The following is a 144,179-nucleotide window of genomic DNA, read 5'->3' on the forward strand; positions in this document are numbered from 1 at the left end:
GCATGCAGACTATTAAAATCATGTTTCCAAAGTCCTATAACATTACTGGAAGTTTTGTAAAAGTACATTTTCTGTTATTAGTTTGGTTATTGAGTCACGCATCTTGCAGTTACTCTAAGACAGCCCAAAACCAGAAATTATAATTCTACCCTCTATGCAGCAAAACTACAGCTCTATTCAACAGATTCCTCCATCTCATGCCCATTTCTCTTTTGCACCCACTATTTGACATTTCTATGCAATAAATTTGGGCTTTCACTATATAATCATATTAAATTATATACTGTGTAGAAAAAAAATAAAACCTTCTGAGGTCTTTAACCAAATGGCAAGAGCTATTTCTCTCATGCTGTTATCAGTCTCCATCTAACAAAATAAACCTGCAAGTTTGAGGTTTTTCTGTTGTTTTATTTGTTTGGTTGGTTTTGCTTTCAGTATCCCATAAATCACATCCTAGTTACCTGAAATAAGGGGAGGAAAGATTTAGTGATTCATTTTTATTTCATGAGAAATAAGACTGACATTTTTATCCCTTAATTATATTATCCTTAACCTAAATCAGCTATCCTTAGTGTCATCTTTCCTCAAAATTATGAAATTTGAATGCCATTTGATCATATCAAAGGAAATTTTCAAAGTACAAATTCCAACTTTATCCCTTACTCTAGAAACTGGCAAGAAGAGGAGGCAAACATGAAAATCACTTAGGGATAAGTTTCTGTGTGAAGGAGACAATTTCCTTTTCTTCTAAAAATTGGATTTTATGGAATATTCAATTGCTGACATTGTTCAGCTGTGGCTTAGGTTTAAGAGAATATGATATGGATTCTCCTCCATCTTCTGATTTAGATGGCATGCTAAATTATGATTAATAATTAGTCAAATTTGCCATTTGGATGTATTCTAAGAGCTGCTGATGGAATTATTTATATATCATTTTATCCTGATTATAGTAGACAATTTGGAAAATATGGTTTAATTTTTTTACTTAGCATTCCATATTAAATAGAACAAATATTTAAAAGTTTTCAGATTTGAAAATTCACACACACACACACATAATTTAAGTAAAATCAACAAGCACTCTCTAGTCATGTTTTACTGGAATAATTGAACATAAGGTGATGTGTTAAAAAATTATCTACTCAATTTAATCTTGAAAGTGCTTCTCAAAAATCATTTGTTTAAATAAAATTCTGTTACACTTAAATGTATTTAATTGGTCTTAATGTAGTTCATCATTTATTGAAAATTCCCTGAGCCAAATTGTTCTTACTCTTCCTGTCCCTTGCAATTCTTTTTGTCACAGAATTGAGGGAAACAATTAGCAATCTATAGAGTCATAAACAAAGATAACTCAGGGAACAATATTTTACATTCTACTCAAGTGCTCTTTCCCCCAAGTTCCATTAGAATGATGACTTATCTTGTACACTTATCCAGTGTTTGGCGTCAGAGTTCATTTCAGTATTCTCTCAAATGGTGGTTTGTGTCATTTCCACTTTCTGAAGTTCAGTTTGTTTGTGTCCACAATGCATTTCTGGAGACCACTCCATAAAGGGGTCTATGGAGACACAGGCTACTTCCTCCTCAAGACCAGGGTTATTACTGAAGATCTTGACCATAAATAAAGTATACAAAAACAAACTGTAGCTATTTCTAGTTAACTTGCCATAAAAACAAAGATTCAACAATGAGATATGTCCATAATTTTAAACAGTAAAAGTTATAGTCTATACCTAATAAAATGGGTATGGAACTTCCAATTACATTGAACATAGATTGGACAAATATACTTAGAGCACATAAAAGGAATCAAATTCATAATTACCTAACCATAAATGAATTTAATAGATTCAATCACCTTTACTTTTAGTGCATTTTTTAGAATTTTCAATGGTAGAGTAATTTGTTTCTATTGTCCCAGAGCTTTCAAAAAAGTAACCCAAGGAATCCCAATTGTGTCTCCTCCTTTTCTTCTTTATAAATTTCCACATATGGTCATTAAAAATCACCTCACAGCACCCACACATCAGAGCTAATGGTCTCCAAAGCGTAGGGAGAGGGAGCCTAGAAACCAATCCCAATAATCAAACACAATTCATTTTTTAAAAAGTGAATACAATATGACTAAAGTGAGTTGATTCTATTAATGCCAAGTTGATTTAACATTATAAAACTGATCAATGTAATTCTCTGTATTAACAGAAATATTAATAGTTGAATGTATACATAAATGTGGTTTATTCATGCATAGAATAATACACTGTATTAAAAATGATTATAACTGAACATAGTATAATGTCAAAAGTCAATCTCAAAAACCAATGAACACATTTTTTTTAAATTTAAGTCCCAAAAGAATATGTACACTGTGACTATCTTTGTAAAGTTCAATAAGATGCAAAACAATAATTGCTTAAGAACAAAAAAATTATAGTAAAATGAAAAACTAGAAAAAAAATCACTTCATGGAATAGAAAGGAGAGTTTAATGGATGATTTTATGGATGGTTATAAGATAAAAAAGATGACAGAGACAATGCAGGGGACATGCCATGAACACATCTTCTCCTTTTAATCTCTCCCAGTACCTCAGTTGACTCAAAGCTGCTCTTATGGCTGCTCTGAGTCATTCCAATGTGTTGATGCAAAAGTCATATCTCCTTCCAATCCATCAACACTACAAATAAGGCTTTCTTTGTTCTGCACAAAATTTGTGTGAATGAAAGCATAAGAAGCAGATTTGATAGCTATTATGATAGTAGATTCTGCATCATTTTAATAAAGATAGGTCATGATAGATGCTATGGTTTGGATGTTGTTTGTCCCTCAGTTTCTAGTGTTAGAGGCTGGGTCCTCAGGGTACTGGCAAGAACGGTAGACCATTAAGAGATAGCCTAGTAGGAGGTCCTTAAGTCACTAGGGACAAGTCCTTATAAGGAATTAAAAGACCCCAGCCTCTCTGTTTTCCTATTTCAAAATGTGATCTCTTCATCCAGCAAGCACTCCCACCATTGGCATCCACAAGAGTTAATGCAGCCAAGAGGGTACTTCTCTAGAGCTCCCTTTGCAATACTCAGGACTTTCGGCCTCCAAAATTATGAGTTAAAGAATCCTCTCTTCTTTATAAAGTTAGCCTACCTCAGCTGTTTAATTTCAGTAATAGAAAATGAATTAATATGGTAGATTGAAAAGTCTTCAAATATTTTGCTCCTTCCATTGAGAGGCTCCTTTCATTTGCCTTGAATCTCAGCTATCTTAATGAATTACTTGATCAATGAGACTTAAGATTAGGTCATAAGAAATCCTGCAACTTCATCCTGGTCCTTGTAGAATACTCCCACTTGTTACTTAGCTTCCACACCATGAAAGAAACCCAAGAAACACTGTGGAGAGGTCTACAGGGAGAGAAACTGAGGCCTCACCTGATAACCCAGCAAAGTTCCCATCCAACAGCTAGCACTCTCTGGCCAGATGTGATTGAACCATCTTGAGTCACACTGGTGGACACAATGTGGAGAAGAGAAAAGATGGACCTTACTCAAATTGCAGATTTATGAGCAATTAATAAAAGATTTAAAATTATAATTGTCTATAGTTCTTATGAGGTATAAGAGGTATGAGGTATCCCCCCAAAGCTCCTGTTAATGAATATTCTGAGGTAAATAAATAGATATGGAAACTGTAACCTAGTTAGTTCATCCTACTTTGGATGGATTAAATGGGTGGTAACTGTAGGCAGGTGGGGCATGGTTGGAGGAGGTGGGTCACTGGGGGGCATGCCGTGAAAGGGTGAACTCTTCATGCTTCTCTCCTCTCCTCTCCCTCCCTCCCTCCATCTCTCTCTTTTCTGACCCCACCATAATCTCAGCAGATTTCCTCTGTTGGGTCCTTCCCTTGTGAAGTGCTGCCTCACCTTGGGTCCCAAGCAATGAAGTCAGCCATCTATTGACTGAGACCCCTGAAACTATGAGCCCCAAATAAACTTTCTCTCTTCTAAGTTGTTCTTGTCAGGTATTTTGGTCACAGTGATGCAAAAGCTGATATAAAACAATAGTTTAAAAGTTTTGAAGTAAAATTACATAAAATAGACTATTCTTCAACTATTTAGGATATTTCTATATGATGTGAATAGTATGAAAAACTGTGGATATATAAAGGATATTGCTAGAGACTTGTGAAAATTATAATTTGGGGTTAGTCTTATTTACCTTGTTAGCCATGATTTAATATCAACCTCTATAAAAATATGAAATCCAATTAAATCTAAAGTGAACTGCAAATTTATTTGAGAATATACATGTCAGATAGTAGAAGCTTTTAAGGTAAGAAAATATTAGATTCATTATTAAACAATTTAACTGGATAGAATATTATGATTACCTTCAATAGATATGAATTGGGTAAATAATGTATAAGATCAACATTGGTCTCCAATTCATCAGAAAGTAAATTATGTTAAAGTGCATGAAAAAGCAACATTCAAAACTATCTTGCTTTCTCCTTATTTCCAACAGGTTTAAGAAAGCTTGCAGATTTTGTACATCAATTTCCCGTAAAAGTTATTCTAATGAGACTGTGCAATCTAAAAAAAAAAAAAATTAGTTCAAAAAAGAATTCTTATATTTCAGAGAATAAATATTTATAAATAAATATATATATATATATATATATATATATATATATATATATATATTTACAGGTGTTTGTCAGGAATATACCTATGTGTAAATTTCATCTAAATACACTTGGTCATACAATGTAGCCATAATGAAAACTGTAAACCTACTTTTTTTTCCAAAAAATAGGCAAAACTCCCAAATAATGTCACTTAAACCAATAATTTTAGAGAGAAACCATTATTAGAATAAATAGTTGCTACTTCAATTTATTTACAAATGTTTTAAGTAGTTGGGTAACACATCTTTCACCCTTACTTATGGGTCCTACTGGCAAATATTTTTCAATAAATGACTTATATCAATCCATTCAGTATGGAAGATTTGCATTTGGCACTCCATCTGCTTTGTTAAGGAGGATGATGACAACTATGTTTTATAAAGGCTTCAGTAAATAGACTTTAAAGTTGAAATTGGAATTACTGAACTTCTTTTCATGTGTCAAGAATTTTTAAGGACATAACTCACAGCATCTTTCTAGTGAACCAAAAGTCAATGTATTTTTACAGTACTAAACTCTTCATGGAATGGCTTTCACCTTTTTCACAATAGGTCAAAACAGAAAAAATATTGGAATCCCTTTCATCTACCATCCCATTAACTATAAATATTCTTTGTATGTACACTGTCTGTCACATCTTAAGAATGAAAGTAGAGATGAAGGAAGGGAACCTGGGAGAGAAGGAGTAGGGGAAGGGCTCTTTTAGAAATCACTGTTGCTTCATATTAAGAATCAACCTGAGACATTTCTGCTAGTTTCTATGATTTACAGTTGCTGTGCAAAACAGGATTAAAATATATATTTGTGCCTATAGAGTAATATGTCATAGATTTGGAGGAATGTAATTTCAATAGGGTGATTCTGGTTTAAAATATGAAGCACCTCTCTTCTCTCACTGCAGCTATTGCAATCTAGGACTACCTCACAGATCTCATAGCATCACTTTTATTAGGGCCACTCCTAACAGTCAGGCCAAAAATCTCAATCTTACAAAGTCCTGCAGCTGAAGAGACAACAGAAAAAGGAATCTCCTTTGCCATTCTGTTATGATGACTAACTCATCACTGAGAAGAGTTTAGCTTTAACTTACAAAACTTCAAAAATTTAGGTTATATGGCACTCAGTCTGTTCTCTGTATTATGTATTATCAGGACAGCTGATATTAGAAGAAGTTATAGTAAGGATCATAATAACTACTGCTAAGTGACCATAGGTTCAGATACTTGTTAAAATCTTTGTATGCATTATTATTGTGCTGAATTTACTATAAAAGCCCACTGTGATAGTATTGTTATTCCTATTTTGCAAATAAGGAAGTAGAGGTTAATGTTTTCATAAGGAATAGATCTAGGATTTCAACTCTAGAAAATCAGTCTCCTAAATCCCTTCTTTCCACAACCCCTACCCTTATATGCAGAGCAACTGCCTTCACTGAAAAGCTACGGGTAGCCATCACCATAAAAGTAGTTGGTGTATAATATCATGAGTTCCCAAATTTATTTCAAAAGACCTACCATCTAAATTTTCCTATGGAAATCCAACTTCTAGAACTCCCTTCTTTATCCAAGTGAACTTGATGAGTTTTATAATTGATATAAGATCATTAAAGATACCCCAATTTGAGAACTTTAAGAGAGCTTCAAGACTCTGGAGCTCAGATCTTGGGACAGGATTCATTCCACACTTACTGAATATCAAGCACTTGGTTTGATATTGAAGATGTATCAATCATGACACGTAAATAACCTTGATCTTGACTATCCCACAGTGATATCTCTATTTGCTGTTGTTCAAGGAAACAAAATGCAATAATGTTATTGGAATGAGAAGAATGTATTGAAGGGAACAAATGACACCAATCATTTGGAGACTTCAAATTGTTAGGTCTGAAAATTGTTGAATTGCTAACTATTTATTAAGCACTAAATTATCTTGGGTCAGACAAAACTACAGATCTCTCCTGGGACCCCTTAGGCTCCCTCTTTTGAAACTAAATGTCAAAATATGATTCTGTTATGCATTCCCAAACAGAAATTGAAGCTCACTGATGCACTTTAAATTCCATCAAAGGATTAAAAAGGAGAAGAAATGTAAGAGAAGCTTTGGATATGGTTGGGCACCCTTAGAAACGGTTAATACATTTTTAATTCTGCTTCCAAATACTCTAGATATTGAAGAACAAGGAGAAATTAAGGTGAGGCATAGTGAAGCATTCTTTGCCAGAAGTAGTTCAGTCTGTGACCTATGACATTACTTATCTAATATTTTTTTGATACCTGTCTCTGTTGTACTTCCACATAACTGTAAATGCATCATTCTGTTTATTCCTCCTGCTCTGTGCCTCCATTCACATGCTTCCTTCAAGTTAGGGAAATCGACTATCTCTAGAGTAAAAATATTACTGACAACTACAAAGTGAAGACAGCTTTAATGGGAAATACCTTGGCACTATCGCAGGCGCTGCCAGCACGGCTGTTTCTGGCTATCAGTTAGGAACCAGCAGATGTTAAATTGACATATGTTAGGAAATAGCTTTCTGAGACTCATGTTTCAAAACATATAAAAGAAAAACAGATGACATTACTTTTTTGGGCTTAAACCAGATAACTAGAAAATCACACCAGATGTGCTAAGATGTTTCTCTTTAAAGCCGTGTTCTGTTTCCTGAGAGAGAATATATAAAAGCAGAAGTCAGAGATGTGCTCCTCAAAGTACACATTGGTCTTCTCTACATAAATTTTAAATTTCTATAGTGACTGATATATTTGGACCAAAACCTATGGGGCAAAAACAGTGGATTCAATATTTTTATAATTATTAGAGATTTTATAAACTGATACTAAGTTCCCCATAAGAATTGGTTAGTGGAAGATCTAAATAGAATACCCTGGGGAAACACATCATAGTGAAGCCAGAAAATGGAGAACAATTGAATTAATTAACTCAAAAATTAAAAAGTTAGTATCACTTGTCTGACAAGTTTATCATAAATGATTCATTTTCACATAGGTAAGATATTAACACATACCAAAAAAATGTTATATATACACCATATTTAGGAAGTTGGCATTGTCACTATACAAATTACAAGTTGACAAGGATATTGGTTGCTTTGTCAGCTGGTGTTCATTCTTCTCCTTCAGATGACAGCAACTGTAATATGTGACAGCAAGGAACCATACCTTTTCCACACACCATGCAGCAGTTCTCTGTGACTGGATGGGTCAGTCTCCAAAGGAGAACATATGACAGATTCTAGGCGATGGTTACAATTAATGCAGTGTTGGGTACATGACCCATATTCCTTCACTTTGGGTAGGGTCATTGAGAAAAACAAGGTTTATTATCCTGTTGGAATTAAAACTTTTGGGATATAATCACTGAACTCCCAGCAAACATTTTGTCACCACAAAGGAAGGATATATTCAAGATTAAATCAGCCCAGAAGAGAAAAAGAGGGATAAGGTAGAGAGAAGGGTAGAGAGAAAGAGAGGCAAAGAGACAAAGACAGACAGAAACCAAGTTTGGATGACAATTTTTAGCCTGTAGATTTGATCTATTTGTGAACTTCTAAATTAGTTAAGCTTTAATTCTTTTCTTTGTTTAAGCATGGTTTCAGCTGAGTTTCATTTGCTTGCAATCAAGAGTACATGATGATTACATGAGAAATCACTTTAAGGAAGATTCCATTGGAGAAGTAGCCCTGGGCAGGATCTTAAAAGAAGCTAGACAGGAATAAGCAGAGATGGAGAGAGAGGCATCGCTGAAGATCTGTCTGCATGAGCAGGGTACCGGGGTCAATGTGAAAGGGTGGTCACAGTCACTGAAGTTCAGGAGGCATAAAAGAATTTATGGGGTCTCAGGTCTCAGCCACTGCATCTAGACTGCAGACAGTCCTGATGACCACAGAGTATTCCATGGGATGGGAGGTACTTTCAGGGAGAATGGATGTGCTTTTGTGGAGACATGCAGTCAGTCTGGAGTCTGCACAAATAGACTCTGTGCATAAAGGAAATAGAGACCAAAGAGAAGCACTAACCTTCAAAGATAAGAACCCCAGACCCACAGTCTGAAACTCCAGGCCCATACAGTATGAGAACTTCATATCTTCCCTATTAATGTCATACTTGCTCAAGGAGAACTGCAGAAGACTAGATTGCCTAGCAAAGGCTACCATTGAGCATGGTGCTTTCTAACATTTTCATGCTCAGCAAGAAAGACCTGTTGTCAGAACATATATACAGAGAAAAAAAATCAAAAGTTCATACATAAGTGCCTACCTTTTATATTATTTTATTATTATTATTTCCCTTTATTATTTTAGTTACCATTATTTACCTTTATGTTTGAGTTAATGACCCACTTTCAAGCCAGCAGTTTGAAAATCACTGACCTGACAGTGTTATTGGGAAGCACTAGCAGACACAACTGTAGGTGACACACTAGTGTAACAACCATTGCAGGTGACCATGGTAACACTTGCTCCCTGTGAAAAACCATAGCATTGCTTTACTGTTTATTTTCCCTTTTTTTTAATAGGTCAAGTAGTCATATATTCTACATTTCAAAAATACAAAAGGGCACACAATGAAAACTCTCATTTCAATTCCTACTTCTTGGTCATGCAATTTCCTTCTTCATGGGCAAATCAAAGTTACTCGTTTCTTCTATTTTCTTCCAAATATAGTTTATGCCAATACAAGTACACACACACACACACATTCTTTATTCCCTTCTCTTACAAAAATAGCATTATTATAACACTGTTCTGATGCAGCAGTTCTTGCTATTCCTAAGTGTAACTTAGGGATTATTCCACCAATACAAATAAAGAAAACACCTTCATTCTGTTTATGATTGCACAGTATTCCACTGTACATAGTGCCATTATTTATTTAAAGAGACATCTGCTGGCAAAACATTTGAGTTGTTTATGTTTATGAACATCCCCTGAGATGTTTAAGAAAACACTTAATGTGTCTATTAGTACAGCCTTATTAAATATTAATTTTACCTTAACTAGGAGTTACAACTTTCTCACCAAGAATGATTAGGTTCAGGACCACAACTGTTTCATTGTATTTTCCTTTATTAACCTCACCCCCTTCCTAAATTCCACACTGGCCTTTACCAATTAGATCAATGCTTTTGAGCTCTTCTACAGTTGCTTTAGAACGTGACTAATTGTGAGATTTTCTAACAATGGGTTCAGGATCACTGTTCACCTTTGCCATATCTAGAATCTTCTGATGTCCTCTCATTCTCTGGAGATCTGCAAGTCACAGTCCTCTGTGCTGGCCCTACCATTTTACATGGTTCTTCCCTGCTCAGTAATTCCGGTTTTCAAGAAAATATGTCAGTCACAAGTTCTGAAGTATTTTTCTCTTTGTAATAATTCAGGCTTTTTTTTGACCCAGAACTTTTAAAAAAGAGATTATTGACTAAGAAGAAAAAAGGAAAATTATGATTAAATGATATTCATTTTCATTAAACGTTTCATTTGGGCACTAGGTACCCAACTTCCCTAATGTTATAGCTTGGTACGAAGTGTCCCCTGAAAGCTCATATGTAAGACAATGCAAGAATTTCAGAGGTGACATGATTTCATAATAAGAGGCATAGCCTAATCAGTGAGTTATCCCACTGATATGGATTAACTGGGTGGTAGCTGTAGGCAGGTAGGGTATGACTGGAGGTAGGGTATGACTGAGGAAGTATGTCACTTGGAGCATGTCTTTAGAGTTGATATTTTGTCCTTGGTGAACAGAGCTCTCTCTCTCTAGCTGCTTCCTGGCTATCATGGATTGAGCAGCTTTCCTCCACCACACCTTTCTACCATGATGTTCTGCCATACTTTAGGCCTACTGCTATGGAGTTAGCCAACCATGGACTGAATCTCTGAAGCCATGAGCCCAAAATAAACTTTTCCTCTTCTAAGTTGTTGTCAGATCTTTGGTCACAGTGATAATAATAATATTTTAAAAAATGACTAGAACACTGAGACATACACATACACCAAAATACATTTTTTTAAATAAACAACTAGTATATCCTTTACAGGTAACTGATCTTCAAAAGGCCATAACTTTGGGCCACCAGCCAGGAGGTTCATGACTCATTCTTTCAGCCTTAAAATTAAATACACTTTCTCCCAAATCTCTCTTGTTACATTGTCCATCTTGACTCCAATGACAATGCTGGCCACCAGCAGCCTTGCCCCAATTTGGTCCATGACTGGTATTGGTCACACAGTGTTCCATAATTAGACATCTCCTTTCTTAGGTCCTCTGATCATTGGGTTCAGCAAGTCCTTGGTTTATATTTCAGGACACAACAAAGACCTTAGTCTACTGTGCCATGTTTTGCAAAAGAAAGAATAGCTTACATAAGAGAGTTACTGACTTTGAGTCCTTCTCCATATGCCCCTCAGCTCTGTGTTTTATCATTATGATGTTGCAACTAAAGACTGTACATGGGAATTAAACAAATATTTTTCTATTTTAGCTTACTGTTTCTGAATCAATGGGAGCTAAGAGCTCAAAATATGCTTTCTCCATTTTTCTCATTCATTCTTAGCTAATTTTTCCCATCAATGTTGCTGATAGCAATGTGAGAAAATCCCATTACTTACTTTTAAAGCTTTATTTGCTTGTTTATTTGTGGATTGTTTTGGCTAAAGTATGAATTTGCATCACTTCTAATAGTAGAGTTACTTTTCAAGATTTTACCTGTTACTTACTTGAGACTATAAAGGGTTCAGGAGCAGAGCTGTAATTAATAAATATTGTACCAATGCTTAGATCTGCCAGGCAAACTACCATATATAACGCTTATGTGATACCTAGTAGGTCAAACCCCAGACCTCAAATGGCAGCTATGACCCTTAGTGCCAAGGAAAAGTCTCAGTATGTTAGATATATAGCCATTGAGTCCCTTTTGTACTCAGGATGTCTTCACATTAATAAAGCAAACCAACAGAAAATATGTCAACATTCACTGATCATACTTTAAAGTTTGAAAGGGAAAATTATTTTTAAAAAATAATTCTAGTGGCATTCAAAATGGCCTGAAACTATAGAATTTGGGGAAAGTTGTGGATCTTACTTTAGGTTAAAAATGCTTCCAGACAAGACACCTTTTTTTAAGTTATAAATACACCTCATTTATCTTTATGACATTTATGGAGTATTTTATTAGATATCATTTCATTTTTGTTAATTCTCAGCTCTATCAAATGGCAATGCAGTAAAAGTTGCAAGACCATATTTATTATCAGAGACATGCAACCTTTTTTGATGGCAGTATTTTCTAAAAGCTAAACTGAATTCTTGATGGGAGACTTTCACTCTGATAATACTGTGAACTGATATATTGTTACAATTCTAGTCCCTCTTTATTTGCAATATCCAATCAAGATAAAACAAATCATGACATTAAATCTTGAAGGCAATAATAAGCCAGGGTTTTTCATAAATTCCATGATTAGATGGCTGATTGTATATGAGTAGATGCCATCATGAACAGAAGGAATCAGAGATGAGTAACAGCTCTAATTTTGTTTCAGCCACAGAGGTTCTCCTTTCCCAGGAATAATTGGTACCAGAAGAACAATTTGCAAAGAATCTACACTTAAAACTGTGGTGCAGGCAAGTCTTTGTGTGCATCAGAATCTGTTTCATTTCTTTTCCTGAACACAGAACAAAACAGCATTTCACAACTCTCCTTGTACTTAGGTTGGGGGCCAGGTGATTCATTCAGGCCATCAGTTTGTAAGAGGAATGAAAAGGGCCTCTGCCACCGCCATATGTTGACACAGCAGAACCTCAAGTAGAGGCTGTCTGGATCCCCAAGTTGATCACCAGATAGCAGCAGAATTCTTCTTGCACTGGAGTTTGTCATGAACAGGAAATGAACCTTGTTGTGTTAAGTCATAGACACTTCAGGATTAGTTTGTAGTTTGTAGATTAATTTATAGTCAGGATTAGTTTGTAGTAGCAGAATAGCCTAACCTTTCTGAACACAGTCCAAAAGCAAATTTTCAGTATAAGGAGTGGAAAAAAAATTTGATTAGGACTTTATCTTAAAAATAAAACAAATTGTAAAAGTGTTTTCTCTTTTATTTAATAAGATGTAAGTTATAATGTTATTACAATTGTATTTATGCTTACAACAGAAAAATGAATCAAATGTTAGAGGTTGTGGCTCAGTGGTAGAGTGCTTGCCTAATATGCATGAGGCACTGGGTTCGATCCCCTGCACCACATAAAAATAAACAAATAAAATAAGTTATTGTGTTCATCTATAGCTAAAAAAAATTTTTTTAAAAATGTTAGGCTTTTGGAATGGCACATTTTTTGTTTTTTAAATTTCTTTTATTTTCTTTTATTTCTTATGATTTTTAAAAATTTATTATGATATTTTATTTTTGGTATTGGGGATTGAACCCAGAGGCATTTTGCCACTGAGTGACATCCCCACATCCCCATCCCTTTTTATTTTTTATTTTGAGTCAGGGTCTTGTTAAGTTGCTTAGGGCCTCATTAAGCTACTGAGGCTGGCCTCAAACTTGTGATATTCCTGCCTCACCCTCACAAGTTTCTGGGATTACAGGTGTCTGCCACCATGCCTAACTTGTTTATTTTATTTTATTTTATTTTATTTTTATTAAGGACTTTAATAAGCCTAATAGCCTTCACAAGGCTACTCCAAAGACAGAGTATGTCTCTTTCTCAATCTTTCGAATTACTAAATTAAAATATAATACACATTCATTTAGGATTTCTCTTTGGTAAAATTATGAAATGTAACCATCAGCCATTCAGAGAACATCTTTCAAAGTTAAAACAGTTCATACAGAAAATTCTTTTGGAAGTCTTAGATAAATTAATGTATAAGAAAATCATATTTTATATACTTCTTGGAAAGAATAGATACTATTATTTTTATCAAACTTCAGGGGTTTCAAAAAAAAATACCAATTCTGGATTTTTGTGAAAAACAAATTGGAATATATTCCAGGCAGTTCAGATGAAATCCGTGAAAAACAACTTCTTGTTTAGCTAAAAATAAGTCCAGAAAGGAGGCTCTGACAGGTTAGATGCCATCCCAAGATTCATAGGGAATAAACTGTTCTCATCAAGATGCTTTAATACAGAAAGAGATAGAGACTAAAATCAAAGGGATGGAAACATTTTGAAAATTTTAAAACGCAAAAGTTATCATATGTAACTGATAGCATTGTCATAGAGCAATATTATAAATCTAAGTATCTAAAATAATAGAGTATATTGCATATAAAGTAAGAAAAAATATCCTTGGTTTACCAAGAGATTTTTTTTTTATGTTGTAGATGGACACAATGCCTTTATTTATTTTTATTTTATTTTATTTTATTTTTATAGTTGTAGATGGACAGCATGCCTTTATTTTGTTTGCTTATTTTTATGTGGTGCTAAGGATCAAACCCAGGGCCTCACATGTGCTAGGCAAGCACTCTACCAGTGAACTACATACAACCCCAGCCCTACCAAGAGATTTTGATGGGATCTTTTGGAAACTAAAACTTCAACAAATATTCCTTAAGAACCAGAAAAATTCTACAATTTTTATTACTTAATTTCCCCAAAAGTAAAATTGTTCTTTTAACACTTGTATATTCTTAAATAAATTCTCTGATGACCATGAAGATTTGATCCCTCCTTAGGTATATGTAAATTTTTTCTTGTGCACTTCTCATACTAGAAACAAACAAACAAACAAACAAGGGTCCCAAAGCTTTTTAGCATCAAGATAATGCTTTATAAGATATCAGAATATTTTAATTTCTTGACTGAAAGCCAGAAATAGTTAACCACCAAAATACAAATAAAATGTTTCCCCAGTCCAAATATTGGGAAAGGTCTTCTTTTTTCCAATTCAGATACATTAATGATTTTTACCAGGGATTTATTGCATGGATTTCATGCAAATGTTGACTTAGATCATTTGACCCATTAAACCCAATGTTAATTTCAGAATAAAATTTGGGAAGTTTATATATCTTGCAAACATGATATAGATATTAATAGGAGAATTATTAATATAATTAATTTTTGTTTAATTTATTGATGTGTGTTATATTCATATATATATATATATATATATATATATATATATATATATATATATATAACTCAGAAACCTTAGGAGGTGTGCAAAACATAAATTATATCCACTATACACATTCCTCAGCTGCCCAGGGCCCACTCTGCTCTATGTAATGATGCTTCTTAAATTCTTATGAATCATTTTAGTGTTACTCTATATGCATATGAGTTGATGCAAATATAGACCAGTGATGGTTTTCACTTCTCAGTTTACTTGTCTCTTCTGCAGCTGTGAATGTGGATCCCTACGCTCTGCATGTGAAAAGTCCCTTGGCGCTTCCTGGTTTTTCCTCCCTCTCTACCACTTGGCTTCCTTCTCTCTTGTAAGTGGTCTTCCCTTGTGTCCCTTACAAGCAGATTATTCCATTTCCACATGTTCTGTTCTTCCCAAGTAATCTATTCTCATCCAGCATAAATAAAGGTATTGCCATCAAAGTAATTTGTGGGCTAAGTCTTGGCAGAATAAGGAGGAGTTAGTTAGAAAAGAAAGAAAGTAAAGGATTTCTAGACAGAGGTAACAGTATATAAAGACACGAATAGATGAAAGAGGGGAAAAGATGTTTTGGTTTAGCTTTTTTGATGCTGTGACCAAAAGACCTAACAAGAAAAATACAGAGTTTATTTTGGGGCTCATGGCTTCAGAGGTCTCATTCCATAGATGCCAACTGCATTCCTCAGGGTCCCAGGTAATACAGAACATCATTGCAGAAAAGTGTGGCACAGGAAAGCCACTCAGTACATGGCACCAGGAGACAGAGAAAGAGATTTTCCTCACCACCGACAAAATACATAACCCAAAGGCAAGCAAGCCCTCAATGACCCACCTCCACCAGCCACATCCTATCTGCCTACAGTTAATCCCCATCAGTGGATTAATGTACTGAGTAGGTTAAGGATCTCAAAATCCAAACTATTCACCTTCAAAATTTCTTGCATTTTCTCAGACATGACCTTTTGGGTGATACCTCATATCTACCATAACACAAGAGTTTACAAACTAAGTCACCAGCTCATCTAACTTAACAATATTTGTAGCATTAAATGAAAGAATGAGTAATAGTCAAGAAAAAAAGTAATTATTCTGCTAAATCAGCCATGAAAATTATAGAAACTGAATGAAATGAAATGAAAACTACAAGGACTGAGTCTATGAGCAATGCGAAATGTGAATGAGAGTGAAAATGATCCTTGCTCTACTTACCAGTAAAATGGTTCTTGATCTACTGGAATCGCCAACGTGATACTCTGCTTAGGTCACCTCTGTGTGGGAAGGTTGTCCACAGAGCTTTACAGACTGACAATTTGTGGACCTGTCTCCCATGCTATACCACACTTCACTGCAGTACTTGAATAGACACTTTCAAATGGGTGGAAGATCTTCATTTCCATGTTTACTGTTTCTTAAATCTCTCAACCCTAAGGACATGTCAAATACCAGTTGCTTTCTAATGTAACCCCTTACTGACAGGTTGAGTAGTATGAAAAGAATTAGCTTTTTTTTTTTTTGATACAACGTTTATGGTAAACATTTTAGTAGTTTTAGACTTTTCTCAGATGAAAGAATAGTTTCACAAATTTATAAATTCATGCCCAAAAACTGGAATGAAAATAAGGCATGTTTAGCCTATTTTAGCTAAAGAACATCCCTTCCTCTGTGAAGAGAGTGTTTTGACGGGGTTACAAGATTTTTACCCTTAACAGAAAATGTTCTGTTGTTTAACCTTCACATTCTTCTAAATTGATTGTTTTGTGCTCGTGAGACTCCTCTAGCTGTATCTACAATAGACTAAGAACCTGGGGAATAGCTTTCACATGCAGAACCAGAATGGTGGCCCTTGCTCTGTCACTTCATTTCTCTGTAGCCCATTGTCCTCATCTGTGGGTGCTAGCCACAGAACTTGTAAGAGAATCATACAAAATAAAACTGATTTTAAGGCATAGAATGCCATCACACAATTGTAGGGATCTGCTCAACTTGCATGTATCTCCTGTTTGATGCTATACTGTGCTTCTATTCGTTTCTATTGCAATGAGAGGGGACATGGCAGACCAACAGTGATGGAGCCTTTCACTCTCCTTCGTTCCCTGAGTGGTGTGATGATGAGCAGTAGCCAGGGCCTCCAGTGTTCTGCCCAAAGGTGAGAACATTCATTGTCTGTCCTGAGACCCTGTGATCTCTTTTGTGGCAATCAGGAAGTAGATGATAGGAGTTTTGCCCATAGTTTTAAATCTAAGTCTCTGGGGTTGGGGTGGGGGGTAGGGGCGGTTGGGGGGAAGCCCTCCATTTAAAAAAAAAAAAAGGTATATCTGACCCTTTTTAGTTGTTCCCCAAGGCAAAACTGTGACCTCAATGAGAAATGCAATTATGGCTTCATTGCAGGAGATTTACAGATATTACTCACGTACCTTCACTAGAGACATGTAGCTCTTTCAGAAAAGGGCACAGTGACCCTGTCATCCATTGCTGGAGAGCAATGGTCATGACCTAATGATCCCATGTTCCCATGAGAAGAAAAATCATTGGTTAGAAATGCCAGAGGTCTCCAGGTCATTTGGAAACTTTCAGGAATGTCTTCTCATCGCAAGAAGTAATATAATATGGTATGATTGAAAAAGAACTGAGCCCCAGTAAGAAGAGAATCATAGTCTGGCTATTACTTTGTGCTGTGTGACCTTGACAAGTTCGAACCTCTGCTATACTGTTCCCTCACCAGCAATGCTCATCTGTATGGTCTCTAAGATCCCTTATAAATCCAATACACTGACTTTCTAATTGCAGCTGTCTTTAAGTACATGAATCTGGATGTAACTTATTAGAGAAGAGAATAAAATAGAGTTTGAATCTCTCAGTCTGTTTCAGTGACTTTTAAAAAACTAAACTTTTTAATCAGAGGGGAAATCTTTAGTGGAGCTAATAAAGGCCTGGCAATGACTTTCTTTTTTTCATGCAAATGTGGAAGGACGCTATCTGCATGTAGGCTAATTTTGTCCATCACTGAACCAGAACAGATGCAATGAACTGTACCTGAATGTCTACCTCAGTGCAAAGAGCATTGATGAGAGTTGAGATGAGAGGAGATAGGGTCTCTATATCAAATAAATGATCTGTTTGCATCTGAAGCCACAATGTTTATTCAAATGCCATGTTTTTGAAGGGCTAGTTTAAAAAAGTAATGCAGCAATTTGGGGTTTTCTAGTAAGGAGAACAAAAGGAATGAGCCAAGAATTCTAAGTTCAGTTCAGAAATGAAATATCTGAGCAACCCCATGTTAATAAATACAGGCTTAATGTATAACTTCCCTGACAACTCTATGTCTCTTGGCTTATTCATAAATTTTAAAAAGCAATTGAATGCAGCATCAAGATTTGTTCTTGAATTTGTTAAGGTGATGGAATAAGGATTTAAGTACAGGGGCATCATCTCACAGAAAGCTTGAATTTAATTTTTTTAAAGTCTTAATTTTCTCTACATGAAGGCAATCAGTAAATTTAGATAAACACAAAAATAAAAATAAGAAAATAAATCTATAAACCCAGAAATCTGCTCATATTTCATGTTTTCTTTTTTATATTCTTTTTTCATGTATTTATGGGGATGCTCATTTTTTTAAACAAAAATGGAACCATAGCACACATACTATTTTTTATCCTGCTTTTCTCACCAACACTGTATATTGAACATTCTCACACATCTCTGAATTTTCAAAGCTAAACAGTCAGTTTCAAAGTGCCACTCTTAGGAGACCTAGGGCTTTCTCTGAGATGCCTGAGGGGTTTCTAGGATTTGGAGTATGGTTGAGGGAACTGAGTTCTATCCCTCTACCTCTACTTAATCAACAGGACCTTTAAAAATTAAACCTTATATATTTAAAGAGTTCTGACTGCTAAAAAAAGTAACAACCATTGCTCTATATCATGTTTAACATTTATTATTTTTGGCCCCTAAATATGTATCACATTCCAATGAATAGATTTCTTTTGGTATAGCAGGTAAGACTAAGGCTTCCTGGGTTTAAATCCCAACCCTATAATGGAACAACTGTGTGACAATGGTAGTTTTAGGATATACTCGTACCCTCATGAAGCAGTGGAGTCCATTCTATTCCCCTGAGATATTAGCCAGCTTTATTGATTTGTTTCTAATGAAGAGACTGCTTCAGAAGTAACTTGGCAAGACTCACAAGTAGGTCAGAGCTTGTATCTGAAGCAAGGATCTTGGCAAGGTACTACTTCTCTTTGTCTCACTTTTCTTATGTATGAGATGAGAAAAATAATAGCATCAGTTTCATAGGGCCTTTTATGATTTCAGAGTTAATATTCACAAAAGCCTTATCATAGGCCACTTATAAGTACCATATAATTATCAACTACTATTATTAAGTTGCTTATCCCTTTTTAGATATTTCTGCCTGTGTATGGTAAACATTGACATACGGTTAAACCTCTGCAGGCAATATCATTACTTTCTTAAAAATTTGTAGGCATAGAATCACTGGATAGAGGTATAATGATTCATTTAGAAAAAGTTATTGTTAAACTCAGTTCTCACTTTGTAGGAGAAATTCTGTTCTATGTAATTGTAAAAGACACATAACATCATTGAGTCTTACTTTCAGGGTGAATATTCATATTATTTCTAAGTCAGTTTTCATATTTTTATAAAAAAATAAAAGCAAAGAAAAATAAACCAAAATATACTTGAGTTAGCAAGAACTTTTATAAACTTCTATGTCTTTTGCTATAAGAGTAAGAAGACAGAATTGTTGATTAACCTACATAAATTATTCCCATAATTATGGGAATGGATAAGAGTACAACATGAAAGGAGGTTGTAATAATACATATACATACATATTATATAAATCAAGAGCTTAAATTAATTAGAATGCCTTCAATTGCAATGATAGATAAGTCAACCAAGAATAACTTGCGAAAAAAATTATTGACTTACATATCTATTCATATTAGCTTCAGGAAAGGCTAGATCCAATACTTATTTTACATCCATCTATGCTAATTTCAGTTTCAAGCTATCTTCAGGTCAAGGCTCCTGAAATCTCCAGGACTACTAGTTTTATGATGTTATAGAGTTCTTACTTGTAACTACATCTTCTGACTCTGAGGATTACAGAAAAGGAGTCTATTAAAAGACTACTTTGTAGGTTACAGAATTGTTTATAAAGGCTGTGGAATCTTGCCTACAGCCAAACTTCGAACAAGAATGTTCCAAAGAAATTATAAACAGAATTGCTGCAGCCACCACCACCAACACAACTTTGTTTGCACTGCTGCCAAGAGTTCAAATGCTACTTCTACCAAGGCCACTGGAGGGCCAGGAATTCAACCGTTCAAAGGACTGCCAGCCCCCAAAGCTGCACATCTCAGTCACTACCCTCACCAAATAATGCCCCCAGAGCTTCCTTCCTTGACTTGTCAGCTTCCCAGACAAATGTAACATGACTGAGTAATGGTGAAGTTATCTATCTCACATATGCCTTCCTCTATTAAAGAGCCTGAGAAAGCAGGTTTTCTGTGTTCTACCTTGGTGAGGCAGATCTTACAGAAGGAAATTCTCTAAATGTTAAGAATTTTTCTCAAAGGCACTAGGCCAGGAAACATGATGAATGTCTGCAAGAATAGCTCCAGGGATAAGAGCGTCTTTCTACGTGTTATACCCAAATTCCTGAATCTAACTGTCATGATGCTGGCTGAGGTCAGGAATTGTGGCTTGAGTAGGCAGTCCCAAATGAACCATGAGAACTAATAAGGAAAAATGGATACTAAGAAGCAAAATCACCCAGTGCCCACCACAGACTCTATTCTGGTCCTTATAGGGCTATACCAAACCTCTCAACCAGTTATCACTGCCCATTCCTCCCTGGTGACAACTGATCTACAAGTCATAACTAATTCAGGCTACAAACCATAGGCCATGTTACAAACCAGCCCACACCAAGAACCTGATGAGCCAGGAACCACAGCATTATGCAAAACTACCTATTCTGTCTTCTTGGTTTGGGGAACAAAAGACACAGAGGTGGGAAGACAGAAGTGAGTTCCTTTGGAGAAATAATTCTGGGAGCAAAGGAGAACTGAGGAGAAAGAAAGAGAAAAAGCATTTCTTTCTTATAGGCACAGCAACTTTTCCTTTTATACGTAGTGAAATTCTATCCCATCTGCTCTCTGGTTCTACCCTAGATTTACCCATTGTGTATCCTAATAGTTTAAATAATTTAAAAATGTTTAATTTCAGAACAAGTTGTCATATGTTATTTTATAATTTTAATTTGTTTTTCCTTTGAAAATCTGTAGTTTTAATTTTTCCTTTGATCTGAAAGTTGTTTGATAAAGTGTAATTACTTAAGATGTGTATATTGAAGGGCTTTTAAATTGCTATTATTTATAGTTTTAGAACCTCATGCTGTGAAAGTGCTATTTGTATTATTTCTAATATTTGGACTTTATTGAGATTTGTTTGTGGGTGCATGTGTGTGTGTCAGTGTATGTATGTATCCTAAGGTATGGTCAATTTTCATGAATATTCCATGAATATCAAAAGACAAGATATAGTCCATATTATACACAGTTAGATATCTCTAAGCTCTTGTTTTACTGGTTGCAATTTGAGTTCTTCTACATACTTACTTTATTTTGTTCATTTTATCTGTATTGGACTGAGAGGAAAGTAAAGGTTTTATTTTTAATATGTTTCCAGTTATTTCTTTTTGCATTTCCTATTGTGTTTATATTTCATAACTAAAATCAGGTCAAGACAAACATTGAGGGATAAAACTGAGGGAGACAAAAGTCACAAAAAAGGCTGTAGGATCTGTGAGTGGAGAAGTAGAAAAGATCACCCCTGTTTTGCTTAAAAATAGAGAGGAAAGAGAAAGCTACATCAGGGATGAAGTTCTTCATAAAATCTTCAGATCTTTTGTTGCATTGATAAACCAAGTCACTCCTCTACCCAGGGCTCCTCAGGTTATTGCCCAGGCACTAATGGCATAAATGCAGAGCCAGTATTCCCATTATTCAAACCGAGAATGGTTTTTTGCTCCAGTCTTGGTTCCTTTCCAGTCAGGATATTCATCAGTATGAACCAACAACAAAGTAGAGGGAGGTCTTCCTTTCTAAAATCCTTCTAGCAAACATCTATTGCATACTGTGAGCTTTTAAAAAATGGTGTAAAGGGGCATGTGAGAAATGAAGCTAACTTGGCAAAGAGTCAAAATAAAAATTGCCATGAGTTGATGACATTTCATAATTTTAAACTTGGCCTAATAGAAAAATAATTGAGATTTATCAGTACCTCTATGTGAAAGATCAAGAAAGGAAAAAAAAATGTATAGACATCAGTGTCTGAACAGTTCTGAGCTGATAATACAATTCCTCTGGTACTGTTAATATTATGTTTGGATCTTTCACTTGGATATGGATTTGGTCTTCACAAAATGGTTCTAGAACATTATTCACTCTAGAAAGAAGTATTTCCTTGCCTGATACTGATCAATACTGTATAGTTATTAGGATAAAGATGCATCAAATATTAAAAATCAATTAAATCACAGAAAACATGATATATAGTTCAAAAGGATTGCATGACATGTTGGCTCAGAATAAATTTCTGCTTTTGTTACTTTATGGATATGTCTTTTATAGTTAATTTAACTTGACAACTCAACATTTTTGCACCTGTCTCTTGCCTTTCATAATACAAAGAGAAATTTCTTACAATTTTTCTCTCCGCGTGGCAACAAATTGAAAATGCTATGTTTGTCAGAATCTAGATGTGGCACATATTGGATAGTACATAAATAGGTGGCCCTCAAGAACTTAAAAATGAAGAAAATTGCTTTATTAGACATCTACTCTTAATGAGCACAATTGCCAAATATTTGATTGGCAAATTCTCCTGCATATAAGACACTTTCTTAAGGCTTCAGAACCATAATGTAAATGTGCTATTTTCATGTACCTATCAGATCAGCCAAGAAATACAGAAAAGGAAAGTCATAGAAGATAGTTTGGTATTCTTAGCACACACAAAGGAAAGATGTAGAGGATAATGTTGGCAGTATCCATCTCAGCAGGTTTTGGATGAGAGGGAATCATAGAATCATATAAATTCTATAATATTTTGAGTACTCTGGTCCCTATGGCAAGACTATGTTCATAGTGATATGGCCACATCAACTTGAGAATAACAAACATTCATTTAACTCCCAAAGATTTTTATGTTCACATACCTTTTAATCAGATGCACCTTGATTACAGGAAGAGAACAAGCTCTTCATTCTTGATTATGGGTCTTCAACTTTCCGTGATAATTATTTTTCATTTTAAGTTAATAAATTCAGATTCCAATATCTCCTACTGTCTTCTGGGCAGTTGAAGTTTAATCAGTGTCACAGAATTCACACAAAAGAACAATTATTAGTGGCCTATCCCTAAGCCAATTTGCAAATACAAGTCTATCTATGGAATTCCACAATATTAGAAATAACAAAATTTCTGTGAACTAAATGAGAATTCACAGTTTACTAAGAATGAAAGAATCAAGGAACAGCTGCCATATGAGACATTATCTCTTTTGATAGGAGACATTCCTCTCTGTGTGTTCTCAATGTTATGGTTCGCAAATGGTATGTGTGTATGAGAGAGAAAGAGAAAGAGAAAAAGAATGAGAGAGAGAGAGACAGAGAGAGAGAGAGAGAGAGAGAGAGAGAGAGAGAGAGAGAGAGAGAGAGAGACTGGCTATGGATTTTTTTTTTGATGGCACACCTAGAAATCCAAATTAATATTTGTTCAAACATGTCACTACGGTAGCTCATATGATTGATATTGATAATGCACGTAGGAAATAAGGAACAGTAACAGCCATTTATTATAATTATTGAGTGCTATGTACTGTACATAATTGTATTGCTATTCTTGGATACAATAGGCAATGCAGTAGTTTTATTTACAACAGGATCACCATAAACACAAAAGTAACACATTGTGCTCTGACCTCACAACTGCAATGCCATTAGGCAATACGAATTTTCAGCTTCGTTATAATTTTATGGGACCACTGTTGAGAGCCACAGCCTAAGGAGCCCCAGCAAACTTTCAGACTGCCAGCTGATGATTGGCTCACAGCGGCCCCAGCAACATCTAGCTGATTGGCTCCTCTTCGGTGATGCTCATTGGACTGTTTCCCTGCCCTTTCAGACCACGGAGCTGCTCATTGGGGGACTTTTTTGGCTCCGCCCACGCGACCCAGCCAATCGGCCTCAAGAGCAGGAGGATTGTGGGAGAGAGAGGCTTGTGGGAAGCCTGGTGGTGGCAGTTGGGCTCTGAGGGTTTTTCCTGAGGAGCTGTTTTGTTTGGCGTGTGTGGTTCTAAAAATAAAGTTCGTTTCTTTTGACAAGTGGCTCCTGAGTCGAGCCCAGCCAGACTGCGACAGACCACTGTCATATATGTGGAATAAAGTTCACCAGGATATCATTGTGTGGCATTTAACTGTACTTAATCATGTGGTTTTCAAATTTTTTCCCCATTTTATTAAGTTGTTGAATATATAAGTGTATTGTTTTTGTAATGATTTTTTATTACCCTTCTCATTTCTGCACAATCTGTAGTGATATTTCTTCTCAAATTCCTGATATTGGGTAATTATGGTCCCCTCTATTTTTCTTTGTCGGTCTTGCTAAAAGTTCACCAATTTTATTTTCCTGGTTCTGGGTATTAAACCCAGGGCTTCATACATGTGAATGAAGCAAGTGCTCTACCACTGAGCTACACCCTCAACCCAAAGTTCATCAATTTTATTAATCTTTTCAAAATAGTTTTTATTTTAATTGATTTCATTATTCTTATGCTTTTCACTTCATCAATTTCTGGTCTTAAATTTGTTATTTTCTCATGCTTGCCTTCAATTATTTTGGTTTTTGTCTCTTGTGTTAGAAACTTGAATTTTTTCTCAAAACTTTTCCTATATAAGTATTTATTACTATAAATTTCTCACTAAGCACTACTGTGACCCATAGATTTCGATACATTGGATTTTCATTTTTATTTAGCTCAATATTTTTTGTTCCTCTTGAGAATTATTTTTTGACAGATTATTTAGAAGTTTCTTTTAATTTCCAACTGGTAGAAGATATTCCTGATATTGTACTGATTTTTGAGTTTAATTCCTTTAAAGGCAGAGAATATATTTTACAGAATTTCAATTTATTAACATTTGTTGAAGTTATTGTATGACCAATCTCTCCTGGTAAATGTGCTCTTCAAAACAATGCGTATTTTACTGTTATTGGGTGGAATATGTCATAAATGTCAACCAAATTCAGTTTGTTGATAGGATTCAGATTTTCTCTGTCAATTTTCTGACAATGAGGTCTGTTCTACTGAGAGGGAAGTTTGGAAGTCCCCTTTGCTATCTTTAGTAACAGAACTTCAAAATCATAGCTGGGCGTTCTGATGCCTTGTTAGAGGTCATGTTCCTTAGCGTCTTTAAAGCTGAGTAAGATTTTGTGATTGAGTTCTGGCAATGAGATGTGAGCTGAAAGGATGCATGTCATTTCCTAGTCATGCTAAAAAAGATTAAAACTATTTAACTCTTACCCTTTCCTGCTCATGCTGGAGAATAAGAAAAGTCACAGCAGAAACATCTTCATCCCCCACTGCCGCAGTCTGGCTGGGCACAATTCAGGAGCCACTTGTCAAAAGAAATGAACTTTATTTTTAGAACCACACATGCCAAACAAAACAGCTCCTCAGGAAAAACCCTCAGAGCCCAACTGCCACCACCGGCTTCCCACAAGCCTCTCCCACAACCACAAGCCTCTCTCCCTCCCACAATCCTCCTGCTCTTGAGGCCGATTGGCTGGGTCGCGTGGGCGGAGCCAAAAAAGTCCCCCAATGAGCAGCTCCGTGGTCTGAAAGGGCAGGGAAACAGCCCAATGAACATCACCACAGAGGAGCCAATCAGCTAGATGTTGCTGGGGCTGCTGTGAGCCAATCATCAGCTGGCAGTCTGAAAGTTTGCTGGGGCCCCTTCGGCTGTGGCTCTCAACACCCCACGTGAAAACCATGTTGAAGATGGCAGAATAGGCCAGCTCTGCCCACCACTGAACCATTATGTGACAGAGGAAATGTTTATCTAGTTTTAAGCCACTCAATTTTTAGGAGTTTTGTCTGTTATTTAATTTATACACTACCAGATATCAAAATTAGAAGTATATTAGATTTACCTATTTGATAATGAATTGAAAAAAATCAAAACTTTCAGTGAAAAAAAGGAAGTTGCTGAATGATTTATATGGAATGCTATCATGTATTTAAGTCTGATAATGTGAAAAATAAAATTACATGTTGTTTATGTATAAACAATAGAGTCATAAAAAATAAATGACAGAGAGGCTGGGGTTGTAGCTCAGTGGTAGAACACCTGACTCGCACATGTGAGGCACTGAGTTCAAGCCTCAGCACCACATAAAAATAAATAAATAAAGATATTGTATCCATGTACAACTAAATATTTTTTAAAAATGAATGACAGAAATGACAAATTGAGGTTGAGATACAGTTAGGGAATTTGGGAAAGAGATGAGATCAAGAAAACTATTATCAAGGGATTTTATTCTACTATTTTATTTAGTTTTAAAAATACTGAAGCAAATATTACAAATTTTATAATTTAACAAAACTGGTGATAAACATGTATAATCATGATAAATTTCTTCAAATTTTCATAAACACTTGAAATATTTAAATTTAAAAATTAAAAATAAAAGTCATGATAGTGGAAGTGATATTTTCCTCGAAGGATATATAGGATTTATGCAGTCATGCTTTGTGAAACTTAATAATTTCCCACTACTACTTTAAAAAAAATTATCACAGTTTACACTGGGTGTGGTGACACACACCTGTAATCCCAGTGGCTTGGGAAGCTGAGACAGGAGGTTCATGGGTTCAGAGCCAGCCTTAGCAACCATGAGATGCTAAGCAACTCAGTGAGAACTCTATCTCTAAATTAAATACAAAATAGGGCTGGGGATATGGCTCGTTGATTGAGTGTCCCTGAGTTCAATCCCCAGCACTCCCCCCCAAAAAAATTATCACAACTTAATAGTTCAAAACAATACAAAATTATTATTTATAATTTCAGAGTTCAGAAATCCAAAATAGATGTCACTGAGCTAAAATCAAGATGTCAGCAGGGCTGTGGTCCTTCCTGTAGATTCTAGGAAAGAATCTACTCCAGCTCATGGTTCCCTTAGATCTTCAAATCTAGCCGTGGCTGTTATATCTTTATTATGATGTCATATGTCTGGTTTTGAGTCATCCGTTTCTTTCTTTCCATTCAAGTGTTGTATGATTATACTGGGGCCACCTTGATAATCCAGGATAGCCTCTTTTCCTTCACTTCAGCTGATTAGTGACTTAAATTTCATCTGCAACCTTAATTCTCTCTTGTTTTGTAGTAAAACATGTTACAGGTTTTGGGGATCAGGATGTAAACATCTTTGGAGAGTCATTATTCTGCCTACCACAGGACCCACTGGCTCTTGGTTTACAAGCAATAGAAATTGTCTCTAGATTGGGTTTTTATTAGAGGAAAAAAAATTACAGAAAACCTAATTAGTTTTATATCCAAAAAGATTGTGAGATCTGGGTATCTAAAAGTAGGCAATAATTGGCAATCTCTTAATAAGCACTACTATCTTGATGAATCGGCTCCAACAACTTTTTGTTATTATGCTATTGAAAATTCAACCAGGGAAAGATAAAATATAACTGGCTTTTCTTGAGTAACACAGTCACTTCTTAACTATAGGTAGGATAAGCACCTTAGAAGAACTCACCAATGGGAAAAGGTGCTTTTTTGCAATGGGATAAGGTTCTTCCTCAATGAAAATTCAAAGTATCATATCATAAGAAGAGAACATATGTAATAGGCAGGCAAAGCCAGAGATTTTCACTGTACTAGAAAATCACAATTTGTCTGATAAGAGCAGTGTCACTTAGCTTGTACTGGAATCCTAATAAATCTTTGTTTTAGTCAGTTTTGCATTGCCATGAACAAAATACCTGGCCAAAACAACTTAAAGGAAGTAAAGTTTATTTGAAGCTCACAGTTTCGGTGTTCAGTCTGTAGTGGACCAAGTCCATTGCTCTGGTGAGGCTGAGCATCATGGTTGAAGGGCCCAGCAGAAGATGGGGGTCTGGGGAAGTTGCTCAACTCTTGCTGGGGTCAAGAAGCTGAGAAAGGGGAAAAGGTCTACGGGGAAAATGAACCCTTTGAGGGCATGACCCCAATGACACACTTCCTGGAGCCATATCCCGCCTCCCCACAGTTAGCACCCAGTCAGTCCATTCAAACTAAGATGGACTGATTAGGTCACAGCTCTCACAGTCCAATCACTTCACCTTGGAACAGTATGCATTAGTGCAGGAATTTTAGGGGAACATATCATATCCAAATCATAACAATTGTATAATTTGTGAACAAGCTTAGTTTTGCTGGCATGAACATGTAAATAACCTTCACAGGATAACCACTGGAAAGTAGGCATTGTTGTGTAGAACTCTCCCTGAATGCCCAAGGGAAAGATTTTGCCCAAAGTCACAAGGAAATGGACAAACATCAAATGTTTCAGGATAGAGGAAAAACACAGTTGGAATGGTTGTTCAGGAAACTCAGGTAAATGGCTTTATTAGCAAATGGACAAGGAAGGGGTCATATTCTCTAGTAACTAACAATAAATCTTACCCAGCTATCTCCACTTTCTCTTATTAGATACTGAACTTCTGGTTAGTGACAGACTAGTCTGCTTTCCTAGAGATCAATGATTTCTTCGATCTTTGGAAAAGGAAGTAAGATTTAAGGCTTTCTGTGATGACATGTCTGTGTCAGCCCTCCACATAATCAGCATAAGCTCACATAATAACCACAGAAACAAGCACATGCAAAAGTCTCACTCTACTCTCTTCATTTTTGTCTGTCAGACCCCATAATTTTCTCTCATTGTTCTTTCTTATCCACTAGGCATTTCCCCAATTATTCAATGAAGGAATTATACATTCATCCTAGCCACATTCTTAATTAGTATGTTCCACATAAAATTGCTAGGTGATTTTCAAAGAAAGTAACCCAAAAAAATCACACATTCGAAGGGTGATCTTTAGTCTTCACAAAGACAAATGACTAAAGTAAGTCTTTTGAAGGTCATAAATATTTACAACTTACATATGCACCAGACAGATAAAAAGAATTCCTGGTCAGAACTACTCCTCAGCAGGAATCCTGGAAGCAATGTGAAACCCAAGCTGTGAATCTGAAAAGGAATGTAAAGTATTAAAATGTACTATCAATGTACCATCACCATTGCCTAGAAATATTTTCCCCTTGCTTCTGAAACATCATCCATTTTTATCTGGATTATAACAGCTCCTCTTCTGTCTCCCTTCCTTTGCTGGCCAGTGGAATAGATGAGTCATTTCACCATCTGGGCTAAAGGAAAGGGAGATGTATGGCTGAATAAAGCTGAATATTATCTGCATAATGATGGCCCTGTAGTCCAAAATATCTCTCTTTTTCAGTGTCCTCATCTACACTTAGTCTCTCTCCAAAACAAAATTAGGGGGTGTTCTACAAAAGCAATTTCTGGCTACTTATTCCCATGTCTAAGTCAACATTTTCAAACTTTTGGCAATAGCAACTCCTGGCGATACTGACTTTTCAAAGGTTTGGTAATGTCTAAAAAGGTTGGATTAAAATAATTTAGCAAAATATATAGCACCATATGTTTTTTTAAGTGCCATTCAAAATCCTAAATAACACCAATCCCTGAAGACAAACTCAATACTTGAAAAAGTAAAGCTTGTAGGTAGAATTAGTGTTGCTCAAATACTGTAAGTTTTCAAAATATTTGTGTGTATACATACACACGTAAATTCTGATAAATATTAGGAAATCATGAAGTTAGACATTTATCTAAAATATATAAAAATATAGACTGTATGTAGAATAAATATAAGCTTCTAGGAATATGAGACCTCTATTTAAAATGTTACAGTATAGATAATTCTTGCTTAGCCAAGATTAGAGTTGTTTTATAAAGAATTGATGAAAAGCTGGGAATTGTGGCGCATGCCTGTAATCCCAGTGGTTCAGGAGGCTGAGGCAGGAGATGTTAAGTTCAAAGCCAGGCTCAGTAAAAGTGAGGTGCAAAGCAACTAAGTGAAATCCTGTCTCTAAATAAAATACAAAATAGGATGGGGATGTGGCTCAGTGGTTGAGTGCCCCTGAGTTCAATCTTCAGTACCAAAAAAAAAATGAGAGCTATGATTCATTCTTTTATATTGTTATTCTTTGTGTATATATATATATGTATACATACACAGATATGTGTGTATGTATACATATATATATATATGCTACATATATATCTAATGTTCTATTTTCAATTTTTAAAATACCCTTAAGTTATTTGAAGAAATAAGCCTTACTAATAAAATAATAGCCTTAGTGTTACATGCTAAGAGTGACATTGACAAGCATTGTTAAGGAAGGTGACAAAGGCTACAATGAGTCTAGCATCAAGTTATGATATAATAAGAAATAAATATTTTTGTTTTTTATGTTCATTTCATATCAAACAGTTCCTAAAACCTTATACTTTTCTAAGCAATAGGGGTTGTTTTACTATTTGGTCTTTTACCATGATTCCTGACCTAAAGCTCTTAAATCCCTTAGAACCTCACAAGTGACAGGAGCATCTTTTGTTCTAATGAGGTATTTTCTGATGAGCTCCTGCATAGCTTTAGTATAGGGGCTAATAAAACAAACTATGATTAGTAGTTTGGAACTTTCAGCCTCACCCCATTCTCCACTGAGAGGTGCTATATATTGAGTTAAGGATTGATCATTTCTATGTGATGAAGCCTCCATAACAATCCCTAAAGTAGAAAGTTAAAAAGCTTCTAATTCATAAAAACATCCATATGCTAGGAAAGTGGTGAATGCCAACTTTACAGGAATTCAACCTCTTGCATTCAGGAATCTACTGAATCTTTCACATGTACCTCTCTATCTGGCTGTTCATCTGTATCCTTTATCATATCTCTCATAATAAACCAGTTTCCCTGAGTTCTGTGAGCAATCATAGAAAATTCTCAAACCTAAAAAGAAAAAAAGAGAGAGGTTTGTGAGAACGCTTATGTGCAACCAAGCAGGACAGAAATGTGGGTAACGTGGGGACTTACTAATTGTGATTGACATCTAAAGTTGGAAGTACTCTTGTAGGGCTGTGAGATCTGACACTAACTCCAAGTAGATAGTATCAGACTTGAACTGCATGGTAAGACACCCCGCTTGTGTTGGAGAATTCACCAATGTAGAAAAAACCCATACACATTTTGTTGAAAGTATTGTGTGTAGTGGAAGAAATAATTTGTTTTCCAATTCAATTTCCTATGCAAGTTATATAAGGTTTAGTTGAGAGAACTGATAATGTTCAGTACCAAAAACATGATGTAAGTACACATAGAGTCTCCGAATTTTAGAGATGAAAGGGATCTTTATAAAGTAGACCAAATATTTCATTTTGCAAAGAGAGTAATATGGTAACTTCTGAAGTATGGAATTAGTGGAAGAATCATATTACAACTGAAAAGTCAGTTCTGTGTTCTTTTTCCAATATCATTCTACATTTCCATGGCAGCTGACTCCTAATTTTGGAAATGAAATCATCATCATCATTAATCAGTGATCATTGTCACTAATTACTGTATGCTCACTATGTTCTGGTTACTGAGCTAACCACTAATTATTTCATTATTCTTCACAGTAACTCTTGAGTAGGGGCTGTTATGAACCTTGTTTTCCAGGTATAGAAAACAAGGATCAGGTCACCCAGTTAGTAAGAAACAAATATGGGATCCAGACAAAACATTTAACTACTGTGCTTTAGTCTGAATAATAAGAGCCATCAGATATGGAACTCATGGGTGGATGTTGTAAGAAGGAAGATTGCATCTTATCTGAGGAGTAAATTTCTGACATTCCATTTTTAACAATTCACAGAGTTGAAGTGAAACCTTATTTCAATGAGCCTCACAAACATTGCTAAATATTGAATGGATCTCGGGAAAGAATCTGCACACTGAGTAAGAAGATAAACATCAATATCAACTCTTCCTTCTGATTCTTCAGATTTTTAATCTTCGTTAATCAGTAGACAAAGTCTTATGTATCTCACAGTCTATTTGTCTCTACATTTTTTCAATTACTACAATTAGAGTATATATTTTAAAAGTACTAAACATTCACATTTTAAAAAGTCATGTTAAATGTTTGTTCTTATATTGGCTAGGTGTTTTGCTGGTACACCTGCTATTTCTTTTGGTTACCTGGAATCTGAACTTATTTTATTTTGAGGAATTCGCTATCATACAAATCTTAGGCAGAGGCCGAGCTGCCCATTATAGTAGCAGAAAATGTCAGCTACCTAATTCCTACTCTTACTGGCACATGAATTAGGCTCTGGTAAACAGATACCCCTTCCAGGGACTCTGGCGACCCTGGTGAGATAAAGAAGCATGGTCAGGGAAAGATTTACTTTGACAGCAGCAGCAGCCAACTCTGAGTGGTCAAGTTGCCAAGAGTACCACCCTATGTTGGAGCAGTGTGTGTCAGCTGGTGCTCAGTGAAATGACAGCAGTGTCCTTGCTAGCCTGGTTATGTGGCATGCCTCAGGCTAGGATTTCAATAGCCAGCCTCCCCTTGCACCTGCTAGTTTCCCAAGTCTGCTTTTCTAGTCTTCTGGGAGCTACCTACTATCTTTTCAATTCTTTTCTTTTCTTCTTTAATTAGCCAGTTTGGGTTAATTACAATCCTAACCATTGATAAGGAAACAGGATTAGTTACTTGCAGTTTGATGTCATCCTCTTACAAGTATGAGATTCATTAGAAGTTAAATGAATCTCTGTTTACAATGTTCGGTTCTAGCAGTCTTGAAGAAGTACCTGGGCATGTAACCTAGGGAATGTCTGCTAGGCTTGAATAATCTATTTGTCAGAGAGTGTTCAAAACAGCATGTTATTGCCTCTTCTTCCTGGACCTATAGTAAAATAGTATTTTAAATGTAAAAGTATAAGTCCTCAATGACAAAGGCAATGGGAATATATCAGCATCTGACACATTTCAGCAAATTTTTAAAGAACAGTTCTGAGGAGTATAACTAATGATAGAAAAAGCTAAAAATTCAAGGATTCTCAGGAAGAGTTACAGATAACGTGAAAAACTAGTGAATTTAAACTTATCCTAGACATATGTAGGATTTTAGAATGGTAGGTATTAGTACAAAAGACAAAAAAGATACAAAAGTATAAAAGACAAAAGATAAAGTACTGAAAACAGAAGATATCTTTGTATTAGAATAGGACAATATACACATTGAATCATATAATTTTAAATTTTCAAATAGCAAATTAAAACAAGTAAAAAGATGAAGTTTAATATATTTCATCTAACATAATATATTAACATTTTAATCAATATAAAATTTGTTAGTGAGCTTTTTATATAGTGTGTGTGTGTTTGTATGTGTGCGTGCGTGCACGCATGCACTAATCTTTAAAATTTGGGTTGGATTTCATATTCCCATGCATCTTGAAATGTGCCACATTTTAAGTGCTCAGTAGTCATACATGGCTGCTGGCTACTATATTGGCCAACAGAACTCTATATGATATTCTGTGCAGAAAAAAATTTAAAAACCCAGGTGTCTGTTCTCCCTTATAGAAAAGTTAAAAATGTTTTGTTTATATATATATATGTATATATACATATATATGTATGTACATATATATGTATATATATGTGTATATATGTAATCTTAATGGCCCTGCAACAAAATTACAAATTTCCAACATTCATTGTTTCCCCAGAAGAGTTAGCTGTCCTTAAATTGAAACTGTTAATCAACAAACTCAGTCATAGAACTCCCAATTAGTTATTTTCAAATTAGAACACAAGCCCGAAGTATTGCAAATATAGCAGAGAAATATTTCAATAAGAAGGAGAACTATTAAAGTTGAAAATACTGTGACACTGAAGAAAATAGAGTTCAAAGAACAGAAGGGAACTTTTAACAACAACAACAAAAAAAAACCCTTATTTGGTATTTTGGAGGTATTCAAACAATATTCTGTCCATAAAATGAGTATAAAATGAAAAGGAAGAAATCATAGAAATTAAAAGTATCATGGTTGAAAAAAAAAATAATTCAATAGAAGGAAATAAAGTTCAAACACTCTCCTGGAAATTTAGACAAAAAAAAAAAGAAAGAAAGAAAGAAAGAAAGAAAGGGTGTAGAAAAATATTGAATGATATCTAGAGAATAAAGAAAAAGAGAAGGGAGAATCAATGTAATGATATAGAAAAATTTCCCTGGGAACAAAATTTTAAGTCTTTATAAAGAAAGATCTACCCAATGCCTAGCACACAAATAAAACTGACACACGAAGGAGAAATTGTTGTAAAGTTTTCAAGCACAAACTAGAGAAAGTGCTAAAAGTCTGGGGGGGAAGAGAGTAGTGTTACCTGCTCTATCATTTAGAATCTGTTGTAGAGATTCACTGTAGCAAATTTAAGCATCAAAGAGATTTCTATCTGTTATCCAATGGCTCTCACTACTGGTGGGTAGGCTGACAAAATAGGCTCTAATTTGAGCTTCCAATAATTACCTGCATATCACACTGCAAAACTGGGCCACAGAAAGAACATTTGCCCTCACCCTGATCAGGAAAATACCACCTAGATCTGCTTGACATTTCAGGGAAACCATCACTGCAGTTTCCAGCTTCCCAGCACCACACCATATCCAGCATAAGCTACACAAACAAAATGGATGACCCATTCCCTAACTCCACACTGCCACAGAACTCAAGACCACACAATGAAATCTCTGTCACAGAGAATTGTTACCAATGAGAATGGGTAACTCTGACTTACAACATCCCTTTTCCCTTCTAAATTTCATATGAATGTATCAATTAGCAGAACCTAACCTGGTAGCTCCAGTAACAAAGGTATCTAGGAAGCAGAGTTCTTAGTTTTCTAGTACCTCCAGCATAGGAAATTGTGTTAGAAAGTTATGAAGGTCAAAGAAGCCAATCCATAGTCCCTATTTTAATACAATGATCTTTCTATTCTTAAACTTTTACACAGCAGTTTTCAGGTAATGGCTTAAACTCTACAAAAGGAGAGAAAATCTTTGCAGTTACTGTTCCCATGTCTCAACACAGAATTGATGTAGTGAAGTTGTGGTCTTTCAAAGACTAGCTTGCATTAGAATCACCTGGGGAGCAGGTGAGTTCATTAAACAGGTAACTGGGCCCTATTTTGTTTCTGATTTAAATGGAATGAAATACAGCCCCAAATTTGTATTTATAACAATTCCTAGGTTGTGCAGATGCTATTTTTTCATGGCAACAGTTTCAAAACCACAGCTTAAATCTATAGAATAATTATGTTACTAGCTATAATTGGTATTTATAACCTTTTTCTGACAATTTCACCTTCCTGTCTGTCACTAAACAGTATTCAGCTTTTAGCTCTTTGGTGATGATTATCAAAAAAACTGGGAACATTGAGTTGTAGATGGCTGCACCTCTCCAACACAGGGTCATTGAATTACAGCAGAAAGCAGAACCTCTCTCCAAAGCTCCCTCTCTCCCACCAGTAGGTGAATATTATCTATTCATGAAATAGACTTCTATTGGGTTAAACCATAACAGTTTAGCCTTCATCTGTTACATGAACTAATGTTGCTTAATGAAAACAAGATTTCTTATAATAAAATATTGAAATATGTGGCACTGGCTTAAGAGTTGCTTAGTGGATAGTGAAGCTAAGTGCTAAAATGATAGAAATACATGCTATGCAGTCTCAAAGCATTTGGTTAAAAAATTGCTATCACTGTGGCAATTTGGGAAGCAGGTATAGTGCCTGTTGAGTTTATAATTCAAAGGAAAAAGATTTTATAATAGAATATTACAGTTCCTAACTGGTTAGCAAAGAATAAGATGAAAGAGAGAAATACAGGCAAGAAATGGCTGTCTGAAAATAGAAATGAAACAAATTTCAGAAATTTGGAACTGCAAATGACTAGGAATATGGACTTACACTAGACCCTAAATTCTTGAGATAAAACACTGAGGAAGGTTTTGATCAACAAAGGCCAATTAAGATTAATCTTTTCCTTAAACATTTTTTAAAAGTTAAAAAACAAACAAACAAAAAAGAACAAACTTTATGGAAAAAAAAAATTCAGTTTAAGAACCTGGCTTTCCTATTCAAGCCCAAAGGCCTAAAGGTAGTCACCATTAAATTGAAACACAGAGGATGAAGGTGAGGAAGGAAAGATTCAAACCAGATTTGAAATTAAATCTGGGAAAGAACTCTGAATATGGATAATTATTTACAAAACTTCCTGGAAGGAAAATATTTTCAGAAGTTTATTAAAATTTGAATTTGGATTTATTAAAAGATTTGCAAAGGAACCATGAATCTAGACTAAAAATGTGTTTCCTGTTAAAAGCTTTAAAAACAATTATCTGGTAGACTTTTAGTTACAACTGCTACTGATTGACTTCTTTCAGACTATCCTTCCCACCAAAGGCAATGACAAAAAACAGGAAAATATATAAAACAAATATTTGAAGGCACTGAAAAGATAGCCATGCAGGTAAAACTTGAGAGCCTATGATCCTTGAGAAGGGAAACACACGAGGTGAGCTTCCAAATCATCCAGAGTTTACCAAATTGTGGTGTCAAGGAAGAGTTTGAGCAGAAAGAGGCATACAGAAAGCACCTTATTACACAGAGGAGACAGGTCAGAGAACAAAAGTGCCAAAATAGCTGAATTCATGGAGAAAAATTCCCAAGAGGAGAGAACTACAAAGAAAGAAACTCAAAACCTTTATAGAAATTCCCCTCAAATTGTTGACGGACTCCTAAATGATTCATATGAAGAGTGAAATTTTCAGAAATTCAGCAGAACACAAAAGAAATTGGAATAAAGCAAATCAAAATGCTACAAAGTTTGCAATTCTTAGAGAAATTCAGTCATTTTTCTTGAAAAAAAAAAAAAAAAAACTCCCCAGATTGCAGAAAGCTTTTGATTAATTTTCAGAGTTCTGGAAAAATTGATTCTGACAATTTTGCCAGCATTCTCGTGACTTTTATGGAAAACACATGCACACTTTCAGATGTCCTTATTGCCTCCATTTTTGCTGACATCAACACAGGTCCTCTGTCCATAGCCATTGCATTTTATGTGCATCAGAACTAGCTGGAAGGCTTGTTAAAAATACAGCTGTGCCCTACACTTAAAGTTTCTGATTCAGGTCAAAATATTTGCATTTTTAAAAAGTTCCCAGGTAATACTGATGTTGTTGGTTTGAGAATTACTCTTTAAGAATTACTGCATTCTGTTTGCTTTGGTAACACAAATACCAAAATTGGATCAATACAGAGATTAGCATAGCCCTTGCACAAAGATAACATGCAAGTTTGTGAAGCATTCCAAAAAGGAAATTGAAGAAGACCTTAGAAGATGGAAAAACCTCCCATGTTCTTTGCTGGGCAGAATTAATATTGTCAAAATGGGCATATTATCAAAAGCATTAAGCAGATTCAATGTGATCTCCATCAAAAACACATCAAAATACCCATCAACATGACATTCTTCATAGAATTAGAAAAAAACAGCCCTGAAATACATTGGAAGAATTAAAGACCAAAAATAGCCAAACAATCTTGACCAAGAAGAATAATGCCAAGACATCAAAATACCTGATATCTCAAATTATACTACAAAACTATAGTTGCAAAAAAAAAACCCCTATGGTATTACAAGTGGAATAGAATACAAGATACAGAGACAAATCCACACAGATACAATCATCTGATACTTAAAAAAGGTGCCAGAAATATATGTGGGAGAATAGATAACCTTTTAAACAAATAGACACTAGGAAAACTGGATATAGATAAGAAGAAGAATGAAACCAGATCTCTATCACTCACCCTGAACAAAAGTCAAATCAAAGTAAATCAAAGACTTAGGAATTAGGCCAGAAACTTTGAAACTGCTAGCAAAACTGCTAGGATTAACATTCTATCACACTGGCACAGGTGCCAACTTCTTTAATAAGACCCTTAAAGCTCTAGAAATAAAACTAAAAATTTGTAAGTGGGATGGCATCTAATTAAAAAGGGTCTGCACAGAAAAGAAACTGATTAAGAGCATGAAGAGAGTGTGTACAGAATGGGAGAAAATCTTTGCCAGTTACTCCTCTGATAGGGTATTAAAAATCTAGAAAACATAAAATCCAAAAAGTTTAACACCAAAAAACAAATCAAGAAATGGACAAAAGAACAAAATTAATATTTCTCAAAAGAAGAAATACAAATAGCCAACAAATACATGAAAAAAAAAGTTCAAGGAAATGCAGACCAAAACTACATTGAGATTTCATCTCACTCAAATCAGAAGATAATTATAAAAAAATACCAATAATAATAAATGTTGGTGAGGATATGGGGGAAAAGGTATACTCATACATTGTTTGTGGGACTATGAATTGGTGCAACCATTCTGGAAAACAGTAGGAAATTCTTTTTAAAAAATAAAAAAATAAATAAGCTAGAATAGGAACCAATATGTGATCCAGCTATCTCTGTCTTCCATGTAATCAGTGGCATTTATTCAAAAGAACTAAAATCAGCATATATAAGTGATACAGACACATCAATTTTTATAGTAGTGCAACTGCAATAGCCAACTTATGGAACCAGTCCAGGTGCTCATCAATAGATACATGGATTTTTAAAATGTGGTGTATATACACAATGGAGTATTAACCATAAATAATGAAATTATGGCATTTGTTGGTAAATGAATTGAACTAGATAACATCCCACTAAGTGAAATAAGCCAAACTCAGAAAATCAAGGGTTGAATGTTTTCTCTTAACCTATGCAGAAGCTAGAACAAAGTAAGAGGAAGAAAGGAAGGGGGTCAGATATTATTAGAGGAAAGACAAGTGAAGAAGGAGATTGAGGGGGAGGGAGGAGGGACAGGAAAGGGAGGAAATGAGGAATGAATTAGAGAAAATATGCTATGTGCATGTATAACCATACCAGTGAATTCTACCTTCATGTATATCTATAAAGTGCCAATTATAAATAAATAAATAAATAAAAGGAAGACCAGTAGAGAGAGGGGGAATAGAGATAGGAAGGCAATGCAGGAAAGAAGAGGCAACCCAGACTGAAAAGAAACAAATTATATTCCATGCATGTGTGATTATGTCAAAATAAGTCCAACTATTATGTATAACTATAATTCACTAATAAAAGGATTTAAAAAACACCAAAAAAATTGCATTATATACCATGTGGTTAGTTCAATTCATTGGCTTAGGGAGTGCTTCCCAACTCTAGAATCAATAATACACTGTATCTATATATGCATACACCAATACAGTTACATAAGCTAATATGTATTTAGTACTTCATTCTATGCATCATATACTTTATGTTGATTAAGTTATTTAATCTATACAACCCATTTAATCTACATAACCCATACATAGGTATTATTAGTTTCCCATAAAGAGGAATTCAAGGCCAAAGAGGTAAGTAGGTTGCCCAGAGGCAGGAACTAGTATGAGAATATCTAGAGTTCATTTCTCAGAGTAACATAGATCACTTATGATACTTTGGATGAGTGTACTTGCGACATGCATGCAAGATTAAAAACAATGAGTCACACAGTGAGCAAGTGATTGCTATTTTGGTTCTATTTTTCTATCCTTTGATGGTTATGATAAAAAATGTTTTTGTGCTGTCTTTAATATTTGTCTAATGCTTGATAATCTATCTTTTCAACGAAAGATGTGTTTTTTAGTCTCAGAGCCTTTAGTGGGCAATAGTTTCTAACCAGATCCCCCCTCCCACAACAGGATCTAGTTAAATTGCTGAAGACTGGCCTGAAATTTGCGATCCTCCTGCCTCAGCCTGCGAAGTCACTGTGATTATAAGCATGTGCCACGGTTTCTGGCTCTAACTAAAACATTATTTCATGGGTACCTTTACAGTTACTTTCAACTTAGGATAAGTGATACTAAGTTGCTAATTTACAGCACTTTCATCAAGTTTCCTTCTTAAAGAAAATGAAGAAAAATACATTAATTCAAAGAAAATAATGCTGAGTCATATACACAAATATGATATGAAAAAGATCGCAATTTGAAAAACACTACCCCCAAAAGCAGGTTAGTACTTTCTATAAGACTAAAGGAAACTGGAAGAATGTAATTAAAATATGAATTCTCTTTCAAGGAGGGAGGGACTTGGATAGAAAGTACAACTCTTAACAGCAGCATGTGTAAAGGTAAGAGCAATATCAAATTGGAAATGGATTCTTGGTGAGATATACAACATGAAGGATGGCTGGGAATTAGATTTGGTTTCACAAAGTGTCTAGCAAATCCTCATAGCCTGTTTCTACGATAAATTTTAGATAATTTGTTTTCATCAACAGCGGGGGCGGGGGGGGGGGCCGGAACTCAGTTCAACTGGCGGATTTTACAGTTACCAAAGGACAGCCAAAGCAATAGGGCTCTTAATTCGTGGGGGAGGGGACGCGATAAATATATCCTGGGCACTAGGCTATGGGGATGGGGCGGGGTGGTGGAGTGGGCTGGGGAGTTGAGAGAGGAAAGCAGGACTGTAATGGGAGAAGCGGACATGTTTCGGGATGAAAGAGGAGGAGATGTGCGGAACGAAAAAAACAATTTTGCATCCCTGACATAATTAAACTGTTACCCGCGTTTAAATTAAGCAAGATGTCCGGGGACTACAGCTGTTGTATTAATTCTGTTTGCAAGTGATGGGAGCTGTTACTTCCCGGCTTGACAACCCGTTAGCCTCAAGACGTAAACTGCAAGGCTTCGGTCAGGCCAAGGCTATATAGAGGAAAGGCAGGCCTTCCTTATTCCCTCGCCCCGGCTCCAGCAGAATCAGAAACGTAGGGGCAAGGTCTGACTGCGGGGTAGGAGGGTAGACCGAAAGCACTACACAGTGCGTACCATCAGGGTAGACAAATACGCCCTTCCTCCTGTGATTTTTTTTTTCTTTTCCATTTTTTTCCCCACTGATTCGTGAATCGCAAATGATTGCATTTTATGCTAGGAAATCCTAACCTTGTTAGGTTTCCAGTCGAATTTGGACCGATTTTAAGGCCTCCATCTTGGTAGCTGCTGTTAGTATTTCTGAAAAAGTCTAACTGCGCCAGTCCTTCCCTCGATTCTCCCCACCCGCATCCCTCTCCCTGAGACCCCGCCCTTTTCTCCCAGCCCAAACCACAAAAGGCTGTGCCGTCTCGGCCCCAACACGCTGCCCCGCCCCCTCCCCCAAACGTCGCAGTGCTGCAGGGAGAGGGGGTGGGCCCGGACGGGGGCGGGGGGAGTGTGGAGTCGGGCTTCGTCTTTCCGCTCTTCGCCCAATGGGTACAGTCCCTCCGAGAGATGGGGGAGTGGGGCGTGGAGACAGTCCAAGTATTTTTCCCTTTTTCTGCCACGTCCCAACCATTGACGTGAGCCCACTCCTCAGGTTCCCATTGGTTGTGTGTATTTTTCCCGCAGAGGGACGTTGAGCCTATTGGTCAGCGCGGTTCTGGGGGCGGGGCTTTCCTGTTCTCCTCCTCCTCCGAGCCTCGGACGCGGCGAAAAGGGCGGGACTCGCCGCCACCGCCTCTGCTTCCGCCGCCGCCGCCGCCGCCGCCGCCGCCAGCCGCTGCGCGTTCGGCGGGGGAGGAGTCGGAGGCGGAGAAGAAGGCGGTGGTGGCGGGTGGAGGATCTAGCGCTGTTCTCGCTCCGGAGCCGCTGCACATTTCGGTGAGGGGATTTTTTTTTTTTTTTAATCTGGCTTGTTCTGATGTCGGGAGTGTGGGGGTCGGGGCGAGGAAATTGCTGCCTTCAGCTCCTCGATTTCTTCGTCTCTTCTGGAGAAGGAGCGGGGCCTGTCCCTGGCCCGCTGCGCCGGCCATGGTGGGTGGGGTTGATGGCTGTGAGAGGCCTCCTTCGCCTCCTGGGCCCTGTCCAGCCCGGACCTGAGGCTGCGCTCCTATCTGGGGCCGCCGTGTCGGCTGCCTCCCCCGAAGGATGGCATCGATCGGTGTCGGGGGTCTCCGCCCGCTGCCTTTTCCTGCCACCTCCTCTGCTGTCCTTGGTGCCTTGGCCAAGGACCCTGCTGCCGCTCTCTCCACACTCGCAACTGCCCTAGAGTGTGCCGCCCACCAACAACTCACACCCGCCTTCTCTGCCCATTTCCAGTCACCCCGCATAGAGCTGATCCATCTTGCGCCACAGGCCTGCAGCCCCCCTTCTCGGAGAAACCTCCCGTTGCGGCCGCTCCGTTGGGGATATTTGCATTTTTCTTGATTGTCACGGGGGCCTGGGCCCGCAGACAACCTGTTCAAACCCTAGAGATCGTTCTCTCGATATTAGCACCATTCCATCAATGCTTCTCCCCGTTAGGATGTCAGGTCAGAGCATGCCTCTGGCAGATGCACCTCCAATTTTGGCCTCCCTAAGATTACTGCTGGTAAATCGTTTTGCGCACATTCAAAATGGTGAGTTTAAAGCCATAGAACAAGTTGAAGGAAAGGAGAGGAGGTAAACGGTTTCTTTTTTTTTTTGCAGGAAGGTAGAATAATCGGGATTTCACTCCTCGAGTATTAAAAAAATAATTTACCATCCGCATAGATAGTGCTTTCAGTCTGCTGGTTCTGTGAAGTGTACGTTGTTTTTTTTTTTTTTTAAGGTTAAAATACTTTGTTATTTTTATCATCAAATATTTGGTCACATTTCTTTTAAAATGGCAGTCACCTTTGCTGAAGACTACAGATCTTTTGGAGACCATGTAAATAAACCTGGAAATAACAGAAATAAACGTTTAAACTATTTTTTCAATTTTGTAATTGTCTTTTGGATTCATGTCATTTGTATATGAAATAACTAATTTTTTATTTAATTAATAAATACAGACATGCATGTTTGATGTAAAATTTAAATAAACGAGTATTAGGTAAAATGTGAATATTTCTTTTTATTTTTCCAGCCCTACTACAGTATCTGGAGTTAACAATTTAGTGTTCACCTTTCAAAGTCTTTTTACAAATGTCCTTTTAAACACACATAAAAATGCAAACTTTATTTGAGGGGTGGGCATATACCGAGCACTTTTGTATATCACTTGCTTTTTCACTTAATTGTACATCTTGCACATCATTTCCTTGGTATATGTAGGTCTCCCAAATACTTTTTAAAGGCTATATGGTATTTCACAGTTTGAATGGCCTACAATTTAACCATTCCCTTATTGAAAGAGGTTTAAATTAATTGCAGTTCTTTTTTGCCCACACAAATCATGCTTTATAATAAAGAGAGCTTTCTAATGTATTAACTGATGTTTAATTATCAAGTCCTTCATTTAAACAATTTAAACACTATGGGAGAATGTAAGATTTAAAAAGTGCAATTCCCATTTCTCTTTCTAGTTTTACCTGCATCTTAAGAATCATCCACTGTTGGTCTGGAGTTGTAGCTCAGTGGTAGAGCACTTGCCTAGCATGTTTGAGGAACTGGGTTTGATCCTCAGCACCACATAAAAATAAATAAATAAAGGAATCATGTCCATCTACAACTAAAAACATATATATATTTTAAAAAAGAATCATTCACTGTTAACAATTCAGTAAACCTTATGTATTATTATTTTTTCCTGAGGATGGATTTCTAGAATAGAATGAAAAGGGTATGCATACTTAAAATTTTGATAACTGTTTCTCCCTCAGTATTCTTTGTGAAAATGTTATTGACTATTTCTTAGGTATTTCTTCTTCTATAAGAACTTTATACTCAATTTGTTATTTAATTTTTAAAACTCTTAGTTATTTTAAATGAGATTATATTGAAATTTTAGGTTAATATAAAGGGAGCTAATATAGTATTTAAACACATACACAATTGAAATGTGGTCTTGTCATTTTAGTCACATCTTGCTTTATATTTTCAGGGAAAGTTAAATAGTCCCCCCCTCCATCTCCCATGTTTATGACATTCCTTCTCAGTATTCCTAGCTGCTTTATGGTTTGATTGCTATGGGAAATGAAAACTTACAGTAACATGCCCCCACCTCCCCCCATAGTAAAGCTTTTGAATTTTGTTTGTCATGTATCTAATCATTATTGTATTGATACTTATTTAAAAATATTCATAGTATTGTGGTTTCCTTTTCAGTTTTTATACTATTTTTCTCATTGCTTTGGCATTGTATCTAATGTTGAACAACAGCTCTAAGAGCTAAAAACTATTGTTTTTGTCTTTAAGGGAAATGCTTCTGATGTTTTTGCATTGAATATGAATGTTTGCTGAAGCTTTCTGATTAATAGCCAAAATTAAATTTAAAAATTTCCTTCTATTTTTGGCTTTCCAAGATATTATCATTGTTTCAATTTTTTTTGACATTTTTTAAAACTATAAGTGTGTATTAAATTTCCTTAGATTTTATTTGACATATTTTAAAGTGGTTTATATTGGGCATCACCAGTATTCCCTGGTTAATAGTTTAAAAATCAACTTTATTGAGGATACCTTATATACAATAATCTGTACTTATTTAAAATTTAGTTAATTTTGTTCTGAGAAATGTGAATACCTGTTACCACCATCACAATTAAGAGTCAAATATTTGCATACTACAAAGAACATTTTCATCTCCCAAAAAGTTCCCTCCTGGGCTTTTGCAATTAATCATGCTTTTACCCTCAGCCCCTGGAAACTACTCATCTTTATCTCACTATATAGTAGTTTCATTTTTTTCTAGAATTTCATATAAATGGATTTATGTGATATATACTCTATTGCATCTGTTTTATTTTTTTTTCCAGCATGATGTTTTTAAGGATCATCCTTTTTGTGTATTTAACTGGTTCATTTCTTTATTCCTGAATAGTCCTTGATATTGTTTTGCCACAGTTTGTGGCCATTTCACCTATTTATGAACATTGGGATTGTCTCCAGTTTGGGCTGTTATTAATAAAGCTGCATTTATTCATTCTGAGTTCTTGTGTGAATATATATTTTTATTTTTCTTGGTAAATACTAAGAAATGGAATTTGTGGAATTGTATGGTAAGTTAATATTTAATCAGTTAAAAAAACTGCCAAACTGTTTTTCAAAGTGGTTGTCCCATTTTACATATCCATCAACAATGTATGACAGTTCCAGTTGCTTCACATCCCCATCAACACTTGGTTATTTCTGTCTTTTAAATTTCAGCCCTTCTAGTGGGCATGTAACAGTATCATGTACTACAGATATTATCTCCTTGAACTTGTGCCTGTAATTTTGCCAAGTACTACATTGTTATAGTGGTTTTACTTTATAGTAAATCTTAAAGTCAGGAAAAGTGAAGAATTCTTGAGCTTTTTTCTTTCTAAAAATCATTTTGGTTAGTTTAGTTCTTTTAGTTTTCCATAAAACTTTTTGAGGCATCTTCTAAGGGGATTTTAATTTGGATTATATTTAATGCATAGATTGTGTGGGAACAATTGAGGCTTTCAATTCATAAACATAGTTTGTTTCCATTCATTTAGATAATTTTTAAATTTCTTTCATAAACATTTTATAGTTTCAACATTCAGATACTGTTGTTCCTTGTGTTAAATTGTATCTAAGTATTTCATACTTTGGTTGCTATTATAGATGATAAATTTCAGTTTCCATTTATTCATTGATGATGTATATAAATAGAGTTGGTTTTTCCATGTTGACCTTGAATTCTGCAAACTTGCTAAGTTCATTTATTCTACTTTTTATTTTGGGAGGGGGGTGGATATCTAGTTAACTTTTTTGGTAGATGCTTTGAAAAAAATTTTAGACATGTTATTTTGCAAATATTTGTGGAACAGTGTTATCCTTTTTTAATTTGTATATTATCCCCCTGTCCTTTTGGTCCTTATTGCACTGGTAGAACTTCCAGTATGGTGTTGAATAGGAGTGGTGAGAGTGGATAATTTTTGTCTTGCTCCTGATTTTAAGAGGAAATCTTTCAGTCTTTCATTAAATATGATAGAGAGGTGCTACAGATTGAATATTTGTGTCCCCCTCAAACTTTCTATTTTAAAACATAATCCCCAGTGTGAGTATTTGGGAGGGGTGGGATCTTGGGGGGGGGGGGTAATTGGATTATGAAGGTTAATAAATGAATTAGTGTTCCCTGCTTTTTTGGAGACTGGGTCTGTATGTTACTCTGACTAACCTTCAACTTGTGATCCTCCTGCCTCATCTTCCCAGTATCTGGGAAGATTAGCTAGCTTCTTTTTAAAAGAAGATCACGAAAGCCTCCCTTGTCCATCCACCATTGCACCCTGTGAAGACACAGTGAAAAGACTGCAGTCTATGAATCAGCAATCAACCCCTCACCAGATTGAATCTGATGGCAACTTGATATTAGACTTTCCAGCCTCCAAAACTGAGCAATACATTTCTGCCATATATAAACCACCTAGTCTATCCTAGTTATTTTTATAGCAGCTTTGAATGGTATAAAGGAAGTGGCCTTTTATCATTTTGAGAACAGTCACATTCTGTTCTTAGATTGCTGAGATTTTCTGTCATGGGTAGACATTTGTTTGGTCAAATGATTTTACTATATTTACTGAGATCATATGATTTTTTTTTAGTCTGTTAATATGACAGATTACATTATTTTCAAATGTTCAGTTAACCTTGCATTTTTGTACCTTGTACTTGGTGATGCTATTTTCATTTTCAGAAATTGGTGGTTTGTATTTGCTAATATTTTGTTGAGATGATTTTTTTTCCTTCTTTCTTTTCTGCTTCAGCGTCTATGAAGGATACCTTTTCATGTGATTATTTGTATCAGGGTAATACTAGCCTCATAAACTGGGGAAGTGTTTCTTCCTCTTACATTTCCTGAAAAAATTTTTGTAGGATTAGTATTATTTGTTTTATAAAAGTTAACTCCAGTTGCAAGATAACTTTCTGGGCCTAGAGTTTTCTTTGTTAGAAGTTTTAAGGGGCAAAATCAATTAATAGGTATAGAGTTATTCGAGTTATCCATTACTTCTTAAAAGCTTTTAGTCTTTGAGAGTCATTTCACCATTCTGAGCTTTTGAAGTTTTTGTCTTTTGAGAAATTTATTTCAAGTGAAGCGTGATGGTGTATGCCTGTAATCCCAGCAGCTTGAGAGGCTCTTGAGTTCAAAGCCAGCCTCAGCAATTTAGGCCCTAAGCAACTCAGTCAGGTCTTGTCTGTAAATAAAAATATAAAAAAGGGATGGGGATGTGGCCAGCATGTAAGGCAAGCACTCTACCACTGTGCTACAACCCCAACACCTATGTTAATATTTTAAGATATGCCCTTAGGTTATTGATTTGTCACCTGTTCCTTCTAAGTAATGCATTAGATGCTCATACAAATTTACTGTGTTGATATTTACTAAGTTCTTAATATGACTTCCACTTTGACCTATGAAGCTTGTGAAGTTTGTTTTTCTTACTAATTTCTATGTTCTTGTTGTAGACTGACAACATACTTTATATGATTTCTTTTCAATGTTTTGATGTTTGTTTTATATCCAGAATTTGGTCAGCCTTAGTCACTTTTCTATGTACACTTTAAAATAATATATATTTTGCTATTTTGGTTGGAGTATATTCTCTTAGGTATTAGGTCAAGTTGATTGATGGTGTTTGTTAGGACTAATACTTCCTACTGAGTTTTTGTTTACTTGTTTTTTGACCATTGATAGCAGAGTTGAAGTCTCCAAGTAAATGAAGGATTTGTCTTTTTCTCCTTTTTGTTCTGTCAGTTCTTGCTTTATGTATTTTGAGCTTTTGGTTTTGGAATATATAAATTGGGATTTTTCTGTCTTCTAGGTGGATTGATGAAATTTTGTTCTATAATGCCCTCCTTTTTATCTCTGATAATATTTCTCATCCTGAATATACTTTATCTAATATCAATATAGTCTCTCTGTCTTCTGGTTAGTGTTTGCATGATATATCTTATATATCTTTCCCTTTCCTTTCCTTTCTTTTTTTTTTTTTTTTTGGTACCGGGTATTGAACTCAGGGACCCTCTACCACTGAGCCACATCCATCTATGACTTTTTATTTTAAATTGGGTTTGCTTTGGATAACCTATTTTTTCAAGTCATTCTAACTCTAACCCTTAATTAAGATTCAATATACATTTGATATAATTATTGTTTTTCTATTTATCTGCTTTCTTTTTTTAAAATGGTAGTCTCACTGTGTTTTCCAGGCTTAGCTCAAGTGATTCTCCTACCTCAGCCTCTGAGTAGCTGGGACTCCAGACATGTCCCACTATTCCCAGCTTAAAACCCCAATGCTGGGGATCAAACCCAGGGCCTCACACATGCTAGGCAAGTCCTGCACTACTGAGCTACTTACTGCAGCCCTCTGATCCTGTTTTTTTGTTTTGTTTTTTTTTAAAGTTTATTTTATCTTTATTAGTGCCTTACCTTTTATACTATTTTGCTTTTTAAAAATGTACTTTTCTCTATGATTTACATTATAGATCTTAAATCATAGACTATGTTCAAGCAATATTATGCTACTGTTTGTTTAGTGTAAGCTCTGCCATAGTATCTTTCCAGTTTGTCCTCACTGTCTTTTGTGCCACTTTGTTCAATTTTTGACTTTTACATATACTATATACCCATAATATCTTTATATAGTTGTCATCCTTCAGGATGAGTTCTAGGACTTCCTCTTGGATACCAGTATCCATGGATGTTCAAGTTCATCACATTACATAAAATGGCATAGCATTTATATATAACCTATGAGCGTCCTCTTGTGTATTTTAATCATCTTTAAACTGTATTCATGCTATGTAAATATTTGCACTGTATTTAGGAAATAATGACAAGGAAAAGTCTGCTCATGTCAAGTACAGATGCAAGGGTTTTTGTTTATTTCCTCCAAATATTTTTGATCTGAGGTTGGCTGAATCCATGGATGTGGAACCCATGGTAATAGGACAGCTGTATGGTAGTTTTTTAGATGTGCACCATCCAAGGATGGTAGTCACCAGCCAGTGTAGCTACTTAAATTTGAATTTAAAGTTGGTAATATAAATTTAATTTAAATTCATTTCTTCTGTTTTACTAGCCAGTTTTCTTTTTTATTGATTTTTTTTTAAAATAAATGATAGCGGAATGCATTACGTTATTACACATATACAGCACAACTTTTCGTATCTCTGGTTGTATATAAAAGTATGTTGACACCAATTTCTGTCTTCATAACATGTACTTTGGATAATGATGTCCATCACATTCCGCCATCCTTGCTACTCCCCTGCCCTCTCCTTTTCCCTCCCACCCTTCCACCCCATCTAGAATTCATCTATTCCTCCCATGCTCCCCCTCCCTACCCCACTATGAGACTATCCAGTTTTCAAGTACATGTTGCTTCTACTTAAAGAACTTCCTCAAACCAGTTCTTTTTTCTTGCAGTTGAGATCTTCTGGTAACAAAGTGTCTCAGGTTGCTGCAGCAATATTTGTTTTACCTTTTGAAAGATGTTTTATTAGAAATAACATTTTTTAACTCTCAGAAATATTTATTTCTTTATTTATATTTTATCTTTTATTGATTTTATTTTTTTAAAATACAGAACAGCAGTGAAATGCATTACAGTTCTTATTTATTTATTTGTTTGTTTTTGCATTGCAATTCTTAATACACCTTAGAAATAACATTCTTTGTTCACAGTGTTTTTCTTACATCCAGAATGCCATTTTATGACTTGTAGCTTGCATAGTTTCTGACAAGAAGTCCCCTGTAATTCTTCTTTGTTACTTTTTTCCAGACCATTTATATCAAAGATGTTTTATCTTTGGGATTTTTATAGTTGGTTAACTGTGATGTTTCTTGTTGTGTGTGTGTTATGTTTATCCTGTTTTAGGGAAAGGAGTTTCTTGGATTTATGATTTTTAAAATTATATATGGAAATTTCTGAGCACTGCCCCCCCCCCAACTTTCTTTATCCCAGGGCTTGAACCCAGGAGTACTGGGCCTGCACAATTGAGCCAATCATCATGTCCTTTTTGTCCCTGTTTCCTTCTGTTTCAGGTTACTTGACAGTATTACTACCTCAAATCTATAATCATAATAAACATGATTTTGTTATTTATATGGCATTTTCTTATTGTTGGCTGAGGATAGCACTGTAGCTTTCTATATTCTAGTAAGATGTGGCAGCCCTACAAATGGTATATTTTGAATATATTTCTATAAATACTTATGATGATATTTAATAATGACTTTGTATCTTGATGTTATAGCTGGCTGTCTTCGTTTATTCCTGCAGCTATAGCAAAATACCAGAGACTGGGTGATTTTTAAAGAAAATCAATTTTATTCTTATCAAAGAAAATCAAATTTATTCTGAATCCTAGAAACCCAAATCAAGGTGCTGGGATACAGTATCCAGTGAGAACTTTCATCTGCTTCTACGGTGGTACCTTTTGGGTTCATACAGGGCAGAAAGTGGGAGAACAAAAGGGGTCTACCTGCTTCCCTTCAGCATGTTTCACCCACTAATCACTTCTCAGAAGACCTCACTTCACATCACTTCACATTAATTTTATTAATCAGTTTGGAAGGGGGCCCTGATGTTCAAACCATAGCACTAGCTATATGCCAAGTTCTTTTGTGTTTCACATTTTCTATTTATGTTTCTTTTTGACTTTTTTAAATTGACGTTTTTAGGGCTGGGGCTATAGCTCAGTGGTAGAGAGCTTGCCTAGCATGGGTAAGGCCCTGGGTTTGATCCTCAGCACCACATAAAAAATAAATAAAGTTATAAAAAATATATGTTTAAAAAATTGACTTTTTAAATATTCTCCCCTAATAATTTTTGTGTATGCCCCTCCCTTTCCTTCTACTACTCCTCCAACCAGAACAGTGGATACTACTAAGTAGAAGTGATGATGGGGCATTTAGAAAATATAGAATAATATTTACATTTTACCATTTGATATAACTTTGTAGCTTTTTAAAAAGATTTTTTTAGTTGTAAATGTACACAATACCTTTGTTTTATTTTTACTTCTTTTTTTGTGGTGCCGAGGATTGAACCCAGTGTCTTACTCGTGCCAGGCAAGTGCGCTACCACTGAGCCACAACTCCAGCCCCATAATTTTGTAGCTTTTTGATTGACATATTTTATAAGGCTTGGGACATTCTAATTTTTAGTTCTTCCTCTTCATTAAAGTTAAATTTTGTTGAGTGCTTTTTCTATTTCTACAGAGACATGGCAGTGTAATTCTTCACATGTAATGAGTTCATTTTGAAGTAGACTCAATTTGTACCTTTTAAAAATATCACAATATTTGATTTGCAGGTATCTTGTTCATACTTTTTTGGATTTTTATTGCTGGAGTCATCCTGTGATTTTTCAATTTTGTAATGTCATTTTACAAAGATTTTATTGTGCTCATAAAGTGAGTTATGTTAGTTACTGATAAGAGTTTTTATATTCCCCAGAGAAGTTTGTATAGCATTGGGTTTACTTCTTCCTTAACTGGTTTATAGAAATTTCTAGTAAGACCTGGGCCTAGTTTTCAACTTTTGGAAGATTTTACCTTTTTTTATTTTTATTTTGAGACAGGATCTGCAGGATCTGTCTTAATTTGCTGAATCTGGCCTCAAACTTGTGATCCACCTGCCCCAGTCTCCTAAGTCTCTAACATTACAGGTGTCTGCCACTATGCCTGGCTTTGAATTTCTTTCTTTCTTTCTTTCTTCTTTTTTTTTTTTTAATATTTTTCCAGTTGCCAATGGGCATTTATTTATTTATTTATTTATATGTGGTGCTGAGAATTGAACCCAGTTCCTCATGCATTCGAGGCAAGCACTCTACCACTGAACTACAACTCCAGCCCCATGGCTTTGAATTTCTTTAATGATGAAGAATCATAATTCGTTTATATTTATTTTTCAATCAACTTTGGCAATTTAGTTTTCTTGGGCATTTGCATTTCATTCAAATTTTCATATATTGTTTATGTTTTTGTCTTTCAACTTCTTCCTCTGGAATTCTGTTCATATAATCGTTCCTATATTAATTATTTGGACTTCCTCCTCATCTTCCTACCCACTCTTTAGAAAGCTTTGTCTTTTCCATAGCTTCTCTTAAGGTCTTCTTTGTTGGTGAATGCACTCTTTGTCTCCTGTGGTTTTCATTGCACATGACTAAGAGAATCTTTTATTTATCTTCTTGAGATTCTTTGAGCTTTGTGAATCTAAGAATTCACTTTTATTGCTGACTATTGATATTCATCTTTCTTCTTTGACTATTAATCATCTGACTATTGATATTCATCTGTTCTCTCTTCTCTGTGTTGGAATGCTGCATAGAATTATTTTCCATATTTTTTATTTTATCCTCCATGGCTCTTTTATATTTCTATTTTATTCATTCTCTGTATTACATCCTTGGCATTTTCTTAATATCCCTCTTCTATTATGCTGATTATTTTTTCAGCTAGGTCTGATCTCTTCTTTTACTCATGTATTGTGTTTTAGTTTTAATTGCATATTTTATTGTTAGAAGTTCTAATGGTCCTGTTTCTAATTTTCCTAGTCATCTTTAAAAGTTTCTTTTTCTTTTCTTTCTTTCTTTCTTTTTTTGGTACTAGGAATTTCCCTCGGGGCCACTCAACCACTGAGCCACATCCCCAGCCCTGTTGTGTATTTTATTTAGAGTTGGGTCTCACTGAGTTGCTTATTGCCTCACTAAGTTGCAGAGGCTGGATTTGAACTCAACAATCCTCCTGTCTCAGCCTCTCAAGCCGCTGGTATTACAGGTGTGCACCACCCTGCCCAGCTAATAGTTTCTTCTTTTTTTTAGTTATCCTTTTAATGTCTTTTTTGTTTTTTACATATTAAAGAAAAATTTTGATACCTGATAATCTTAGTATCTAAAGTTGTAGACATTTTCCTGTTGTATCTTGTTTTGCCAACTCTTGCCAGCTTTAATTCTCATCTGTTTCACATACTTTTCATAATTCTCATGTACTTTTAATTGTAAGTTCACATCCTTTAAATATTTATATAAAATTCACCCTGGGTTGAGACAGTGTACCCTGAGACTACAATATTCTTTGCTTGTGGTTTATAAGCAACTTATGCAGGTAGTATGGTTTGCAGCCACAGATCTAGGTGCGGTACAGTGTGTGGCTTTGAATTGTTAGGCAAGCAGTACTCTTCTTCCCTACCATCTGCCCCTAAACCAAAGCTAAGACATTTTCATGTGCTTTGATTTGGGAGGTATTTGTTGTTCTTTGTTTTGCTTTTGCTTTTGGCTACTATACTGTTGAAAATGGAAATTGAGAAATTGAAACCTCATGAGATGTTGTACTCTATTTATTAGGAGTATGACCAGGTGTCCTGGTATGCTCCGGATAATTCTACTTCATGCCTTTGATTTTTGCATAATTATTAATTGCATCTCCCTGAACTCTTAAAACTTACTTTTGACAACCTAGCTTTAAAGTGGCCATAAAAGCTTGATACTAATAATGACATTATTGGTCCATTCATCAAGTGACATAATGATCCTTATTCTACCTTATTCTTTTTGAACGTGATCTTGGCTCTCATTTAACTTTTAGAATCATCTTGTCAATTTCTACCAAAAATAAATAAATAAATAAAAGCATGCTGGGATCTTATTAAAATTACATTAAACATGTTGATTACTTTGGGAGAATCGGCATTCATAAAATTGAGTTTTCAAGCCAATGAGCATCATATTTCTCTCCATTTAGTATGTATTTTTAAACTTCTCTCAGTAGTTTTCTGCATCTTTTATTGGGTTTACTTGGGGATTTGATTTTTTTAATTACTATTGTAAAGTATATACTTTTAAAATGAAATTTGTAATAAATTTAGTTGTGTAGCTATGTGTTAGAATATGTTAATGCATTTTTATATTTGTATCTGTCAATCAGCTGAAACATTTATCATTGTGGAAGTTCATATGTAATTAGTCTCTTCCAATTTTATTGTATACAATTATTGTTATCTATGAATTAGATTTCTTTTTTCCTTTCCAGTCCTTAAAATTGTGTTCCTTTTTTCTTTTAATTTTATTGCACTGATAAGAAACCTCAACTATTAGATTTTTGAATACATTAATTTAGCAGAGATGGCATAGATGTCTCAACTGAAATTATGCAAGCTAGAAGACAATGGAATTATTTTTTTAAATTTCAGAATGAAAAAAGAAGAAAAGAAAATACAAATCTAGATTTCTATTCCTTTGGAAAATATCCTTTAAAACTAAAAGTAGTAGTTTTAGACAAACAGAAGCAGAGAGGGAAGTTGTAATCAGCAGACCTATAATATCTCAAATATTAAAGGATATTATTTGGGCTGAAGATACATTGGAAGGTCAAGACATGGAAATGGAACAAGGAGTGGATATCTTCAGGAAGGAATATTAAAAATTATTTGTGTTTGAAAAATACATGGTAATTTTTGGTGCTTATTCACATTGAACTACATAAAACTGACCACACAAGACATTGGGGAGTAAATGGAGTTCAACTGTTGTGAGGTTTAAGAAGTAGTTTGGAATAGACAGTAGGAAAATAGCTCATACTTTCATGTAAGAAGAAGCAGAAATGGACTTGCCCTAATATAAACCAAAACTGAACTACTGTAATATTAAGGTGATTTGGTTGCAGTATAATTGCCTGCCAAATGAAAAGGAAGATAAGTTATCCAGAACTTCCAGGAAATAGTACTCAGCATGTAGTAAGAATGCATTTTGTAATTTCTAGGGAAGATTTGATGAATACCAAAGAAGTTAATAAAGAAGGAATTAAAAGAACAGATAAAATGAATGAGAATTAAAACAAAGTGGTACACTTCAGTCAAACTATATTGTTAAGTATGTAAATGGATTAAACATTGTTATAAGTAATGGATTTTAAGTGTAAAGGCACAGATAAGATGGAAATAAAAAGATGAAATAAGTATTCTTGGCAAATACTAAAAGCTGATATGGATATAATAACATCAAAATAAGTTTGAGGAAAGAAGTATTGTGGTAGATTAGGAGGAAAATAATAATTTGTACATAATAAATGGGTACATTCATTGAGAGATGATGATCCTAAATGTGTGTTCACCTAATATCACAGCTTCCAAATATAAAAGGCAGAAGTTAATACAGCTTCAAGGATAGATAGCTTTATATTTATGGTGGAACATTTTAAGTATATACCTAAACTAACTGAAAACATTTAGATAAAGATATTGGTAAGGGAATAAAGACAGAATTAATCAACTTGACCTTATTAACATTTATACAACATCATATCTAACAATTGAAGACTACATTATTTTTACGTGCACGTGGGATGTTTGCCAAAATATTCTGAGCAGTAAAGAACTCATTTTCAAAGGATTGAAATTATATAGTTCCTGGTTTATGATCACTCTAGAGTTAAATTACAATTCAGTAAAAAAAAAAACTAGAATGGTTCCAAATATTTGTAAATTAAGACACTTCTCCAGTGGTCCATGAATTAATAAATCAGTTACTATGGAAATTAGAAAACATTTTAATTTGATAATAAAAATATTACCTATAAAAATTTATGGAATATAGCTAAAGCAATACTTAGAGGTGAATTTACAACTCTTTGCATTAATTAACGAAGATGGAAGGTTGGAAGTGAATAGTCTAAGCCCTTAACTCAAAAGGGCAACAAATCAAACCCCATTAAAGTAGAGCCAGCATGGTGGTGCACACCTGTAATCCCAGCAGCTCAGGAGGCTGAGTAAGGAGGATCGCAAGTTCAAAGCCAGCCTCAGCAAAAAGTGAGGTGGTAAGCAACTAGTGAGACCCTGTCTCTAAATAAATACAAAATAGGTCCGGGGATGTGACTAAGTGGTCCAGTGCCCTGAGTTCAATTCCCAGTTACCCTCCCCCCCGCCAAAAAAAAAAAAAAAATAGAAATAAGTAGTATAAAAATAAAAATCAGTGAAGCAAAATTTTTAGTCTGTTGAGAAGATTTTTTTAAAATGAAAATGTGTAATGAACTGATTAAGAAAGAAAAAAGGGGGATAAAATATAAATTATCAAGACCAGTTATGAAAAAAATATTATTACAGATCCTGTTAACATTAAATTGTTAGTAAAACAAAAAATTATACAAATACTTTTTGACCACTTAAGGGTCGTCATTCCTAAAAAACATAATTTATCCAAAATGACATGTGAAACAATAGAAAATCTGAGTTATTAATGCTCCAGTCCTGAGCATTAAAGTCAGTAAACATTCTGTCAAAAACAAACAACAACTGGGGATGTAGCTCAGTTGGTAGAATGCTTGCCTCCCATGCACAAAGGTTCTGGGTTTGATCCCCAGCACCACAAAACAAACAAAAAATTGAACCCATGAAACCTTTTCCAAAAAGAAAACCCAGACCCAGATGCTTCACTGGCAAATCTTCTATTTATTTAAGTAAGATATATACCAGATTTACACAGACTCTTCCAGAGAATTAGAGGGAAAAAAAGAGGAAACATTTCTTGAATTTTTTTTATAATTTTAGCATAATCTTGATACAAAATCTGACCTCAGCTTGATAAGAAGACAATTATAGGCCAATATTTTCCAAGAAAATAATGTAGGTATACATAAAAAGGATAATATATTATGACCGACATGGATTTGTTGGTATAGATCCTGTCTATAAGGTAGACAGGAATACAAAGTTGGTTTAATATTTTTAAATCAAAGTAAACCATCACTTTAACAGAATAATGAAGGAAATCCATAGGGTCATCTCTATAAATGAAATCATTTGACAAAATGTAACATGTGCTTGTTAAACACCATCTTCAAACTAGCAATAGAAGGAAACATCCTTAATTTGGTAAAGTGTATCAATAACAACAAAAAACTATAATATCATGCTGAATGAGAAACTGTTGATTCATATACAGTATCTCCTGTATTCAACATTGCATTGGAATTCTAACCAGTTTCCTTACGCAAACAAAATAAATACAAAAACTAGAAAGGAAAAAGTAAAACCCAATGCATTTGCCAGCAAACAAAAAAAAGTGATTTTAGCAGGGCTATTAGATTGGAATTTGTGTACTAGTAATCAAACAGTGTGAAGTAAACATTTTAAAGTACCTGTATAATAGCATCAAAATATATAGGAAAACTAAGACTTTATCTAATAAAACTTGATGAGACTTATGTACTAAAATATATAAAAACATGATAAGATATTTTAAAATGCTTGAAAAAATATTCCATTTCTTTATAATCAGAGACTTAGTATTGTTACAAATGTCAAACCCCCACTTGATCTATAGATACAATGCATTCAGCAATTAAAATTCTATAATTTGGTCAAGTGAATTTTGAAATTTGTGAAAATCTACTATCTTAGGTATCAAGAATTGCTATGGAGTTATAGTAGGACAGTTTTGTATTAGAATAAACAGTCAAAAAGATCAGTGGAAGAAAATGAGCATCTGGAAATAGAACTTCACATGTAATTTCTGTCTTTATAACAAAAGCTCTACTGAGGTTAATAGAGAAAGCAATTATTTTTAATAAGTTGTGACTAGGTCAACTCAGTACCCATGGGGTTAGGGGAACCTTGACCATTGCCAAATTTATGTTCAAAGGTTAATTTGAGTTGGATCACAGATCTAAATTTAAAAGGTGAAAATATTAGGCTTCTAGAAGAAAACCTAGGAGAAAATCTTCACAACCTTGGGATGAGCAAATAAAATAAAATATATAAGGTAGACAAGATAAAGTTAGGAATTTCTATTCTTCAAGACATCATTAAGAAGGGAGAAAGGCAAGCCACAGACTCCAAGAATGTATTCACAACAAATAAAACTGGTCTAGGACTTGGACTGAAAAATGATAAATAACAAAGAAATCTAAAAGAAAAAGGTGGACAACCCAATATTTTAAAATATGCAACAAGATGAGCAGATCTTAATAAAAGGAGACATCCAAAAGGGAAATTTCACTTTGGGGCAATACTGCAAAATAAATACAAAATAAAGTACAAAATAAAAACAAAATTTAAATTCTGAATTTACAGAGTACCAATATCAAATTTACCTAGCTATGAAAAAATTGATCCTTGGATATTGATGGTGGGAATATAAATTGCTTTAGCGACTTTAGAAAACTTGCAATGTCTGTTAAAGCAAAACATTATTTCTACACTGTCTAATTCCAGGTCATATGTGCCTTAAAACAATGAACACATGTTCAAGGGTATTTGTAACAACCTGAATGAATCCCCAAAATGTATTGAGTGAAAGTAGATAGGCACAAAAGAGTTCATACAATATTATTCCACTCATGAAATTTAAGACAAGAGAAACTAATCTGGGCTATTGGAACTCAGGAAATTGGTTTTCTCTTAGTTGGGAGAAAGTAAGGACTGGGAAGGGGTAAAAGAAACTTCCAAACTAATGGTAATGCTCTACATCTTGATCTAGCTGGTAATTGTTCATATTTATATACCTATAAGGAAGTTTGTTAGGCTGTGCATTTAAGTTTTGTTCTTTTTAGACATACATAATTCTTCAGATTACTGCAGAGAAAAGGAAAATACAAGTTATTATTATAAAAATTTCCAAATTTGTCATAAAGTGAAATTTATTACACTTTGGTATGCACAATAATGTTGAGTTTCTTATTTTCCTATATATCCCCTTATTTCTGTTCTTTTCCTGTACCGTTAATATAGAAATTAGTCACTGCTGCTGCTTTATTCTGATGTGCTTTCTGACTTGTGCATTTGAAAGCAGAGTAGAATGAAGTTTTGCCTGGCATGTTGGACACTGGATTTGATCTCTAGCACCACAAAAACAAAACAAAACTTTTGTACCACATTTTAATGAGCAATCTTCCTAACTAAATGACAGGTGAAGTTGAGGAGAATTTTATTTTATTTTATTTTTTTCCGTAGTACTGGAGATTTAATCACTAAACTATATTTCTAGCCATTTTTATTTTGAGACAGGATCCTGCTGAGTTGCCTATCTGGCATTGAACTTGTGATCCTACTACCTCAGCCTCCCAAATCACTGGGATTACAGGAGTATGCCACCGTGCCCAGTTCATTTTGGTTTTTAATGGGCTGATTTTATTCTTTCATGGCAATTTGTCATGGCAGTCACCCTTTATCTCCGCTCCCTTAACCAGTTATAGTCCTAGGATCAGCTGAACAATTTTTCATTTGTGTATGTGTATCAGTAGTCATATGTGCTTGTGAGTAGAAGATGTGAAAACTCTATAGATAGGTTGAAAAGAGTATGCAAGTGTAAAAAGCTTTGTTATTCAAAACACATATCTACTAATTTCTTGAAATATTTGCCTTAGCAGCTAAAAATAAAGATGACCTAATGTTAGTAAACTACATGGTAGTTAATTCTAGCATATACGAAACAGCTTCCTAACAATATTTGTCATCATTTGTCATCAACTCATTTTGTCATAAAGTTCATATTTCTGAATTTTTACCTCCGGTGTGCTAAAAAGTGTAAATTATCAAAATTTTGTGTGTCTAAGGAATTACTTTACTAAAAGGAACTGCAGGCTAAATAAATTATAGAAGTTTATTTTAGGAAAAACTTTAAGAACATTTTAGAGGTGTATGTATAAAGTTAAATACAGGAGTATGTAAAATAAATATTCTAATAGGATTCAAAAGAGTAGTCAGGACTTTCCCTTTAAGTAAGAGTCATATTTCTCAAATACCCTTTCTTTTTCTAGAAAAGATACTTTAAAAGTGACTTATTTCTCTGGGCACCATTGCGCACGCCTGTAATCCCAGCAATTTGGGAGGCTGAGGCAGGAGGAGTTTAAAGCCAGTCTCAGCAGATTAGCGAGAAATTTAGCAACTCAGTGAGATCCTGTCTCTAAATAAAATATAAAAAGGGGCTGGGGATGTGGCTTAGTGGTTAAGCACTCTGGGTTCAATCCCTGGTACCAAAATAAATAAATAAATTTTGAGTTATTTCTTAGCTCCCCATAGATGGCTCACAAGCTACCAGTTAAAACTTCTGGAAGTTCGACTGATTCTCATTTACTCCCCCAACCCCTCTCTTTCTGCCTAAAACTTTATTTAGATCAGTTGTTAAAGTAAGTGCTTCTGATCCAGTATGTATTTAATGAGTGCAGGTTCTTGAGCAGCAGTTCCAACATTGCCAACAGAAGACGAGTATAAATCATTTTGATATTGCCAACTTCAACACTTCACTTTTCATGTTGGTAATAAGTAGATCTTCTAAAAAGTGAGAAAATACACTCTCATGAGATGATATTAGAAAACTTTTTTTCTAGTAATAGATGGAAAAGTTGGGCAGGGAAAGTAAGAAAATCCAGGGGGCTGGAGCTATGGCTCAGGGGTGGAGCGCTTGCCCAGTATTTGGGAGGCACTGGGTTCGATTCTCAGCACAGCATATAAATAAATAAAGTAAAGGTCCACTGACAACTAAACAATATTAAAAAAAAAAAGAAAATCCAATATTTAAGCACATGTTTTTATGTTATTTGTGTTTGTTATCTATTGTAGGATAACAATATCCTTCAGTAATCATAGTAGCTCAGACGTTTATCACACAGTTTCTATGGGGCAGAAAATCAGGAGCAGCCTCGCTGGTTGGTTTTGGCACAAGGTCTCATGAAGATGTACTCAAAATGTAAGCTGAAACTGCAGGTATCTGAAGGCTTGACTGAAACTAAAGGATCTGCTTCCAAGCTGGCAGAAGACCACAGTGCTTTGTGGCTATTGGCAAAAACTCTTGATATTTCAACATGTGGATCTTTGCATGAGACTATTTGAGTGTTCTCATGATATGGCCCCTGACTTCTCCCAGAGATTAAGCTGAGAGACAGCAAGGAGGAAGCTATAATGCCCTTTATGCCTAATCCTGTATATCACAGTCTTATTTACCAGATTGTCATCGAAAGAAAGAAATCGTAAGAGAAGCCCCTAATACTAAGAGCAGCTATGAACTTACTCAGGTATCAATGTTGGAGTTTGAATCCAGTATGCCCAAACACGTATCATATTTCATTATATTATCACATTTCCATCAGAGAAAAGAACACAAAATTGTCTGGTTCATTCATTCAGCTACTGTTTTAATGTATACCACGTTAGACAATGTAATAGACTAGTACATTCAAATAAAATAAGGCCCTTTTCTGAAAGTTCACTGGTTTATTGTATGGAGTTAAGAGTGGGGAGTATTCTATTCCTGTACTTCTCTTTATGTTCCTTCAAATGTTGTCTATATGGCCTGTCTATGGAGCTTTTGGCATAACGTATCCTAATTAAAATGCTAAAAATGATGACTTCTAGGTTAGTAACTGGAAGATCTAGAATTGTTTCCTTAATTCACTCCTTTAATTCTTAGCAACACATTTATATATATTTTTAAAAAGTAAGAAGTATATTAAAAATCCAAAGCATTTGAAATGAATAAGTGTCATATGTAGAGAAGAGTCATATGTTATTTATTAGTTGAATAATACCTAGAACAAGAGACTAATTCAGTAGAGACTAATTCTGTAGAAATATCTACAGAAAACTAAGAGTAAATGTTCCTATTTTACTTTATATACAGACTTGGAACAGATAAACTAATCATTTTAATCCTGATCCATAACTATGATCTTTATTTTGTTCATTCCCCTTTTCTCCCTTTTCTGTTTTTTTTTTTCTTTAATACTTCAGAGATAGAAGCTAGAACACTATTATAACACATGATTATAGTGGCCTCAGATAAAATAGAGATAACTGATATCTATATAGATAGTCTAGTCTATGTATTATTCATGAAACAAGAACCATTATTGAAAATAATCAAGAAGAAGAACATTAAAAGAAACAAAAAATATCACTATTACTAATGGAAGACTAGAAAAGTGTATGAAATCTCCCAGTCCAAAGAGTAAAATTATGAAAATTTTAGAGACAAAGAATTAATCCATGTGGGCCAAATACAGAGATAATAGGAAGAAAGAAAGGCAAAACCTTGTCTGTGTGACACTGATAAGACATGTTGAAATTGAAAAGGCGCAGCCTTTACTATATAGGAGAAATTTTTAAATGGCCTGCTCCTAAATAAATCCTTATGAAATTGCAGATACTAATTATTAAAACAAGATTTTAAATATTCCACAGAGAAAAATTTAGTTTACCTCTAGAAAAAGAAGAAATAAATTTGCCAAAGACTTTCTTAATAGTAACAAGGAATACTAGAAAACAGTGTATTTCATAGTCTAGAAAAAATGATTTGATCTTGAACTACACTTAATTATGAGAGAAAGAGAAAAAATATTTTCAGACATGTAAGGACTCAAGAGTTTAGCCCCTCCCTATACTTCCCCCCAAAATTTTTAGATGATTTTCTAGGAAAGAAAAATAAAAGGAAAATATGGAAATCAAAGCAGGAGACTAAACTCAGTAGTGGAATCAAAATTACCATAAAAGTAGTTGGTAATAGGCCTTGATAACAAATAGATCAGGATGTTGGAGGGTTAAGAAACAGTATTTTTCATGATTCCTATACTCTTTCCAATTCCTTCCTCTTATTCTCTCTTAACAGCTTTCCATTCAGGCTTTTGAACACAATATTCTATCAAAGGTGCCCTTAGCAAGATCTGTGGTATCTTCTGTGCTGATGGTCAAGTATAGGTACTCACTATACTTTACCTTTTGGCCCAGTGGATTGGTTATTCTTCCTGAAACACTTTCTTCTCTTGACATACACTCCTGATTTTTTCTTTTCTCTTGCTGGCCTCTCTGTTGTTTTTTCTGGTACTTTTCCCCCTGACTTCTTAAAGTTGAATTGTTGCAAGACTCAGTCCTCACACTTCTTTATTTCTCTATATATGCTTAATTACCTCGTCTGAGTTCATGCCTTTTTAAGTATTATCTATGCACTAACAACTACCAGATTATACTAACAGCTCAGATTTCTTTAGTCAACTCCGGACTCCTGTTTAAAGTTTCCACTTGAATATCTAATAGCTAAAACTTAATACCCAAAATTAAAGGCAAGATATTTTCTCCAAACCTACTGCTTTAACAATTTTCCCCTCTCTTTTTTCCAGTTGCTCAGATGGTAAATCTAATAGTCATCTTTGACTCCTTTCCTTCCTTCATATCCTTTATGAGTAAATATTGTTAGCTCTGTTTTCATAAAATATCCAAAACCTATTTCTCACCACCTCTGTTTTTTACCCTGATCTGAACCACTATGATCTCTTGCCAGTATTATGTTGTGAGCTTTGTAGTCAGGCTCCCTGCATTTGGCCTTGTTCTTCTTTAGGTTGTTAAACATATTCAACAGAGTAGGTGGAGGGGTCCTACTAAGCCCAAAGTCAGATAATGTCTCTTCTCTGCTCAGAGTTGTCAGTGGTTTTCCATCTTGAAATGAAATTGCATTTCTTGCATTAGCCTATAAAGGCCTGTGTAATATGTTCTGCTTCACTCCCCTCTCCTTGTCTCCATTATTTTCTAACTTTATTACTTTCTTGCTCATTCTCTCTGATACTGATTGTTACTTGATTATTTCTGGAAGCTTTCACTTCACAAGTTCTCTGTATTAGCCTAGAATCCTCTTTCCCTAGATTTACACATTTCCCTTCTTTACTCCAGATGTTTGTATCAGGGATCCCTTTTCAGTGAAGTTGTTCACCCTCAACAACTGGTTATTCTCTGCCTTTTTTTTTTTTTTTGCCCATAATATGTATTATTTAATTATTTTGTTTAGTGTCCATGCCTCATATGGTAATTTCAGAAAAGAAGAACTATTAATCCAATATGTAGTCCTTTATCTGCAGCTCTGAAAATAGTGTTTGAAACATGGTAGAATAAGCCCTTATTCTAAGGAAAAGATTTTGGGTAAAATATTTGTCATATATACTGATATCCATAGTCAGTCTTTTAAGATTGCCATGTACTCCACTGTGATCTGTGAATATTCAAGTTATTTAAGGATTATTTTTCTTATTAAAACAATGTTAATTAGCACCTAGTTTTTGTCAGTATGCTAAGATTGTTTTTTATTTAAGATTGTATTTTATTCTCTATCTATTGCTTATGATCTGACTTGGTCCAGATACATCAGAGGATCACAAACTGTTGATGAACTTGTGATTCATATGAGTGAATGTGGGTGTGTACCTTATGTATGCTAATATGTAACTGTTAGTGGTCAGATAGATAACACACACAATTAAATTCATTTGCTGAGCTGTCATCTTTTGGACTAATGGTAGGCAAATGCAGTGGCTCAAGTGTTTAAATAACTAAGGTTTCTTTAAATAAAAAAAAAAATTGAGCCTTTATTAAGTTTAAAAGCCAAAAGTTGCAACTTCTCAAGGAGTAAATAGATGATTTCATTTCAAAACAGAAGAAATTTTTTTTGTGTTAAATGGTACATTGTAGTTTCTTGTGACTTAGACTAGACTTATTTGGGTTTATTTCATCAATTGAGTGTTGTGAAGAATAAATACATCATTATTTACACATATTATTATTAGCCATTAAACATTTTAAAAATTGAGTTTGCATTCTTACATTTAAGAATTTTAACAATTTTAGGGGTAAAGGGAGAATAGTACTTGATGAAGAAGCAGTGATAGCATTATAGTAGACTCACAAATAGTTTGGTTAGTCATGTATCTCAGCCAGCATTTTTTCCAATGTATTTGCTTATACTTATAAATTGTATGTGTATTGTCAGTGGCAATAATAAGGATGATATATACCAAGGGCAAGATTTATCAAGAGCAGATATAAATCTGAATTTCATATAGCTTGTTTTGATAGTTTTGAGGGTGTTTGTCAGATCAGGTTATGTTTTTTCTAAATTATAAAGCTAACAGAAATTTAACTAGGAGGAGAAGTATCAATCTTCCCATTTTTATTTTGTGCTTTCATTACTAATATTTGTTCAATCCATTGTTTCTTTGTAGGAATCTTTTGCAGCTTACCCACTGTGTGAGTAAAACTAAATCACATCCATAATTCTACTAAATTGGGCACACAGAAACTGCCATATATGTCACAGTACACTGAAAAGGAGCCATCAGGTAAGGAGGATGTAGTTCTTCTACATTAAAGACTTCTTGTTTTTCTCTTCTGTATACTTCTCTCTGTATACCTTTTGTGTAATATGTGACATGTCATCATCTGATATATGGTTTAAAGGCTAGTTTTAACTAAACTCTAAAGGCTAGTTTTGATTCATGTATTGTATATTTGTAAAGCTTAATTTCTAACTTTTGATATAAAATAAGTGGAAATTCTGATATTCTTTTCCATACCCCTTGGCTTTTGTTGTGCCTTCCACTATAGAGACTATTCGTTTGGTTGTTAATGATACTGGTTCTTAGACTTTTGGACAAATAGCCTAAACACTTTATTTTAACTTTAGTTTTTCTATTTTCAAAATAGAATACAGAATCCACCTAAAGGTTGTTTAAGGGATTAAATAAGATGGTGAAACACTTGATATTGTGTTATATACACATGTTTTTCTTTGATGCTCAGAAGTTATTATTTTAATATAGGAAAACAAAAGTATGAAACTGTTCCATTTTTGACTATTCGGTACACATTCTGCTCCTGCCTACCATATGTATATTATATGATTGACTAAACAAACTTAGACTTTATATATATGTGTATAAATATAATATGCTATTTAGTAAAAGATGCTACTGTTTACTATTATGTATCATTCAGTCATCAAAAATTAACATACACATTTAAATGTTGGTGGCTTTTTTTTTTTTTTTTTTACCATTCACACATAGATTTGATAGATAAGGTAGCATCTGTTTAACTTGGTCCATGACTGTTTTCTTATGGAGAATTTTATTGACCCTAGGCTTTGGAACATATTTTATTGTGATCTGCATGGAACACATACCATTTTAAGAAGTTACCTATCACCTTTGATAGGAATGTATTTATTCCTGAAAGGAATTGAAACCATCATATTGTGTTCTAGAAATTCATTATATTCATATTGAGCACTTATATGGAAGATACTTTATTTAGGTTATTTGGAAGATCATTCTCCATTCCAGAGAGAGCTTTGGTGGTATAATAATTTAGTATATAAAATATTTTCTGGTAGATTTCATTATAAAAATATAAAATACCAGCCAGGCATGGTGACACATGCCTGTAATCCCAGCAACTAGAGAGGCTAAGGCAGAAGAATCACAAGTTCAAGGCCAGCTGCAGCAAATGAATGACGCCCTAAGCAACTTAGCAAGACCATGTCTCAAAGTAAAAACTAAAAAGGGCTGGGGTAGTTCAGTGTTTAAAGCGTCCCTGAATTCAATCCCCAGTACTGGGGGAAAAAAAATCCAAAATACTTTTGATACCTTAGAAGAACCAAATTTTGAAAAGAAGAGGCAACTAAGTTGTGTTATGAAGTATTCCATGTTGCCTTATTTAGTGTGTGAAAAAGAGGTTTTAAGATACTAATAAGGTGCACTTGATATTCAGTAGCATATGATTTAGTAAATGATAATATAAATGTTAGTTCCTCTCTAACTAGTTATCATTGATTTCCTTCTTTTGTTGTTGATGTTTTCTTCAGCAATGGATCAAGACTCCAACAAGGCTGGTTGGCCCAAACCAGCAGGAGGCTATCAGACAATTACAGGCAGGAGATATGGAAGAAGACATGCCTATGTCAGTTTTAAACCATGTATGACCAGACATGAAAGAAGCTTAGGTCGGGCTGGTGATGACTATGAAGTGTTGGAACTAGATGATGTTCCAAAGGAAAATTCCTCAGGTATGTAACATGTTATTATAGGGTTATTAATAGATACATAGGAATTGGTCTTATAATATTTCAGATTTTGAGTGGGTTTTATTTATGTGTATGAATGTAAATATAGTACAGTTTCCCATCAAGAAATTCTATATTGAAATTTTTAATAAATTTACTATTTGGGGTTGGGGGAGGGTACCGGGGATTGAGCTCAGGGGCACTTCAACACTGAGCCACATCCCCAGCCCTATTTTATATTTTATTTAGAGCCAGGGTCTCACTGAGGTGCTTAGCACCTCGCCATTGCTGAGGCTGCTTTAAACTTGTGATCCTCCTGTCTCAGCCTCCCTAGCTGCTGGGATTACAGGCCTGCACCACTATGCCCAGCTAAATTTAATAGTATATACATTTAAACACAGAAGGAAATAGAATATGAAGAAACATTAAAATAGAACTATATTGTTATGGAAGTGATTACATTATTAAATCCTTTTTGCCAAAAACTATTCTTTTCAGCAACAACAACAAAACTCTTTTTAATGTAAACTGAGTATATTTTTCCCTGCATACTACATTTAAATACCTCTTCTTTTAGATTTTATCCTCTAAATAATTTAGCTCAACTCGTTTATTTTTTAATCACTTTATAAAATACAAAAGTCAAGTAATGCTTAGTTATTCTAATAAAATTTCTTAATTACATAGGGATTTGAAATGTATTTTTCAGATATTGATGTATTGTACCTATACATTTTTTTCCTGTCAAGAAACTTTGTTTTTTTAGTACCAGGGATCGAACTCAGGGGCATTCAATCACTGAACCACATACTCAGCCCTTTTTTGTGTTTTATTTAGAGACAGGGTCTCACTGAGTTGCTTAGTGTCTTGCTAAGTTGCTGAGGCTGGCTTTGAACTCATGGTCTTTGTGCCTCAGCTTCCCTAGCTGCTGGGATACAGGCGTCCACCACCGCGCCCAGCTCCTGTCAAGAAACTTTTAATCAAACAAAAATCTCATAAGAAAATACATGAGCATAATGAGAAAGTGTAAATATTAAGAAAGAAACACAGCAATATATAAGAGGCATACCTAACACTGGTTTTTGAGAGGTGAAAAAAAAGATCAAGGGTAGAGAGGAGGCTAGGTAGAAATACTAACACAAACATTTTGAAGTAAATTTTGGAACCATGTACCCTGCTAATAGGAATGCAAAATGGAAAACAGTATGGAGATTTATTAAAAATAGGCTGAGTGTGGTGGTAGATGCCTATAATCCCAGTGACTTTGGAGGCTGGGCAGGATCCTAAGTTTGAGGCCAGCCTCAGCAACTTAGTAAGATTCTGTCTCAAAATGAAAAGAGAAAGGGCTGGGAATGTAGCTCAGTAGTAGAGTGCCCTGGGGTTCAATTCCTAGCATGTGCACACAGACACACAGACACCCACACCCCCCCACACACACACACACACTTTGTGTGATTTAATAAGTTCCATTTCTAAGGATATACCGAAAAGAACTGACAGTAGGGTCTCAAAGTGAAATTTTGTACGGCCGTTCTCTTAGCATTATTATTTACAACAGCCAAGTGTTCATCAACAGATAAATGGATAAATAAAATATGCCTCATACATACAATGGAACATTATTCAGCCTTAAGAAGGAAGAAAATTCTGACATATGCTACAATATGGATGAACCTTGATGACACTGTGCTAAATGAAATAAGCCAGACACAAAAAGACAAATGCTACATGATTCCACTTATGTGAGGTACCTAAAGTGGTCAGAAAGTAGAATGCTGATTGCCAGGTCGAAAGGGAAATAACTGTTTAACAGAGTATTGGTTTGGAAAGTTGAAGAAAGTTCTAGAAATGGATGATAGTGGCAGCTATACAACAACATGAATGTACTTAATATCAGTGAACTTAAAAATGGTTGAGGTGGTAAATTTTATGTTACGTATATTTATCATAATAAAACAAAACCAAAAATCATCTTGGTCCTTAAGGAGGATACAATCTAATAGGCAAAACAGACAAATAATCATTAAGCAAAAATAAAGGTAAAATACCTGACCCACTTAGTGAGGGTAATTATACATTTTTAACTAAATTCACCATCCTCATTTTATCTCAAGCAGTAATTCTAGAATATTTTTACTGTCATTTATATTTAAGAATTTGGATTAGTAGTTAAGGTCATTCTAATAAAGAAGCTTGTGATAAGATTAAACTTCATTTATTTTATAATTTATAAATTTTTGTTCCAACAAATCTCAGTGTCTTTATTATTAAATTAATGATGAAAGATAGTCATGCTTAAAGTAATTTATAGTATAGATTTTATTTGATTCATGTTTTAGACTTTTGACAATCTATGGCAAAGAGAGTCAACATACTGAATTTTTTGTTGTTTTTTTTTAGTCATAGTTATAATACATCTAAAATGAACTCATTATAAATGTCTTACAACAATTCATTTTGGAGATAGAAATCATGTGTCTAGAAACAGACGCAGTCTTTTGAATTAACATCAAAACACAATGGTGTCTCACTTCTCTTAGATTCTATTGCTTGTTGATGTCTGTCATAAGTACTTAAGAAATTTTTTCTTTTTTCTTTTTTTCCACCCTGTATGTAATAAAAGTAGGTAAATTTTGAGATTACAGCAAGGGCACATTAATTACTCCGTTACTCCACTTATACTTCCCATTGTTTATTCTCTCATAAGCTTCTCCTTTATGTGGCTTGCAGAAGGTTTTAGGTATTACTTAGGCAAAAAACCATCTGCAAAAGAAATATGAGGGAGAATACATTGAGAATCTACACAAGGGCATAAATGAACTCATAGGGTAACCATTCTGCCTTGCCAATTAAGTTAGGAAGCAATAAAATCAATTGCCACATCACTCATTTTCAAATAGGTAATAATTGGTATAATTTCCACATAAATGATAGTTATTCCATAAAATTTTATCTAAATTAATCTTTTCAAAATGTCTTCTTTTGTTCTCTATGAAGGTTCCAGTGCATTGGATCAAGCTCATTCTTTACCCAATGAACCCATATTTGAAAAAAGTGAAACAGAAATTCCCACTTGTGGTACAGCATTGGATCAAACCATTGAGAGCAGTACACCCGCTGCTGCTGTGCACCAGAGTGAGGAAGGCAGGGAGATCTTAGGAAGCAGTGAGAATGTTCCTAATCACTCTGAGGGAGAGTACACTCCAGGAGCTTGTAATGCCTCAAGTGTCCAAAATGGAATTGCGTTGGTTCATACTGACTCTTATGATCCAGAAGGCAAACACGGAGAGGATAATGACCATCTTCAACTTTCTGTACAAGTTGTGGAAGATGATAAATACCAGGATGCATTAGGCAATACAGTAATTGAGTTGGAAAATGGAGAGGCAGAGGCATACAATGGTCTTTCACCAGTTCCCTCTCTTAACTGTGAAATAAGAGATGAGTTTGAAGTGTTAGATTCAGCACCTTTAGTGAAAAATTCCACTGGTGATACTGAGTTTGTCCATCAGAACAGCCAGGAATTAAAGAGGTCCTCTTCTGAAGATGAAGTTGTTAGAAAGAAACAAGATACTGACCAGGAAAGACAAACAGAAAATTCAACTGAAGATGCCACCTGTATTCCCGAGCGTATTTGCAGTGAACAAAATGGCAGTGATAGGGACAAAAACCGTGGAAGTTCTCCTGAACAGGTAGTGAGGCCAAAAGTTAGAAAAGTGATAAGTGCAAGTCAGGTGGACCAAGAAGTGGGTTTTAATAGGCATGAGGCTAAACAAAGAAGTGTTCAGAGATGGAGGGAGGCTTTGGAAGTTGAGGAGAGTGGCTCAGATGACCCCTTAATAAAATGTGAAGAATATGATGGAGAACATGACTGTATGTTCTTGGATCCACCCTACTCAAGAGTTACACAAAGGGAAACAGAACATCACCATGTAACACCGGAAAGTGGAGCCACAGCCGGAAGGCAAGAAGTTCGGGATAACAGCTTTTGGAATGGCTGTGGAGATTATTACCAACTCTATGACAAAGATGAAGATAGGTAAGTCCTCAGGCAGTACTTGGTCAGATTATGTTGAATAAAGTGGTTTATTTCTAGTGTGAGGCGTGATGGGCTCTTGGGTATGATCAGGAACTTAGATATTTTGACTTATAAATATTCTTAGCGAGCATTAATCGTTAGAATTTTTCATAGGTACTTTGTTTTAGACATTATAACAATCTACAGAAATTAGAAATTCAGATAATGATTATTAGTTATTAAGGGTAAAGATGCTAATTATTTCAATTCATAGTATTTCAATGAATGAAATGCAAAGTTCCTGTTTGTTATATTAAAAAATTCTACATAAAGCCAGTTTGGGGTTTAAAAAGTGATTAAAATCACAGAAATTATTGACTAGTAATATTGCATTAAGCTTGCAAGTAGTTGTTAATATCATCTATTTCCCTTTTTATTGGTTCTTCCTGTTGCTCTTCCTTTCTTTAGGTTTACTTTTTATTTATTTATATTTGTTAGCATTTAAAAATTATCATCAACCACTACATTTGTAAGTACTGCTATGTCCCCCAATAGTAACTGAGGAACTGAAGCACAAAGAATTAACTAACTTCTAAGGTTACAAAGTGACTGAATGATAAAGCTGGAATTTGAGTTCCTATTCTTAACAGAGGCTGTGTTCTTCACTGTACTATGCTGTTTTCAAGACAATGTGTAACTTTTCTTATCCTCAGCATTCTGACTCCTTTTATATACACAATTCTTTTTTTTCCCCTCCTAAACAATAGGACATCAGAACAAAATGGAGAATTTGTTTGTAAAACTGGTGAATTTTCACCTCCTCAGAGTCCAAACTTTCATGCATCCTTTTAAGCTGTTACAACCCTGACAGTGCAATTGTAAGATTTTATTAACTAGTAAAATAATCGTCTTTTTTTAACTAGATGGTAGCATAAAGGAAAAAATTTATCATTTCAAATATGAATGAACTTTACTTCATGTCATAAAATAGTGAACATTTGATTGTTAAGTATGAATTAAGTATAATATAGTATGTTCAAGTTATTTTAGAAAACAACTAAAATATAATTTCTATTGCTATCATGAAGCTTGTAAGCTTTAAGGGATAGCAGAAATTTTAGTGTACTGTTTTTTAAGCTAAGAGTAAATTTAGTTAAGAAGTTTTGCTTGACTTCTGTTTTTTCAGTTTGATTCTACAGCTTTTTATTCAAAATCCACAAAATTATGAAAACAGAAATTGGCTACAAAAACTTGACCCAATGTTAACCTTCTTGATAGCTGATCTGAATCTGATCTAAAATGAGGCCCTTTTTTCAAGTATTCATGCATTTTAATACAGAAACATGTATCTGCTCAGTTATTAGTTGTTGGCCTGAATGCCCTGGGTGTTGTTAAGTAGTATTTCTAAACCTGGTGTGTATTGGGGGTGGGGGGCAAGGTATATCTAAATTCCTCAACATATTCAACCCTAAGATTTTTGGATTGGATTGTGAACCTCTCTTGTATCTCTAGGTTACTATGAAAGAAAAGGTCTTTGATAATCTATCTTTTGGAAAACATAAGGTTGTTGCATTTTTTTCTTAGTTATATTTTTGATTCTTAGAAGAAAATTGCTTAACTTGACTATGCCTTCACCATTGTGAGAACACTAGTCAAAAATGGAAGCCCCATAGTTTTGCTTGTTTTTTTATGGTCAGGTTGAATATCATATGATGAAGTTAATGAAATATCATGTTTGTCAGCTCTCAGAAAAAGGGTAGTTTCTTTAGCTTCTGGGTTTGGATTTTTTTGTTTTGGTTCAAGGGCTTGAACCTCCCCCCAGCTATGGAAATGTTACTTTGCCTAGAAGGACTCTGGACTTTAAATGGTTATATGGTATTTTCTTAGTATATTTATTTGTAATTTTTTTCCTGAAGTGATACGTTAGCATTATTAATGATGACTGGTTTTCTTTGTTTGTTTGTTTGTTTGCAGGGGAGGGCAGTTACTGGGGATTAAACTCAGGGGCACTCAACCAGTGAACCAGATACCCAGCCCTATTTTGTATTTTATTTGGAGACAGGGTCTCATTTAGTTGCTCACTTTTGCTGAGGCTAGCTTTGAATTTGCCATCCTCCTGCCTCAGCCTCCTGAGCCACTGGGATTACAGACATGTGTCACTGCATTCAGTGTGTTTTTTTTTTTTGTTGTTGTTATTTTACTAACAAATAGAATATACAGATAGGATAAACACTTATAGTTAATAGAAACATTAGTAACATTGACTTACAGAACTTGTATTAGGGTGTGCCATAACAATGGAACTGATTTTGTAGCATTATTTAAGACACATTGAAATGCTAGAAACAACTTGGGTGTTTTTTGTTTTTTAAGAATCACAGAAATAAGTTCTGAAGCATAGTGCTTCTGATTTCCATTCCACTTATAATTGCATACATAAGTTTTAATATATATTTTAGGACCTTATTTCAGTAGTCAGAATAGTGTCAAGGAGTAATCTTATTTCTATGCTTCTTCATTCTGTTTTTCTATACTAACTCCCTTCCAAATATTATAGATGCCCGAATGCCTTTTAATGTGATGCCTCTGAAGGTTAAAATTGAATAGCCATACCATTCTATTTAGTTTCATTTTGCCCCTTGTTCATCTACCTGATGTTTTACTGTTGCCCTGTGCAGCGATGATATTAGCAGATTGGAAAATAGGGAAATGGTGGCTCGACTTTTCTCAGTTTTTTGAGAAGCAAAGTATAAAGAGCTGATTCTCAATTTGCGCCTGTGAGCTTTTGTTTTGTTTTGTTTGAGTTGATTTCTCTGCTGTGTAATACTAAAGGTGATATACTTGAAACATTTTTTTTTTGGGGGGGGGGGTCATGGTTATATTATAAAAGTGATAAATCAAGCAGGGATAGTGGCAGAAGACAGTAATCCCAGTGACTCCAGAGGCTGAGGCTCAGTGGTAGAGCACTTGCCTGGCATGTGTGAGGCCTTGGGTTTGATCCTCAGGACTACATATAAATAAGTAAGTAAGTAAAAAAGACTAGGGATTAAAACTCAGTGGTGAAGAACATCTCTGGGTTCAAACCCAGTTCAAAATAAAATTTTTAAAAAAATAAAAAGGCAACAAATAAAACACCAAGAACATAACTAAAATTTATTGTGACATTTTTTAGATATCAGAACTTGGGCTACTTTTTTAAAAATTGGATTTTGTTTTATATGTGGAAAAATATTTTTAAAAATGCATGATTGCCTTCTTCCCTGAAAATTTCTAAGGGATCACTTAATCACATCTGAAATGTTACACTCTGTGGGGATAAGCATTGCAGCTGGTAGCATTGCTCTAGGCTTCTTGACAGAAATGGAGCACCACCTTATTAAATTAGAACTGCAAAGGGAATTTTAATAGACAGCATATAATTACAAGACTTGGAATTAGACCAAAGAGTTAAGGTTAGCACCTTACCCTTTTGAAATATACCCTGAGAACTTTAGTAACTGAAAATAAGATGTTGAGTTTAAAAAAACAAAACAAAACAAAACTTTCAGCAATACTAGTACCTGTTAACCTTGGGCCTGTTTTGAAGAGAGGCATGCCATCTGCTGACCATTCCTTTATAGCACTTATAGGGTTTTTTTTTTTTTTTTAGGGTTTTTCTGTTCCTAGGACTTAACTTTCCTTTGAAAATGTTAAAAAATAATAAAAATAATTAAGGGAAATGTCAGGACAACTATTTTTATTGATATTAATGGGAGAGTAAAATGAATATTTGTCATTTAGTTGATTTCAGCTTGATATATTGATTTCAATAAGGTTTATTGAAATTTTCTTAAGTACTAGGCTTTATTTCATGTGCTCTATAAATGTATAATAGTGATCCCTGTACACATGGTATTCAGCAGCCTTATGAAGAAGACAAAATTGTTGTCTTCTTGTTATGAAGAAACTCATTGTTGAGGCTATTAAGCTTTTTTGTATTCTCTATAAGTTAGTTGAGAGTCATGAAGAAAGAGGTCCCTTGACAACCACAGCAATAAATAAAACATCTATAAACAGCCTAAACAAAGATCTTTAAGCACATGCTGCAACATTTTAGCAAACTTTTTATCTTGTTTTCAAGTTCACAGAAATTTAGTAGTAAATTATAGATAAATGAATGTGTTCCTCAGGCATGCTTGGAAGTTAGTGTGTTACAACATCCTGGTATAAAGGGAAAAGAAAGTAATAAAAGATAGGCACAATTCAAAAAAGCACAGACATCTGGGTCTTGTTAACTAAGTTTAAGTAGCCTTATATATTTGAATATACTCCATTTGTATCGGCATATTGCATCACAGTTCAATGTTAGTAGTGTTGAAATGTCCCAGAATGAAAATTATGTCAGATAACAAAATTTTCAAAAATTTCACTTTCCCTAGGTTCCTCTATAGAATTTCATAAAAATGAGGTAAATGGCAGAAAAGACAAACGTATCATTTCCTTGGGGAATTAGGGAATGAAAGATTGCTTGGGTTAGTTTTACTTAGAAATCTTATTTCTGCCTGAAATTTATATCTAAAGTATTTTTGTCTGTAAATCACATATAATTTTACTTCTATATGAAAAATTTCCTTTGCTTCACAACTGAATGGATAAAGTGGTAACATTTGAGTAAGTTGTCTACTTTTGAATGTCACTTTAAATGCTTCTTGGGAACGATACCAATGAAAGACCATATGGAGATCAAAGAGGTACTTTCTTTGGTTTTTACTTTGAGAATTTTAAAATGCTTAACTTACCTGCTTTTAAAATCCTATTTATTCTGTTGCTTTCTGGCAGTGAAAATATTTTTAAATCTTTTTGTTTTTCATTCCATATACTCCTGTCAATCTTAGTGGATAACTTTGTTTCCTTGCTTTCCTAGATAGGTTGAAATAAATGTGTACTTTGTCTCCTTTGTATTAGAATGTTATTTTTAATTTCTTCTTCAATAGAGAAGTAGTTTTTCTAATTCTGTGCTGATAATTACTTTGTGCCGATAGTTACTTCTGGCACCTTACTTATTTATTATCCTTGCCCCTAGATTGTATCTTTCTTCCTCTCAAGCTTGAATTTTTTCTAAATCCTGGGCAAAACCTTCTCTTTATCTTGCTCAGTTAACACTTGTCCTGTTTGTTTTCTCTTTCACTGCTAAATTTTTAGTGTTAATATTCCACATATAATAACTGCCTTAAAATCCAATTTCCAGTATTAGTTCTATATTCTCTAATGTTAAGAGTGACCTCCTAATTTCCACATCTGTTCATCTTTTCTCAGTATCCATTTTCCTTGACTTGTACTCTTCAGGCTATTTATTCATCCTTCCCTACAGTTTCCTTCCATTGAGCTAGGTTGGTTTCTTCTTTGCTAACTCTTTTCTGGATATCAGAGGTCTGCCTTTTTCTTAAAGAGTATTCATATAGTAAATATTTTAGGCTTTGTGGGCCAAAGGCAAAAATCAAGAATATTATGTATATAACCATGTAAAGTATAAAACAAACAAACTCATTTTCTAGGTCTTGAGAAGGCAGGCAGGTGACCTAACTTGATTCTCGGCCAGAGTGTAACCTCTGGTATAAAGGAAGACAAAAGTTTAGTGGGTCACCAGGAAGCTGATAATTGTTATTAAATATAGACAAACTGGAGGATGTAGAGTAGGTTTTCTTTGGTTAAACAGGAAAATAGTAGTATGCTGGTAGGAAATCCACTGAAATGTCTAAAGAGATAGATTATGTTATGAAAGAAATAATGGTTGTCTTTTTTAAATGTTTGCTGTTTCCAAAAGTTGTACTTTTTGTCTGCAGTATTCATCTAAATATCACTGTAGGCCTGAAAAGCGAATATTAATATCCCTATTTCATAGATGAGGAAATGTGACCTCACTGAAGTTTATTGCCCAAGCTTGCATCACTAGTAAGTAACTGAGACAGGATTCTAACCCAAATCTGACTTCAAACCTTGTTCTTAGCAATATGGGATTCCACCACCAGTGTTAAGGAAAAGGCAGTAGTGACTGGAACTTTCACCTGATGTTAAATAGTGCTTTGTTTCTTAAGTTCTTAAGTAAAGAAATTGCCCACAGTAGGATTTTTGTTTAATTTTTTTTAAATATTAGAAAATCTGTATTATAATTGAATCGTCTCCTTTGACTAATGCTCTGAAGCAGTTTAGATTTTTAGAGTTACAAATTGGTAATAGACATTAAGTTTGAAATTTGTCAGAGAAAATAACATTGACAATGAAATAGTAATAGAAATTGTTCGTATACTAATATTTCTCACTCATCAGAAATGTAAAGTAACTTTTAGAACATACTTGAAAGTGTTAATTGTTGGCTCTTTTCAAATAGCTAATTGTGAACTAAAATTTCTCTATTTAAAATCATGTGGTTGCACAGTCTTTAGTACCCTCCAAGAGTTTTTAAGCATTTTATTATTCAGGCTCCTTGGACACTACTGGTAAATTATTAAAGAACCTAGGACTTTGCACTTGTAGAAAAGGGAAATTCCTTAGACCAATTAAATTTAGTAGATTTTATTTGAGCAAAACAAAAACAATTCATAATTGGGCAGTTCCCAATTCAACACATACCAGCAATGTGATCAGGCAGCATTTGTAGAAAGATGGAGATGAGAAATGGAAAACAATTTAATTGACTACAGCTTAGTTTATTGGTTGGTCACTTGGTTACATCTTAGTTAATTGGCTGCAGGACTTCCTACAGCCAAGCAAAGCTTACTTCATATGATTAAATTCTGTTGGTTTGCTTTGATGAACCCAGCTCAGATTACCAGGTCCATGAACTCCCACAAATTTTATTTAACACTTATGAAAAATAAATGATATGTTAAAGAAGCAGCTGTACTATAATGAGTTGGACTGAAAAAGTAATAATTCTAGTCCATGAAATAATTGGAAAACAGAATCTTCAATTTTACATAGAAGGATCTTGAAAGAAATTAGATGATCTAGTTCTAAGTGAGGAAAATAGGGTGAAGTTGTTGTGAAGGGTCTTGATGGTGAGAAAAATTGTTTTGGCAAAATATTATGATTTGGGACTAAGGTTTGGAATAGAGCGTTTGTCTAAGGGAAGAGTTGGATATAAGAATGTTCTTGAATCATAGTGTAATGACTCATAATGGTTCTCAAAGAAGTTTAATGTTTTTATTATGTATGCCAGTATTTCAAAAGTGGGTGCCATAGGATTGGGGATATAGCTCAGTTGGTAGAATGCTTGCCTTGCATGCACTAGGCCCTGGGTTCAATCCCAAGCACCATCAAAAAAATAAATAAATAAATAAAATAAGTGGGTGAAGGACATCAAGTGGTAGGTACATAGAAGTGTTTTTATTTTTATCATTGTTTATTTGAGAATTTTAAAAAATATGGCTGGCACATTAAACCTGGGATTTATTGATGGCTTATTATTTTCTAGGCCCTGTTAAAGTGATTGATAAATTATACTTATCCCTCACATGAACTCACCAAGTTACTAGATACTGCATTGTATGTACATGATAGTGAGGATATAATTGTGGAGAGCCACAATGAATGACCACACCCTTCCAGTCCTGATGCCTCAGATTCTGACCAACCACCGCATTCACTGTGGCTTGAGCGGGATCTAGCTCCAATGATAAGGAGTCTTCTTTGTGGTATGTGCTCCTAGGGTTGACTTACACTCACCTGTTCCTTGTAATCCTGCCCCTTCTGCCCGTTTTTGGATAGAACTTTCTAAGAACAAGAGTCCCTCCAATAAAAGCTCACTTCCGAATGTATTGCCTCTCTTGTCAGCCTCTTGTGACTTTCTCTTGCTCTCCCTTTTTTGGAGCCTGAGGTTGAGAGCGGGGAAGCCATCTTGAAGCTTGTGTAAAGATAAATTGTGTCTGTGTTTTATTTGGTGTCCCTGCAAATTCACACAAGTGATCTGAAGTTCAGCTGCCCACTCTGTTTGAGGGCAGCATATAATGGTACAGAGAAGTTTTCAGTGCTAGTAAGTGGTAGGTTCAAGTCCAGAAAAGCTAACTGCAGAACTTGTATTCTCACCTGTTGTTCCTTAGGACACAGTGTTTTTTTTTTTTTTTTTTTTTAATGAAATTTATTTTTTAGTTTTAAGTGGATACAATATCTTTATTTTACATTTATATAGTGCTGAGGATCAAACTCAGTACCTTGTACTTACTAGGCGAGCACTCTACCACTGAGCCACAACCCCAGCCCAGGACACAGTGTTTTTATGCAACTGTAGCAAAATCCTGAAGATGATCAGTACATGGCTTAAGTTTTTGAAATACTGCTTTAAGAAAAAAAGAGCTATTAAAGGTTTTTGGAGTGTTATACTATAAATATACCATTTAATGTAAGTTGAAAAGAAATTATATTGTTGCTCAGGATGGATTTTTTTAAAGTTGAGTTGAAGGAATAGGATTAAATTCAGGAAGATCAATTAAGAGTTGACTAGAGAGGTCTAGGTTTGGATAAAAGCACTGAACCAGAGGACTTTTTTTTTTTTTTTTAAGTAGAAATGGGGAAGGTACATAAGAGTGTTTGTGCAAAAAGAATGAAAAGTAAGAAAGTACTTAAACATGAACGATTAGGGAAGAATCAAAAGATAAGAGGTTTTTTAAATGAGAGCATGGTAATGCCATTAGCAAATAGGAAATTGAGGAAAGAGACTCATTTAGAAATGAATTTCATAATAAAAATATAACTTTTGAAAGGAGGGTGAGAAATCTGAAAAATGATCAATGAGCAGTTAACAATAATAAAAAGTTAGAACTGGGGCTGTACATTCAGATGTTGTCTCCTTAGAGGTGAGGGTTATGTGTAATGAGTAATAATAACATAGACACAGGATCTGCAAGCTTTTTAAAAAAGGGTCAGATAGTCAATATTTTAGGCTTTGCTGACCAAGATAAACGTGTAAAACTATTTTTAGTTCACAATTTAAATAGGTAGTAGGGCTAGGTTTGACCCAAAGTTTGTAGTTTGCTAATCTTTGACATAGATTTCTTAAAATATATTGACTTTTGAACCCAGGGGCATTTAACCACTGAGCCACATCCCCAGCCCTTTTTTATTTTTTATTTTGAAACAGGGTCTTGCTAGGTTGCTGAGGCTGGCTTTGAACTTGCCATCCTCCTGCCTCAGCCTCCCAAGCAGCTGGGATTACAGGCATATACCGTAGTGTCCGGCTGCCATTCCTTTTGTATTGACATTTAGAGCTATTCCATAATTTATTTCATTAATCTGGGAAAGTACAGAAGTTTTATTTGTTATGTTTTTGGACAGGCTGTATTCTTGAGTTAAATATTTTAAATGTGGTCTTTTATATAAGTATGTTGGAAATTGCCACTTTACATAGAAATCTTATATTATTAAAAATATATCAAAATTGAAGTTAGTTATTTAGGAAACTTCGTAGTCAAGGAATCTTAAAGGAGTTTAATAAACTCCTTTAAAACTATATCTTGTTTTAGATATTGATGCTTATATAAGTCTAGAAATGGTTTACTTGATCTTAGATTATTCTTTGGGTCACAGAACATTTCACAGAACACAAATTACTTTGGCTCGTACCCAACTGAACATTCTTTAGTTGCTGTACCTAGCTATATTGCATTCCTTCTCTAGGATATTTGTACCCTGCTACCCATTGTTGAGTCAAAATTGGAAGTTGGTTATTTTTATTTTTTAATTTTTTGCTTCTAATAAACCTCTTGGAGCTTAGATTAGTGCTGCTCTGCTGTTTATTAATAGCATCTTGATCTCTTGATTCATCTTTCTATAAAAGGAGGAACTCACTAGATATTTATAGCATTATATCATGTAATTTCCTACCAATTATCACTTCCTTCCAAAATATGAACTAAGATAAAATCCCCAGTTACTGCCAAAAGAGAAACAAGCAAGCAGCCCCCTCCCCCAAAAGAGTAAAATAAAACCAGATTAGCCAAATGAAATTTTCTGAGTTTTATGAAGTTCATTATTAATCCTCTTTATTTTACCTTTTGTTTCCCTATCTAAATATTCTGTTGAACTAAAATTCATTTTTTGTTCAGTGCTCCTTCTTAGGAATTTGAATATCCTTTTAAAAGTGTTTTGTGCTGAGCGCGGTGGCACAAGCCTTTAATCCCAGTGGCTCCACAGGCAGGAGGATTGCAAGTTCAAAACCAGCCTCAGCAATTTAGTGAGGCACTAAGCAACTGAGTGAGACCCTGTCTCTAAATAAAATACAGAATAGGGCAGGAGATGTGGCTCAGTGGTCAAGTGCCCCTGGGTTCAATCCCTGGTACCAAAAATAAAAATTGTGTGTTTTTTTTTTTTTTATGGTAGTAGTTGAAATTTATACACAGAATGTAAGTCATTATATGTCAGTATGTAATTAGAAAGTTGTTTCAGTCAGATCAGGTGAGCAATAAATTTATTATTTAATCCAGATAGCATTTGTGATTACCAAATTTTATTTAAAATATTATTTAGAAATACGTCAAAACTATTGAAAGCCTATACGTAAGCACAATGGAGTTATATGTGTCAGTAAAAGAAAAAAATAATGTGACATGTCTGCAATTTGCCATATGCTCTGCTCATTTGAAAGAATTAATTCTGCTGAATCTATTTATTTCTGAATTTTTAAAAAATGTTTTAAAAATTGAATTAACACCTAAGCATGTGTGACATCAGCTGTCCCCTCTATACTGTGCTGCCTGATTAATATTTCAAATGATAAAACTAACTGAACATGTAATGATGGTATATTTTATTTCTGTTTTGATTTGCAGTTCAGAATGTAGTGATGGGGAATGGTCTGCTTCTTTGCCTCATCGATTTTCTGGTACAGAAAAAGATCAGTCCTCAAGTGATGAAAGCTGGGAGACTCTGCCAGGAAAAGATGAGAATGAACCTGAGCTGCAGAGTGATAGCAGTGGCCCTGAAGAAGAAAACCAAGAATTATCTCTTCAGGAAGGGTATGTTAAAACAGTGAAATTTACCTTCTTATTTGTTTTTTGATGTGTATTGTACAGTAATGGTATATATCACATTTAAATGTTGGGTATGCCTCTGAATACCTTTTTAGAACCCATTCAGAACCAACAGGCTCTACTGATTTTTTTTTCATGATGCTTTTAAAAGGAACAATTAAGAATACTAGTCAGTATCTTCTACAGAGATATAATGTATGCTGTCACTTTGCTTTTTAAGGAAAATTTGTACATTTAAAGGGTCCATTTAAGCTGCATGAGGTGGCACATGCCTGTGATCCCAGCAACTCAGAGGGCAAGGCAGGAGGTTCACAAGTTCAAGACCAGCCCCAGTAACTTATCAAGACCCTAAGCAACTTAGTGAGACCCTATCTCAAAAAATAAAAGGGGCTGGGGATGTAGCTTAGTGGTAAAGTGCCCCTGGATTCAATCCCCAGTACCTAGTACAAGAAAAACAGATAAATAAGATAAAAGGTCAATTTAGTTGAGTTAGGAATGAATAAATTACAGTTGCCATTGCTATACAAGTGAAGCATTGGCTAAGGAAAATGGGCAACCTCAAGAGGGAAATCAGTGATTGTTTCACAGAAATGGAAACAGTTGCAAAAACTAAAGATCTAATATTCTTGTCTAATTGCATTGGATGATATCATCAAAACATCAGTAAATGATGATAAACATCTTAGACTTTTCCTAACTCTAATGGGAATGCTCCTAGTCTAAGTGTTGTTCAATTTACACTGTGAAAGGCCAGATAATAGTTTTTACTTCATATGTCAGTTTCTGTTGCAGCTTCTCAGACTTCTGTTGTATAAAAGTAGCTATAGGCAATATGCAAATGAATGGTTGTAGCTGTGGTTCTAACACAGTTTATTTACAAAAATGGTGTGAAGTTGTAAATAACCTGTGGCCCATGGTGTACCATTACTTATTCTAGTATTTCCCCAGTAAGAATGATCTTGGCTTTTAGGTTAATTTCTTTCTTCAACACAAGAGCATGTATGTGCCTACACTCACAGGTTCTTTTTTAAATCACTAAAGAAATATGTACCTTTTATTATTATATGGGTTTTTGTTGACTGTATTACAGTCCTTTTAGCATCAATGGAAATGATCATAATGATTTTCCACTTTTGACCTGATGATCTTGAGGAATTATTCTCATTAGATTTGCTAATATTCAACTACCCATGCTCTTTGAATAAACCAAATATGATCACATAGACATAGTTTAATGTTGGATTCTGTTGCTGTTATTTTGCTTGGTACTTTTGAGATCCTTAAGTAGGCATTGTTGGGCTGGGGATGTGGCTCAAGCGGTAGCGCGCTCGCCTGGCATGCGTGCGGCCCGGGTTCGATCCTCAGCACCACATACAAAGATGTTGTGTCCGCTGAGAACTAAAAAAAAATAAATATTAAAATTCTCTCTCTCTCTCTCTCTCTCTCTCTCTCTTTTAAAAAAAAAGTAGGCATTGTTTCTACAATTTGGTTTCAGTATCAGTTTGGTATTTGCTTTGCTAAATGAAACATGTACTTTTCTATTATCTGCATCAGTTGTTTAAATAGCTTAATTATTCTTTTAAAGGTTTAATATTTGCTTGTGAAATGATCTAGGTTTAGTGTAGGGGAATATCTTTTTGGATAATTTTAGTTTTTTCCCATGATAACTGGTTGGTTTTTAATATTTATTATCTCATTGTCTCTATTTTGGCAAGTTGTTTTCTAAGAAAAAAAGTACTCTTTCATCCTGTACTAGTATTAAAATTTGTGCTTCTCAAACTATATAAATTTCCTGCTTGATATTAATGCTCTAAGAAAATCTAGGTAGGACAGACAGATAATAAATAAGATATAAATACAATAAGTTACAAACTGTGATATTACTACAATGGAAATAAAACAGCAATGTGCTAAAAGATAACTAATAGGGTTACTCTTTTGAAAACAAAAGGTTAGACACTAAGCAAATCAGTATGGAGTTTCCTCAAAAGACTAGGAATATATGATATATCACTATATGATCCAGTAATACCACTCCTTGGTATTTGTCCTAAAGAATTAAAATTAGCATACTGTAGTAATAAATATGCATACTTATGTTTATAGCAGCACAATTCACAATAGCCAAATTATGAACTAACCTAAGTATCTGTCAGTGGATGAATGGATAAAGAAAATCTGCTATATGGGCACAATGGAGTTTTATTCAGCCATAAAAGAAAAATGAATGAAATTATGTCATTTACAGGAAAATGGATTGAACTTGAAAGCATTATTTTAAGCAAAATAGGCCAAACTCAGAAAGTCAAAGATCCTATGTATTATCTCTTATGTGGAAGCTAAAGATGAAAAAAGAGGAAAAGAGTGGTGGTAGGTTCTCCTGCAAATAGAAGGGAAATGAGTAGAGAAAGGGGATTAGAAGGAGGGAAAAAGGGAGGAAATGATGTTGACCAAATTATATTGTGTGCATGTATTAATATGTAAAAATAAATCTATTATGTGTAATTATAACACATCAATTAAAATATGGAAAAATTTAAAAATTTTAAAAAGAAAGTAAAAGGTTAGAAAATGATATTTCAGGGGCTGGGGATATAGCTTAGTTGGTAGAGTGCTTTTCTTGAATGCACAAGGCCGTGGGTTCAATCCCAAGCATCACAAACACACACACACACACACACACACAAAAAAAAAAAAAAAGAAAGAAAGAAAATGATATTTCAGGCAAATACTAACAACAACAACAACCAAAAAAAACCTGAAAAAGTTGCATAACATTTACAAAGTAGACTTAAAGACAAACATTATTAGAGAGAAATAAAGTCACAACTGAAGGTAATAAACCCAACTTACCAGGGAAATAAATGTACCAATTCTAAACTTGAATGCACATAACGACATGGAGTCAAATTAGACAAATGAAAATTTGACCAAACTATATGCATTTACCATCTTACTAGGAAATTTTTACATACCTATCTCAATTGCTAATAATTCATGGATATTAAAAGGTCTATCTTTAGCAGACTTGTGTATGTTAAGCATGATTTAATGAAGATTGCATTCTCAGAAATACACAAAGAACAATTATAAAAACCAGATATGTACCATTCTACTAAGTACAAGTTAACACTTTCTAAAGAATCAAATATGCAAACTGTATTCTCTGACTACAATTAACTCAGAAGAAAAAACAAAAGCATAAGTTTTTTTTAAAAAAAATACTTATACATATAGTTATTTTAAATAGCCAGTAGAACAAACAAGAAAGTATAATAGAAATTTAAAATTGTTTACAACTCAATGATAATAAACATACCATCAGTCAAAACTTGTAGAATATAGTGAAAATTATATTCAAAGGAAACTTTATGATCATAAATGCTGTGTTAGAAAAGAAGAAAAAGTGGCTGGGCATGGTAGTATGTACCTGTAATCCTAGCAACTCTGGAAGCTAAGGCAGGAGGATTTCAAGTTTAAAGCCAGCGTCAGCAATTGAGTGACACCCTAAGCAACTTAGCAAGACCCTGTTTCAAAAGAAAAAGAAAAAGGTTTGGGGATGTAGTTCAGTGATTATGTGCCCCTGGGTTCAATCCCTGGTACCAAAAAATAAGAAAGAAAAGAAGAAAAACTAACAATGAAGGAGCTGTGCATTTAACTTAAAATAGAAAAGGAATATTAGAATAAATAATAGGAGATAAGAATTAGTATTAGTAAAACTATGAGCAAACATCGATGAAGTAGAAAAAAAGTTGAAGATCAAAGAAGTCATAAATTTAACAAATGTAGACAAAGATTGGATAGAACTGAAAATAGTACTATAAAATTTTGTGTGGTGAATTTGAAGACTTTCAAGATATTGACAAGTTACTAGAAAAACAACTTACCAAACTTAAGAGGAAAATGGAGGTCTAAATAATCTTAAAACTATTAAAAATATGGGATCAATTGTTTAAAATGTTCTCATATCATATCAAAAATATGGAATCAATTGTTTAAAATGTTCTCATATCAGATCATAGCTGATTTGGATGATTTTAGAGCTGAATTCTCTTTAATGATGGTTTCCAGGGTCAAATCACTTCATTCTTATGTAAATTATTTCCAGAGAATAAAAAAAGAACTACATCCTCAAACTAATTCTATGAAAGTCCAGTGTAACCCTAATTTAAAAAGTGTATGTGAAAAAAAAATTAAGCTTATTTTATTTATTAAAATAGATTCAAAACCTTAAAAATTACTGGGAATTTGAATGTTTAATTTTTTTTAAAGAAAGATAAATTACCAATCTGAGTTTATTCCAGAAATGTGAAGGTAGAGTCACATAGAAGATCTGTAATTATTATTCATCACATTAACAAAATACAGGAGAAAATCCATATTATATAGTCTATAGATGCAATGAAAAAAAATTACTTAGTACTATATGATGGAAACTCAAATTAAGATTGGAATGGTATTTCCTTGACCAAGGAATGGCATTTCTTTGCTATTATTGTATTTACAGCAATAATAGCAAAATCTGTAGAAATTATTTTCAACAAGAAAATATTAAAAATTTTCCTTCCTTAAATCTAAATTAGTAGTTAAGAAAAGTTTGCTCATTAGCATTGTTTTTATAACCTTCCTAGTGGAGGTCTTACCATGGTACACTGGGAAAATAATGAAAAGCAAGATATAAAAGGAAGAAAATAAATTGCTGTAAATATATTTGAAGTTTTTGAAAATTTTAAAATTATAGTCTTTCATTCCCTTGGGATATTTGTTTCTGACACTAACTCTACAAAATTGAAGATACTTTTGACCCTACTGTTCAGAATCTTATTTGTTTGTTTTAATTTATAAAGAATTGATATTTATTTATTTGGCTTATGGTTTTGGAGGCTGGGAAGTCCAAGAGCCTGGCATTGGCATCTAATGAGGGCTGTCTTCCTACATTATAGCATGGCAGAGGACATCACATGGTGAGACAGAGCAAGCATGCCAGCTGGTTACAATCACCTATGCTATCGTGGCATTCCACCCTCTTAACCTCATCTAAATCTAATTGTCCCTCAAAGACCCCAAAGTAGCATATGAATTTGGGGGTTAAATTCTCACTATGTGAACTTTAAAATTAAAACCATGGCTGGACCCATTGCTTCCTCCCTGCAGGTACTGTTTTTCTTCTCCCAGCTGTTCCTTACCTTGCAGCCTGCTATTATGACTGTTTCCCCACCCCCACAGAACCACTTTCTCCTTGGAAATCCTGCCCCTGTCTCTCTCTGCTCCCTCAGTCCTTCTAATCCTCTTTGAGGCTGTGCAGAGAGCATAGTGGGATCTGAGAGGATATGAAGTAGGAACATGAATGAATATTTTTTCTTGAGGTGGTTAGTCCTTTCTTTTTAATTAAATTTATTTTTAACATACATAAAATTGAGCATATTAAGGGGTACCATGTGTTATTTCAAATACATATATACACTGTGTAATGGTTGAAAAAAATTAAACATAGCTACCTCCTGAAACATTTTTCATTTCTTTATGGTGAAAGCATTCAAAATTCTTTTTTACCAGATGTTTGAAATATACATCATTTAAATGTTATAGTCTCCTTACTATGTAGTAACATACCAGAACTTCTTATTCTTATCTAACCTCCACCCTAGCACTCATAGATTAAATAATCACCTTCTCTCCTGCACCAGTTCTTTTCTTTTAATTCCTTTTTTAAATCAAGCCAATTGTAGTCTCAGCATAGTACCAGTCTTCTTATCTAGTAAATTTTGTGTTAAATGGTAGGAATTGGTTTGTAACATGTTGATAGCATATGTCTTATCCCAATAATTTTCTTTTTTTTATAACTGTTAGAATGAATCATTTAAGTCAGGCATGGTGGCACATGCCTATAATCCCAGTGGTACAGAAAAATGAGACAGGACATAGCTCAGTGGTTATGTGCCCCTAGGTTAAGTCCCCAGTACCCCCCCACACACAAAATGTGAATCAGACCAAATGTTTAAACAAATTATGTAGATGAGAATTGTTTATGCAATAGGAGTATTAATGACATGTTACAAATCATTTAGATTCACAATGATTTCTTATTTTAATTTTGTTCTTTGAGTTTAAAAAACCCACAAGTTAATACTTACTTATTACACTTAATTATTTTCACCCACATATTAATTTTGTTTTATGTTACATATCTGAAGCACAGAATAACTGAGTCATTGTGATATGTCTTTAATAGAAAAAGAAATGTATTTTTTGTTGGAGTACATTAGAAATAACAGAAAAATTTCCAAGGACTTTTCCAAATTTAATAATTGAATTTTTTTTAAAAGCTATTTTCAAGAATTTATTATTATATTCACAACATCGGATAGAGAGTACCCGTTATTGTGAAGCATGTGTTAGAGGGTGAGGCTACAAGATGAATCACAACACTATGCCCTTTAGAGCTCCCAGTCTAGTGGAGGAGACAGATGAGTCACCAGATGAGCTATAATATGGTGTGATCAGTGCTGCCATCAAGATGTGAATCAAGATCCGTTAGAAATTTTGAGTTTAACCTTGTATCTCTATTCCATTTTGGGATTAATTTTTCATTGGGTCTAATTATGCTACACAAAAGGAAAACATCCACTTTATATGTTAAATATTAAAATTTAAAGGAAATAAGCATATTTATTGTGCTCATTTCACTGGTTTTATTAGACTGGCCATATTAGGTGCCAAGTCTCAAGCCTGTTTTATTAAATTTTCAGTTTAGTATTAGAAATTACTTAAAAAATTCATTGGTTTGGGTACATAAAGAGCTTCCATTTCTGTGTATTTAAAATACATTGATTCTTACATGTAGATATTGTCTGAGCCTCTTTAAACATAATAGTTTGTAGTATCTACTCAGGGATTGCTCTTAGTACCCTCTGCCTATATCAGAATCTATGAATGTTCAAGTCCCTTCTATGAAATGGTGTAGTTATTTGCATATAATCTATACACATTCTCCCATATATTTTATTTTTCCAATTTTGCAGGGTTTGGGATTTAACCCAAGGCCTCGTACATGCTAAGCAAACATTCTACTACTGACCCTACCCATTCCATATACTTTAAATTATCTAGATTACTTACAACACCTAATACAATGTCAATGCTATGTAAATGATGGTTGTAATTTATTAAATAAGGAATAATGACAAGGGGAAAGTCTGTATATACTTAGTATAGTCACTTTTTTTTTTTCTGAGTATTTTTAGTCTAGGTTGGTTAAACCCTTCAATGTAGAACCTAAGGATACAGAGGGCCAAGTGTATACATCATTTTTACTCCTCTAAGTTAAGCTTGCACCAAATATTAATAGAACTCTAATGAGTTTCTCTTGAATCTGAAATATATGAATTGTATATTTTACAAAAATTTATCAAAAATGTATATGGTTGAATAATCACATCTGTTAAGACCAAAACTAAAATTCAACTTTGCCAAGAATTTGCTCTAATATTAACCTCCTTTTACTTTCTAAAAGGCATACCAATTCTAAAAGTACCTTCTGTTCAGTTATTTGCAGTATGAAAAATTGATAATTTAGGAAGACCAGATTTTCAAAATTAGTCTTTTACACTGCTGTAATGCCAAATTACAGTTTTGCTCATATTTTTCCTATTTAGACTTGCTCTTAGAGAGTGAACAGCCTTATTTGAGCAATCTGTGACTACATCTAGATTTAATTTATTTATTTATTTTTATTTAAAATTATTATTATTATTATTATTATTATTATTATTATTATTATTATTATTTAGTTTTAGGTAGGCACAATATCTTTATTTTATTTTTATGTGGTGCTGAGGATTGAACCCAGTGCCTCATGTGCATGCTAGGGCACTTTACCACTGAGCCACAACCCCAGCCCCTAGATTTTATTTTATTTTACTTTTTTTTATTTATTTTATATACACAGTGGAGTTTTATTCAGCAATAAAGAAATATGAAATTATGTAATTTGTAGGAAAATGGATGCAACAGAGCATTACCTTAAGCAAAATAATCCACACTCAGAAAATCAAGGGTTGTATGTTCTCTGTCATATCTGGAAGCTAGAGCAGAAAAAGGAAAAAGAGGTAGGGTGGATCTCATGAAAATCAAAGGGCGATCAGGAGAAAAACGGGAGAAGGGGAGTGGAAAAGGAAATACTTGAGAATGATGCTAATCAAATTATATTGTTATATCATGTACAAGTACACATATGTAACAACAAATCCCACTATTATGATTATGCATACTCATAATACAAATTATAATGTAAAATATGGAAAAGAACAAATTCAGAAAAGCTGTAGGTAAATAATAATAATAATATAAACCAAGAAAACAATCCAATTTCTTAAAAAAAAAACAAAACTCAGGAATAAATCTGACAACCCCAAGAATGGGAAACCTTGGCTCTCAACAAGCTCCTTTGTGCTAGTCTTAAAATCATAGATCACAGGGCTGGGAGTGTGGCTCAATGGTAGAGCACTTGCTTAGCATGCATAAAGCCCTGGGTTTGATTCCCAGCACCATTAAATAAATAAATCAATATCTCAAATATGAAAACACATGGCCTGACTTGCTCCAGGTTCCTTCTGGTTGCTCTTATCTCTTTTTTTTTTTTTTTTTTTTGGTACTAGGAATTGAACTCAAGGGTGCTAAACCACTGAGCCACATCCCCAGTCCTCTTTTATTTAGACAGGATCTCACTGAGCCGTAAGTGCCTCACTAAGTTGCTGAGTTTGGTTTTGAACTTAGCACAGGAATGCACCACCACGCCTGGTGCTCCTATGCTCACTATGGTCCACTAGGCCACAAATTCTCCCAGCCTGTTCATAAAAGGCTGCTGCCATTGTTTTAGCTGTAGGGAGATTTCAACCCTAGGGCCTCAGGGCAAACTCTGAAGATACTATTAATCCCAGAGAAAACCCTCTCAAGGGATTAAAGTCTTGGCCAAAAAACTTCATCCTTCATATTGAAGCATTTTCTAGCTAGCTGGCTATTCTCAAGATACTGATAATGAAAGAATGGAGACAGAAAGGAACACCAAGGATTAGGGTTAACTCTAGAGCTAACAGGCTGCCTTCCACAGAAACCAGAGGAAAAAACCTGTTCTGCCTTTGATTGGGTCATAAATTGCACATTGTTCTTTTCGGTAGGTCTTTGGGGTACCAAAGCTCCACTCCTGCCATGGACCTACTGCCTCTTTAGGCCTTGTTTGGTTTCTCAGTGCTCACAAAAGTTTGTTTACGAAATATTCCTGCATTGTTTCTGTGCCCTTTCTACAAAGCTTCCTTAGGCCCCTGGGTGTTATTGTCTAGCTAGAGAATAATGATGGATCTAGAAGGACTATACCTTCTGAGTGTTCTACAACCACTGGCACTGTTGGAGGAGGTCCAGTCTCAAAGAAAGAAAATGTTGTAGGTGGCACAGGGTACTCTGGCCAGCACTTCTGATACTGGCAGTGAATATCTTAGGGCATCATCCCAACATAGGGTCCGATTTAGTCAGCAGGCCCAAGATACTGCATTTCTAATAAGTCCCCAAGTGATATCTATGCCATTGATCCAGAGACCAGCCCCTGAGCAGCAAGGGACAAGTGTGGGAGTACTGAGGGAGGAATGGTGAAAACAGGGAATAAGCTCCAGGAGAACAAGTCGAAAGCTCCTCTGAACCACCTCATTTTCAAGTTCTTCTCCACAGGGCCTTCTCTGCCTTGATGCACAGAGGGACCCAGGCCCAGGAACGTGCTGTCAAAAGGCCAGGGGCTGAGGTATCTTCACAACCTCCAGTAGGCAGTTCTGTCAGTGAAGGGAGCTGGGTTAGCTCCTGTCCCTGGTTCTGGGGTAGTTCTGCCAACAGAATGGCAGGTTCCTCAGGATGGCCCGAGGAACAGCAGATGGGCCGACATCCTTTATCCCACACCAAGGGAGTGACCTCCATCTCCATGTACCCGGTGCTTACTGTGTGTAAATTCCCTGTACAAACTGCTTCATTTCACCCCCATCTCCACTTTATATAAAAACTGTGCTCCAAAGAATTAGTCCAATAACCCATGCACTAAACTGATTTAACTACATACCTTTGGGACTGAATCTAGGAAAAAAGTATCAGGATAAGAATTTAGACGACAGGCCAAGCCAACCAATGGACACTGACTTTGTATAACCCTTAGTAGAAACCCAACATAAGGGCTGGGGATATAGCTCTGTGGTGGAGCACTTGCCCAATATGTGCAAGTCCTAGGTTCAATCCCCAGGACGGTGCAAGTAAGTCAGCACTGTTAATTCTCCCAATATCAGGCTCCCTGGTAACACTAATGAGACGCTTCCTATGCCAGCTAGTGTGTGTAGTCTATGAACTGGGCCTGCTGGCTTGAGCAGAAAGCCAAGAGGCTTTCACTCACCTGGGAGCACCGTTTGCAGAGCAGCTGGCCTGCAGAACAGATGGCAGAGGGCCATTTAGTAAAGTCTGAATTGAGTAGAGTCAGTCCACCTGCTTACACAATGGAACAAAGTACAGCCTGCACAGTGGGCCACACCTGTAATCCCATCAACAGGGCCAGTGGGTGGATGCTTGAAAGAGGAAGATCAAGTTCAAGATCAGGCTCAGTCACTGGAATTACAGGTGCCACACCAGCCAGAATGAAAAAGTAGTCCTGGACATGCCTAATAAGAAGTGTAATAGTTGTCACAAATTTAGAACACCTGGTTTAACCAGACTTAAAATGGGAGGAGCTGCTTTTATATGATATCCATTTGACATTTGACCTTGGTCCCCATTACTCTTAAAATCTATCCCTCTACTTTGATTTTATTTGCCCAGTCCCTAAAGTCATTCATTCAGGTTTGGCCTAAGTAAGAATCATACCTAATTCAGGATTTTCTCAAGGATTAAAATGATAATGAAGAATACTTAGCACAATATCTGGAAAAGGGTTCAAGAAATGTTCACCATTATTATGGAGGCTTAGACTTCCTCTATTAAGCACCAGTATAGTTACTGTCAATGCAAAGAAGTTACATGTGTGATAAGATACTCAGGTAACAGGAATGCTCAAACAGAGCAGCAAAGGTCATTCCTTCAGGGGGCCACTAGACAGGGATTCCTATTTCAGGTAGGAAGTCTTGGGGCCCCAAGACTACATGCATATAATGGAAAATTACAATAATGTGGCCAGGGGTGGGTATGTGGCTCAGTGATAGTGTGCCTGCCTAGCACATGTGAGGCCCTGGATTTGGTCCCCAACACTTGGGTTGGGGGAAACTGATCTTTCCAAAAAAAAAATCATGGAAACCTATACAAAACAGAATAGAAAAAAAAAAAAATAGGGCCATACAATTGAAGCTCAAATTAAAAAAATAAAAAGGTATCCATGTTTATATGCTTAGAACATTTCTGTAAACTATATAAGGAACTTAATTGGACAACCTTTGGAGGTGAGTTTGGAGAGCAAATGTTTGCTCTTGACTTTATACCTTTCTGTTCCATCTTGATTTCCCCCTTACAAGAAAAAAAAGACCAAATAGTTTAATTTGGCTGAAACTACTATGTGTGAGCTTTGCAAGCACTGCCCAACATAAAGTTTTATAAATATTATCTCACATTTTCACTAACAAGGCCCAACAACTTTAGAATACCAGATTCCCTAGGCTCCTTTCCCATTTCTAAATGCACCCAAACTTGGAGGCTGCCCTCATTCCCGAGTCATCTTCTCTTTGTACTCTCACTCCACCTGTGATCTCATCCAACCCCAGGTTCTGAAGATAATGTCTAAACACTGAATCCTACATTTCTATCTCTAGCTTAAACGCTCTCTTGTGAACTCCACACTGTACTGCAACTAATGTCTCCACAGCACCACCTGGATGTCAAGGAGACATCTACATTTACATATCCCAAACCAAACTCATCTTTCCCCCCAAAATTGCCCTATCACAGCCTTCAAAATTTCAGTTGATGGTACATCCAAGCTTATAGTTGTTCAAATCTATTAACCTCAGAGTAAATGAATGACTAGAAAGTAGAGTCTAACTCATGATGCCAGTTACCCCAAAACAGTTATTCCTGGGTACTTTATAAAATCATTAAAATGTTTTTTGAATTATGTCTAAAGTTAACTCATGTTTAGTCCAGGATTTGGATTCTGACATTTTAATTTCTTTTGAATATAAGTCACTTTTTCAAGCAAAGAAATAGAATCAACCTAAGGATGTGGTCCTCTAGGGATCCAAGCCAAGTCTTGAGATCTTCAGCAGAATGACACTATAGTACCAGGTGCTACCAATAGAGTTATACACTCTAAATAGCAACCACTTATCTTCATTTTTTTTCATTAGGGAACAGCCAAAAGTTCAGTCTTTAAAGGCATGATATATAGAACATCTTGATCTACAAAGGATAGAATGACCCAAATTATATGCAGGCCATCCTATTGGGAAACAAGATCAGAGCTGGTCAAGGATTGGTTATCAGAGACAGTGCTTATACTTTGAAAACTTACTGTGTGACTCAAAAAATTCCTGGTTCCTGTCACTAAGAAACAAAGTAAAAAATATTACAGATGGATCCACACCAACATGTGGTTTTAGGGAGGTCTTCTACCAGAATGTGAAAGTAGAGTTAAGTGTAGGGGATAAGATCTTTTGATATTTTAAAATTAAATTACTTAGTAACTAAGAAATTAGACATACCACACTCTTCCATTTGCTACAATAACAAATTGACAAAGAAGACTATTTAAAAGAAATGCTCAATATAAAGAGGGTGGGAATGGTAACACTTTCCACTACAGGATAATCTCCTGTTTTCCCAATTAGCATTGCTATTCTTCCATGATACATGTGGAAAAACTTGTTGAGTTTTGCCACGGCCAGATGAAAAACACAGCGTTTCCTAATTAGCTAATTAAGCTCAATGAACATTTTTGGGATGGAACCATAAACTCTGGCCATTGTTTTGTCAAACATCTGCAAACTGTATAATTCCTCAGCCCTTAGCCATAGTTTCTGTTCAATATCTTAAAGCTGAGTTTAGTTCCACTGTGACTTGTCTCAGGGCTGAAGTGAGTGTTAGTCATCAAAGTCTGGAATGTCGTCATAGGAGTAACCCCAGTAGCCTTTAGACGCATAGTAGGCGATGCGCAGATGGTAAAATCCTGGCAGGAACACCAGAATGCCAATAATCAGGACAGGAATGGCCCGGTCTGCCCCCCTTTGCTAATGTAGCCTGACAGCAGGAGGGAGCCTATGATAATGAGAAAGGCGCCAATCAAAAACAGCACAGTGGCAAGTGCAATGGCCTTATAAGGGATCTTAGGAGGGCTTTTTTTAAACTGAAGGTCAATGTAGCCATCATCTGTGCTGGAGAGCCTTGAGTATTTTACTTTACTACTGGGGATTCCAGTAGCCAGATTAGTACAAGACGGCATCATAACACACGGACACAGCTACAGTCCGAGCACTGCGCTAAGACTGGAGCTAAAGAGGAACTCACCCACGGCTACCAGCCAAGGCGTCCCAGGCCTCATGGCACAGCCAACCTAACCGCCGACCTTATTTTACTTTAAATATTTATTTTTTAGTTGTAGTTGGACACAACGCCTTTATTTCACTTGTTTATTTTTGTATGTGGTGCCAAGGATCGAACCCAGGGTCTTGCACGTGTGATACGAGCGCTCTACCGCTGAGCCACAACCTCAGCCCCTAGATTTTATTTTTTAACAGTAATTTTTGAGTATCTGTTTAATAAACTAGTTTTTATATTACCAAGATAAATGTAGGTCCAAAAGTCTTCTTCCAGTTGATATATATTTTGCATCCAGAATATATTCATTAGGAATGATGGGGTACATTCAATGTCAAATGCATAATTCTGATGGACTGATTATATCTATCAAGAAATGACTAATGTCTGAAGTGGAGCAAAGAGAAAATTAGAAGATAATAATAAATTAGTGCATTTTCAGAATTCTGACTTGTTCATATAATAGGGCTTTGACCAAAGGGAAAAAGGGACTCTTGTGGTTGAAGTTAAGAAAACCTTCAAGATTTGAACATTTGTTAAATTTTAGACATCTTTTAGTTTTAGCTATATTTCAAATTGATATACAAACAACTCTTCATTGATTGGCAGATGACCCACATAACTGCTCATTTCACTCTTGTAGTTTATAGTAATTGAAAAGATGATTCTGAAATATGATTAGTAAGAATGAATACAGCTTTACCTTTTAATGATACAGGCTTTAGTGTTTTAGAAATATTTAATGAATTGCTAATAATTTATTGCCAAGTAGTTCTTTCTGGTTTAACTTCTTTTGCTAAACAGATGAAATAAAATTACATTTTAAGGATACAGATTCTGCGAAGTATGGTATTGCGTGCCTATAATCCCAGGGGCTCCTGAGGCTGAGACAAAAGGATCCCCAGTTCAAAGCCAGCCTCAGAAAAAGCAAGGTGCTAAACAACTCAGTGAGACCCTGTCTCTAAATAAAAAAAATACAAAATAGAGTTGGAGATGTGGCTTAGTAGTCTAGTGCCCCCTGAGTTCAATCCCTGGTAAGTCCCCCCACTCCCCCCCCCCCAAAAAAAAAGAATACAGAGTCTAATATACCTGCTAAAAAGTGAATTTGTGTAGTGTGAGGAAAATAAAACAACAACAACCAGGGAAAACAACAACAACAGTATAACCAATTTCCTTTGTGAATTTCCAAAGATATTCTATTTATATAAAAGCATATATGTACTTCTTTATTTTTTTACACAACTGGTAGCACATTGTATCTGTGAACACTTTCCTTTTGTTTTTGTTTTGTTCATAGATCTATTTTTTAATTGTTCTGTATTCATACATAAGGATTTCTTTCATTCTTTTAAAAAATCTGCGTAGTATGGTATACTAATTTTCATTGGTAAACACTTAAATTTTTTCAGTTTGGGCTTTAATAGGTAATACTACAAAGAAAACATTGTACATACTTTTTGAGAAGTATCTAAAAGCAGACTCTTAATTTATAGCTATTGACATTTCTTTACAAAGGATGTTATATCAGTTACTTTTTTACCAACAGTGTATTATCAATTTTTTTTTACAGTTACCAATCATTGAAAAATGTATTTTACTGTTTAATTTACATTATGCATGAGGTAAAGCATCTCTTCATATATTTAATAGCTATTTAAATTTCCTTTTCTGGCAAATAATTATATCCTTTGCTCCCTTCTGTTGCTATGTGTTGATCTTTTCCCTAGTGGTTTGCTTTTACATCTCTCTCTATATATACATTTTTTTTACATTTTCTTTAATATGTATAGTATGAATTTTAGCAATCTCTTTATGGCTTCAAGATTTTTCATTGTGCTTAGGAGCTTAGGATGACATGAGACTTGTAAAAATTTCTCCCATGATTTTTCCTAGTTCTTTTATATGTTAGTGATAATGGTAGTGGAATATATATGCACATGGATTTCAAAACAGAAAGTTTTTTTTTTTTTTTGGTACCCAAGATTAAACCCAGGGCTGCTTAACCACTGAGCCACATCCCCAGCCTGTTTTATATTTATTTAGAAACAGGGTCTTGCTGAGTTGCTTAGAGCCTTGCTAAGTTGCTGAACTCACAATCCTCCTGCCGCATCCTCCCAAGCTGCTAGGATTATAGGCATGCACCACCATGCCTGGCAAGAAAGCAATTTATTTAAGGATAGTTACTTAGGGATTAAACCTCTCTGCCTCCAGGTGAGCATCCAGTTTTCCCAATATCATCTTTAGCTAGTCCTTTTCCTTTTGTTTTAAAGTGCTCCCTTTACCTCCTATTTTCTTGGTCTGTACCATTGATTTGTCTGTCCCAGTTTCTGTGAACTTATATTCTACTGAAAATAAACAAATAAGAAAATACTAGGTAAAAATAAATTCTACAATTTAAATCAGCAGAATGCTGTGGTAGCTAGTAACTGGAGAACTACTTAAATACAGTGTTAAGATATGTCTGAGGAGATGGCATGCAATGTGACATTAATATCAAGAAGGGAATAACAATGTGGAAATCTGGGAAAAAAAAAAACAACATTTCAGGTAGAAGAAATATCCCTAAGATAGAAGTGATCTCCATGTGCTCCAAGAATAAGCAAAAGGATTAGGAACATAATAGACCAGGGACAAGTGTGGGCAGAAATGATGGTGGAGAAGTGGGTTGCAAAGAAAGCATGAATTATGTAGGCACTTGTAGGCCAGGTTGAGGAATGTAGATTTTAACTGTGAAGGGAAACCACTCAAAAACAATGTTTAAAAATTCAAGTAGTCTAATATGGATTTCTCGTATTTTTCTCCTGCAAAAAAAGAAGAAATGTAGGAGCACAGCACAGACAGTTCATAAACCAAAGAAACATGTTTTTGTGTAATTAGGAACTTTCTATACATATATGACCCTGTAACAAATTTGTTACCTTTTTAAATAATTTTGTTGTTAAAGAAAATAGTTTTTTAGAATCATAGACGTACCAAAAGCTTAGTACTTCAAGAACAGTGTTCAGTTGCAGTAAATAGAATTCTTTAAAATAAAGAATGTTAATGCCAGGCATGGTGGTGCATGTGTAATCCCAGCAGCTCAGGAGGCTGAGGCAGGGGAATTGCAGGTTCGAAGCTAGCCTCCATAACCTTAGCAAGGCTATGAGCAATCTGCTGAGACCCTGTCTCAAAATTAAAAATATAAAGGGCTGGGGATATGGCTCAGTAGTTAAATGCCTTTGGGTTCAATCCCTGGTACGAAAACAAAACAAAATGTTAATGATATATTTTAAATAATATTTTTTCTTCCTTTAAAATGTTTGTGTTAGGGAACAGACATCTTTGGAAGAGGGAGAAATTCCTTGGTTACAGTACAATGAAGTCAATGAAAGCAGCAGTGATGAGGGCAATGAGCCTGCCAATGAATTTGCACAACCAGAAGCTTTCATGTTAGATGGTAACAACAACCTTGAGGACGACTCCAGTGTGAGTGAAGACTTAGATGTGGACTGGAGGTATGTAGCTCAGTGTGATGAGCATGTGTCATTGCTCAGGGTACAATTCATTCAGGATTCTGAATTGTAAGAATTGAATTTCTGAGGTAAAGGGTATTCTGATTTTCCCATCTACTAATTGTTTCCTCCTTCAAAGCTCATATTGTCTCCTCTTTCAAAGCTCATTTCAGATGACACTTTGGACATGGACTCTCCTTTTCCTCCAGCTGGAGACCTCTTCCTTCTTTGATCTATAGCTCTCATGAAGTTCACCTTCTAACCTAGTTATTTATACACTTCTCATGGATTTGAACTTTAGGTTTTTTTGATTTACTACATGTGGGCTGCAGCACTTAGCATAATCATCCTTTTTTTGCGGGGGGGGGGGGGCTACCGGGGATTGAACTCAGGAACTCAGGGGGCACTCAACCACTGAGCCACATCCCTAACCCTATTTTGTATTTTACTTAGAGACAGGATCTCACTGAGTTGCTTAGTGCCTTCCTTTTGCTGAAGCTGGCTTTGAACTCTCCATCCTCTTGCCTCAGCCTCCTGAGCCACTGGGATTACAGGCATTCGCCATCACACCCAGCAGCATAATCTTTTTTAAAAAAAATTGGTTCTGAATGAATACTACTTGAAGAAATTAAAACCTGTGATTCAATCATAGGAATCTTAAGAATATTGTTATCATTCTCTGTCCTTCCTTTTCCTTGTCTGTATGTAGAATATGGAAGTTAATTTTATTTTATTTCCTTTCATTTTATTTTGGCACCAGAGCTTGAACCCAGGGGGCTTAATCACTTAAACCACATACCTTGTCCTTTTTAATTATATTTTTAGACAGGGTCTCACTAAGCTAGCTACTTTTTTCTATTTCTTCAGACAAGAAACTCACCATCTCCTTGAGATCCTTTATCCTTTCCTGTTACTCCCTAGGAGGGGAAAAGTCATGTATGTAAAACAAACTTTTGTCAATAATTTTGTGGATGTAGAAGTGGAGTTTTATCAAAGGCATGTAATTTAAAATTTCACCTTAAACATTCCTGTTCTCAAATGCATTTTCTGATTTGGCAAACATAATGGAGAATCAGTTGATCCTGGTCTCAGTCTTGCTGGCCTCGAGGCTTCTTCCTTCTTTTCCTTCTTCTCTTTTTTCTCCCTGTTAACTACCTCCTGAGCTCCTTAATTTTGAAATCTTCTCTCTGTTATGCTGAGTAATTCCTCAGAGTGATCAGAATAAAGATTAAAGAATTGTCATTTAGTATCATCTGTACATCTTTGGAAGCAGTTGTAGTTTCACATGAGGGCATTTTTTCTCTTGCATGTTTTCAGGAGTAAAAATATTTTTTACAGCTCCATTATGTAGCTGGCTCCAGCCTATAGGTATACTAAGATTTAGTGGAGTATTTATCCTTTGAAATAGTGCAATGAACTATTAAACATGTTCTGTATTTCTGGTTATTCTTTTAGGACAGATAAATAGAATTGATATTACTAAGGTATGTTGTGTTTTTCAAGATTTGATACATACTTCCAGATATCTTTGAAAAAAGGTTAATTCACATAGCAATTCAAAAGAATTATGTCTTTAATGAATATAATTTTAACTTCAATTTGAAAACTTTTACTTTGGGTTCTAATTCATTGATGATCTTTCTGGATGTATATGTTGTGTTTCAGAGACGTTACTGATGGTTCCAAAATTTGCAGAGCTTCAAAGTAGGATTTTAATGTGGAAAGTATTTTATCATTGATTTTAAAACAAAATTTTTGAACTTTGCTCTTTTGAATTTAAATATGTTAACATCTGATTATTTGCATGTGTGGCACTACATTAATTTATGTGGCAGTGACTAAGGTTGATAAGGTGAAACTAGAGTTCCATTTTCATATTAAAATAGCATGTCATTTTAACAACTGAAATGAAAAGCCATGGCAAATATTAGCAATTCTTGTCTCTAAAGTCAAACTCTGGTACTACTTAGAAAAAAATGCAAAACCTTTGTTTCCTTATTTTAAGTAGAAAAAAAATAAGAGAAGTCCACTACCTTGTGTTAATTTATTTTGACTGAAATTGTAAGTATTTTAAAATACCTTGAGTATCTCAGGTTGGTGTGGTAGGAAATGACATGGAGAAAACCTGGTTAGAGATTTAGACAAATCCTACCTATTACCATTTATTTGTTCCTTGATAACTCCTTAACCTCTGTCTTCCTGTAAGAAGTTAAGATTATAATGATTAACCTAATAAAGTGTGTGAAGTTAATTTTGTAAGTAATAGAAATTTTTGAAATAATTCCAGACTTTTAGAAAAGTATTAAAAAGATCCTCTTTATTTTATAGATGAAGAAACAGTCACAGTTAAATAATTCTAGTTAACTGTGAATCAGTTAAATCTCTGACTGACTCCAGGGCTCTTTGCTTTATATCTCACTGTTAGATGAAGGAATTCTAGCATCACAAGGGTGTGTGGATTCAGAATTCTTAGTATTAATTCTGATTCTAAAATTTGTGATCGTATGAGAATGTTCCTTTGCACCATGTTGATTCCTAAGTACTGTTAAGCTATGCTATGTTCTTTATGAGAATCACTTCTGTGTCTCTTTGCAATTTATTTGTAATTTTAATAATGACACACGGGTTGACATCAACACTATTTTTGAGCTATTTTGTGTGACTATGGATGTTTCTGACTATCATGTTGAAGTTTGGATAGGATGGGGAATTCAACAGAAGCTTGTCTTTAGATAAAATAAGTTGTTTTAGAGATCCTGGGCTTATAAGATGGTAGAAGTACATCCACACAAAGTGCCCCCTAAACAACTAAAAGTGTCAGTTGTTCCAGAGGAGTTCAGAATTAGGTAATTCAGAAATTACCTACAGAGAGGACAATTGAATAAATGTAATGGAATGTAGCCTCCAAGGGAGCAAGATTAAAGAGAGAAGGGTACCAAGGAAATATTTATTTCCAAATTTTGAAATACTTAGCATTTCCATGAAAAGAGAAAAAGGAGGAATATGTTTATATCTAGGGATTAGAAGAAAGAGATTAATACTGGAATGGAATGTATTTTTCTTCAGGGGCTTATAGTTCCCTAAAAAAAAAATGAAGTTAGGAGCAAATTTGTTTTCAAGCATAATAATGAAAGAGACCTAATTCTTATCAGAGTTCAAAAAGAAACATTAATTAGAAAAGTCTGAGAAAATAAAATATTTTTAACCCAAAGTAATTAAGCAATACAAAGTGAGAGAAGAAAAAGAGGCCTTGACTAATGACACAATTAAAATAAATGTAACAATTTTCTTTCTCATTCTCACCTACACTCAAATTGAAAACACAGAAAAGGAAGTGTAGGAAATATTTGGATGGGGAAAAGCACTGTATTTAAGCAGTCCTCAGAGTTAGCCTTGAAACACGAAAAGAAAAATTTCCTACAGACTTTGTGCAGTGAGTGTGGAGGCTGTTGGGGAAGAGAGTGACATCTTATGCTTAGCACTTAACTTTTATGCTGGGTCCTTCCTGCTCCTTATCCCACAAGATTAACATTAAAATAATTTAAGAATTTCTGCTCGCAAGAAATGCTAATATAATTATAGCCTCAGCATAAAATTTTCTAAATCATAGTTACAGGTTTTGTGTTTTTTCCCTCCAGCTTATTTGATGGCTTTGCAGATGGACTGGGAGTGGCTGAAGCTATTTCTTATGTGGATCCTCAGTTCCTCACCTATATGGCACTGGAAGAACGCTTAGCCCAGGCTATGGAGGTATTTTAGTAATTCTGATACCTATGTTGATGGGACAGAAAATGATAAAAGTCAAAGGCTTCAGGGTTTTTGTTTGTTTGTTTGTTTCAACTACTCTTAAGAAAAGGTGAAACCGGGTACTCAGACGCCGTGGCATGTGGCTGTAATCATAGCTGCTCAGGAGGCTGAGGCAGGAGGATCTGAGTTCAAACCTCTGGCACATTCAATAATTATTAGTGTTCCTCTACTTTAGAATCACTTTAGAATTAGTGATTTCAAGAAAGACTTCTTAGAATGAAATCCACTAGAGCAATGGAGATTCCTAAATGTGAAAATACTGGGGGCTTTTGACTTTATAAAAATATATTTTAAAAATAAGTTTTTCTAGTTTAGTCAAATAATGAAAAAAGGCAAGAGAAATTTTGGCAGCAAATATGCTATACCTGTGAAAGTAGTGTGTGTGTGTGTGTGTGTGTGTGTGCGCGCGTGTATGAGTGGAAGAAAATTTCCAAACTTTATTATGCAGCAACACAGTAGTCAGAAGTCATGAAAACAAAAGAAAGGAAGTGATTTGTAAGATATCCTTGGAGGTCTTCCATTTCAGTTCACTAATATGCCTTTGCATGTGTATACATGTATAAAATAGTCACACTTATACCAACATAATTAAAGAAAGAATTGTGTTTTCTAAATGTAAGCAAAACATTTTCTATTCTGCAGTAAAAACTGAGAAATATTGCAATTTGAGGTACACAGGCAGAATATCAAGTGAAATTTATATACACCCATTGGCAACAATTTGGTATTCAGTAATTGTTTCAGAATGGATGAGAAAACCATTCACCTTTTGGGGGGAAGGAGCAGTGCTAGGGGTTGAACTCAGGGCACTGGACCACCACTGAACCACATTCCCAGCCCTATTTTGTATTTTATTTAGAGACAGGTCTCAGTGAGTTGCTTAGCACTTCGCTTTTGCTGAGGCTGGCTTTGAACTTGCAATCCTTCTATCTCAACCTCCTGAGCTGCTGGGATTACAGGTGTGCACCACCACACCCCAGCTCTGCTAAAAAATTTTAATGTTAAAAATTTATTTGTGCCGGTTGCTGTGCCACACACCCGTAATCCAGCCACTCTGGAGCCTGAGGTTCCAGGAGGGCAGCAAGTTTGAGACCAGTCTCAGCAATTTAGCAAGGCTCTGTCTCAATATAAAAAGGACTGTAGGTCAGTGGTAAAGTGTCTCTAGGTTCAATCCCCAATACTGGAAATAAAAGTTATTTAAATTGAGTTACAGGGGCTAGGGTTGTGGCTCAGTGGTAGAGTGCTCGCCTGGCACGTATGAGGTACTGGGTTCAATTCTCACCACCACATAAAAATAAATAAATAAAATAAAGGTGTTGTGTTCATCTATAAGTATAACTATATATGTATATTAGTAAATTATATAAAATAAATATAGATATTTATATAAAATAAATAAATAAATTGAGTTGCAAACAATAGCATCCAGGTAATCAAAGATAAATAGAAATTTTGATAAACAATTCTTTAAACATCAGATTTTATTGGAAATGAATCTCTTAATGAGATGGAGGTTTTCTTCTTTTCCCATATTTGAGCATAAATTGTATTTGTTTTTCATCTTTATGAATATAGGCTTAAGAAACCTTGTCACATACATAAATTTTATCATAGAATTGTCACTTGGTTCTTCTATTTGCCAAAAGTCATTAACCTCCTTTAATTTTTTAAAAGCAAAAAATTGAAAGGCACCTAAAAAGATTTATTATTAAGTTGTTAAAGTTTGTTTTGACCTTGGTACTTCAGATTGCAACCCTGAATGAGTAATAGGTATGCTTTTATTTATAAAGTGGAAGAAAGAGCCAGATGTGATGGTGCAAACCTATGATCTCAGCGATTTAGTAGGCCAAATCATGATGATTACAAGTTTGAGGCCAGCCTCTGCAACTTTCCGAGACCCTGTCTAAAAATAAAACAGAAAGAGTTGGGGTTGTAGCTCAGTGTGTATAATATCCTTGGGTTCAATTCCCCATACTGCAAAAAAAAAAAAATTAAAAATTAAAATAAAGTGGGAGAAAGGTTAGTATAAATGGAATACGGAAACAGAAAACCAACATTATACTTTAGGTACATTGTTAGGTAGATCATTTTGAGGAAAGATTACTTGAGAAGTTAATTGAAGGGCTGGGGTTATGACTCAGTGGTAGAGCACTTACTTCATATGTGTGAAGCTCTAGATTCGATTCTCAGCACTGCATATAAAAGAATAAAATAAAGGTTTTAGAAAATAGTCCTAGCATTAAAACAAAAAAAGAAGAAGTTAACTTAAAATTGTCCACACTTATGAACCCCTTGGGAAGTCTTAATATACTCAGAAGGGCACTCTATAGACACATAAAGAGTAGGAATATGACATGTGGAGGTTAAGGGGATGACCTTTTGACTTAGTGGGCTCTATGACCTGGGCAATGCACCTATTAACCTCTGAACTTAAAGAATCTCATCTGTAAAACAGGAATAATAAAGTCTACCTCGTAGGTTATTTTGAGACTGTTATTTAGCAAAAATACTAGTATAATGGTAAGCTGTCAGGAAGTGGCTATATTCATAGGCATCTTCAAGTCATCAGTCAACCAAGTTTTAATTATCTAACAAATCTTGAATCAGTGATGTTCTTTCAAATTTGTCATTAAATCATTTGTTATAAATCTTCATATTTAAAAATTAAATTGTTTTATTCCTTTGAAATTAAATTTTGTGATTGAAGGAATATGCTACTTTAAACTTAGGTATGTTGCAATTTAGGGGTTTTTGGTATAACTTTTGAAAATATACTGTACTGCCTAATGAATTAGATTTTTGAATTTTTGTGAAACTTTATAGCAGTGGCTATAAAATGGTTTCTTTTACTCTTAATGCTTATAAATGATCCCAGATCATCTTATAAATATATGTCGTACCAAGGCAGTAAATAAATTTTACATATGAAATACCAGGTGTTTATTAGCACTGCAAATAAGCAGAGATTTATCAGAAAGGAATAGTGAACCAATTGAAACAAGTGTGTATCAAAGTATAGTTAGCCTGGAATAACCTCCTGAAATGCAAGTTATTATAAATAGTATCCCTTCTTAGTGTTTATTTGTAGCACAGACGAGTTCTTTCAAACAGAGTCTATTTTGAGAACTGGAAGACATTCTATAGAGAACTGGAAGACATTCCTGGTTACGGTTATGTGAGAAAGGAAGAAGCAGATAACAAGGGCTTACCTTTCATTTCCTATCTCCTGATATGAAAATTTGATACACAGAATTATTAATTATATCAAGATATTAGAGCTGAATGTGATAGTGCACACCTGTAATCCCAGCAACTGGGGGAGAGTGAGACAGGAGGATTGCAAGTTCTAGGACAGCCTCAGCAATCTAGCACCCTTCAATCCTCAGCAAGGAAAAAAAAAAGTAACAAGGAATTGGCTAATAAGAAATAAAGATAATTATTTTTTTAAAAAATAGGAAAAGTACATAAAAGGAGCAGCTGCCACCTGTCCAGCTAAGATAGAACACCCAAGGAAGAGTTCCCCTTCCACCTCAGAGCTGAGATCCCAGTCTTGATGGAAATGGCACAGCTGGGCTCATTGGATGGCAGAGCAGTCACTGTGTTGCCCTGCTGGCAGAGCTTTCTGGAAAACTATCCTCTGGAACTTGCTGGAAGTCATCCCTCTGGGGTGTCAGGGAAAGCTATTCATAGGAAGGTGTCCAATTGTAAAACACTGTGCTGCAGAACTGTCCAAGGTTGATGCTAGGGGAAATTGCTGGTCAAATGAATTAAAGAGCTGGCCACTGGAGAAGCTGTATACCCTGAGGGAATCAGTGCTAGAGAAAACCATGACTGCCACAGAAACCTGTCAAGCAAGCACACCAGGCTCAAAAGCAAAGTCCTGTTTCTCCTGAACTGTAGTTTCAGCATTCTTTGTGAACAAAGCTTAGCATCACACCATCTGTTAGAAAGGAAAATATTGAAATGGCCCAGATCCATTTTTACAAAGCTGACAAAAATTGTGAATTTGGATTTGAGGAACAATAATTCAGTAAATGTAACAGTCCATTATTTTAACTATTTGGTTTCCATGTATATTTTTCTACTCACATTTGAGCTCTCATCCAACAATACAGCTATATTGTTACCTAACAAGGTATAATAGTTCTTCCAAATAAAGCTTTTACCCTTTTCCCAAAATGAGCCAGATGCACAGTCTCAAAATCATCAAAACTATTAGTTGTGTTAATCTCACCACAAATTAAGTCACACTGAATATTCTCTCATGTAAAGACTAAATTGCAAAGTTATTTTCTAACAACTGCTATATGAAGTAGAAATGGGAAGAGAGAAAAAGAAAATGGCTACCACATATGCATCCAAAAAAACAAATAGATAGAAAACATGTAAAGCTACTAGTGTCTTTCTCTGTATTTGGTCATGAGGTCATTAATTGGTAGTTATGGCTTCCTTCTTCAATAATCCATTTTATATTTTACATGCTTTCACCAAGTCCTCAGCTAATTAGAAATGATTTACTTGGTAGAATGACCCTAATCTACATTTTTAAAGTGTTTTAGAACCCAAATTGTCCTTCCCTTTTCTAGTTGCTGTAGTTTTTTATTAACTCTATCAGTGGGCATGGAAGAACTAAGAGATGTATACTCCAAATGAGATTATCAGAGTTTTCAAACCAGTGATCAGAATGACAGCCATTCAAGATCATCACTTTCATCTGAGTTCAACTAGATCTCCTCATTTCAAGATTCAGAATCCCATTTTGTTTGAATGTCTGTCAGTTTGTTTTTGCAGTGCTGGGGATTGAACACAAGGCTCTTACACATACAAGCACTGTACCATCAAGCTACTTCTCCAGCCCCAGAATCCCATTCTTTTTTTTTTTTGGTACCAGGGATTGAACTCAAGGATACTTGACCACTGAGCCACATCCCCAGCCCCATTTTGTACTTTTTAAATTTAGAGACAAGGTCTCACTGAGTTACTTAGCGCCTTGCAGTTGCTGAGGCTGGCTTTGAACTTGTGGTCCTTCTGTCTCAGCCTCCCAAGCCTCTGGGATTACAGGCGTTTGCCACCATGTCCACCCCTCACCCAGAGTCCCATTTTTTAACCAGTCAATGATACAAGATTTGAGGAATTTGACAATACAGAATTTTGCTCTCATTTTAAGTTAACTATCTGCACAAATAGTTTGCCTTTGATTTTTGAAAAGTAAGAGCTTCTTCTTAAGGCTGTCATGGAATCTCTGGTTCCTATAGTGTCTTAAGCTGCGAGTTAACAGACCTGAGTTTGTGATTTTCTCTATAAATGCACAGGCTCTCAAAGCAATCCATCCCCACATCAGAATTTTTATTGAGCTCATTACTGCCATAAGGTCAGGTGTAGCAGTTACTGGGCTCCAAAGACACTGGCTTCAGTTAACACTTCATCACAGTGAACCACAATGATAGCTTGATTAATTGTGATGGCACTATAGAGCTTAGGTTAATAGCATCCCATTCCACTGGAAGTAAAGTCAGGACTGGACTCAACCCCAGACCAGCAGCCCAAGCAAAACAATCCAAAAATCTTATTCTTGCATGTATGTGTCCTCGACCACTCCCAATAATACCAAAAGCTGTGTCATTGTGGTATCAGTCACAAGAGAGAAAATAATAGTTTGAACAGGGAAAGTTTAAAATAAACTATTATCGCCTCCAACAGGAGATTGTGGATCACCTTATTATTAAGATTAGAATAAAGTAGTGAACTCTGAAGAATATAGAAATATGGGCTGAGGTGGTTGGTGGATCAGCGCTAGAGCCCTTGCCTAGCATGAGCGAGGTACTGGGTTCAATCTTCAGCACCACATAAAAATAAATAAATAAAATAAAGGTATTGTGTCCAACTACAACTAAAGAAAAAATATATTTTTAAAAAAGAATAGAGAAATAGCAGACTTAAGGAATAACTTTCAAACTAAGATGGAGTATTCTTCGTCTCCATCCCAAAGCTGAGATCCGGACATTGCCGGGGAGGACATGACCGCAGTGGAACTTTGCTGGGTTTCTGCCCTCTGGGATTCCTGAGAAGCTATTCACAGGGCAGTGATTCACTGGAAACACTTTCTACAAAACCACCTAGGATGAATGCCAGGAAGCTGATGCCACCTTATACTGCAGTAGCTAGGCACTAAAGGAACCTGGTGCACTGTGCACAGGGAAGCCTCGCACACTGGGATTCTGCCCAACAGGCTCAAGGGAACCACAGTGCAAAAGTCATTTCCTTTTGTGATCTCTCCCTAGCACTCTCCACGGACGAAACTTAAGATCATGCTAGCTGACAAAGGGAAAATACTTGAAAGGTCCAGATTTATTTTCATAGAGCGGGGGTAGGGGGGTGAATTTGGAGCTGTGGGGCAATAATCCAGATACTGGCACACGTTTTTTCTTTCTGCACTGCCTCTGCAAATCCAGAGTAAAATTTGGTGTTCAGTATTATTAATTATGTTCATAAACTTATGATGAACCTTTTTGCTTTTTCCTTTTTTAATTCTGATTTTGATTTAGGCTTGGCCCTATCCTCTATTTTAAGTCTATACAATATCTGTAGAAATATCTATGCTAAATCCTTAGGCATATATAAAAGATCATGTTTACCAACTAAAAGACTACAGTGTTATCAGACATAATTCTTTTTCTACATAGAAAAAACAGCTTTTTTTTTTTTTTTTTTTTTTGGTGGTACCAGGGATTGAACTCAGGGGCACTCAACCACTGAGCCACATCCCCAGCCCTATTTTGTAGTTTATTTAGAGACAGAGTCTCACTGAGTTGCTTAGTACCTCGCAGTTGCTGGGGCTGGCTTTTCAAGGCTGAATAATATTCCACTGAATATACATGTATCACATTTTGTGTATCCATTAACCAATCAATAGACAGGTTGCTCCTCTTACCTTTTGATCTTGTGAGTAATGCTGCAGTGAACATAGTTGTAAAAATATTCATTTTGGTCTCTGCTTTCAGTTATTTTGTGTATATACCTAGAAGTGGAATTGCTGGATTAAACAGACTAATGCTAAGGTCTTTTATGACTCTGAAGCCTTATGATGCTATAATTAGGATATAATACAAACAAGTAATTATTTAACTGTATAATATTAATTATTTGAATATGGTAGCAATTCAGAAGGAAGATACCAGTATGGTTTAGGACCACTGACATAGACTTCCTAAAAGAGACAGGACTTTACCCAGTCCTTGAGGAACTGATGGGACTTAAACCTGGTACAGAAAGTGCCAGGCAGAGGAAGCTGCATGTGCACTGAGAACTTGTGTTTGTACAAGTGGTAGGTAAAATATAAAGGTCTTAACTGCCGTTCTGGTCTAATGGAACTCAAAAGAATGAGAATAACTCATGATAGATGGTCATATGATCTATTGTTCTTTCCATCCTTCCTAATACTTTATCTTTCATGAAATGAACCTTTTTTAAGTGTTTACTTTCTTCATATTGTTCATCCTACACAGGAAGCCGTAAGTTGGAAGACATAACCACTCCTCTGAAAATATAATTGTAATGGGCAATTAATTAGATGATTATTGAGACAAATTATATTTTTACTCATGAGAAGTAGAGCTTTGCATACGTGTGCGTGTGTGTGTGTGAGAAAATGTTTTGGTTTAATAGCGATGATGGTAGTTTCTTTTGGAAAGAGCAAAGGACTAAACAAAGGAAACAGAAAAAGAATATGGTAAATGTAATTTTGTAAAATACCTTAACAATAGTTTTCTAATACTGTTTTAAAGTATTTTCTAATAGAAGTGTAACTTTTCTTTTTCAGACTGCACTGGCACATTTAGAGTCTCTGGCAGTGGATGTTGAAGTTGCCAATCCACCAGCCAGTAAGGAAAGCATTGATGGTCTTCCAGAAACCCTTGTTCTTGAAGATCACACTGGTAAGGGCAAAGTTGATCTCAAGTATTGAATGACACATGCTGCATATTTAAGTATATTTTCAGTGCACTAGAAGATGAAATACTTGACTATTAGAATCCATCATCTGATTTTCTGTTGAAACCAGATGCTGACAAACTTTCACCTAGTATAATATGTTTAATTATAACATGATAGACTGAGACAAATGTTCCCCAGTCAAATTTTCTACAAAAGCGATGTTTAGTAAATGCCAAATTGTCGTGTATTATGCAGAAACACATGTTTGCCAATTAATCGATCCAAGTCTACTTCTTTTGTATCATCTATGAGTCAATATGTTGATTTATATTTTTATTAAAATTGAACTTTATGTGATTGATAGAACTAAATTGTTTACTGTTTTCAGCTATTGGTCAGGAACAATGCTGTCCAATCTGTTGCAGTGAGTATATTAAAGATGATATAGCAACAGAGTTGCCCTGTCACCATTTCTTTCACAAGCCTTGTGTCTCAATTTGGCTACAGAAGGTGAGTTTTAAATCTGCTTTTTAAAAATTAATATTTAATAGTGTCTCCTACACATTAATGATGATAATAGTCTCTTTTAAGCCTGTTTTGTTTAGCTATGAAATAAATATTTATTTATTTTGAAATATAGCTGGGTACAGTGGCACATAACTTCTAATCCTCTCAACTCAAGAGGCTTAGGCAAGAAGTTTGTCAAGTTCAAGGCCAGCCTCAGCAACTTAGTGAGGCCTCAAGCAACTTAATAAGACCTTGTCTCTAAATTAAAAATAAAAAGGGCTGAGGATGTGGCTCATTGGTTAAGTGCCCCTAGGTTCAATCTCTGGTACAAAAATAAAAGCAAGACAGTATTTCAGGGTTAAAGAGTGGTTGTCTTTAATGACTACAGATTAGGAATAATAAAGAACTATTTTGCTTTAATAACATCTTAAAAATAGCATTGAAAAATAGCAAGAAAACACAGTAACAATATATTTTTAATTACAATCCTGAATTTGATATTTTAAAAAGTATCTCAAGCAAGGAAGTCTTTGACACCACTCAAGGTGTAGTGCAACAATAAACAAGTATCCTGCTAATGTGGATTGGTGTTTCCAAAAATAATGTGAGAGTTTTGTTTGTTTGTTTGTTTGTTTTGGTACCAGGGATTGAACTCAGAGGCACTCAACCACTGAGCCACATCCCCAGCCCTATTTTGTATCTTATTTAGAAACAGGGTCTCACTGAGTTGTTTAGCACTTCACTTTTGCTGAGGCTGGCTTTGAACTCTCAATCCGCTTGCCTCAGCCTCCCAACCCTCTGGGACTACAGGCATGGGCCACTGTACCCAGCAATGTGAGAGAATTTTAATAACCTACCAAGTACCTCCTATTCTGTTTTTTATACACTGTCCTTCAATACTTATCTAACAATTTTTAAATGTATTGAAACTACTTAAAAAATAAGAGTTTTACTTAAATCTTCTGTCATCTCTGTTTTATATGAAGGATATTTACCATCTCAATAGGAATTCCCAAATTACCTTTCCTAGTTCGTTTACTTATGGTTTTAACTCCCTCTCTTTTTGACAACCACTTTTTTCTTTTCTGTTCCATTTTTTTTCCTCCCCTCTCCTTCCTGCCTTCTGTCTTCTTTCCTTTCTCTTTCTTTGCTGTCTGCCCCGCCCCCCGCACCCATATGACCACTTCATTTTCTCGAAACTAAAATCCAACATAGAAATGTTCATTATTCCTTTATGAATCAAATATATATATATTTGTATCAGGGATTGAACTCAGGGGCACTCAGTCACTGAGCCACATCCCCAGACCTATTTTGTATTTTATTTAGAGATAGGGTTTCACTGAGTTGCTTAGCACCTCACTTTTGCTGAGGCTGGCTTTGAACTCCCAATTCTCCTGTCTCAGCCTTCCGAGCTACTGGGATTACAGGTGTGTGCCACCATGCCCGGCTCACATGCATCATTTAATTGTTGCCATTAGCTCCTGTTATATGTCTATAAGCATACCAAATTTGTATTATTTAGTTTTGTATTCTTTTATAAAATGTTATTTGCACATTTTTCTATTTGCTACAATCTCTTATGTTCTCCTGCTCAATTCTACCTTTCTTCCTCACTACTGCTCCTGCTCCCCAAATAACTGGTGTTCCCATCCATTGATGTATATATCCACACTTTTTCCAAGTTGCTTAAACCCTTTCACTAATATTTGTAGTACTGATGTCTTTTTAAATTTTTTATTATTTTTAATAGTACATGCTATTTTTTCTGTTTATTATTTCGCATATTCTTCAGCATTTTTTTTTCTATTTGACTTCTCAGATAGTTTTATCCATTTGCTTCTTATCCCCAAAAGAATTCACTTTAGGTTGCTAATTGTGATTACGTTAAATTTATGTGTTATTTTAGAGAATTGCTCTAGAATGCTTTTAGAGTTAGGTTGATGGAACACAAACATGTTTATGAGCTATAATGCTCATTTGAGTTAAGGTCGAAGTTATATAATTGATTACTGCCAGATTTTTTTTCTAATTTCTTAACATTTGTTAAATGGTAATTATGATGATATATATATATCACATAATATGAGAACTAAATGAGATAATCCATAGTGCCTGGAATGTGGTGAATGCCCAATAAATGTTAAAAAAAAAAATCTTATCAGATCAAAGCTGTAATTAAAAATTAGAGATGGCTTTACTAACAAAAGCACAAATATAAACTTAATTTATGATACAACTTAAAAAACAGCACTTTACCAACATGATTGCTATTTGGTATGTATTGCCTGTGTGGTGATCAAGAGTGTTTCAACTCTCATAAGATTTCCTGCCTTCAGAATTGAGGCATGATCTTGGATTCAGAATTATTTGTAAAATATTGTTTTCTTTGATCTCTTCCCTCCCTGAGAATGTAATATGGGAACTAGAATGCTAGGTGATTTTTCTTAACCAGTTTATTTGGCATTATGTTGATACAGCCTAGATGACTGAACTAACACAATATATCCACTTTTCTAGGGCTTTTATAATGGTTGAAGTAAATAATTCATAGCAAATTGATATAGTGCCTGGAAAAATAGCAGTAAAGTTAGTAGTAATTAAAACCAGAATTAAATAGAAAAGAACTACTAAAACGGAATGCCTGTGGTGGTAGTGGTAGTAGTAGATGTTATTAAAATTAGTGGGAGGGGCTGAGGTTGTGGCTTAGTGGTAGAGCATTTGCCTCGCATGTGTGAGGCAATAAGTTTGATTCTCAACACCACATGTAAACAAATAAAGGTCCATCAATAACTAATAAAATATTTCTTAAAAATTTAGTGGGAAAGAACAAAATGGAGAGCCATCAAGTGTTGAGTATGCCTTTATATCTGTGAGGTCCATTCTCTCATTCATTTCTACCCCCACAATAGTAGATCTTCAACCCATGTTGGCTTAACTACTATGGTAATTACCTACTTTGTGTCCATATCTCCTTTCAACATATTACCTCGCTCTGATCATATTGCTTCCCTACCCAAAAAAGAGTAGGGGAAGATGTTGGAATTGAGATTGATTTTTGGTCACCTGTGGAATAATTTGTTTTGGCTTTCAAGGTCTTTTATGACCTCACCCCCAACCTTTGTCTTATATTTACTTATTTGCATATTTCCTTATGTTTCTGTGCATTTATTTTTGAAGCCTGTTGTGATCATCCATCTATACCATCTAATAGATGATCTAAGTAGATACAGCTGAAATGCTACCTTTTCTATTTTTAACATAACCTTTCTTTAAATTCCCATGATAGATTCAGAGACTTGAGAAGGATCAGTGTTCCGTGCGCCTGCTGTGATTCAGGCACTGCTAGATGATTCACCTATATTGTCACATTTAATCCTCATAACTACCTGAGGACATACTGGTATCCATCTTCCCATTTTCAGTGATCATTATTTGTTCAATGTTACACAATTGGTATGTGGTTGACCTCATCTGCACTCATGTGTCTGACTCTAAAATGTTGCTAATAGGGCCCAATCTGTTTGATAAGTAAATGTTCACAGAATTGAATTCGTAAATTGTAAATATACCTGGAACTGTTCTTAATTTTGCCATAACCCAAGATAATGTCCTGTTGAGTCTCTGTCCTGTAAGGAGACTGCTTAATGAAAAGCCTTTCCCAGTTCCCCCCAGAAAGAAGGTTCCTAAGATACAGTTTTCTGTCACCTTCAACAGCGTGATATCTTCATCCTTCCTTCTGTCTTGATTTCTTTGGGAAAAATACCAGATTGGCAAGGAATGATCTGGCATCTAATGACTTATCTGTAGTATAAAGACATCTCCTTCCTTCCCTCATTCCCAGGTCTGCCAGTTGAATTACTTTGTCATTTAAAAGGCATCTAATGCCAGGCATAGTGGCATACTCTGTAATCCCAGTGACTCAAGAGGTTGAGGCAGAAGGATTGCAAGTTCAAGGGCAGCCTCAGCAACTTGGCAAGGCCCTAAAGATTTTAAGTGAGACCCTGTCTCAAAAGATTAAAAGGTCTGGGAATGTGGCTTAATGGTAAAACACCTCTGGGTTCAATTCCCAGTACCAAAAAAAAAAAGAGGAAGAAGAAGAAGGCATTTAACTCCAGTTCTTCTCAGAAAGGTATTAACATGCCTTCTAAGAAAGGTCTGAGGTCCATTTTTATATATATCTACATATATAAAGATATTATATATAAACTCTCTATATATGAAAAGTCTGGAGTAATAAATTGGATAAGTATGTGTATGGTTTCTTTAATATTTGCATAATAGATGAAATAATAATAATTTAGTTCAGGTCATTATTGAGTTAAATGCTGACTTCCATGAGGAAATGCTCTATGATCCTTTGTTCACTTTTTACCACTGGCTTCAGTGCTAAGCATGGAGACTCTTTTAAAACGTACTAAATAAAAGGTGAATTTCTCTTTACTGGGGATTGAACCCAGGGCATTGAGCATGCTAGGCAAGTGCTCTACCACAGAGCTACATTCTCAACCCTTGGTGAGCTCTCTGAAAAGTACAGACATAATCATAAGACATTTCTCCCCCAAAGAAATTACGGTCTGATAGGGTGCAGAAGAAATAACATTAAAAATTTGTCCTTTTGTATTGTGTGGTTTTTAAGTTTATTTGGTTTTATTTTTCAGATACTTGATTTGTTATTAGGATAATGAAACTATCTTTTTTTCTATTTAGATACTTATGTGGCAGTTAAGATGTTTCTGGTGGTTGTTAACTTGTTTTTTCCCCTCCAGTCGGGAACATGCCCTGTGTGCCGCCGTCATTTCCCACCTGCAGTTATCGAAGCATCTGCAGCTGCTTCCTCCGAGCCTGATCCTGATGCCCCACCTTCAAATGACAGTACTGCAGAAGCCCCCTAAACCTTATCGGTTGAAATGAGATCAGTCTATCAAAGTTAATCTGCAAATTCCTTCTAAATCTGATGTGCAAATAATTATATATAAATATATTGAAAATGCTATATATAGTATATGCCATAGTTTAGAAAGAGGATATTAACCTTTCTAAACTGAATTTAGGTTTGCAGAAAGTACTAAACATTTTCAAGCTGAATGTTAAAGCAGTGCATCCATTTTCTTTAGTTGAATATGTTGGTATTAATTGTAAAGTCAGGCTTATCAGTTAACTCCGAAAGAAATAGTCATCTATGTGGCACACATTATTGATTTTGTCGAAAATTCTGCCACTAAGAGATTATAGCTAAGCTCTCCTATTTGCATCAAATGTGAAGACTGTGATCACAGCAGTAGTAAAATTTGGTTTCATTGGAAATAAATTGAATTCTAAAGCATGCTTTTTCATTGGTCCCTTTGCTTTTGCTCCATCAAAACCTCTTGGTTCATAATACTGGAAAGCTTTTAAGAAAGGTGTCTACTTTTTCATCTTTGCTTACAATTAGGACTTTTCAGAATGCCAAACAAAAGCCAAAATTTTGACCAGAACATCACAAAATTTTAAAATCTTAGATGTATACCCCCTGAAATGGTTCTGTAGTAAAATAAATTATTTAATAAATAGTAGATGTACCTAAAGGTTGGTAATGCATATGAAGACTCTGGTGTGCTCTGTGCTTGGTACACTGAGATAAATTAGAAGACTATATGCAACCCTTTTTAAGCTGATAGCCAACCTTTTGCTGTTGGTTAAAATTATACCTGAAGGTCCAAAATACTATTGGCACATTTGTTTAATAAACATTGGATATGGTTAAGGTAATTTTGGTTCTGAAATATTTTGGAAGGTCTGAAAATCAGACAGGATCATCTTTGTAATTATATAACCCTAACCAAAATGACACAGCTTCTCCTTTAGGTGATCGCATGCATTAGGCAAGTTTGTACAAACATAAGCCTTATATTTAACTTAAAGATGTGACTTAATATCAACACCAGAGAACGATGGCTTTTAGAATATCACATTTGAGCAAGTAAAATAGCAAAGCACATAGTTAGTGTACATCCATCCAGGTGGTCCATCATAATTTAATTTGAAGAATATTTATATGGCTTCCCAATTACATTTTGTGTAATTTCTCTTGAGTATTTATATTCTGTCTCTTTTTGCCATTCTTTAAATGAATTTTCACTGTTGGCACATTTGAGGCTTAAATATAAGGAACATAACACTTGCATTCTAATTTTTGCATATATTGTAAATGTGTCTGGTATTTACAGCAAAATACTGTGTATCCTTTTATGGGTAAAACAAAAGTGAACATTGCATGCATGTAATGTGGTGAATTTGTAATTTAGGGGTTCTTTGGGGCTTCTGTGACTTTGGAAATGCTTACATTCAGGCCTTAATGTTGCATTAGCTAGCATGTTTTCCTGCAGATGTATATAGTCACTGTTGTATAAACTAATCTTTGCTTGTTTTCTACTCTGTGATCTTTCCATACCATATTTCATTGATGATCAGTTAGTGTCAAGGAGTCAAATCAGATTACAATTAATTCTCATGTGTATATTGTGGAAATTCGTGACTAATGTGATTTTTTTGTTTGTCTGTTTCTTTTCAAGTAGTGTTGATCAGTTGTGACACTTACTGGTTAAACTTACATTGTTACAGATCTATCTGTAATAAGCCATCCATTATATTTAGGCAGTATTAAGGGACCTTGGTTTTCTTCTCCTACATAGCAGCTGTCCCAAAGAAAATATTTCTTCTCTGCCTGTTAAGATTTAGCTAGTATCTGCCAGTTGTTAAGAGGTTTTGGTTTCAAACTCAACCACCAATGTTGAGAGCTGACTTTAGATAGCTGTTGTACTTTTTGCTTTCCATCTGTTACTGTCCTTCATTGTTGGCTCCCTACTATCTATAACAGCTGCTATGAGGGGAAAAAGTTAGTTTAAATTTTTTTAAAAAGAAAGTTGAAGTTTTAGGATTTTCATGATAACAAGCCAGTATAAGCTGAGGCTGACAAGTTCAGACCCCAAAATATTATTTGATCTTATCTTGGATCCTTTTGAAAAAGTTAAGAATATATGAAGGTAAATTAGAAAGAAGTATGAATATTATTAATAAAATATTGTTTATCTTATTTCTCTATTTTATGTTGTGACTTGACCTAATAATTTTATTTTTTGAACATTTTCTTATTTCTTATAATATGAATGCTGATATTTAAAGTTAGATTTATGTGGTTTTCTTTTGTGTTTCTTAATTGTTTATCTCTGAGCTAACTAACTCTTAAGGTTATTTGTGATCTGGATTTATATATATGCTGTTAAATATATATGAACTGTTTAAATGGAATGCAAGTTTTTCAAAAGCCCAGGTCTAAATGTAATGATTGGTTTATTGTTCTACAACCCCAGCCCATCATCTTCCGTGTAAATCATAAACAATAAACAGGATATACTTGGTGGTCATTTCTAATATTTAATTGTGTAATCGTGTCACTTCTATAACATAACCCCTGAAGGGATTAATAGCAAGAACACAACTAATAAGGAAGTCTAGAATAGCTCCCATCACAGGATTTTTTAATCCTTAATCTATAATCTGAGAAGGACTGCTGAGAATTTACTGAAGTAGTAGGTGGACTAATGTTGCCCAGGAGACTCTGAAGGAGTAGTCGCCCTCTCCTCCCTAATGTTCTGGGCAGTTCTGTAGGTTCCAGCAGAGCCTGGTTTCACATCAACTCAGGACTGCCAAAACTCTCAAAGTTCAGGATGGGGGTCCACCTTGTTTGTTATCTTTCTCCAAATCTAGCTTGTGGGTTACAGAGGGTTCAGAGACTTCATGCATTTTAGCAGGGTCAGTTTGAGTGCTGATTATGTCCACCTTATTAGACAAAAACTAATAGTTTTGTTTAGAAAGTTTAGAATTCTGATTTTCCCCTGGCAGAATAAATGGGCTAGGAAAATATTATCCAGAGCTAGAAATGGCAATGGTACCCCTCTGCTATTGTGCCACAGTCCTCTCGTGATTATAATGTTTATCCAGCCATTGCAGGATGGAGTGACTTGGCACCTACAAGGGATGGGTTTCATTGTTAGAAGAGTGTCACCTAGCTGAGCACAGTGTCACACACCTATAATGCCAGCGGCTTGGGAGGCTTAGGTAGGAGGATCACGAGTTCAAAGCCACCTTCAGCCACTTAGCAAAGCCCTAAGCAACTCAGTGTCTCAAAATAAAAAAATTTTAGCCAGGCCCGTGGTGCATGCCTGTAATCCTAGTGGCTCAGGAGGCTGAGGCAGGAGAGTTCAAAGCCAGCTTCAGCAAAAGAGAAGTGCTAAGCAACTCACTGAGGCCCTGTCTCTAAATAAAATACAGAATAGGGCTGGTTCAGTGGTTGAGTGTCCCTGAGTTCAATCCCTGGTACAAAAAAATAAATAAAATTTTAAAATGGGCTACGGATGTGACTTAGTGGTTAAGCACTCCTGTGTATCAAAAAGAAGAGGAGTTCACCCAGATTTCTCTGTAAATAGCATACTTATTAAATTAGAAAAGCTGTGTCTCTTGTGTGACCACTTCTTCATATCCTCCCTCAAGCCTCACACTTTTCTGGAATCTTACATGATACCTATTCCAGACCAGCATGGCGTTGGCTCTTTCGATCCCTCTCTTAAAATATGTTGCTCAGAACTAAACACATTTCTGTAACTCCACTAGAATAGGGTTCAGGGCCATTATTCCCAACTTCAAAATGAATTTCTGTGGCTGTCATGTTGTTGTTATTAGGCAAGCATATCACATGGTTGTCTCTTGCTAAAAAACTTCAAAGGCATTGCTAGTAAACCAATGTCCTCTCCTAATCTTTACTGACATAATTTTTTTCTTATCCTAATTGAAGGATGACATTCATCCTTACTAAATTAACTTGTAAAGGTCCTTGTGAATTCTGATTCTTTCTTTTAGTCTTGTGTCAGTTCCAATTTTGACAAAAGATGCTTTAAATACTTAGTGGCTTTGTCCAGATTATGTATAATTATTGAGTCAAACAGGGTAGAATACAAACCCTCTTCAGAATGCCACTGTAGACTGTTCTCTAGATGATCTATTAATACTTCTGGTACAAGTGTTAAAGCAAATACCAGTCACTTCATGCACCCTATTTTTTCTTTTCTAAGGACATCATAAAAATTTTATCATGTTTTAGCAGTCACATGCACTGTCTTTGGAAATAGCTTAATCTGTTGGTATATTAAGTTAAGGAGGGAAATGTAGGCTGCTGGAAATGCCTCATCCTTAGGAAACCACACTACATCCTTTTCCAACTGCTTACATGACCTCTGTTTAATAATCTGCCTTAGAACTTGGTAAGTGATCAAAGTCAAGCTCATCTAATAGATTTTTGGATCCTCATCCCTCCCTCCCAAAATTGTATTTGAAATATGAACTTGATAAGTCACATAATTATTCTATATCTATTTTTTGCTATAAAATAATGAATATAAATTACAGATTAAGTTCTACTATTTGAGAAAATGTTTTTTCTTGGGGAAATATACTTGTTTTTTATCATTGTTTTTAACAATGCCTTTTGGAAATGCGTGAACATTTCAGATGTAAATCCTTAAAAGCATCTTAATTACCTCAGGTGTTCTGAAATTTTGACAGGGAAACTTTATTAAAGTAAACCAAATACAGTTTAATTTTCTTAATATTGATTTTATTAAAAAGCTATATATACTAGCCAGGCATGGTGGCACAGGCCTATAATCCCAGAAGCTTGGGAGTCTGAGACAGGAGGATCTTGAGTTTAAAGCCAGCCTCAGCAATAGCGAGGCACCAAGCAACTCAGGGAGACCCTGTCTCTAATAAAATACAAAATAAGGCTGGAGATGTGGCTCAGTGGTTGACTGCCTCTGAGTTCAATCCCTGGTACTCCACCCCCCTAACCCCCCACTCCCAGAAAAAAAAAAAAGGCTGTATTCTTAGGTAACAAACTTACTGATAGGAAAGAATGTAGCAATTTGCACCATCCTTTTTTTTTTTTTTTTTGTCCTGGTAATTGTGCCCAGGGCACTTTACCACTAAGCTAAGTCCCCAGATCTTCTTTCATTTTTTTATTTTGAGACCATATCTTGCTAAGGTGCTGAGGCTGGCCTTGAACTTGTGATCCTTCTACCTCAGTCCTTCAGCTTCCTGGAATTATAGGCATGTGCCACCATGCCCGGCTTCCATCTTGTATTCTTAGCTTATTATCAATATACAGTTTTTGTAGTGAAAATTGGCAGGGAGAGATCTTTATCTTTTTAGAATGATATGACCTCATATTTATTGTCAAAGAAATTTTGCTGGCCACTATGATTCTTTTTTTATTATTATTATTATTATTATAGTGGCACTTTTCTTTAAGGTTAATTTTTAAGATGCATTTATACAAAATATGAGTAGTTCCTGTTTATAAAGTATTTATTAGACTTTGTGTTAAGCTCTCTGCCTTAGCTAATGTTTATAATAAGTCCATAGAGTTGGTTGTATTGTCCCAACTTCACACACACACACACACACACAGAGAGAGAGAGAGAGAGAGAGAGAGAGAGAGAGAGAGAGAGAGAGAGTTCCAGAGATGATGGAAGACCCCTGTGGAAGAGCCTAAGGGTTCTTCCTACTTCGTGCCACCTTTCTAAGTAGGAGCAGCCTCTCTGGTCAGTATTATTATTTAAGTTAGTTGTCTGAAATGCAGTCTGAGTTTTTTAAATGGGAAAAATCAAGATCTATTCAAAATCCTGGAAAATACTTTGTTTTGCTCTTCTGTATTCTAGTCAGCCTTCTATATCCTTGTATCTATGGGTTCTAAATTCATAGAGTCAGGCAACTACAGATGAAAAATATTCTTTAAAGTGTCTAGTAAACATGTAAAGGTTTTCACCATTCCGTAAACAATACAGTATAACAATAATTTACATAGCATTTGCAGTGTATTAATATTGTAGGTAGTCTAGAGATGATTTAAAGTAGGGTACATGGAAGAATGTATGTTAGTTATATGCAAGTACTTCTGTGTGTTATACAAGAGACTTGAACATCTGCAGATTTTGCCATGCACAGAGGTCCTGGAACCAATCTCCTGTTACAATGTTCTAAACATTTTTGTCTAAAACAAAATGATGACCAAAAATTCTACCATAGTTCTGATTAGTGAAATTTCTTAGTTATTGGTAAGATAAGAATTTCCTACCTTTGCCTGATAATTTGGGATTCTTAAATTACTCAGCAGACTGTCTCTGACCCAAGAGTTGTGTTGCAGCATCCTGTTGCCTGTGCAGTCAACAAGACCCAATTAATACAGACATAGTAAACCTACCCCTGAGTTAGTGCATCACTGGAAACCTGACAGAGGCTTTCCTTTTAATTTCAATCCTTAAATGCCATTTTGAATTATTTTCAGCCATTTAAGCTATGCCCTAGTTCTACTTGTCTAGCCCTATTTTCTTGTTATCCCAGGTTTTACAGACAATCCTTGTAAGGGGCTTGACGCTGAACCAACCTACTGGCTTGCCATTGGCCTCAACAAATAATTCTTCCCCTGACCTGAGCCAGGGAGCCCCCATCACTGGTATTGCAGTATCCTGGGGTTGGTGCCATATCAAAATGCCTGAGTTTTTATTTTAGTTTAAATTCACATTTAAAGATAGGGATGAGGAGCTTACAAGGTCAAACTTGTTAAAAGGAAGCTCCAACCTCAACTGGGTGATAAGACTATTCACAAGTGAACACCTAATTATGTAACAGGGGTCCTGAATATGGTCCTCATTGCTCTGAGGTTTATTTAAAAATATTTTTTTTTTCTTTTTTCTCTTGTCCCCTCTACCTTCTCTAACAAGATTAGGGAGACAGTGTTACCTATTCTTCCCCTAGTTAATTGCCCTTGAACACACCCACTATAGGAAGGAGATGCCTGCTGAGGATCTGGGAAGTAAATGTCTCCCAAATTAACAAGTGAATCCTAACACACCAGCAAGGCTCCTGCCCGGGGACCCCCTATCAGAGTGTACATGGAATGGCACCCCCTATCAGAGTGTACCTGGTATGTAACCCTTGAATAGAGTTCCTTTAAAACCCCTCTGTACCTGAGATCCAGATAGTTACAGCCTTTGGGATTGGAGTTCCCCTGTGTTTCTCCTTTGCTAGCAAAGCAATAAACCTTATTTGATCTTTTTCTCAAAACTCTGTCCTCATTTTTAAATTGGCATTGATTGGCATTGGGAATTGATACCAAACTTTCGGTTATAATTACAACCTACATCTAAATGAGTTACTAGCATCTCAAAAATTTTTTTAATTTAAAAATAGTGAGCTCCTGAAAATAATGCATTAGAACATGTCAAATGGGCATCCTCCCTGAATTGCCTAAAAATTCTCTTGACCCATCCCAACAAATAAACTATTGACATAACCTGAGCTGCTGTCCACTTAATGCTTATCAAGTGCCTATTTTGACAAACCTGTGGACAAGGTAGGCAAAATCCCTGGTCTCCAGAAGTGTCCACTGTTGGAGAAGACTGTTCCATGTCTTCACCCTCATCCCCCATATACCTGGACTCATTCTATAGGAAGGAGTTCAACTTAGCCTGGGGACTGACTGATCTTAGAGGCTCAAACAACCAAAGCAAGGAAAAAGGGTAAGTGCCAAGCTCCCCAAGGTGACTTCAGCTACCAGCAACCACCATCAAGCCCAAAGATCTATAGATATATTGCTGTAAACATAAGTTGAAAATCTCTTAGGTTATATGCCCTCTGGCCCCAGCAAACTACAGATGAAAAATTTCAAACAAATAAATTGATTTTCTAGAGATGGTACCAAGCAGAATGGAGAAAAGCAAAACTTAACAGTGTTTCACTTTATCTCCTGTGCTTTATTTTTATTACCTTTCCCTTTTCCCTGTGCTCAAAAACCTTCATACATAAACATCCACTGTGTTTTTACCCAGAAAACGAAATATGAAAGCAATTCCGAAGCATTGCTTTCCTGCTGGAAAAAAATACCTCTGGTGCAAACTATTGTATAAATTTTGGTAACCATGCTGTAGACCAGGGCTAACATAATGAACCCTGTAAACTCTCTACTTGGGGCTTGACAAAGAGTAAGCACCACCATAAAACTGTCATACTTGCTCCTATGTGAATCTCACAGCAGCTGAATGAGCCACAAGGCACCAAGGAGACTAAATGGGCCACTGAAGACGTCTTATGAAGACGGCCCATGTCTGACCCAGCCAGCAGTGTCATGGTATACAAACATGCCAAATCTGGGCCTGCCAGGGCTCACTTGGAGAAGGAGGCACAAGCCCGTGGGGTCTTCTTTCTCTACCTCCTATTGCTGTACAGTGCATTTTTTTAATCCATATTTAGGAAGAAGACTAGAAGGTTGCATTGAATGGGTTCATCACAATGAGAACATGGCCGTGGTTAAAAACAGCAAAGGGTCTTTTTACCCTTTCACCAGCTAACAAGTTTCCTAGATTCTGGTAGAATATGAGCGACACAAGACATTGTTTCTCATGGCTCAGTTGGCAGCCTGAGCTTCATAACTATAGGTTCCTTTCATTCCCGCTGTCCCTCAGGAAGATGCAAAGGTTGGCACAGGTTGATGTTGAATACACAGGGAGTAAGTACCAAAGCCAAGAAAATGGGAGCTTAGGAAATCCCTCTCTCATAGGGAGCTGCTGGCAAACCTGCCTTGGGGGCAAGACATTATTTTCATTGTTTTGAGAAGTTAACAAATCCATTCTCTGACCTGGGACAACATATCTGCCTTCTAAGACACTTTGCTATACAAACATCATTGAAAAGACAATATGGAAGAGCTGCCCACACTTCTGGCCCAGAAGACATATAGAAACAATAAATGCATAAATAATTGTCTCCCAACACTCACAGTCCCTGCTAACAGGATGGCAACATGCAGGCCCAAGAACCCATTTTCCCCAGCCACAGTGGATTGGACTGGCCTCCTATCTGACAGGAGGCCCCCATCCATTCAGAGGTTTGATCATGATGCTAAGACAAAGTAGGCCAGCTGGGCATGGTGGTGCACGCCAGTAATCCCAGTGGCTCAGGAGACTGAGGCAGGAGGACCACGAGTTCAAAGACAGCCTCAGCAAAAGCAGGGCATTAAGCAACTCAGACCCTGTCTCTAAATAAAATACAAAATAGCACTGGGGATGCGGCTCAGTGGTCAAGTGCCCCTGAGTTTAATCCCCAGTACGAAAAAGTAAAAAATGTGTTATCTACAACACCAGCAACACCATCCACATTCGTAAATAAGTACCACAACAAATGCGGTCAAAGGCATCCAGTTGTATTCGTACAGACCGGTAAGGCCCGGGTGGAAAGCAAGATGTAATAGGGGTAAATGTCAAGTCCCTACTGTGTCTTCCCATTCTGTGGGCCTTGCCAGTGCCCCAGTCAGTCGCTGTCCCAGGTGGCTAATCCTTTGGTGAGTGAAAACCCAGGGCCTTAGTATCTCCAGTAACAAACACCATAGGAGGCAGAGTCAACAGAGCCAAAACAACTTGGCAGAAGATGCTCCCCTGTCCCTGGACTGCTTTGCACTTAGAATCAATGAAAAATTAAGGGCATAAATCACCACTATATTAGCTCACATAGGGAAGAGACAATGCTTTGCCAAGATCATGGTCACAAAGCACTGCATCAAGGACTTGACGTCAGGTTTTAGGACTACAGACAAACATCGCCACAGTGCCCAAAGCTGTGCTGCTGCTATGGGCCTGTTGTCACCCACTGGTGGGTGAGGCATCGGCTAAGTTAGGCAGACACCAAGGCCTTCACTTCATAGATTGTGTTTACCCTCAAACCTGTTCCACCCATAGGTACTCATCTGCCAGAAAAGTAGAAAAACAATGACTTAAATAAGTAGATGAAAAATTTCTTGTTTTAGTGAGTCCCTGTTTTTCTAATTCCATCTGGGGACAATTGTAAGTTAGGAGGCTGGGGGTAGGGAAACAGGGATATTTGTTAGAGCCTGCTATGCAGCTGGTCCTTTACTAAAATAGAAGTACAGGATGAAATTTCTAGGTCTTTAAAGATGACAACACTTATTAATAATCCCTAGGAGCAGTGATTGCTTCGTGGTCCTGAAGTAGGAAACCTGCTGGGTTTTAAAAAAAGACAGTGCAAGGAGCATTTTGTCTTGTAAATTGAGTTCTCTGGTGACCTGTTAATGTCAGAGATAATCTCTACAAAAGTGAAGATAAGCTTCATTGCACCCAAGGAAATACAAATTTAGGGCTTCTTGAATCTGGGAAGAGGCACTGTTTACACACTCCCAAGTTACAAGGGAAGGTGCTAAACCCACTCCTGGCAGTTATTCCCGAGGTGGAGGCACTAGCAGATTCTCATTCCTCTGCCTCTTCCCTCCCCCAACCCCTTCTTCTTCATTTACTTCTGTCCTTTACCAGTGAGATTGATCATTTAAATCCTAACTGCTTCCTGTACTCTCAAGTCTTGGAAAGCTTACTTAACCTCTGCACGCCTGTTGCCTCACCTATAAAATAAACAGATGGTATGTATCCTGTAGGGTTATGAGGATTGAGTGAGTTAATATGTGTAAAGGATTTAGAATCTGGCACTAGTGGGTTTTGAGTGGGAACACTTCTTCGCTGTTCCTCTTGTTTCCTTCCTTGTGGAGGGAACTCCACTGCTGGAACCCTCCTGGCCTGGGCCCATCCCCTCACCTGCTGGGAAATGGCTTAGTTTGGTTAGCACTGGAGTGAACAAACTGGCATGCTTGACTCAGCTCCTTCGCTTCCTCTCTTGGGGAGTAGTTGCCTCTGCTTTACAGAATGGCCAGGCTGTCTAAATCCATGTTCACGATTAAGAACAGCAACATTGTCCTTAGTCTTGCCCCAGCCCTGGCCACAGAACCCCTGCATCATTGAGTTCCTGATGTCTGACTGAATATCAGAGTGGGCCCCAAACCCTGTGGCTGCCATGATCTCTCACCTTCAACACTTGCAAGTGGGCTCAACAAGATGCCCCAAAGGGGTCCCAGACTCATATATATGGGGTTATTCTAGGGCCCCGTAGCCAGGTTCTGGTTCCAGGAAGACAGCCAACAGAGTACATCTTTCCTGCTGATTGGTGGCATGTTTCTTTTGCAAGACATGCTGATTTGGATTGACTCTCACTCTTATTAGTCACAAAGCAAATCCAGAACTTGACTTGAGCTCTGTTTAGGCCTGTATCACCAAAGTGCCACCTCAAGTGTATGGCACTCGAGAGGTGGGGCAGGGGTCCTGTGCAACCCCTAATGTAGAGTTTCTCCAGTGCATGTGCCTGTCTTCTCTGAGGTCTCTGGAAGCCATAGCTCCAGCACCCGAAGGCCCTATCTGTCTGTACCCTCTCCTGCTTCCAGTCATCGGGACCTCACACCTTCACAGGTTGGTCTGAAAGCTAAACTTGATAAGCAATCAGAATTTCTGATGCAAAAGCACCTCTCTCTCCCTCAATCCAGCACTACTCACTACTGACCGTATATAGAAGACAGGGGTGTAGCCTAGGAGTGCAGTGAGTACTGTCCAAGGAATTCAAGGGAAGGTATGGTTGGAAGATAGGGTGTTCTGTTTCAGAAACTTGCAAATAACACATCTAGAGAATGAATTATCATCCATGTTTTCCTACATACTCCAGACAAGACTTGGATACATGGTCATCATCAGTGAAGCCCAACAATCAGCTCTGATAGAGTCAGTGGAGACTGGTATTCACAAAGCACTCGGGTGATATAGTCTCAGGAGTAATGATGTAACCAGCATTAATAAATAGAATTAGGCAACTGCAGAGGCAAGAAGGTTTGTGTTGTTCCAATATAGTTTCTGAAAAATCCATGCATCATGAGTAATTACAATGTTGATACCTACCTTTTCCTCGCTATGGGGAATATGAAATTTGCTGGGGATGGTGTGTAGGACAATAAGGAACATAAATAAATAGTTCCTGGACAGGAAGAAGTAGTGCCTGAATAGGATGAAAAGTCCTCACATGCATTGATTAGATCAAAAACAGGGGGCTGGGGATATGGCTCAGTTGGTAGATGTTTGCCTAGCAAGCACAAGGGTTCTATCCCCAGCACCACCAAAAAAAAAAAAGAAAAATGAAAAAAACAAACGTGTAAGGACTTTGTCCTTACTCATTGTTTTTTCTAAATTTTCACTGATAAATCACAATATCTCACACAGGCCCATGAGTTCTATAACAGTTTTGAACTACAATTGCTTCTGTAGTTGACACCCAACAAAATGTTTTTCCCAGGATCCTAAACACCCTAGAGAGCTCTGGAGATACTCAGGGGCGCACAGAAATAAGCCATCTCCTCATCTCAGCAGTAACACAGGCGCTGTTTTGGCCATGGTCTGGCACTTTGTCTTATTCTTCAGTTTGGAATCTGATCAGGATAGACAGGTGCTATTTAATCAGTTCCCTCAGTCTTTGTAGTAAACACTCAATAAATATTATATATTGTCTTTTCCAAGCTTTTAGAATATATTTTATTTTCCCCTTTCTGTGTTTTTTTTTTCCATTCCCCAAATCCTCCTTTCCTTTAACTTTATAAGTTCTGTGAGCCACAAAATAGTCCTGTTTATATTTTTATAATTCCAGAGACCTAGACAATCTCCATAGTGTGCATGCATACACACGCACTCAAACGCACATGCACACATACGCACACACACACGCACAGCTTTCCATCTTAACATCCTTCAGTAGTTGGATTGATTGAAAATTCTATTGCTTCCCAAGCAACTTCCCTGAGGCTGATACGTTACTGGTGAGTGGGGAGCCAAGCTCCAAGTCTTAGTTCTTAGGTCCCAGTGAAAGAAAATTTAAAGTCAGAAACAAAAAGCCAAGAGAATTTCATTATAAGTGAAAGTAAAGTAAGGACCAAGTGAAGAACACTCTCAAGAGTGGGTTCTCTCTGAGCAGAAAACAACAAAGGAAACATAAGGTGATGTCCAAGTGTATTACTACTTGGTGTTACCATGTGCCCTGTTTCCCCTTCTGCTGTCTTCACCAATCAGATGTTTATATTCTCCTTCATGACAGGCAGGGAAGTTTTTGACCCCAGTTGGTCCTTTCTGCAAATGTCATGGCGATTCCCATTCAGGGAGGCTTCACCTACAAGTCAATTCTCTGTTAATGTGGGTGCTGGGGTCAATGACCAGACAAATTTCATCTTACTGCACCTGCACTACTAATGAAACTGCACTACTAATGAAATATACTGAGAAAACTATGACAATAAGTCTGAACCTTACAAAGAGTTCAGTAGACCCTGTCAGTAGTTATCCCATTGATCTTTCCTTCTGGAGGTATTTCCAATTGGTTCCCTTTGTTTATTCTCAGGTTCACCTTGTTTATTCTCAGGGCTAGTCCACCTGTTGTTCTACAAGTTACTTGATTGCTCATTAAAGGTAATTTCACAGAAACCCTGTGACCCTGTTCCTTTATTGGTTCACATTTTATTTCTCATTACAAACTACTACCTAATATATAGACTGATCCCGGACCCTGACTTAAGAGGAGAGCGCTCATGAGTTTTTCCCTTCAGGAGTGAAGGGAATCTGCCTTAGGACTTGATCGAGAAGGCCAAAGGGTTATAGGAAAGAAGTATTCAACAGAGCAAGCTGGAAGCAAGTTAAATGGTCAACGGTAGGACAGGGATAAAGTAAATGAAACCAACCAATAGAACAATATGGAACACTCTGGAATCATGTTAGAGAGACAGAAAGAGAAATGGAGTAGGGCTTATGCAAAATGAAACAGGGAGGAAAGTAGAGGAGGTAAGTTGTAAAAGCATATTCTGTGGTCATAACTGCGTGACCAAAATGGGAATATCAGAGATGAGCTAATATGTTAGAGGCCAGGGGTTTTAATATTTGCTGTTGCTTTTCTCAACAACACCTTTTCCTCTTTCCACAGGAGGCACAGCAATACCTTTCCAGGATCTTGGCTTCCCCCTGCCTGCATCACACTAAATAGTCCTGGCTTGCCATGCACCTTTCTTTTCACCCTTGTTTGTTGTCTCTCAGGGTATACCTTGGGAACGAGGCCAAGGGATCTGCATTATAAACAGGTTCCTGGGAGAGTCTTTATGCACACAACATTTTGGAGAAATATTGCTTAGTTTTTGTACCAAACTCATTAAGAAAACTGAAACAGCCGGGGGGGAGGGGGGGAGGGGGGGGTAGTGGTGCACACCTGTAATCCCAGCAGCTCGGGGGACTGAGGCAGGAGGATCATGAGTTCAAAGCCAGACTCAGCAATTTAGCAAGGCCCTAAATAACTCAGTGTGACCTTGTCTTTAAATAAAATATTTTTTTAAAAAAAAGGGCTGGGGACATGGCTCAGTGGTTGAGTGCCCCTGAGTTCAATCCATAGTACCAAAAAAAAAGGAAGGAAGGAAGGAGGGAGGGAGGGAAGGAGGGAGGGAGGGAAGGAAGGAGGGAGGGAGGGAAGGAGGGAGGGAGGGAGGGAGGGAGGGAAGGAAGGAAGGAAGGAGGGAAGGAGGGAAGGAAGGAGGGAGGGAAGGAAGGAGGGAGGGAGGGAGGGAGGGAAGGAAGGAGGGAGGGAGGGAGGGAAGGAAGGAGGGAGGGAAGGAAGGAAGGAAGGAAGGAAGGAAGGAAGGAAGGAAGGAGGGAGGGAGGGAAGGAAGGAAGGAGGGAAGGAAGGAGAGAAAAGAAAAGAAAACTGAAACAAGCTCCCTTGGACCAAGGGCAACTTCCTGGTAACTGTTTTTCTGCATTCCCTATTTCCTCATACCAAGTGTATCAGACTCCTCAGTCTCTGGTTCTCAGAACTGCCAGGGTGGAGGCAGCCCCTCAGACTCTGTGTGCATCTAGCTAAATCCACATGGGTATACCCCCCTGGCTTGGTTCTCACTCTGCCTTTTCTTATAAAAGCTTTCTATGTCTCTAAGTCCCCCAATGGTGTCTTGAGACAGAAAATTCTCCTCTAGTTCCCTCAAAGCTGGCTTTGAAGAAACCTATTTTCCTGCAGACCTGACTCAGGAGTTTTTAGCATAGCAGCCATTTCCTCCAGTAACAAAACCACACCAGGATTTCTCTGATATTTATTATATCTTGAAGCAAAATTAATCTACTGAAAGTATGACTTGTGTGTGTTTGTGTTTTAAAAACTTAGTGAATATAGTTTTATTTATCCTCAGTTATAATTTTGTCCAGTAATTTTCACTTATAATTTGCTAATAGTTTTTGTTTGGAGAATTACCTGAGAGCCAGCTGTCCTGTTAGGGGATTCCTATTGTGTTTCCCTCCAATTGGAGATGGTTGACCTTTTGGGACATATTCTACTTTGCTTCTTTGATTCCAGTGAAACAGAAATCACAGGACCCTGAGAGGCCCTGATACTGGATAAAGGGTTTTGGTTTTCTTTAATTGTCTATTATTACAATGCCTAGAAATACCCATTTATGATCTTAAACTAAGGGTGAGACCCTCAAGTTGCCCAAACTGTCCTGGGCCCCAGAGCTCACAGGACAGCAAAGGTCCCACAGAGCCTCACCACACTCACAGCTGAAGGGGCCCTTCCCACAAGCACAGGACACGCCCCCCCCCCCTTATTTCACTTAAGGCAGAAACTAAGAGCTCATGGTCTCCCAATATCAATTGCATTTTGCCTTATTTAAAGATATCTAAGAGACAAGAATTTCTCTAATCTTTCCAAGAAACATGAAAGCAAACCAATTTGTTTTCTAATATAGTTCTTTTCTTCCCAAGGATTCAAAGACATCATGAACCTCTTTCTTATTGCTCTTTCTTGGGAGGATCCTTACCTGCTGGGTGGTCTCTAATGCTAGGTAGGTGGCTGGGCTAAAGCAAGAGAAGGACAGTAAAGGGTGATAACTTACAGGGCAGAAAGCTGAGGCGTGCTTTAAAGAAACTCCACAGGTCACAAGACTGGGCAAAATAAGAGAAAGTTATCAAAGCAGGCAAGAACAAAAGAAATTGTTCAACAAGCTCTAATATCTGCCTGGCTGGGGAGGAAGGAAGCTGAGCCATCGCCATCGCCAGAGACATTCAAAGTCAAATTGGTAGGAAGGTGGATTTTATTCAAAACTAGCTTTGGGGGAGGTTGGAAAAAACTTCATTGTTTTAAAAAAATTCCAGCTTCAAAAGCTCTGGGAGGAAGAGAACTTTTAGAGGGGGCAGGGATTCAGTAGGGAAAAACATGAAATTCCACAGGTTTTAAACAGGTTTTCACTTTCAGGAATTTAATGGGTTTTAACTGCTTCCAAGTCCGGGTGCCTTCCTTATCAGGTTAAAGGGAACTAGGAATTCCTGGATCAGCATCTTCATCTTCCAATTCCTGAGGGGGAGGGCTTCCAAGTTCAGTGTTTAAAAAAAACTCTGGAAGGCCCATGCTAACCTCCCGGAAAGTCTGTTCTGAACTTCTGTATTTTCCATCTTTCTAACAATCTCTTATCTGCTACCATGTGCTACTTGCTTGAAATCCTCCCTGCAGAGTCGCAGGTGATAGGAGACAGAAATGTGAGTGGTGAGACCATGAGGTGAAGGAAATAATTCTATAAACTGGGCCCCACTGGCTGACCCCCACATGCTTTCACTTTTAAAAAGCAATTTACCTGCGGCCTCACCTGGCTTGAGTCCACAGGATATGTTATATTTTTCAGGAAGCTACCTGTTATCTACAGGAGAAATTCAGACCCAAAATAATTCTCATGAGGAACACAAATTATCCTAAAGTGCAGAGACTTTGTGACCCTTTCACAGACAAGATCCTGGAACTCAGGGAGATAAGAATAATTCTTCTTCAACCATAAAATCTATAAGAACACTTTCCAATTAGAACCAGTCAGCATGAGCAAAGTGACCTAAAGTTGTCATGATAGTAGGGACTTGAAAGTCCGAGGCCATCCTGCTGCCAATCAGAAGTCAAGAGGTGGAACTGAAGCCAGATTTAAAATTAGGTAGTCAGTGTATTTAGGTAAATCGGGTCTAATATCGAGTGAAATCTAAAATGGAGACCATGCGGAGAATGACTCAGGGAAATCACAGGACAACTCATGGAAGGTTAATGAAGTCCAGAAAAGGCCCTAGGCCAAAGTCCACCTCAAAGAAATGTTAATGAACAGCCCCCAGCAAAAAGGTGCTGACTCAGAAGTCCTTCCTGACCATATTACTACTTTGGCCCACCTGTGTCCCACCCCTCGGGCCTTCCAACCTACATTCCATCACCAAAACTGTAAAAAGGGGAAACAACCGCACTTCTATGGATTCCACCTCTTGGGTCCCCTTCTTCCTCCAGGAGAAGTCTTTTCTGCTGTCCTTTAACAAACTTCTAATTTCTACTCTGACCTTGCCTCGGCATGCTTCTTTGGTGTTATTCTTCAACACTGGGGAAGCAAGGACCGGTAACAGAACTGGGTGGGACTCTCTGGACACTTTCCTAGGACCCCAATAAGATAGCGCAGGAGAGCTACGCAGTCCCTCTGTCTCCGTTGAGAATGTCTCCTTTTCGCCTTTCCTATCCCTTCAATAAACTCATGCCTGTTACTCTGAGTTGACATGTCTGAAATCTTTCTGACTTGATTGCAAGAATTGGGGCTTGAAAGGGGCAGGGTATCTGCACTGCCTCAGTTTCTCAGAGGGCTTCCTCAGCCCTGTAGCACAGGGACTGGAGGTTGCAGATCCCCACAGGTGCTCTGGCTGAGCATGTTATCAAAGCAGGCAAGAACTAAAGAAATTGTTCAACAAGCTCTAATATCTGCCTGGCTGGGGAGGAAGGAAGCTGAGCCATTCAAAGTCAAATTGGTAGGAAGGTGGGTTTTATTCAAAGCCAGCTTTGGGGGAGATTGGAAAAAACTTCATTGTTTTAAAAATTCCAGCTCTCCCTCTGCAACAGCTGTCTGAGGAGGAACATTGTCAGGGGCTAGAAGGAAATTCTCCTTCAAAGAATAGCCTGACATTTACAGAAAACAGCCCCTGGGAGACATCCTGCCTGGGAGAAATCCTGCAGCTACCTATCTCCCTGGAACATCCTGCGGTTATCAGGATCATCAGACATCTTGCAGCTGGCAGTTTTACCACCCACATCCAGCAATTGCTGATTAGAGAGCTTCCCCATCCCCAGCATATAAATACCCCTGTGTGAACAATAAAAGTTTGCAGCTTGATCAGAACTTCTGTCTTGCTGTCATCCTTCTTGTCTCTTGTCCCTTCATTCCTCCCCACCTAGGTTCGCAGACCTCATTGATGTGTCCTGCAGGTCTGGACATTTGGCGCTTGAGCCTTTGACTGAGAAGGAACGCCTTCCTCCGGGAAGACTTGGCCAAGCGGAGCTCGCGATTGCCTCGGCAGACACGACGGAGAGACAGATACAGGAGGAGAGTGGGGACAACGCACGGTAAGTGACCCACCATGGGACAAGCAGTTTCATCACATGATTTGTTTTTGTCAGGCCTCAAGGAGGCCCTCAAGACATGGGGGGCGTGTGTTAAGAAAAAGGACTTAAAATTATTCTTTTCATACATAGAAGAATTGTGTCCGTGGTTTCCCCTTTAAAGGGACCATTGATGGTAAAAGATGGCTTAGAGTAGGAGACTGTTTTAAAGATTATTATGAATCCTTTGGCCCAGAAAAGGTGCCTGTTCCCACCTTTTCTTACTGGAACTTAATTAATGAAATTCTTAAAAGTTCACCCTTTGACAATGGTACCTTAAAACTTGTCAGGATTGGGGAAGAGGCTATGCAAAAGACCTCTTGTCCCCCCTCGGCATGCCCTTCAGTTAGTATAGACATAGATACTTCTCAGTCTCCCCAGGACCCTGGGAACCTTCCTGGTCCCCCTCAAAATCCCACCCTAATAAATAAGGCTCCAACAGTTACCAACTGCCTTTATCCAGTTTTAAATCCCGGAGACACATTGACCCCTGGGGAGGAGGCTACCTTGGAGAAGGAAGCAGCTCGCTACCATTCAGAAGACCCGCCACCTCTCAGGAGCCTGCCACAGTGTATAGGACTTACACATCCACCTCCCTCCTATATCCCTCCTGCCTTTTGTGTTCCGGCTCTTCAGGGGCCAACTGCCCCCTCAGATATTTTTTCTCCACTTCCCCTGCCTAACCTGGCTCCCTTGCGAGAGTCTCTCCAACATAGATGGGAACAGATCCAACTTTTAAAAGAATTAAGATCCCTTGACTCTGAGCTTCGCTCATTAGCCTTAGGCACAGAGTCAACCCGAGCTGGCCCAAGGCGGTCTAATACAAAGGCTAAGCCGAGCCATTGGCCTGTTCTTGCCTTCCCAGTCACCTGCAGTCAGATAGATAAGCCCGCCCAGGCTGAGGACAAAGAGGAGGATCAAGAGGAGGAAGCAAGGGAAACAGATCAAGGGGAGGAAGCGGGGGAATGGCAAGAGGAAGATCAGGACTCAGAGGATGAGGAGTTCACCCCTAGGCAGGAAGGAACCCAGAGTGTCTACAAAAAATTAAGCCTACGTTTTCTTGAAAAACTTAAAAAGGCTTGTGCTCACTATGGCCCCACTGCGCCTTACACATTGGCTTTATTAGAAAGCCACAGTGCACAATGGCTTACTCTGAATGATTGGAAATTTTTAGCCCTAGCTATCCTCAGTGCCGGAGACTTCCTGTTATGGAATGCAGATTTCAAAGAGCACTGTCGGGAAACTGATCAAAAAAATTTAACTAAGGCCTCCTCTAAATCCTGGACTTATGTTAAGCTAGTAGGCAATGCGCCTTTTGACACTAACCCTAAACAGGCGCGTTTCCCTGCTGGACTTTTGGCGCAGATTCAGACGGCTGGCTTACATGCTTGGAGACGCCTCCCTCAAAAGGGCTCAGCTACCACTTCCCTGGCAAAAATTCGACAAGGGCCTGACGAGCCTTATAGTGACTTTGTTGCCTGGTTCAACCTAGCCGCGGAATGCTTACTTGGACCAAGCGAAAGCGAAAGCACCTTTGTAAAACATCTTGCCTTTGAAAACGCCAACCCGGCATGTCAGGATGTTCTTCGACCACATAAGGATAAAGGGGAACTTTCTGACTTTATTAGACTCTGTGCCCGGGTGGGTGCAGCCCATGCCATGGGTCTCGCCATAGGTGCCGCCTTTACCAAGGCCTTTCGCAATTACTTGTAAACAACCTAGCCATTTTGCACACGAGTGTTCGACAGGCAAACAAAGCCTAGGGATATCGTCTCCTCATACTGGGGCTAAACCGCCCCCAGCCACCCTTTGCCCTAGATGTGGTAAAGGTCGTCACTGGGTCAATGAGTGTAGATCTAAGACAAATGCCCTTGGACAGCCTATTTCTTCCCGCTTCTCGGGAAACTCCTTTCAGGGCCAGCCCCTGGCCCAGACCTCCCCCAGGACAAACCCAGGGGCAATAAGGTTTGTTCCCTCCCAACTCCCAGATTTAGATACCAATACATTAGATATTTTGGAAACTACCTTCTCCTTGCTTAATAATTCCAACCCCACCCTTGCTGGGAACTATTTGAAAATCCCCTCTGGACTGGGCTTAATGGATTTCTACCCTACCTTCTTCCCCTATTAGGCCCATTGTTGGGTTTACTTTTAATGGTGTCCATAGGACCCTGCATTATAAACAGGCTGGTAAAATTTATTAAAGAACAGATTAATATTTTGGCCTCTAAGCCCATACAGCTCCACTATCATCATCTGGAGATGGAAGACCGAGCTGCGGGCATCTCCACGAAGACCTTAAAAGAGCATACTATAGGGATACTGCTACATTGATGTTCATAGCAGCACATGGAATTTACAGGGAAATGGATGGCACTAGAGCAGATTATGCTAAGTGAAGCTAGCCAATCCCTAAAAAACAAATGCCAAATGTCATCTTTGATATAAGGAGAACAACTAAGAACAGAATAGGGAGGAAGAGCATGAGAAGAAGATCACCATTAAACAGGGTCGAGAGTGGGGAGGGAAAGAGAGAGAGAAAGGAAATTGCATGGTAAAGGAAGGAGACCCTCATCATTATACAAAATTACATATAAGAGGAAGTGAGGGGAAAGGGGAAAAAAAAAACAAGAGAGAAATGAATCACAGTAGATGGGGTAGAGAGAAGATGGGAGGGGAGGGGAGAGGAGGGGAGGAGAGGGGGGATAGTAGAGGATAGGAAAGGCAGCAGAATACAACAGACACTAGTATGACAATATGTAAAAAAGTGGATGTGGAACCGATGTGAATCTGCAATATGTATACAGGGTAAAAATGGGAGTTCATAATCTGCTTGAATCAAATGTATGAAATATGATATGTCAAGAGCTTTGTAATATTTTGAACAACTAATAATAAATAAATAAATAAATATTTCATATGAGATCAAGCACATTCAGGGTGACATGGCCTTAGACAAAGTATTAATATTGTAAACTGTGGAATGGAGTAGATTTTCCATTTATCCTTTAGGGAAAAAAAAAAACAGCAAAAACACTTTCTTTCTTGAAATAAAAACCTAAGTGAATTCAGAACAAGATTGTTTAAAGCTTTAAGGAAAGGTGACTCCAATTAGCATTCTGTCATTCATAACAGAAATGATAGAATGTCATTTGTGACTCAATTTTTCTCTCATAATGTGTAGCTATCTTACCAGATTTTTTAAGCCAATGTGATAATCCACTTAAGCATATTCACTTAGTGTCCATAGTGTATTTTGAACCCTCTATGTGAAGGAGTAATTTTTTAAACTGGTGTGAATTAAAATTTATTTTTGACCATGAATAGAAAAATATATGTCTATTGTTATATTACGTACATGTACAAATATGTAACAATGAATTCCTCTGTTCTGTATATAATGCACCAATAAAAAATTCTCTGGAAAAAAAAATAAATAAGTGAATAGGTAGATTGATAAGTGGGATGTTTATGTAATTTCAAAGGATTACTCCAACAGCATTTATTAATTATAGAGGCGTAAATGTAATGTAATTTGATAATTGTATTGTGGTTCTGTAGGTGAAGGTCCTTGTTTGTAGGAAATTAATGCTAAAATATTTAGGGGTGATAAGAATCAGTGGGTAAGTTACAAATGGATCCAGAAAAATAAAAGAGTTATTTGTAACACCTTTGTAACTTTTCTGTAACTATGTGATTGATTCCAGTAAAAAAAAATATATAATGTAAAGTACATTTTATCTATTAATTCTCATCTTACATTTAGTCATTTTGAACTGGTCCATACTGAAAACTCAGAGGGTTAATGTTACATGCCAGCATATTCTTGACTAATGTAAAATTAGATTGATAACCAGGGAAAGAACATAATAAACACGCTTTCTTGTAATCATGTTTTTCCAAGAGCATTAGCTAAAATGTCATGTTTATGCTACTGGAAAACCAAAACCTAGTCAGGTGCTGAGGCACACCTGTAATCCTAGCAACCCTGGAGGTAGTGGCAGGAAGATCAAGCAAGTTGGAGACCAGCATCAGCAACTTCATGTCTCAAAATTAAAAACAAAACAAAACAAACAAAAAAAACAGACTTGGGATGTAACTCAGAGGTAAAGTGCCCTGAGTTAAATACCCATTAAATACCCAATAATTCTCTCATTCTCTCTCTCTCTCTCTCTCTCTCTCTCTCTCTCTCTCTCTCACACACACACACACACACACACACACACACACACAAGCAAAACCTGCCTCAAAGAAGAATCTGAGGGATATATTTTCATCAGGATGTCTAGCAGGTACTTCTCTTGCCTTCCATGAGTGTATGTACCTCTTCTAACTAGCTTTGATCTCTCTTCTGATTTTCCCCAAATCCTGAAATTGGCAACTAAAAAGGTGGCTTTGAATGAAGAGCCATTGATGTCCTCGCCTGCTGGCACTGAATACACGCCAAGGCTCCATGTTCTCTTGAAGGGAGAAACTTTATAAACTTCATATGTTCAGACACAGTGAGTTAAGGTGTCATGGATTTGCTTAATACATTTGCTGCCTCAGCATTCATTTTTAGGCCTGACATAAGCTATTTGAAACCCAGTGGTACTCTGCCACCTTTGACCTAGTTAACATTCCTTTCCATAGCCCAGGTGCTTCCCATCTCACTGACCCAAAGCCAAGCACGCCCCACAGGTGCTGACCATGATGAACTTAAAGGTCAACACCAGAGTCATATAGATGAGTGTTCTCGATGCACGTGTTTTCTTTAATTTAACCAATCCACAAGCACCAGCCCTATCCTAAGGCATAAAGCCCCCTGAGCTTAAATACGAGGTCCTACTATCCTCCCGAGCTGCTCACTGTCTCTGGACTTCATCCTCCCAAGCTGCTCACTGTCTCTGGACTTCCTGTCAACCCTCGTGGAAGGGTGAGTGATAAAATTCTTTTTGTCATTTTACATATTTTGTTGTGCTGCCACCTCTGTGTGTCACCTAGCTGAGATGGAACCTCATCCTCCCCGGAGCTCCCCTGAAGGGTGGGTATTTGGGTGGGAAAAAACTGAACATAGATCAGACAAGAAGCATAGGCATGTCTGCCAGCATGAACCAGCTTCCTGGGGCTGGAGTGAAGCTAGGGGCCAGAGCATTTGCCTAGCATGCACCAGGCGCTGGGTTTAATCCTCAGCACTGGCACGTACACACAGAAAATTCCCTGTGAGAGGGACATGTGGTCCCAGGCCAAACGGGAGGCGGTAAGCTGTCTGCCAGCCTAAAGAAGGGTTGGTGTAAGGCACGCTGCGAACATCCAGGACCTCCGCTAGAGCCCCATCAGGGCAGGGCAAGCATTTATAGGCACTCTCCAGAGAGAGACCTTAAGACCAAAACTAGAGGAAAATCGCCCCATACCGGTGGATGCAGTGTTGCAGAACATGATGGTGGTAGTCATGGGGAACGCTGAGGAAAAGGGTGGAAATGAAGGCGTCATTGCTCTGTTGAAATAATCTGAGCTAATCCGTGCTCTCCAGGGGTAGGTGCTCATCCAGAGGCATCACACTGTGGTGGGAAAAACACTAATTTTGGAAATGGTCCAAGGTTCAAGTTCTCGATTTATTTATTTTTTAGTTTGCCTGGTTTTTGAGTCTTTTCCTGATTGCCTGCACTTGTCATGCTGCTCCATATTTTTCAGCAGCTGTAGGCACTGAAGGCTGTCTCCAATATCCGGTCACCCTCTTATTAAACCTCAGTTTATTCAGGTGGCACCACAGTTAGTCTTCCTGCCTCTGGGCTAGCTACGTCAAGAAGCCAGCACCTTTCTTGTGAAAGCCACTGAGTCATATTGCCATTGATTTGTGAAACAGTGGTAACTGGTACTTCCTCCCCGTTAGCGGGAGGTTACTCATGGCAAAGTCCAGGCCTGATGAAAGCTTAGGTCAACGACACGACATGAAGCACTTCTACATGGAAGAAGAGCAAATTCAAAATAATTTGCTTTCTCTTTTACCTCCCTCATCCAATTTAACCTTGCTGTCCCACTCCCGCTTTCTCTGGCTTCGTGTTTGATTGAGCATGGGGACCCAAGTCATCACCCTCAGGTGTGGCTGCTAATAACTGCAGGTGTTCCCAGAGCAAAGTGGACTCCGTATGCTGTAGTGTAGAGGGGTGTGGGAGTTACCTTTCGTGGTGAGGGATGGGGGGAAGCCAGAAATCCTTTGAAGGCTCTGGGAGTGCCCTGGACAACCCACTTGACTTACCAGCCTCCCTGCAAATGCAGGGTACCAGGGAAGGCGGGTGACAGAGGCTCCTAGACAGCCCCAAGAGGCCTGAGCTTCCACTGAGTTTTCCCAATTTGCCAGTTAAGGTCAAAGATGTGTTTTTTTTTTTTTTTTCTTTCTTCTAAGGAGAATTGAGTCTTGAAAATAAACTCAGCTGGGGCAGGAGATATGGCTCAGTGATAGAGTGCTTGCCTAGCATGTATGAAGGCCTCGGTTTTGATCCCCCAGCCCTTTGTGTGAGCCCACGGGCATGAACCTCAGCTGTCATCGGTATTCTGTATCTTCAACTGTACGGCAACATTATCCTTTTGATTAACGAGCCAATTATTGCCGAGGTCCAACCCTGGCGGCAGAGAGTGAGGTTTCAGGGGTCCTGAAGGAGAAGTAGCATCTGCAAAAGAAGAGTCGGAATGACAGGTTGCAATTGGGAGCAGCCTCCAGAAGAAATCTCTGCTGCCTCTGGAGGGATCTTTATTTTTATACTTTTTTTTTTACATGTGTTTTTTTTTTTCAGGTAGTTAATGGATAGCTTCAAAGCCCGAAACTTTTTTTGATTTACATAATTTTCAAGAGTTACAATCTTTTCTGACATACATTGATTACCTAAGATATTGAGTACATTGTTCAAAATATTTTTCTGTAACCTTAGCAATCATGATTTAAGCTTTTACGTTTTCACATCAATCACTAGGTGCTCGGCGATGCAACTAGACTACATGACTCCTGACCTATTATTCACTTCTAACTTTAAAGCATACCTATAATTATTTCATTAACCTTTAACTTTAAAGCATATTTATGATTATTGGTAAGCTTTCTTCTAAAATCCCAGTAAAGCACATTTAAAGTAGTGAATGTCTATTATTTAAAAGCCTACTACTCTGAAGTGCCTCTAAAATATATGTTAATCTTACATTATTCTATTTTTAATTTCCAAGGGAGTTTCCTTTTTTCATATGACCTATTCAACTGCTTTCTTAAAGAACTTCCTTGATCCTTGGTCAAGGCACACCAATTCTTACGTCTTTGTAATCTTTAACTAAAGGGCAGGCTTTACACCTCAACCCATTTGTCATTTATATTAACTGTTTTCCATTTTCATCATAAATTTCTGTGTAAGGCAAAGGAGGGCCTATTGGTTGGGGGGAATGTATTTTTATTAGCCTCTTGTCCTCGAGGGGGATACCATAAGCCACATATGGTGGTCCTTGTACTGTTGGCACAGCAATTGTTTTTCTGTAGCTAGACTATCGTACAGGTTGTGGCTTTAGGATGGGGTGGGGGGGCTAATGTAAATTGTTAACCATGGGATAAATATTTCTTGTTCAGGCTTGAGGAATAACACTATTGTTTGTATCCTGAGTGACACTGAAACACACCTCATGGCATGTCTCAATTGTATCTCATTCTAGGAATTTTCCCGCAACCTCAGGCAATACGTACTTTTGTTATTGATATATGCCCTGTGCATAACATGAGTATCATAAACAAAATACTTAACATTCCTAATGGTTCAGTTTCCAGATAGTGCGGCCTTGCCTCAGCATCCCCCACGCTGTGACCCTGTCAGACAGCCTTCACCAAATTATCTAAAGTCCAGACTGGCACTATGTATAATACAAGTCTCAAAATTTTATGAAAATATAGGTATCATGCTTATTCTTGACATGTTTTGGTTAAGTGAGAATAGTGATACTTATATTCATGAGCCATTTGGGGGCAGGATCCATCACAATTCTAATTTCAGGTTTATTTTTCTGAGGGTGGATCTCACATTTAATATATGAAGCTTCTTTGGATGATCATATTCTTGGTGCCTCACTGCCCAGAGAATAGAGGTTCATACTTTTTCCCCCTCTCACTCCCAAGGAGAGTACATCTCTTTGCTGAATAGTCTCTAGTGGGTTCCACTGGGGTCATGTGACCCCACAGAAGTGCCTGTCATTCTCATCAATCAGTTCTTGAAATTGGGCAGACTACGGCAGCTGCCCCCTCATAAACATCGTGAAATGTATTCTTCAAGAGACACTTAGCAAAAATTCAAAGCAAAATACATTTAATCAGTTAAGATTATTTTGTTCTCATTGATAGAAAACTAAGCTCAAGTGGATGATAAGCAAGGAATTGATTAACTCAGATGAAAAGTCTGGGGCACGCTGGCATCATGTATGGCTGGATTCAGGGCTTAATGGTGTCTCTAGAATTCAGTTTCTCTTCGAATTTTTGGCTATCTTCTTTCTTGGGCTCCTTCAGATGGTTCTTGGCAGCTACCTGTTCTCAAGGTTGCAAACCATCAATATTCTCACAAAGCAGCTATATTCTTACACTGTCCTAGGTTTGAGACAAGAATATAAAGTTTCTTTTCAATAGTCTCACCCAAATTCCAGACATTCTGACCATTTGGGTCATGTCTGTTACTCTCCCATTCACTGAGTCCAAAAGGAGATGTTGCTGTACTTGAGTGATTACATACTGAGCATGCGTTTAAGCCCAGTCACCATTGAAGCCTTTGACGGACCCCTATATGCTGATACCAAGGAAGGGGTGAATCCCAGTGAAAACAGGCTACTACACAAAAAGGGGTGCTAGGAAGGCAAATAATAAAATATCCACCCTTACATTGTCACAATCTATTTTCACCATGGTGCAATTTTTGAAAATATTATCGCCACCACCAGGGATTGAAACCAAGGATGCTTAACCACTGACCCATGCCCCCGGCCCACTTTTGTATTTTTGTATTGTATTTAGAGACAGAGTCTTGCTAAGTTGCTGAAGTTGGCTTTGAACTTGCCATCCTCCTGCGTTAGCCTCCCACCACACTGAAATTAGAGCTGTGCACCACTGTGGCCAGCTGAAAATCTGATTTCAATAGGCTCAGTTCAACAATAGAAAACAATACTACTCTATCGTCAGTTGCTCAATGTTTATGTTCAATTTTAGCCTAGGCATTGACATACTTGAACTGGTAAACTATGTTCTTTGTTTTCTCCATATATTCAATAATTCTGTCATGTGTCTTAGCTGTTAGGAAGTATGAGCTCATCAGTAGTCCAACAAATTTAATATCTCAGAACTCCTTAAAATTCTAAAAATCTGTGGCCAAGAAAGCAACTAAGCAAATCACTTTAAATTTCCATGTCCTAGCCTCCGGTACTCTTTGAATCAGTTCAGTCTTTATAAACCCACACCAAGGGATGGATAGGCTCTATGCTATGAGTGCTAAATAAAAAAAAAAAAGTAAATAAATTTCCTAAAATCCTCGGCCTTACCCCACAGAGTGGGGATTGAACCCAGGCCCTTGGGCATGCAAGGCAAACACTTTACCAACTGAG

At 36.3% G+C, this 144,179-nt stretch overlaps 1 protein-coding gene, 1 long non-coding RNA gene, 1 other non-coding gene and 1 pseudogene across 4 annotated transcripts; 2 read left to right on the forward strand and 2 right to left on the reverse strand.

Moving 5' to 3' along the window:
* Positions 1–26,932: 26,932 nt before the first annotated feature.
* On the reverse strand, positions 26,933–41,178 carry LOC124103668 (uncharacterized). Of its 2 annotated transcripts, XR_009228319.1 has the most exons (4): positions 41,099–41,176; positions 30,908–31,003; positions 29,070–29,157; positions 26,933–28,100 (listed from the first exon to the last, which is right to left on the reverse strand). It is a non-coding gene; the product is annotated as an uncharacterized LOC124103668 (long non-coding RNA). The 2 variants fall into 2 exon arrangements; XR_006855252.2 differs by lacking the exon at positions 30,908–31,003 and having other exon boundaries at positions 41,099–41,178.
* LOC124103790 (U6 spliceosomal RNA) lies at positions 37,321–37,422 on the forward strand. Its single transcript, XR_006855274.1, has one exon. It is a non-coding gene; the product is annotated as a U6 spliceosomal RNA (small nuclear RNA).
* Positions 41,179–41,640: 462 nt separating the features above from the next.
* Positions 41,641–118,570, forward strand: Pja2 (praja ring finger ubiquitin ligase 2). The gene is made up of 10 exons (XM_046460097.2): positions 41,641–41,791; positions 65,018–65,134; positions 66,658–66,858; positions 69,853–70,894; positions 81,676–81,861; positions 98,727–98,912; positions 102,548–102,659; positions 110,536–110,650; positions 111,037–111,158; positions 115,925–118,570. The coding sequence occupies exons 2-10, from the start codon at positions 65,104–65,106 to the stop codon at positions 116,048–116,050; spliced, it is 2,121 nt and encodes a 706-aa protein (XP_046316053.1). The 5' UTR covers positions 41,641–41,791; positions 65,018–65,103; the 3' UTR covers positions 116,051–118,570.
* LOC124103462 (transmembrane protein 230-like) lies at positions 94,020–95,440 on the reverse strand (annotated as a pseudogene).
* Positions 118,571–144,179: the final 25,609 nt, after the last annotated feature.

This window comes from Marmota monax, unplaced genomic scaffold (genome assembly GCF_021218885.2).
Source record: "Marmota monax isolate L192 unplaced genomic scaffold, Marmota_monax_Labrador192_F-V1.1 WCK01_AAM20220418_F8-fsc00006, whole genome shotgun sequence".
NCBI lineage: Eukaryota > Metazoa > Chordata > Mammalia > Rodentia > Sciuridae > Marmota > Marmota monax.

Excerpts from the sequence above, each read along its gene's own strand:
- Pja2 (XM_046460097.2), top strand. The coding sequence starts at position 65,104 with ATGTCACAGTACACTGAAAAGGAGCCATCAG. Across the intron at positions 65,135-66,657 it reads CACTGAAAAGGAGCCATCAG|CAATGGATCAAGACTCCAAC; the intron begins GTAAGGAGGATG and ends TGTTTTCTTCAG. Across the intron at positions 102,660-110,535 it reads GCTTAGCCCAGGCTATGGAG|ACTGCACTGGCACATTTAGA; the intron begins GTATTTTAGTAA and ends TTTCTTTTTCAG.